Source organism: Physcomitrium patens, chromosome 4 (genome assembly GCF_059467195.1).
Source record: "Physcomitrium patens ecotype Gransden chromosome 4, ASM5946719v1, whole genome shotgun sequence".
NCBI classification, from domain to species: domain Eukaryota; kingdom Viridiplantae; phylum Streptophyta; class Bryopsida; order Funariales; family Funariaceae; genus Physcomitrium; species Physcomitrium patens.
In genome coordinates, this window is record NC_143413.1 from 5,025,249 (window position 1) to 5,169,427 (window position 144,179).

At 34.7% G+C, this 144,179-nt stretch overlaps 8 protein-coding genes and 6 long non-coding RNA genes across 30 annotated transcripts; 10 read left to right on the forward strand and 4 right to left on the reverse strand.

Annotated features, from left to right (window-relative positions):
• Positions 1-2,265: 2,265 nt before the first annotated feature.
• LOC149989356 (uncharacterized) lies at positions 2,266-3,606 on the reverse strand. The gene is made up of 2 exons (XR_016502519.1): positions 2,990-3,606; positions 2,266-2,750 (listed from the first exon to the last, which is right to left on the reverse strand). It is a non-coding gene; the product is annotated as an uncharacterized LOC149989356 (long non-coding RNA).
• Positions 3,607-3,803: 197 nt separating this feature from the next.
• Positions 3,804-7,064, forward strand: LOC112281289 (uncharacterized). The gene is made up of 3 exons (XM_024517637.3): positions 3,804-4,765; positions 5,017-5,256; positions 5,530-7,064. Exons 1-3 carry the CDS (start codon positions 4,403-4,405, stop codon positions 6,367-6,369), a joined length of 1,443 nt encoding a protein of 480 aa, XP_024373405.1. The 5' UTR covers positions 3,804-4,402; the 3' UTR covers positions 6,370-7,064.
• On the forward strand, positions 6,749-17,486 carry LOC112281288 (ABC transporter A family member 7). 12 transcript variants are annotated; one of them, XR_012217350.2, is made up of 21 exons: positions 6,749-6,874; positions 7,683-7,754; positions 8,236-9,121; positions 9,998-10,370; positions 11,307-11,383; positions 11,607-11,751; positions 12,265-12,384; positions 12,500-12,624; positions 12,797-12,955; positions 13,244-13,406; positions 13,548-13,673; positions 13,760-13,843; positions 14,001-14,095; positions 14,439-14,729; positions 14,887-15,087; positions 15,205-15,314; positions 15,463-15,547; positions 15,730-15,916; positions 16,258-16,363; positions 16,500-16,588; positions 16,710-17,486. XR_012217350.2 is itself a non-coding variant. In XM_090249572.1 (21 exons), exons 4-21 carry the CDS (start codon positions 10,025-10,027, stop codon positions 17,004-17,006), a joined length of 2,748 nt encoding a protein of 915 aa, XP_090105698.1. In that variant the 5' UTR covers positions 6,749-6,874; positions 7,683-7,754; positions 8,236-9,510; positions 9,998-10,024; the 3' UTR covers positions 17,007-17,486. The 12 variants fall into 12 exon arrangements, 8 of the variants coding, with proteins under 8 accessions (XP_090105698.1, XP_073389466.1, XP_073389467.1 ...); XR_012217353.2 differs by having other exon boundaries at positions 15,730-15,805; XM_090249572.1 differs by having other exon boundaries at positions 8,236-9,510; positions 15,730-15,858.
• Positions 17,487-19,221: 1,735 nt separating this feature from the next.
• On the reverse strand, positions 19,222-22,550 carry LOC112281290 (zinc finger protein CONSTANS-LIKE 6). The gene is made up of 3 exons (XM_024517638.3): positions 20,712-22,550; positions 19,962-20,153; positions 19,222-19,769 (listed from the first exon to the last, which is right to left on the reverse strand). Exons 1-3 carry the CDS (start codon positions 21,909-21,911, stop codon positions 19,734-19,736), a joined length of 1,428 nt encoding a protein of 475 aa, XP_024373406.1. The 5' UTR covers positions 21,912-22,550; the 3' UTR covers positions 19,222-19,733.
• Positions 22,551-40,273: 17,723 nt separating this feature from the next.
• Positions 40,274-51,445, reverse strand: LOC112281450 (uncharacterized). 2 transcript variants are annotated; one of them, XM_090249575.1, is made up of 11 exons: positions 50,777-51,445; positions 50,409-50,495; positions 49,736-50,229; positions 48,457-49,545; positions 46,828-48,207; positions 45,675-46,579; positions 43,261-45,420; positions 42,911-43,036; positions 42,591-42,818; positions 42,001-42,364; positions 40,274-41,822 (listed from the first exon to the last, which is right to left on the reverse strand). In XM_090249575.1, exons 3-11 carry the CDS (start codon positions 50,010-50,012, stop codon positions 40,477-40,479), a joined length of 7,875 nt encoding a protein of 2,624 aa, XP_090105701.1. In that variant the 5' UTR covers positions 50,013-50,229; positions 50,409-50,495; positions 50,777-51,445; the 3' UTR covers positions 40,274-40,476. The 2 variants fall into 2 exon arrangements, with proteins under 2 accessions (XP_090105701.1, XP_024373742.2); XM_024517974.3 differs by lacking the exon at positions 50,409-50,495.
• A 2,623-nt stretch (positions 51,446-54,068) lies between these two features.
• Positions 54,069-55,652, forward strand: LOC149989357 (uncharacterized). Its single transcript, XR_016502521.1, has 3 exons — positions 54,069-54,476; positions 54,592-54,651; positions 54,789-55,652. It is a non-coding gene; the product is annotated as an uncharacterized LOC149989357 (long non-coding RNA).
• LOC149989358 (uncharacterized) lies at positions 55,053-57,380 on the forward strand. 2 transcript variants are annotated; one of them, XR_016502524.1, is made up of 2 exons: positions 55,053-55,569; positions 55,974-57,380. It is a non-coding gene; the product is annotated as an uncharacterized LOC149989358 (long non-coding RNA). The 2 variants fall into 2 exon arrangements; XR_016502525.1 differs by lacking the exon at positions 55,053-55,569 and adding an exon at positions 55,709-55,842 and having other exon boundaries at positions 55,974-56,109.
• LOC149989359 (uncharacterized) lies at positions 56,743-58,858 on the forward strand. 2 transcript variants are annotated; one of them, XR_016502522.1, is made up of 3 exons: positions 56,743-57,950; positions 58,111-58,271; positions 58,462-58,858. It is a non-coding gene; the product is annotated as an uncharacterized LOC149989359 (long non-coding RNA). The 2 variants fall into 2 exon arrangements; XR_016502523.1 differs by lacking the exon at positions 58,111-58,271 and having other exon boundaries at positions 58,435-58,858.
• Positions 58,859-61,949: 3,091 nt separating this feature from the next.
• LOC112280812 (stromal cell-derived factor 2-like protein) lies at positions 61,950-64,548 on the forward strand. Its single transcript, XM_024516664.2, has 6 exons — positions 61,950-62,084; positions 62,677-62,817; positions 63,367-63,507; positions 63,748-63,797; positions 63,907-64,036; positions 64,315-64,548. The coding sequence occupies exons 1-6, from the start codon at positions 61,992-61,994 to the stop codon at positions 64,402-64,404; spliced, it is 645 nt and encodes a 214-aa protein (XP_024372432.1). The 5' UTR covers positions 61,950-61,991; the 3' UTR covers positions 64,405-64,548.
• An 835-nt stretch (positions 64,549-65,383) lies between these two features.
• On the forward strand, positions 65,384-66,737 carry LOC149989360 (uncharacterized). The gene is made up of 2 exons (XR_016502520.1): positions 65,384-65,842; positions 66,004-66,737. It is a non-coding gene; the product is annotated as an uncharacterized LOC149989360 (long non-coding RNA).
• Positions 66,738-82,770: 16,033 nt separating this feature from the next.
• LOC112281162 (uncharacterized) lies at positions 82,771-85,689 on the forward strand. Its single transcript, XM_024517393.3, has 3 exons — positions 82,771-83,971; positions 84,352-84,593; positions 84,917-85,689. Exons 1-3 carry the CDS (start codon positions 83,804-83,806, stop codon positions 84,918-84,920), a joined length of 414 nt encoding a protein of 137 aa, XP_024373161.1. The 5' UTR covers positions 82,771-83,803; the 3' UTR covers positions 84,921-85,689.
• A 13,966-nt stretch (positions 85,690-99,655) lies between these two features.
• On the forward strand, positions 99,656-101,095 carry LOC112280953 (uncharacterized). Of its 3 annotated transcripts, none has more exons than XM_024516937.3 (3): positions 99,656-99,833; positions 100,128-100,278; positions 100,738-101,095. In XM_024516937.3, exons 1-3 carry the CDS (start codon positions 99,687-99,689, stop codon positions 100,842-100,844), a joined length of 405 nt encoding a protein of 134 aa, XP_024372705.1. In that variant the 5' UTR covers positions 99,656-99,686; the 3' UTR covers positions 100,845-101,095. The 3 variants fall into 3 exon arrangements, with proteins under 3 accessions (XP_024372705.1, XP_024372707.1, XP_073389268.1); XM_024516939.2 differs by having other exon boundaries at positions 99,743-99,883; XM_073533167.2 differs by having other exon boundaries at positions 99,758-99,883; positions 100,147-100,278.
• A 6,200-nt stretch (positions 101,096-107,295) lies between these two features.
• Positions 107,296-110,256, forward strand: LOC112280850 (uncharacterized). Its single transcript, XM_024516737.3, has 3 exons — positions 107,296-107,575; positions 108,318-108,504; positions 108,649-110,256. Exons 2-3 carry the CDS (start codon positions 108,420-108,422, stop codon positions 109,560-109,562), a joined length of 999 nt encoding a protein of 332 aa, XP_024372505.1. The 5' UTR covers positions 107,296-107,575; positions 108,318-108,419; the 3' UTR covers positions 109,563-110,256.
• Positions 110,257-111,498: 1,242 nt separating this feature from the next.
• LOC149989361 (uncharacterized) lies at positions 111,499-113,140 on the reverse strand. The gene is made up of 2 exons (XR_016502526.1): positions 112,480-113,140; positions 111,499-112,221 (listed from the first exon to the last, which is right to left on the reverse strand). It is a non-coding gene; the product is annotated as an uncharacterized LOC149989361 (long non-coding RNA).
• Positions 113,141-144,179: the final 31,039 nt, after the last annotated feature.

Sequence of the window (144,179 nt, forward strand, 5' to 3'; positions counted from 1 at the left end):
AGGAGCTATGTAGTAATGTCCCATAGGACCTCCAAAACATGTTGATTTCGCAAGACAAGTATCTTAATTGATAAGGCAAGTTTTTTATATATAAGCCATATAATTAACTTGTTTCGCAAGCTACCAACATGTTGTTAATTTGTTGATTAAGTTTCTAATCTACCAATCAGCTATAAATACATGTAAAGTCAAAGCAACATCTATAAAGCTTCTAAGAAGCTTTTCTAGAAGGTATTATAAAATTAACTTACTTTTATTTATTTTTACTTACTTCTATCTAATTATATAGGTATTTACTAGAATACCTATATATATCTATGATACTTTCATATCTTCCAATTTAACCATTCAATTGACTTTAAATTTTTAAAACATAATTAAAATAAGTACAATAATTAACTTTAAAAAAACTACATGTAACTGTATTATAATATCTATAATTTTTTCAAATATGTAAGCTTTTTTTTATTTTTCAAAATCTAAAATTATTGAATACATCTTGCACTTTGAAAAACTCTCAAAAACTCAATATGCATCAAAATCACTTGAAATTAATGATAAAACAAATTTCTTAAAATTTACTCTCATATTTTATTCTTTGATCAGCTAATGACTCTTGAATTTACCATAAAAGTGTAGTTTTATTCCTTGGAGTTTGATTTCAATCTTAATTCACAACCGGTCTTCTCTAAGTAACAATTCTTGGTTTCTTATGATAATTTCTACTATAAAATATTTTTTTATTCTTTTATAAAGATACTTATGTTATTTCTTTTTTATATATATTTTTTGTCTTATTTTTGGTTGTACAAAGAAAATAAAAGATTTTTTTATAAAAATAAAATATTAATATTAAAAAAATCTATTACCTCCTTTTATTTTATCTATATTTTTCTATCATAACTTTCAACTAGGCTCTTCTATAATAGAATCTATATTCTTATTTTTAAGCATATAGTTATATTACAACATAATATTTAACCATGAGTTATATAGTGACCTTCTGTAAGACCTCCGACATATGTCAAACTTATAAGATATGTTTTTAATTTATGAGACAAGTTTTTTATATGTACTTTGCATGGTCAACTTGTACCATAAGCCACCAACATGTGCAATATATGACTAAGTTATTAGCCAAGTTTCTAACTTATTGTTAGCTTTGGGTTGTGCTCATTTGTAGTACATTGTAAAATAATAATTGCAATATTAGGACATACCTAAGCTATAAATGCTTCCTTTGTTACCCTATTTTTTTACAAGACAATCAAGTTTATGAATACCTTAGAAGCTTTTTTATAACCCAAATGAGTTTTTGAGTATCTTAGATACAATGAACCAATGATTTCTCTTTTATTTATTCAAGTACAAAACATCACTTCTTTCTTCTAAGCCAAAATACTTCAAAAAACATAATGAATAAGCTTGCCCTATTTGACTCACTACTTAATGTCTGATTTTTGAAGAGAAAGAGAGAAAATTATGTGTTCTTTCATTAGATCTTATATTACCTAAAAAGTTTCTTAATGACCACTTCTATCTTAAATTCACAACAATACTATGACTAGTTGCATTTTTATTCTATCTTCTTATTGTATTGTCATCATATATTGTAGCTTTTGCAAAACATTATCAATGACATCCTAAGCACTAATTCCAACCAATCAACTACAAACACATATTTGATATTATGCATAATATTAAAAAATATATCCATTTATTTATTATTACAATTTTGTATTTAACTTCTTCTAATATTTTTTTAAAATTTATGCTAATATATTATTATTTATTATATATATATATTATTTATAATATAAATATATATATATATATATATATATATATATACTCACAATATTTTTTATTTAAGTTTTTTAACATTCCTACATAATTATAACACTATGGTGTTTCCATTTCTTATAATTGATTGTTGTTTACTTCAATATATAAGAACAATCTCTATTCAAATACAAAGATTAATTACAAAAAAATCTTGGAGTGAAGTGCTACAATTAAAAATAATAATAAATCTAATAAATAATTAAAATTTTAATTTAATTGAGATTTTAATTTTATATATAGTTTTATGAGTAAAATTAGGACACTTTTTGAACATACATAAAGACAAATAATACCACCACTAAGAATTTTGTAATAAAGATTCTATATATTGATTGCTACTAACATACTTTTTAAGAAACTCCTCTGTTTGTCTACAATATTAAAAGAATCAATAATGATATACATTCATTAGAATATATATTAAGTCGATGTTCTAATGTTGTGCATTTTATTAAATTCTTTGAATTACAACTAAATTAATATCAGTTGATAAATCTATCAAGGTTGACTTTCTTAATTGAACACATATGTATAAAACAATGTAGAACTTGAAGTGTATCCTAAATCAACTTTTCTATACTCCTGGCAGCATCTCAAGAAGAGTTATCCATCAAATTGAATACACGTTTATAGTCGACATTTTCGTCCAGTTTCTGCATATTCAAAGGATCTACAGTAAAACAGTAATTCTGGGAGAAAATAAACTACCCATTCCTCTCAAAAACATCTATCCAACAACTTGAATTACGTAGTAAAACTTGATCAGCAGAAAAAACTTATTTGATATGTTTCTTTGTCCAGTGTCCAGCAAGATTTAACGTCAACATTCTTGCTGTTAAAATTCCTTGGCAAGGGTTCACAAAACTGTATCACCCAGAGGCTAAGAATCGACACACCATCCCTGACTGCGGCAAGTTATGTCATTTATATGTATTAGTATATGCACAAAGTCTGGATTCATTTTACGTGAAATGGCTCTTGGCATACCTGGGAGGTCTGATGCCTGAGTTCCAGACATTAAGCAGATGCATGATGAGACCCAAAGTGAGGCCCGCAATGAGGAAGATCACAATGCCATCGAAGAACAAACGGGCAACGAAGTAGATAACGCACAAGCAGGTGAGGCATTGGAATAACTTCTCACCATCTGTTTAGGGTTTGTGGGCCGAAATTGGTTAAGTAGTGTTCCTGTACACCACCATTCATGCTTGATACACCCGGTGCCTTCTGAGAATCCGTCCTTTTTCAAGCTTGACTCGTCTTGACAATGTACAGATCCGAAAAAATGCAATGCAAGAACTGGTCACTATCATACACAACTCAGAAAATCACCTGCGCAATGCAGATGATTAGGCACAGTTCTCTTATGTGGTGTGCGACAAGCTTAAAGAACGCGAATGACTCTATGGGAGTTGAGGATTCTCAATTCTAGTGCTTTCTGAATGCTATGGTGGACTACCCACTGAGCATTCTAACAAACGGTTTGTAGAGAATCACGATTTAAGTGATCCAATCGAGATCCAATCAAACCTCAAAAACTGAAAAGTCCAACAAACTCCCCGGAGGAGTTCTGATTACTTGAATAAATCATCATCTTAATCTCCCCTTTCATGCACAAGAAAGAAACTGCCAAAAATTAGAAAAAAAAAAAACACACACACGTAAGCCTTCAATCTTCCAACCAAGAGCATGTGAAACGCTTCACGAAGGTAGTGAAGTTGAGAGACGAGAAATTTGAGGAAGGACAGAGGAGAGGGTTGGCGAAGAGCGAAAATCCATGACAACTAACAGAAGCATGAGTAGCACAGATGCATTGTACACGGCAGGGAATATCAGAGCACCCAACAGACAGACCTACTTGCATTGAATGAATGAGAAATGTGGTCCTCTCAACGTGAAGCGCCAAGTATTAGGTCTCTCAAGTACAAGAATCGTGCTTTAGGAACAGATCATGTCAACTACGAGAAGGCGAACAGGACCACAAGTATGGAGAGCAGAGACGGCGGATTCTGAGTCATGGAATAGTCTACGAAGCCTGAGTCGCATCCCTCTAACTGGCTCCTAACCGGCAGTGTGTGCATTGTGGGTTTCAACTATCATCCATCATTCCCGCCACTGTGCAGATTGAACCAGAGTTGCGCGGCAGGTCGGGTCAGGATGAAGCCTCCGATTCCCCTTATTGTCGTGTTCGAACTTACCATTCGCAGCTGAGAGTGTTCCAGTCTCCAATCCGGAACTTCTTCAGACCTCTTGGCAGTGCCACAATCAACTTTACGTACTCAATCTGCAGTTTGAATTTTCGGTCTGCTTAATCGGATTCACTGTGGACGTTGCATGCGTTGGCCGCGATTCGGAAAGTTGGAGAGGTTTTTGGGTTTGTAGAAGAAAGTGCTGTCGGCGATGTTGTGCGTAGAACCATGCTTCAGATTTTAGGGTTTAAGCATGTAACTAGATTGTTATTTGAGGCGAAACGAGGGTGAAGGGGTAAAGTCGCGGGCTCTTAATGCATGAAGTTGGCGTTCTTTGGAGAAATCTGTAAGCATTTTTCAATTTGTAGATGGAGAGCCTTACAACAGAGGATGAGGAGGACTGGCTCAGACTCCCTCTGTCGTCTACCAAGCCGGCGGTAGAGCCTCCGGAAGTGCATGCGAAGAAGAGGCAGAAAAAGGTGGTCACCTTGGATGATCTTGTCCAAGATGACCTCAAGAAAAAACCTAAAGCCAAAAGCAACAAGCTGGTCCAGAAATTGAAGGCCAAGGCTCATTTATATTCCTATTCAGATGAGGAGGGTGAGGAAAATCTTCGCGCCCCTAAGCTACTCGAGGAACTAGAGAAGCAGGTCACAAATGGCATCGGAGAGGAAGTGGAGCCGGAATGGGGTCAAGAAGTGTTCCGTGCGCAGTTAGAACCTCCATCCACGGTATGTCGTGTTTGTCCCCTCCCCAGTTGCAAACAACTTAGTTTCATCGTATGGTATGTTTACGAACTTTTACTCTTTCAATCCCCGATCCTGGAACGTCCGGGCTTATCTTTCCATTCATGTTTAACGACGTGGTATTTGCGATTACTTTCTTCCTCGAAGTACGTTGAATTATACTGCTAGTACAATAGTGAGTCTTGTCGCACTGCTGGTTTTGATTTCTAACTCATTAAGCGTATGTTCTATGTCAGCCCTGTGGTGGTACTCCTAGTCTTCACCGGGCGTTGCAAGCATTAGAGGGGGAAGGACGTGAGACTTCTTTGGAGGGTTTAGCCAGGTCCGGGTTTCTGCGAGCATGGGCACTGTGTACTAAACGCTGCGACGAATCAACTTTACGTTGGACATACCATCAAATGGCCTATTCAATCGACGAATCTTTGGAAAGATGTTGCTGCAAGTTCCTGAGCGATTTAGTTTCTCGAATCTCCACGGTTTGCCGCTCTCCCAAGCCCTAGTAAATTTTATTTTTAAACAGAATGCAACTGTCATCATTTTGTGCATATATGTATATAAAAAAATTGAAAATTTGAAAAAAAAAAAAAAAAAAAAAAAAAAAAAAACTTTAAGATTTTTTTCGGTCGCTAAACCATGTGATTCGCATCTTCCACAGTGTTATATCAATTTCATGTATCGTGTTGTGAAAATGTCAGTGGGAGTTCATCTTTTGTGTCATTCGTTTAAATTAGCCGCCTTGGTGTTAGCAGGATTCCGGAGCTCTATTGGAGATGGAATGGCTTCCGAATCTATCGGATATTAAGGAAACTCTCACTGTGTATGGATATATGCGAAATTCAAGAGATTTTGAAGACACGCACATGGACAGCTCAAGTGAGAGTATTGTGAGGGGACCTCTGAAGAACCTGCGTTCCATTCTTGAATTCATAGCTACCCTCTTTGTTACACGACATGTGCAACCATATTACTCAGTTGTAGATATTGAATCCCTGTTGGTGATCATGGTGCACCTTAGCCTTGCTCGGGAATTGCTTGGAATATTGGACAAAGTCCAAGACTGTATTCTTGCATTGATCCGCTATTTCAGCCCTGAAGAATGGTCAGAAGTATGTCCACGCGTGACTGTGAGTATCTCAGATCTGACAGAAGGAGTTCATAACGGGGTTTTCCTTCTTGGAATGTTTAGCGGATTAGGCAAACGCTCAGTGGATATGCAACGCCGTTTGGCTCTACATGAACTATCGAAGCTCGCTCGACGAAAAAGGCTTCTTGCAACTTCTAGGGAGGTGGCTTCATTATTTGAGAATGTCAATCTGAAGGGAAAGGTCGTTGATTTTGGAAAGCTCTATTATCAGGTTGTAATAGCGGACATATTCTTGTGGTGTAATGAAGGTCCCATTGACGAGGTAGCAAGATCGATATGGATCAAATTTCTCGGATTGTGTTCTAGGCAGATCTACATAGGTGATGAGCGTGCTTTTGCTACCAAGTTAAGGAACACAGCTTCCTTTTTGATGCAAAAGTACGAGCATGAGAGTCATGATATAGAGATCTCCCATGTTAAGGCTGCTGACGAGAACTTCCAGTGACCATAACTGCTCATAGTGCGAGGCAGGTTTTGCATACCACATTGTTTTGAGTCGTGCACCTTGGCGTGGTAACAGCGCAATGTGTATGTGTGAGAACCTACGAAGCAGGGATTGTTTTAGGGCCTCCAGTGCCTGTGGCTTTATTCACAGAAACAGAAGATGGACTCTTTTGATTCGTCTTTGGCGGTTCTATATGTTAAATGCGCGTCGCTTAGGGAGCTAAGACCTTGACAGCGAGTTCTTTCTGCTGAGCATGGATGAAACACTTGACACGTTTTCAACCTGAGGAACTTCAAAGGTACGAGTAACGGTGTAAATTTGCTAGTTACTGGTGATGGTGGCTAATTCTTTACTGAAGCCCCTCAGAACCCTGCAACAGATGTTACTGAGATGCTGGCAGGACCAGACAAGCGGTAGTTAATGATGGTTTTGGAATTGAAACAAGATGGGATGCAGACCACCTCAAATTTACTCTGAGCTACTGGGCAGCTGGGTGCGGATTCAGGTTTGTCTGCATTCGTTAAATGCTATGGTTATCTTAGATGGTCGGTATTTTTTTATTTTTTGTTTTTTGTTTTTTAGAAATTATTTGTATAGTCTCGACAATGATATAATAGGACAGGGTTCAAGCTTAACACATATTTTTTACATCGTGTTTTGTCACAAAAAGCGCTAATCGATATCATAGTTGAAAATTGTCTTTCGTGAGGCTTTGTGGCCTTAAAAGCTTCTATTTGGTTGTTTGTTTATTTATTTATGACTCTCTGGTCGTTTGAGTGTCGAAGTTTCTGAAAGTTCAACATTTTTGTTCGTTTGCAAGGTAGAAAGGTAAATTGCCCAATCGAGGGTTTCTTGATTTGAGATGGGTACACTGTGATGTCGCTATCCTAGTCATTTTTGCACTTGCACTCACCTTTGGTAATGAGAGTAGATGTATGCGAAAGCGTCGAGTAGGAAATGTTGAGCACACCCTTTGCATATACCTGTTAGATAACTGTTACATGAAACACTTTGTGACTACATTAATGTTTGACGGACAGAGTCAATTGTGTCACATGCCACACTGGCTGTAAGTAGGCCTTTTCGCTCGAAAACACCTATTGTGGACTGTTAGTAGGTGGCTTTTAAACTTCTCCATGTGGTTGAGTGAACTTGCCATGGTCGTCCCGAACATTCACTAGATATACATCTCTTTGAATTGAAGCTCTTTGATAGAGTTTGTTCATCAGGTACCAATGTTGACTGACTTCAAAAAATCTAGTTAAATTTAGAAGCATGTTACAGTAGTGAATGCAATATGGACTATGCTGCAGGCTGAGATGGCATTGAGATGATTGATTTGAGGACCGACTATAGGGGCAACCTTGGGAACTTCTCGTTGTCGTGTAAGTTCATCCTGCATTATGCTTCGTCTTCCCACGTTCCGCATAGACCCGAGGCTTCATTACTAGTGGATCTAAAGATGCTCACCTCACATAATTATTATGCTTGTCAAGCATTAGCTAACTTTATCCAGTGGATTGTTTGGCATCATGATCTGATTGAAGCTGTTAAGTCTTCCAGAATTTTGGTACATTGATACCCATTCACGAAGCCCAAGGTTGGATTATTAGATCTTGTTGAAGAACGTGCTTTGTGGTGTAAAAAGAGGCCTGCAATTGGCGTCTTATCGTTTAGTTGCAACCTCTAGACTCTGCTTAACCATTTTTAAGATTGTTGCAGTAGCTGCCTAGGAATCGTACCAGTACATTCTGATTGAGTTTGATCGTACGCTGATGAAGCGGAGAAAGATTTCGCAGCGCGGGGTTTTATGTCCACCATGCTAAATAGCCCTTGCAATTCAATTAACATAGTGCCTGTTTATAGTCGGTGGCAGAGTTATCAAATCCAGGCTTATTACGGTTTCACCATGGCAGCTATGCGTACAAGAATGGCGGAAGAAGATCTTGGCAAGTTAATCTTTTTCGTAATTGATGTTCGGATTCATGCACTGGCTCCATGGCTCCATTCCTCCAGTTGCCAGGGCATGGGCCATAATGAATTTGTACAAATGGCGTCAGAACTTTGCAGAGATGAGATTAACATTATTTGTCGCTCGCACTTGTGGAGTGGTTATGATATTGAGGGGGTTGCCAGTACAAAAGATGCATCAGGGCTGCAACGATCGTTTATTGTGGTGGTAATGCCCACATCGCAGGAGGGGGGGGTTGTTGAGGGGGAAAGAAGAGGGAGGCGGCTTTGAATCAATTCTATGTGCAATTTTTTTGTCGTATGTCCATGAGATCTTGACAACTACGTCAGACGAGAGAGAATATAGTCCTTGCTAGGCGAGAGATGGTGAGAGAGCGAGGAAAGAATGAAGAAATCCTAATATATTGTTTATAGGTTACGGATGTAGGGTCCGACAAACATTAGATTAGAAAAGAGTTATCACGACGGATAAACAAACTTCTGCTTCGAACCCGGAACCAGGACTGATGGACAAAGTTTGGAGACATTAAGCCGCCTGAGGAAACACCACCATCAGCAGACGAATTAGTCCAAGCCCTGTGTTTCCGAGCACGTGGAACTCAATACAGATAAACAACCGAAAATTATGACGAATACATGCGCCTTGGACCCTGAATCAAGCACCGCTACAAAGAGACAAAAAAATTTCCCGGAATCAAGCACCATTAGTGTTGGTCCGCTATATTATACATCCTACCGCACCCAAGCTGATGCTCTCTTTCGCAAAAACCTCACCTACCAGGTACTAAACATACAGCCAACATACATTGTCTCTGATGTCAACAACCCTATGCTCAGAAAGTGACGTCGACCCAGCATGCTATTTAATTGTATAACATGTGATCATATGAGCTACTTTCCATAGACAGACGAAGAATTTTGTGAAGTCGGATCCGTTGCAGAGAAAATTTGCTTTCAATTACTGGAACTTGATTGTGTTTTCGTATCCTGAGCCTTCCAGCTTCCGTTCTGATGAATTTGTCCGACTGCATACTAAATAGGAAATTAGGTTAATCTACACCATTTGCTAACTTCTTCATAAAGTGAAGATATTGGCACGTGCTGTCGAAAAACCTAATTTGCTTATTTTGTGTTAATTTTTCATGAGCTTTAAGTTCTCTGATATCAGAGGTATGTAAGTGCATTCGTTTCTTTCAGTTTGCTCTAGTTACTGCTGCAGCTCATTATGTTCCATTCTGGTTTAGTGCTTCTGATTCAACACAAAACTTCCTTTCCAGCCATATTATTGATGACTTCAGAACCTCCTGGGTCTAGATGCAATGTTTTTAAATTTGAATGTCTTTCAAGGATTAGCTTTCCTACGCTACTTCACAAATCCATTTCTTCATTTCTGATTTGAAGAATCTTGAAATAGGGCTAAATGCAACTCAATTCAATCCTTAGTACCTTTGATCAATTGCATAGGCAACGGAAAACCTGGCCTTCATGGTGGGGCAAGGCTTTGACAAATTTATTTCTATTTGATGAGATTTAAATTGTATATGCATGATAATTGTTTCACTGTATACTGACTCAAAATAACAACCTTTGTGTGGGATGTGGGATGTGAGCTGTCTAAGGCCTTACCCATGCTTGTCCCGCTATCTTGATTGTACAGAAAAGGAACTGGAAGACCAATAGCTGCATGGTTTGCTTCCCACTTACCCTTTGCGTGCTTCTTGTCGTTATCCAAGTAGTCGTGAACTACCTGCTTGGCAGTGATTTCCAGTGTGGGTGTAAATGCGTGCCGAACACTGGTAGACCTGGGTGCACCAAGCATTGCGGGGTTGAGTATTCAAACCAAGATCAAGTCGAGTTCTGTGAGGTATCGTTTCCGCAAGGCTGGCCTGCCATTTTGCAGGTGCCTCGGCCAGAGTATCGGGCCGTCAGAAATGCTGGTTCACCCGAGCTGCAAGACGCGACATGCAGGAACGATGGAAACTGCGAATGTACCATCCTTTACACAGGATCCAACAAAACCCTGGCTGATAGTAAGCTGTCGAGAATTCGTCTGTTGTTTTCACACTTTTATAATTTATTTCTGCTACTTTCCTCGTCATCAGACTAAATTGCCATTACTATTGCATCAAATCTGTTATTCTTTTCCTATTCCAGATTTTTAATTATTGTGCCTTCTTCTTGCGTGATTTCCGTAGACGTAGAATTTTGGATGTTTCTGCCAAAAACTGCGAACTCCATTAAATGATACAGTGGGAACTTTGATAATAAGGCCTTCGTAATTACAAGTTATGGCTGGTGGTGGCTGCTCTTGTATAGTATTTTTTTGATGTATCACTCTCTATTTGAAGTTTCGATCTTCTAAATACATGGAAATTTGAAACTTAACTCAATCCTATTAGTGTATATCTTAGCGAGCACCAGAAACCAGATACAGGTAATTGTTTAATAAGATCATTTCCCCTGCCCATGCGTTTTCAATCATCATTTGGATGTGATACCACTTTTCGAATAGTGACTTCCAAAACCTATCTGCAATTAGACATCCCCAACCTCCATTGCTGTTGGATTGATCATCGGGCTTATTTTTTCGATCATTAACGATCTTACCTATTTCTCTGCTGGTGTAGTCGTAGCTAATGGACATTAACCATGGAAAGAAGGCACTGCAAGATCTTGTGACAATTTTACCTAATGTTATTCAGACTGTGGAAGTTTTATGCCTGACAAGGATCAGTTAGCACACTGCACTTTTGATTTTTCAATGCCAATGATCCACTGAATTCGTCTGCTGCAAAGATCTCTGAATTGCTACATAGGGTTTCGACCTTTGTGATCAATTGCTCAGTGTAGCTCAGATTGAGCTCTAATTCGTAGACATTTCATAAGAATCAACTTCTGTTTCATGATGATGAGGTGATCTCAAGTGTACCTATAATGTGGCTAACATCTTTCTAACTCTGTTGCAGCCATGGCAAGTTACTTGTTGAGCGACGGGCTTTTGAATAGCAGTGATCCCCTTTACTCACTGGCGTCAGTGGTTACGGTAAGTCACATTGAGCAGTTTAGGGTATCTGTACTTTACATATAATTCCACTTGCGATTACTCTCTAATCTGTAGTAACTTGTATTTTCCAATTTTCCTATCTTTCAACTTTTAATTCATGAAAAATAGAGCAGCTTGTATCTGTTCGTGGGCTATTGGGCATTGTGTATCTCAGTTTTTTAGTCATGAAGTTTGAATCTATCCAGGTTGGTTGAATGTTTAGGGTACAGATGCTCATCCATGGGATACTCTTTTACTTGAGTCGGCATTTGTAAAGCAAACGCCTATCCAGCTTCTTCAAAATACTTGTTATGTTCCGGCTTTCAACTTGTCGATTCCAAATGCGGCTGGTGTTTCTGTAAATAAAGGTTCCTATCTGACTGAATATGAACAGAGTTTCCATCATGCAGATTTGCATGTTTTTTTAATTTCCCAACTAATGTCACCCTAGAACAGCATTTACAGTTTTTCTTGATTCAGCTCGTAAGCAGAGCTTGTCTTGAACAAGGACACTATCACGCACACGAGTTGCGTATCGGATATCAGACACTGATTATTCTTTCGTCACTCATGTGCAAGAGCTAGTAGTAGATGTGTACAGGACGTCATCGTCGTTGTTTCATCGCCGTAACATGCCTTCGATAGGATTTCAGAGATGTACTTTGTCCTAATTCCATAAATGTGGAAGTAATCTGCTCAATAGTCGTGGTTCATTTATGAAATTTCTCTCTCGTATATGGAATTCGTCAAACCGGATAAATGACATCTCAGATTTACCCTATGTTTATTGACTTGTACGGAGTTCCATCTGCTACCAGTAGTTAAAAGCTTCGAAAATTCTGTGACAGGCGGTAATACAGAGATCTTGGGGTGATGTGCAGAATTTGAGTGTGTACCGACTACGGCGCTATACTTGGGTAGTGCTATCTCTATTAATGATGAACTTTATCGAGGCTTTCGAAAAGGCAATCCTGCTATGCAGATAAATGAATTTCCAGTAGGTAAGTCTGTTGCGACAACGATGGTAATTTTCCTCTCTATATGCTGTTGCAAAAACAAACGTGGATTTTCTGGGCTCAGTCTGGCTATACAGTTATTAATATTGAGTTATTGCAGCTTATGACTTCGGGGGTACAAGTGCGTCTCGTTTCGATGTGAAAATTTGGTTTAATGGGACTTACAGCAACAAGACTTCCCATGACCCTCCGAATCTCATTCGAGTTTCTCGGTCTCTCAACATGGTGCGATCTGTGTATTCTTATTGAAACCTCTTCCGAAACTAATCTTACATGTATCACGGAACAAGTTTTAAGGTTTCGTTACATGTGATAATCGGTTGGCATGTGAATATTTTCTTCTATTCTTTGAATTATGGTATTATCTTGTGACCTGATACCTCCCTGAAATTGGCAGGCTTCACAAGCTTTCTTGCGATTTTTAATGGGTCCAGCAGCACAAATACCATTGCTCTTTGTGAAGGAGATGCCGAAACCCTCCATGCAACTCCGACTTGATTTTTCATCGTTGCTTGGTCCACATTTCTATATGTGGGTTCTGGGCTTTCTGTACCCAGTAAGCATCCTAGTTTTGGGATTACCCACCAATTTGAATTTAGATTTATTTCTTGAGGATCGAAGGTATGATTGTAGTCCTTAAATACATATTTTAGCAGTGGCAAAATTTATGGAAAAAATTGTACATGTGATGTAGAGTCGTGAGGTCTCACAGTCTTTTCTTTCCTTAGTTTTTGCCTGTATATATTTGATCACAGCAGAGGAAAAATTGATCTCACCTATTTCTGTAGAAGTTTCTCTACAAACTAAGCCCACAGTAACATAGATAATGGATGGCATATCGCAGGTGGTTTTGACGGCGCTAGTATACGAGAAGCAGTACCACCTCCGAATGATGATGAAAATGCACGGTCTTGGCGATTTGTCGTATTGGACGATTACGTATATCTATTTTTTAGTGCTCTTTATGATCTATATGTTCTGCTTCATCATGTTTGGCTCTGCTGTTGGTGAGCACTTGGTTTTCTATTCTTGGTGATATGTTCTCATTAACTTGTAATCAATTCCTCAAAGATATCGAGAGTGATTCCTCTACATGTCCAAGTAATGCGATTATTATTTTTTACGCTGTTGAATTTCTATGTATGCAGGGCTTAACTTTTTCCTGAAGAATGATTACGGCATTCAATTCGTCTTCGCGTTTCTCTACGTTAACATGATTATCGCATTTGGCTTTCTTTCATCAAATTTTTTTTGGGACGTCAAAACTGCCACAGGTTGGTTCTCCTGTTTATTGGTTGTTTTATTTTCACCTTCGATTCTTTAGCACTAGCGAAACCAGTAACTTGGATTTCTATGGCAGTGGCTGGATACCTGTACGTGTTTGGATCCGGTTTGCTTGGTGGTTTCTTTTTCCAGAACTTTGTTGTGGACCAGCAAACCAGCAGTATGTGTTTGTGAAGCCATTTTATCACTTCTCATTTGATGCCAAAGTACTTTAAGTTAACTGGTTTCTTCACGTCTCAGTTGCAATGATCACCAAGGTCAATATTATGCTGTCACTGCAACCGCATGTGTTCTGCTAAATATCGTGGATACTGCAGGAGGTCTCGTCCTTGCATTGGAGATAATACCAGCGTTTGCAACCTATCGGGGCCTTTTTGAATTTTCACAGTATTCTTTCTCGGCTGTGTACGCGGTAATTGACAAGTTCCAACCGGCTGAGTCCTTGCTGCACTGTGAACATCTGAATTGCACATGATTAGCTACATTCACAATGTTTTTTTTTTTTTTTTTTTTTTTTTATTGAGTGGCAGAAGGGCACCAAATAATCATTAAGATAGGCATTTATCATGTAAACAGTCGATTTGTTCCTCTTTTGACGTGATTGAAAGTTGTTTATATCACTAGAGTATAGTGATGCAATCGTGACAAATGTAAAAACTATGCGAAGCATGGTTTTGCTGGTCATGCTGCTTTGATATAGAACGCTCAATCGGATAACTCCTATAAGTGTGAATGATTTGTGTTTATTTGAACAGAACACGGACGGCATGGGATGGGACAACCTGACGGACTCAAAGAACGGTTTGAGCGACGTAGTAATCATTTTATTCATGGAGTGGTTTATTTTCATGCTTTTGACCGTTTACTTGGACCAAGTGGCTGTATCCGAGAGTGGAATAAATAAACACCCCCTCTTCTTTTTAAGTTACTTCTTCAAGCGCAAGATGGAAGGGAGTGCCCCTTTTTGCGAAGAATCTAAGGCAATGGCACACATCAATCCTGAAGATGATGAGCTTCCCGGTGATCGTCCTGACGTTGCTCGTGAGGTCAATTAGAACTTCCCGATTCTAGTTACGTAGTTCTTTACATGAAATTTGTTCACACATCTCCACACTTCTTAAGAACCAGGAAATTGTTTTGTCTTCTAAAACGCAGGGCAACGTTGGTAACTGCTAATGCATCGTCATGACAATATGAATGCAGAAAAAGTTGGTTCAGGAGTTGCGTTCTAGACCAGACAAGCTTTATTCCATCATTTGCGACAATCTTAAGCGAGTTTACCCCTCAACAGACGGGAATCCACCCAAATACGCTGTCCGGACATTCTCACTGGCAGTGGCTCGAGGTGAATGCGTTGGAATGCTTGGACCTAATGGGGCAGGAAAAACCAGTAGTATCAACATGGTGTGCTACATCTCCTGAAATATACGTGCTTTCTCTAGTGCCTTCATTATGTGTTGATAAACTCTTCCTGTACCAGTGTTCTGAGGCTTACGTATGTTCTACCTTCTTTGGTTGTAGATGATAGGTTTTTTGAAGCCAACGGCGGGCACAGCATATATCCAAGGAATGAATATTCTGACTGAAATGGATAGCATCTATTCTTGTATGGGAGTTTGTCCTCAGCACGAGTACGTGTCTTCATCCTTGATTAAAATCTCCGACTTACCTTAAAACAGATTATGTGTGAATGACGTGTTGAGGGGCAGTGTCATCAGTTCTTACCATGAAAAGTGCCAGTTTGGGCGTAATTTATGACATAACCTGTATATTGTGCAGTTTGTTGTGGGGACAGCTGACCGCCCATGAGCATCTCCTTTTCTACGGCCGCTTAAAAAACCTGAAGGGGGCAGAGCTCAATTCTGTAAGTTTGTATGCCATTGCCATAATGTAATCAAACTGTGAAATATTATCTTCAATGTCGATGAAGTATTGTACTGAAGAAGATGCTCGGTCAGCACGGTGATTGTGTGTTTTTCTAAGCCCATTTGAGTTGTTCGTACGTCGGACAACTAATCATAATATTGGATCTGACCTTTGTTATAGGCGGTGGAGAGATCTTTAAAAAGCGTGAACCTTTTTGACAACAAAATTGGAGACAAACAATGTAGAAAATACTCAGGTGGCATGAAGCGCCGGCTGAGTGTTGCAATTTCTCTTATTGGAAATCCACAAGTAAAATTATTTTTCTTCCTCTGTCCCTACCATAATCGAGCACGATGGGTTTACCACGGTACCTGGCCTGGATGTTTTCAATGATACGCTGGGTAATATTTGATGAGAGAGTTTCCGCGTTTAGCATTAAGGAGCTTTTGCTGCTTTAGTGTGCTACCTAAACCTGCCCTCTTCTAGCTAAAATATGGTCGAAAAAAGGCTTTGGAATATTCGTCTTGCTCGAAAACCAGCTTTTTTGTATGGAAGCATTTTAATCATTAAAATAGTGATATATGACTGATCTTTCCTTCACGATGTTAAGCTCTTTTTTGTTGAGCAGTCTTACTATTTTGCACAAGTCCTAGTAGAATAAATTGGGGATAATCGCACTGCATGTGGACTGTGGTTACCAATTTACAGGTGGTATATATGGACGAGCCAAGCACAGGACTTGACCCAGCGTCTCGGTACAACCTGTGGAGTGTGATAAGGGAGTCTAAGCAAGACCGTGCCATCATCCTCACCAGTATGCTCTCTGATGCTACGATTTGCTATAAGACAGATAGAGACAAATTACAAGTTTTCAATGGTTTGGCTCTTATTAGAGAAGCCATACAGGAAGTGATCAACTCTATGTTGACGGTGTGCAATTGCCATTTCAGCTCATTCTATGGAAGAAGCAGAAGCATTGTGTGATAGAGTAGGCATTTTTGTGAACGGAGAGCTCCAATGCATTGGCAACGCGAAAGAGGTGAACCATTTTGTGCTCTTTCAAGAAGAGTCTTAAGCGTCTCTTATGGAACTGGGTTGTGTCAATTTACTAAGCGCCTTGTTGACGACTTGCTTGACGTTGATTGGGGTCGACATTCCAGCTTCGACACAGATTTGGAGGCCTGTACGTGCTAACGATCACAACACCGGTGAACGAAGAAGCAGAAGTAATTGGCTTGGTCAAGAAATTATCGAAGGATACTAGAAAAGTGTATGATCTCGGAGGCACACAAAAGTTTGAGTTACCAAAGGCTGAAGTTAGCGTGGCGGACGTGTTCATGACCGTGGAGCAAGCTAAGCAACGGTTGCACATTCAAGCCTGGGGCCTCAGTGATACCACTTTGGAAGATGTTTTTATCAAAGTCTCAAAAGCAGGTGGTGTGGTTGCTCTCACGTAGCACAACCCGATCATCGCAACTTGTGTTTCTTACTTGCAACTAAACGGTTCACCATGTTCGCTCAAAAGACTAGTCTTTAATAACTTGACCATAGAAGTACTCAGAAGACTCTGCTTTTGTAGTGGGTGACTGCTATGCAAGGGTTCATAAGTGGTTGCAATCAAAGTTAAGTACATTGTGTAGTCGAAAGTTTTTTCATTGCAAACATTATGATGAGATCTGGATGCAATTGAGTAGGACGCCGAATATTAAACATGCAACTTGGGTCATGGAGTGGTCACTCTTTTCGTGAACCTGGTCGTTGGTGTAACAACACTTTGCCTATCTGGTGGGCGAAGGAGCCACAAAGTTTCAACTGTTCAGACCCTAGGCAATTCTAAAATTGGGCAAAATGATGAAGCTTGCATTAAAAGCTAATCAAGTGTTATACGAGACGGTATCCATCAGAATGAATTAAATAATTTTTTGAGTTTACTACCACATGTTCTCATCAGCAACGATATTCAAATATGTAACTTGAGCAGTTTTTAATCCATACACTTAAATCCTATTGCAATTTGAGCTTTAAGCAAAAATGTCTCAATATTTTCAGTTTTTGACGATTTACTCAACCTGTCCTAAGCACCATCTTGCCTGTGATACAAACTGGAGTCCAGTCAGACACGACATATTATTTATAAAATTTAACATAGTTCTTGCATCTATATTTACATTAAATATTATTTACAAATAGTTTATGTGCCTTAATTGTCATTTGTGTGCTTTAACCAAAATTTGATCCAAAATGAGATTTGTACTTGACAATTAATGTTTTTTAGTGAATTTTTACATTATTATTATTATTATTATTATTTTGTTTACTTGAACGGTATATTTATGTGTGTCATTAACATAAAAAATATAATCAACATATTTTTTATGTATTACAAAAGCTCATAGATTTAAGATTCTACATAAATATAAAAAAATATGTATTTTTCTCAACTTAAGTAGTACGTTAGAAAACATCAGTTCAAGTGAAATTTACTAGATAAATTCTAAAAAGATGAAAAATGTCATCTATTAGATAATTTTTAAAATTGTAAAACATGATTAAAGTTTTTAGAATTTGCAAGTAATTATTTAAAAAATGTTATGTGATTTATTAGATTATTATTTTATTTATGCAATTAATTAATAAAGATAAAATAGAGCACACTGAAAATGTAAAAAAAACAAAAAGTTAAATTTTTAAATAAGTAAATGTTTTATATTATTTTTTTATTAAAAAAATATTTGGATTATTTATGGAATGAAATGTTAGAAAAATCAAAATGAATTGATTCTACTACATTTTTTATTTAAAGTAAACATAGAAACTAAATATTATTAGCAAGATTGATAATAAATATTTATTTTTAATTTTAGATTTATTTTTAAATTGAAATAATTATCTGAATTGGAACAAAGATAATTCTAATATAAATATATTTGATATTTTAATAATAATATTTAATAGTTTTAATATCTAGATTGTTGTTAAGCTCTTTAAAGCACTTCTTTGTTACAAAAAACATTAATAATTAGAACTTAAAGAACCTAACAATTGCTTTTGTATATAGATTAGATTAGGATTTGCATGAAATACTACTTAGAAAGTTTTGGAACTAATCAACTTATGAAGCAATTAAGAATTTCACTACTACTTAAAAAACGTTCTTTTTAGAAGAGAAAAATATTGTCACAAATTCTTGAGTTACTTTATAAAATATAAGTATGTTGAAACAAATAAAATAAGTAATATCTTTTTTTAAGTACCCAAAAAAAATATTTTCAAAAAAAATTAAATAAATAAATGCTTTGTGTGGTTTTATAAACGTCCCTTAAATTTTGAGATTTTCAAAAAAGCCACTTTAAAAGTTATGTATAGCTTGAACCTATGACTTAGAAACATTATGGTCTTTAGGAAGCTTTTACATAGTTTTGATACTATCCATTATGTATAGTAGAAAGATCAAGACCATTGATAGTCTTGTAAATACTTTTCTTATTTTCTCTGATTGAAAACTTTTTAGAATCTTGATGTCTAGCAATAATCATCCTTGTTTAGGTTTATGTCTTTGAGTAATATGGAGCATTAAAAGCAGTTCACATAAGTGTTTTGGAACAAATTACAAAGGTTAGTTTTGGCGTTGCAGGTGAATCTAAACCCTACATTATATGATTACTCACAGAGTGAAATAACCGACCCTTAGCATTAAAAAATGCGTCTTCTCAGAGAGGCCAATGAGCAGTTAGGGCTAGCAACTACAGTGAGACTGAAAGCAGAAAAGAAAAGATTGTGACCCACCACCTCATGATGTATAACAGCTTTTGTATACAGCTCTTTCTTTACCTACTGGGCTGGAACCTGGTGTATTACACATCACCAGCCATATCACTAGAAAAACTACTACTCCATCGCCTGCTTGGATCCATGCTCTTAGAATCAAAACTTCCTACTAGCAGGTCGGAAAATTGGAACGATCTAGATCCTCCTCATGATATAAATATGGACGGTGCTGAGGGTGTGCACCACTTGAAAAATAGCTTAATCAACCAGCTATATTTTTGTCTAGTAGGCGAGCTTGGATTGTTTGCAGGGGTCCCATTCACGTCCAGCATTAAGCTAGAAGTGCTCTCATTTTGGTTAATGCTTGAGGTAGTCGTCACACAATCTGTATCACCTCATGTAGGAACGACGTTTTGTCATGAGCCACCTGGTGTTTGCTTGACGAATCGGCCCTGTCATTTCATTCCAAAGTTAGGCGTTGCAGACATTGGCATGACTTGAATGAGCGACATCTTAATAAATGCTGCAAAGGGATGTAATGCTGCTTAACTGATGGGCCATGCAACAATGCGAAGAGTAGAGCATAGGGTGGGACTGCATAGAATGACATGTCGCTAAGATAAGAAATATTGGTTGCCACTGACCTTCATGCGAGGGCGGCGCTCAGCGTTGAGCTTGCGCACTTCGTAACGAATCTTTTTGGAGAAGAGGCGAGTTCGCCGTTTTTCCTTGTAACGCATCACACGGAACTCTCTTCCTTTGTCGCCGGCTGCTAGTGTTGCTCCTTGAGCGTATTGAGTATTAATATCTGGCACCAAACCTACGTCCGTTCCTCCCTACAAAAACTCGAACAATCTTACAAACCTGAAAGCCTAGGTACAGTTTATTATGGAAAGATTACAGTAGTACAAAGCACTTTTCAGCATTCGCTAGGATCCAAAGTCCTACGTCATCTTTGGAGGCAAGCTTCCGTAACTAATCCTGTTTTTCGTCACCATCCAATGTTAGTATTGAGATGTTCAATTTTAAAACACTAATATACGACCCAGAAGCAATATTAAAAAACCAGATCTTAGGGTGTACTCTGTGCTTTGATTTGGGTTTGTTTCAGAAAAAAGATTGAGGTTTTTTTCTGGCAGGTGTGACACCTCAGTAGTGAAACATTCAAAAACCTACCACCTAAGAGATAAGCATGAGCCTGTGACCATCTATGGTTAAGAAAACTCGTTCACCAATATTGCAAAATACAGGAATATTGAATGTATCTCAGGTGACACAGGAAGGCGATGTAAATAATAGGATCACTCATTTTCACCCTTTGAAGCCCCTGAGGAAGAACTTTCAACAAGCCTAGGATTCTACCTGCGTGCTGGTTATACCAAAGACTATCTTACCACAGCTTCGGAGGAGTCGTCCGGCACAGTTTGGGGCCTCCTCCCATCTGTCCAGAGACTGCGATCCGACCACGCTGACAATACGTCGTCGAAGTTCAGTCTTAGTAACGGCGGCGGAGCCGATTTCTTTTCTTGAGCTTCCAGGGAGCACCGCAATACGGCAGCTACCTCTCTCTTGATCAAATCTAATCTGTCCAGCACGTCGTATTCGCTCTTCAAATCTTTCACAAACGGACTCACCCGCTGCCTCTCGGGGTCACCATAGGCACAGCTCTGGTCGTAAGCCTCATCTTCGACTTCGCCCTCGCCCTCGGTGTACCCACTTTCTCCCTCAAAGTCATCCGCATCCCGCATACCAACGACTTCCGAAAAACCCAAGCGATACTTCTCGTTGATCCGGTCCTGATCGCTTCCCCTCTTGAACTCCAAGCCGTTAGTTTGATCGAAAGCACCACTATCGTATTGGTCTTTGCCTTCTCCATCGTCAAGCGCGTCATTAGAAGCCGCATCGTCAGAAGGATCGCATCCCTGTTGTCGACATCCCGGAGTTGGAACAGTAGCACTTTCGAAATCGTCCAAGTAGCCATTCGGCACCAAATACTGGTCAGAGTCTCCACTGCTGAGCTCCTCATTTGTGTCCACATCCGCGGCCATAGCAGCAGCGGCGGCAGCTCGGCCCTTGCAATACTCCGCAATGGACATGGCCGTGGCGCTGTCGTGGGTGAAGGAAAACGGGGACTCATGTATATTCACAGTCACGAAGTTGGGCACCTCGTGCGAGCTATCAGATTTCTCTTTTCCACGACGGTTGATCTTATGAGAGTTAGGAGGCGACGCATCAGTGTTTGGACGCCGACTTTGACGAAAGCTCTTGCGTGAGGGTGCAGCGTGATCCATCTGCGCCGCACTCTTGAGAGAATTTTGGGGTGCGGAAGTATTACCCTTCAGAGCCTTCCTCGGAGTGTGCAAGGCGTTGCCCTGCAGATCCAGCCGCACTCGCTCGTGGTGCAAAGCGAGGGCGTTGGCTGAATGTACATTCTGATCGCACCGGCGGCACAGATGCGCATTGTCTACACTGCAGTACCAGCGCGCCCGGTGCAAGCCGCACACGTCGCATGCTCTGGAATCGCGTCCTGCGATCGCCATTGCAGTGGCGACGTTGTTGTTAACAGCACCCTTGATTCCTCCGCCTCCTGCCATCGTCTCCAAAATAATGTACACTTACACCACTCCTGCCAACTACCCAAGTTTCATGCAACTGCCACTCTTCCAAGGATTAGTTCTTCAGTCACCAAAATCACGACCACAAACCCTTCGTTACAAGTTCGATTATAAAAGAAATTCTACGCATGCTCTTCCTTCGTAATTTCCTCATGATACAGGTCTCGAGCAAGCCGGTGTAGCACAACAGGAATATAACTTCAAATGAACATGCGTCAGTGTGGTCGAAACGATACTAAAGCTGACCACAGGTTCCACTACCCAGCGCAAGCAAGCACCGTCTCCTAACCACAAACCTCCTGCAACTTAACACTCTATAACCTCTCTCTCTCTCTCAATCTATCTCTCGCTCGCTATCGAAAATTCTACCCAAGCAAAACAATCGTAGTGCAAAAACTACAGCATCCCCCAACCTTTGACTGCTCTGACTGCTTCAAAGCCTGAATCAGCTCAATCGAAGCAATGAAAAGCCATTTTGAGCTGGAACTCCTGGTGCTTCATGTGTGGGCAGATACATGACAGTAAGGTAGTGGGGAAAAAACTTGATACAGACTAGAATCATCGACAAGGGAAGGCGAAAAGCTTCAACTCGGCCAAGTAGCGACAGTAGGCAGTGACATCATGTCTCTAAAAATGCATATAAGACATCTTGTCATTAGTAGTCTACGTCACGGGAAGGGTCCAGGGCAGGGCGTCGCTGATAACCCTTTTCCATGACGATCAACGGACCAACCCAAGCTTGCCCTGCTGCGGAGTTCTCATCCGGCTCTGGCAGTTCTATTATCCATCTCCATATCCTCATGCCATGTCATTTCTCATTTCCCATTTCCCAGTTTCTCATCACTCCCCGCTCTATCTAGCTCTCTCTCTCTCCTGTCGCCTCCAGTCGCCGCGATTCGCCGCGAGCAGGCATCAGCATTTTCACAATTTCCAATTAAAGCTTTATGTGTGATGTTGAAGGGGAAAAATCAATGAAATTTTCGTAGCTCCAGAGGATGAAAAAGTGATGCCATTTCCTTTTGGGACCATATCCTTTTTGGACCATTTCCACTGTGTTAATCACTGTGACTAAACATTTTTTTTGGATTTACATGAAAGAAAATAGTAGACGTAGTCAAATAGTTTCTTGTCCACCTCATACTACACGTAATTGTAGTTTTTTAATCTAAAACTAAATTTCTAGACTGGTTTTTTTGTTTTTTTATTTTAATGGATTGTGTATAATTATGTGTAGCATTACATTTTTTATGATCTTTCTTTTTCTTCTCTCTCTCTCTAATTTAGATGTTGGTTGAGTTTTTTTTTTTTTTTTTTTTGTTTGTTAATTAAGAATCCTGAATCGTTTTGGATTATCATCTAAAAATCGATTATGTGAAATACAAAAAAGTGTGTGAATTCATGTCGTTTTATCATTCCTTTTCCATGTTTTGGTCAATAGTTTGATTTGTAATGGTTTTAGAGCAAAATGAACCAGTGGTATCATTGAAAACGAACAATAAATATATACATACGTATATAAATATAAATATATATAAGAATCATTATATCTATTATAAAAATTAAAAGGTTCTAAAATATGCACCACACTAATAAACATCCATACATAAATTAGTGTGGTGCATAAAATGTTTATTTACGAAATGATGTTTATTTACGAAAATTCAAAATAAACATCCATACATAAAATCCGAGGTTCCTAAACATCATTTCTAAGAAGTTTAAAATCCAAGAGGACCAAGCTGTTGACAAGCACCCATCTAAACTTGAACCCACCAAAAACGCCTTTGTCAAAACCATGTATTTTACATTAAAAAACACATCCTAATCCAAACGTCGCAAAGAAAACGATGACGGATTTGTCAAAAAACAAAACAACAGTAGGCGACCGAATGAAGTGCACAAGTAGAGATACATGAAGGAACAGCGTGGATTTCGGCTGATGCAAAATAGTAGCTGTGCTCAAGTCTCCAACTGTGAAAGCCCTTACTTTCCTAAAAGAACACACACAGTCACCAAGTCCCCATTTCGGTGCACTGTGTGTGAAGCCCGCGGGCCCGTGGTGACGGTGTGTCGTCGTCGGGAAGGTGTGTGTGGGTGTGTTGGTTTTTCACTTTTTGCGATTGCAAGCATCGCTCATCCCGCCAAGTAACGCACACCCACGCCAATCAGGCTTCCTCTCCCGCAAAAAGCCATTGTGTTCTGCTGTCAGACACCCATCTTTGGAGGCGTCGTATCATTGGGTGCTCTTGGCTGCGGCGGTTTGGTTCCACCACTCCGCAGCTGCCACCCCCAGCTCCCTCGCGGCAGCCCCATCCTGTGAGCCTGTCCCCGCCTGCAGGTCTGCGCATCTCTGCCCTCATGCAGTCCTTGTCGTCCGGGATTTTTTCTTCTTTTGTGTTCTGAGGGGAGAGTTATCTTGTTGATATTTCCTTCATGGGGAACGATTTTCTGTTTTTGTTGATAAGTATAGAGTTTATCCATGACATTGATTATTCGTTTGTATAAATCCTATGATAACGTTGATGATTCTTACAATCTTTGTAAATTCTACTATAATTTCCATGTTGGTAGCTATGAACATATTAAAAATAATTCTTGTTTTATCTTACAACTTTAGATTGTTGTTCCAATTTATAAAGATTGATATCACTTAGAACTAGTGATACAAATTTTTTATATTTACATATGATTATTGACTGATTTATTGTTTTTTTAAAATAATATGTAGACTCTAGAACTTTTTAGTTTGATATTGAATTATTAAATTCTTGTATTTTAAAGAAATACTATTCTTACAAATTATATTAATTAAAGTAATTATAAAGATATCTATTGTCATATTCAAATATTCATGTTTTTCTAATGTCAAGTAAAATCCTTTAGCTACTTTTATTACAAATAAAATTATTCTTTGTAAAAATTAGAAATATTTAGAAATTGTTGAACTATTTATGTAGTTATTTTCTTCTTAGAGATACAAAATATGTTTTCTAAACAACTTTAGATTTTTTATTTAATTATTTATCATTTTATTAAAATTACGTATTATGAATATATAAATATTTTGATAAAAAAATATTTATAAATATAAAATTTTAAAAAATAAAAAATATAGATAATTATTATAATTTGACTTACTACATTAAAGTGGATTAGATAATAAAATTCTATTTTTTTATATTTATATTATAAAAAAACCAATGTAAATAAAAGATTTGGAGCCAAAGATCAAAAGAAGTGTTAAAGACCTTGCTTATGTCTTATAAGTTTTTTTTTATATCCATCTAAATGTTTTTATACAATTTTGTCTTGGTCTTTTTTTTACCTTTCTAATATGTAAAGGTAAAATTCGCCTCTTAGCTCAAATTACAAGATGGTCTCAATTAACAGTTGCTTCTAATTAATGGTGTAAAATGAAAGATATAAATAACATGAAACAAAGATGAAGAAGGACAAATCAGGTAAAAGAATTGAAATCAAAAAATTACATATTCTAAAACTAGTCATATTCTATTTATTAGATTTTTATTTAGTAAAAAATAAAAATAAAAAATAAAAAATAGTATAATTATTTTTTATCTTTTTAATAATATAAAATATATATTAATTTAAGTTATTATAAGTAAATTATGAAGATTTAAAAATAAAAAGTGAAAAATAAAAAAATAAGAGAATGGATTTTATTTAAAAAATAACTTGTTTTAAGAAGTCAAGAATTTGAGCCTCACCAAGGCTCACAAAGTAATTGAAATAAAATATCCTAAAAAGGCCATAAGGCCATTGTCTTATTCTTCTATCTACATCCAAGGTGCTACAATCTATAAAAAAATATGTGGATCTCTCTTCCTACAACTATTATACTAGATGTTGGTCCTCCTATTTTCTACATATAAAAATCTATTTTTGTAATTCTAACTACACCATGGTATTTAAAAACACTCAATTAGCAAAAGAACCCTGTAAGGCCTTCAAATATTACTCAAATTCTTTATTGTAGTTTCACAAATTGGTACAATTACTTCATCAAAATTTTAAAATATATTATAATAAATTTCTAAATATTTCTTAATAAATTATTAATAAATCATAATTAATTATTTTAAATATTTTTAAGATGATAATATTAAATTAATTATATATTATTTTATATTAATGATTATTTATAGTAATAAAATAAATTTATATTTTCTACATAAATAACTAAAAAGACATGATGTTCTTTTTTATGATTTTCTTATCTAATAATTAAAATTTATAGGTTTATAATAAATAATACATATGAATAAAAGGCCAATATCAATATTAATCTCAATAATTAAATTTTAATTCTTACAATTAAGAAAAAAATACTAAATCAACTAACCTAATTGCCTCTAAGTATGTCAAGGACATAAACCACAAAATATATATATATATATATATATATATATATATATTTATTTCATTAAAATTAAAATATAAAAAATAATAAATAATAAATTTAAATTTAAAATTAAAATATCTATTGTTAAAATAAAGATAAAATATAAGAAAGGCATTGAGAAGAATGGAGAAGACTTCACTCTTACTTCTATTATATACTATCTACTAAAACATTACTTGACAATGTTCCATAGACCATATAACACGTGTTAAACTTGCAAGATACATATTTAATTTGAAAAGCAAGCTTTTAATATGTATGCTAAACAACCAACTTATAACATAAGTAGCAAAATGTGCAAAATGTGGCCAACTTGTTGGCTAAGTTGTGAACTTATCAATCACTTATAAACATGTGTAAAGTGTACAAAGCTTTTAAAAAAAAATTGTAATAAGATAACAATAATTTAATCTAATATACTTATATTTTTGTTTATTTATCTAAGTAAAAATACTAATGAATATAACTATCTATTATTTACCTTTTTTTTCTAGGTAACATGTTCTATAAAAAATTATATCATTTCTTTATAAGTTGATGAAGTTTGAGATCTATCAAATGATATTAACAACAAACTTTGATCTTTATTATGCACAAAGGTGGTCGATAGGTCTTTTGAATTATTAATAATGTTCTATATAAAGACAAAAAGACCTTCTAATTAATTGATTATTATTGATGCTTTCATAGCTACCTTAAAGAAATACATTTTTCATTTCATAAAGTATAGTATTCATGTCTAAGAATATTATTAAAGTTGTTAAAATAAATAAGTAAAAGTGAAAGTAGAATAAGTTATATTGTAGAGGATGTTACTTTTGATAAGTTGTTATTAGTCAAAGGATTGGCTCTTGGTATATAAGAAGGCCAAGAAATAAAATAAATGAACGGACAAAGGATCTTAAGGATATAGAAAATATGCTTAAAGTATATTCTTTTTATAGATAAAATAGCAATAGATAGTCTTGGTAGAATGTTGGATGGATGTATTCATCAAAGGATGGAAGTTGTTCATAAAAGCAACAGCCACTACCTATAAGTAACGGATGTTAGAAGTAAGAGACCTCTAATTTTATATTCTCTTTGTATATAACCTTGCTAATGCTAAGTATTGTGACTTCATAGTGCTTCTTCTTCAATAGGTTATAAGCCCACTCACGTTTAGTTGTGAGTTTTGAAGTTCTTTGAAGTCTTACTTGTTGTGAAGAGTAGATCTTTTTTGTTGTTGTTGATGTTAGGATTTGGTATCATCTAATTCCATTGATGCATCTAGTTATTGATGTAGTTTTACTCTTACTAATTGTTAAGTGCAATGATAATCTTGGAGGTTGTTAGATACCTTAGAATGATATTTTAGAATACTAGTATTGTGTTTCTTTGCTGATTTATATCATTTGTGATCTAACATTGTGGTTTTATGTAATAAACTTCCCTTGAAATCCTCTTATAGTAATAAGAAGTATTTTATGAGGTTAGAAGTATTTCATGAGAGAAGAGAGGTGATTGTAGAGTGGCAAAGCTTATATAAGAGATTAAGATAGAATATAAGACTTTTGAAAAGTCTTATAAATGAAGTTGAGAGTGATTAAAGAGTGAAATCACTTGTTTTTTTACAAAGAAGGCATTTTGGGTTTCTAAGGCAACAACATATTCTTGTTGATTTTGAGAGAAATTTCTTCTCTTTTTTTGATTTTCTTTGATACACTCTTTTTTTAGATATGGCTTCAAGTAAAGGTGAGAGTTTGAGAGTGATTGAAAAGTTTAGGGGTTGCAACTTCTACCATTGGAAGAAAAAAATAGAGCTTTTGTTGGCTTCATTGGATCTTTGAGATATTGTAGATGAAAGTGAAGAGCCTCCAAGTGATGATGCTAATATCAAGGTGAAGAAGAAGTACAAACATCGTAAAAAAAAGGCTTTTGGTATGATTGCATCAAATTTGGATGATGCCAATTTTTCACATTTAATTGCTTGTAATAGACCAGCAGAAGTATAGAAGACTCTTTGCAACATCTATGAGAGTAGAAACTTTGCCAACATTCTATGGACAAAGAAGAAATTCTTAACAATAAAGATGGAAGACATAGATGACCTCATAGCTGATGTCAACAAGTTAAATGTACTAGCAAATCAACTAGAACTTATTGACAAGCCAATTGATAATAAGGACATTGTGTTGACATTACTCATGAAGCTTTCCGAGTCCTATAACTACCTCATTGTGGTATTAGAGTCTATCAACATGAAAGAGCTTACCATGAATTATGCCACATCAAGGCTTGTTCATAAATTGACCAAGAGGAAAGAAAAAAAACTTCAAAGTGATGATTTGGCTCTATTTTCAAGACAAGGCAAAGGTAGCTATTTTCACCAACGTGATAATTCAAAAAGTAACATGAAAAATTATTATATTTATAAAAAATCAGATTACTTTGCTACAAATTGTTATAATACTAAGAAAAGAGATAAAGAGAATGCAAATAATACTCGTGATAACTTTGATAGAGATTACTATGCTTTCATGGCAAGTGAAAGAGCCTCCATGGCTGCTATGTCTAAGTGGATTATAGATTTGGGTGCTACTAAGCATATGACACTATACAAATATTTATTTGATACTTACGAAGAAATTCCAGCAATCAAAATTTGGTTAGGAGAGAATGGCATGGTACAAGCCATTAGAATTAGATCCATTATTGTGAAAATCATTGTGAAGGACCAAATCAAGAGAATCAAGTTGAAGGATGTCTTATATGTCCCAAAGATGAAGAAGAACCTCTTTTTGATGAGCAAACTTGTATCACATGGTTGTAAGATTCAATTTGATAAGAATGGATGTTTTGTAAAGACATTGGTTGGACAATGTATTACCAAAGGCCTTAGAGATAGCAATCTCTACTTCATCAATTGTAAAAAGGGGAATGAAATAGAAATGATAACATTTGTTGATTTTCCATAAGATCAAGACAAATTTAGAATTTGGCATCAACAACTTAGTCAATTAAATACCAAAAGCATGAAAGAGCTCCAATCTATGGTAAGTGGCTTGGATCTTTGTCAATTTAGCCACAATGCCTTGACACTTGTTTATGAAGGATGCATATAAGGCAAACAATAAAGAACTTCATTTCTAAGAGGAGTTGTAATACATTCTACGAAGTTGTTGGAGATTATACATTCTAATGTTTGTAGACCAATGAAGATACCATCAATTTGAGGAACAAGGTACTTTGTCACATTTATTGATGATTTTTCAAGAAAAGTATGGATTAATATCATTAAATCTAAGAATGAATGTTTTTTAAGATTTAAGGAGTTAAAGACTCTTGTAGAGAAATAATATGACTGCAAACTCAAAGTGTTGTGTACGGATAATAGAAATGAGTACATGACAAAATATTTTGATGAATTCTTGAAGATTCAAGGTGTTGTAAGATAACCCTCTACTATCTACACTCTATAATAAAATAGAATTGCTGAAAGAGTAAATCACATTATTGTGGAGATAGCAAAGAATATGCTTCATACATAAAATCTTGGGCATGAATATTAGGTGGAAACAATGATTAATACAGTGTATATAAGGAATAGGTGTCCAATAAGTGCACTCACATCAATGATTCCATAATAAGCTTGGAGTGGCAAAAAATCTTGTATTTCACACATGAGGATTTTTAGATGCATTGCTTATTCAAAGGTACTAGATTCTATGAGGTCCAAACTTAATGCAAAGATACAAAATGTGTATTTTTTAGATATTATGAAGATATCAAGGCATATAAGCTTATGTGTTTAGAAACCAAGAAGATCATTAAGAATCATGATATAGAATTTTTGTAGCATAAGAGTACTTATGAACGCTGTCATATTATGTGCTTTCCTACTCGAGAACGCGTCGAGCGTCTGGCTGTAGAAGGTAGTATGGAGATTTGCCAATAGTCAAGCAGTCTATCAGTTTTTGACTGCTGGAATATAAACGACTGCAACAATGTACTGTAAATCTATATAGGTGCTCTTCGACTGCTTGTCGAAGTCCTTTTTACCCCAGCCGGTAGGTCTCTAGACATTACAGAGAACCCCGAACAACCCAAACTGTTAATCTTCAATACCGCTTTGTACTTACGATCTTGTATCCACTGATTGTCTTGTTAGATTAACCCAATAAATTTCATTCACTCCGCATACTCAATCCTATAGACACCCTTTTAATCCTTCAATCACAGACGTAACTCGATTTCACAAAACAGTCAAGAGTATTCAAACCCACTTCATTAAAAATCCCGATTCACCATTACAATACTGACTTCAGCAGCGATTGCCTCAGTCTTCCCAAAACTCTACGAAGAAAAAAAATCCAAATTCTATGTCTTTCCTTCCCCGACCCAAAGCATGAAGCTCCTCTCTCTAATCCCCTTGATCTTCAAAAAACCTCCAATGAAAAACCGAACTAGTAACCTTGCCAAAGCTTTCTCCCGCTCTCCCGATTCCCCTTCAAACTTATTCTCCCCCTAACCTTATCCTCTTGAATTCCTTCAATCTTCCGTCTTGGATCCGAAATTGGCTCCCGCCGTCAGAGCTTAGATCCGAAATTGGCTCACGTCATCAAGGCCTTCTCCTCCGTTTTTACCTTTAAGAGATCCATTTACTGCAAACAACGTTCTCTGAAATGGCACAGAGAACAGGACAGCCTGAAACAAAATCGAAACCCTGTACTCGGGTCCACATTGAGTCGCCCGACCAATTCAGGTCCCATATTGGGAAAGATGCCCGTAGTAACCTGGATGTTCACATAATTGGGTCAAATTGGTCCTCACGTCAGATTGGCTAAGACCCGTAGTAAGACCTGGATTTCCCTGTAATTAGATTGCATTGGATTGACCGGCCAATTCAGGTCTCATATTGGATAAGAGTCCAGTAGTAACCTGGATGTTCCCGTAATTGGGTCTGTATTGGGTTGCCCGGCCAATTCAGGTCTCATATTGGGTAAGAGGATCCGGATTGGATTCTCAAAATTGGATCCAATTGGCTCTTCGAACCCGTCGTGTGAATTGGTCCTTCTCTTCCTACTGACTCTTGTTATTGGAATTGAATGGAGCATTTCAATATGCCCCGGCTGACTGTAACGGGGTGACTGAACCTGGCCACTCAGTATTTGTACAGGAGTTGGTCGTTGCTCCCAATATTCAAGGTAACTGAATATTAATAAAATTCCCCTTTCTTTTTATTTTCACTGTCTACTCGTGTTACAACACGACAACGCTTGGAGATGTATCCAAGTGGGAGTAATGGTATGTTTGTAGATACATCTTTAATTTTAGCAAAAGAAGAAAAAAAAAGATGATGACATTGATGATGGTGGAAATTCAAATCAAGATGAAGAATCAAAGAAGGTAGGCCATAGTGTGCCTATTATTGCTAGAACTAGCAATAAAAACAATGAGGATGTTGAAGATGATGATGATAATGAAGAGTATCAATCTTTGAATATGAAGAAGCAAGTTTTAAGAGAGAAGAAGCTTACAAGTAACCTTGGAGTGAAAGAACGTGAAGCTTCATCAAGTAAAAGGAGATATCCTTTGAGAGATAGAAAATAACTTTGTGCATGGTAGAAGAATCACATCTTTCCTCAAGTAAATAAAGAATATACCAATGTTGCACTTCTTGTTGATCCACTAAGTTTTTCTGATGCAATAAAGTCCACAAATGCTATGAAGTGGGAGAATGTCTTGGAAGAAGAATACAAATCACTCATGGATAATGGAACATGGTAATTGACTCAATTTCTATCAAATCAATCTTTAATTGGTTTTAACTAGGTATTTAGAACCAAAAAGGATGCAATGGATAATATTGTGAGATACAAGTCTAAATTGGTTGTCAAAGGCTACTCACAAGTTGTTAGTATGAATTTTAATGAGAAATTTGCTCATGTGGCCAAATTCACCACCATTAAAACCATTGTTGCAATTGGAACAACAATGGACTTGGAAATACACCAAATAGATATAAGGACAACTTTCTTAATTAATTTATTAATAAAAATCTAAAAAAAGATATTTACATGAAGAAATCTCAAAGATTTGTAGAAGAAGGCAAATAACATCTTATTTGTAAGTTGAAAAAAGCCTTGTATGGACTCAAGTAATCTCCAAGGACATGATACTAACGTATTGATATATTTTTTGTAAATAAAGGATTTGGAAGGAATGAATCTGATCATCTCTTATATGTTATGTAATCAAGTGAGTTCATATTAATTGTCATCCTCTATATTGATGATTTGACCATTTTAACTAATACTATAAAGATGATGGATTGGTTGAAGGCAAAGTTAGAAAAAGAATATGAGATGAGTGATTTGGAAGAGCTTTACTATTATTTAGGAGTGGAATTTGTGAGAGATCATACTAAAAAGGCCATTATAATGAGCCAAAGCAAGTACATTGAAGAAGTGTTGAAACGATTCAATATGAAAGAATGTAACCCTATAAGTATACCTTTAGAAGCCAATTTGAAGTTAATGAAGCTTACGAATGAAGAGTTTGTTGAAGTAAAAGGTCAAATTTAAGATGTTTTATACAAGGTAGCAGTGGGCTCAATTATATATGCAATGGTTAGCATAAGGATGGATCTTACATATGCAATGAGAGTTGTGAGCCAACACATGTCAAAGGCTGGAGCAATCCATTGGGCAACTATCAAAAGGATCATGAGTTACTTAAAAGGCACTTTGTATTTCTAATTGTGCCTTGGAGGTGATAACATTACTTTGCATAGTTATTGTGATGTGAATTGGGCTAGAGATGCAAATGGTAGAAGATCAACAATGAAATATGTATTCTTTCTTGGAGTAGGAGCTATTTCATGAAATTATAAGAGACAATCAACAATTGTAAGATCAATAATAAAGGCAGAGTATATGGCAGCAAGTCATGGTGCAATGGAGGCAATATGACTAAGAGAAGTTTTGAAGGACATTGGGGTTGTGCAAATAGAGCAACTTCAATGGACTATGACAATTAAAGATATCTTGCATTTGCAGAGAATCCAAAGTATCATTCAAGGACCAAGCACATTAACATTCAACATCAGTTTATAAGAGAGAAGATTGAAATGGGAGTGATTGATATGAAGTATTGTATAACGGAAGACATGCTTGCTGATTTGCTGACAAAAGCATTAATAAAAGATAGACATTACATGTTGATAAAGGTATTAGGATTGAAAGCCTTTGACCAATAGTAAAGTGAAAGTGTTAAAGTTGTTAAAATAACTAAATAAAAGTAAAAGTAGAATAAATTATATTATAGAGGATATTACTTTTGGTAAGTTATTATTAGTCAAAGAATTAGCTCTTGGTATGTAAGAAGGCCAAAAGATAAAATAAATGAACAAATAAAAGATCTTAAGGATATAAAAAAAATATGCTTAAGATATATTCTTCTAATAGATAAGATAGCAATAGATAGTCTCAGTAAAATGTTGGATGGATGTATTCATCAATGGATAGAAGTTGTTCATTAGAATAGTAGCGACCACCTATAAGTAATGGATGTAGAAAGTGAGAAATATCTTACTCCATACTCTCTTTGTCTGCAATCTTACTAATTCTAAGTGTTGTGACTTCATAGTGCTTGTTTTTCAATAAATATCACTAAATATAAATAGTCTCTTTTAAGAATGTGATATCAAATATGTTATATCTTACCATCTATTTGAAGAAGAAAATGTTTTCCTAAAAAATCTTTGTTATAATTACAATATTATTTAAGTTAAAAAAATTTAAGTATTTTATCTAGTAATTTTATAATTAAAAATTCTTAAAATAAATTTAATGAATATTAATTATCCATATTTGTAAAAGAATCCTATAAGATAATTTTTGAACTTTTTTCTTCTTGATTTATACTATCTTGTTGTTAATGATTAGTCTTTAATTATTATAGATGTCTTGAATAAAAGTAGAAATAAGTTCTTATGCATTTACTAGATTTTTACATAGCTCCTATATGCATTTACTAATATCATATCCACACCAATGTATGAGATATTCTAATTTTTTTTCATGCACAACAAGTGTTGCATAATTAAATAAATAATTTTATTGATTTTCACATTTGAAGTCATCAAAAACTTTTTGAAATAATTTTTGATATTTTTTTGTATCTAAAGTGATTTTCTATTAAAAATTTGTATTGTTCTTGTAATGCATATAATTTTATTTTATTTTTTAAAAAATATAAATATAACTTATAATCAAAGAGATTATTCTTAAATTCAAATTATTAAAGTTATTATGAAGGTTATTTTAAACATAAAAAATAAGAATATTTGAAAATATAATTGAACAAACTTCATCAAAAAAAAGTATTGCCAATAAAATTGTTGACTTAATAATTCAAAGGTGTAATTGCTCTAATTTCAAAAAAATAGATTGTTGTTGATTATATGCTACATTCCCTTCTTTTGGTGTAAGATAAGAATGTCTAAATGTGATTTCTTATAAGCCTTTTTGATTTTTAAGACAATAGGTAATATTAAGTATAAATTATAATAAAGAGATGCTTACATAGGCTTGCAATAATTTCAAATATCTACTAAAAAGAAATATCCAAGATTCTTGTCATCAATATAAATTCTAATGGAATAATAAGCACCATTTAAATAGTAATAATATTCTAAGAATGAATCCACAATGATAAGAAGTTTTAGGTTGCAAATCTCATAATTAATCTTTCTTATTGAGGATTTTTTGAATTAAAAAAAAAAAAATACAATGGAGCCTATCATCTACATCCATTTGTCATAGAATTATATCTAATATAAAATCTAATGCATTTATTTTTATAAAAATAATGGCTTTAAAAAATTTAGGTAATATAAAATAGAAAATATTTATAAACTTATTTTTATTTCTCAAAATCTAAACCTATCAAGTACATTATTAATTTTGAAAATCTCTCAAAATCTCAATATTAATCAAAATGAAATGAAACAAATACTAAAAAATCTCTCCTCAAGTGTGCTCTCAAAATCTACTCTTTAATTTACAAAAAAGCCCTAGAATCGCCGTAGGTGTGCAGTTTTGTGCCTCATGGTCTGATTTTGATCCAAATTGACAACCGGCCGTTTCTAGGTATCAATTTTTAGTAACTTGAAATAAATTTTTCTTTAACCTATTTTTTAACTTTATTCTAAACATGCCTATTTCAATTTCTTAACTCATTTATTTTGATTTGGCTTATTTATGCCTCTATAAAATAAATAGAAGTTCCTTCTACAAAAAGCAACATTCAGACTAAACATTTTACTACCTTTCTATAATTTATCATTATTTTTTTATTACATCTTTCTACTAGGCTCTTCTATAATAACATCAATATTTTTTATCATATAATCATATTACTATATGATAGCATTTTTGGCTTAGTAATATACATTACTAAAAATAAAAAAATAAAATTTATTTTTTAATAGATCTAAAAGATTACATTGTGATACTTTAGATATAAATAAGTCTAAAATTTAGTGGATTGGAAGCTCCTCTCCACACTTGGTTTTAATTTAGAAAAAAAAATTTGGTAGCCTTAAATCAACACTAAATGATAACTTCTTTTGTTAAATATCAATTTTTAAGTATCAATTCTTAAAAATCCCTCTTTAATCAATGTTGAAAACTTGAAGACTAAATTCATCTTAGGAAGAATTCTTCACCAACTATTAGTTTGAATTGAATTGTATATGATTCTACTTCAATAATAATTACAAAGAATAAATATAGATTAAAAATATTTAAAAAGAAACAAATTAATAACTTAGAAAATAGTCTATATGTATAAACAATTTTAATATATATATATATATATATATATATATATTTGGTCTTGCAATTGATACTTTGTAGTATTTGATCCATCTTTTTAATTATGCAAGTGCATATAATTATTAGTTTTTGTAGTTATTTAAATTAATTTAATTAATTAAAGATAGTCAATATTTTTTATTATTAGCTACATAATATCTTAATTTAATTCTTTATAACTTTGCTTAAAGACATCCACTTCCTACTTCAACTAAATATCTGCAACTTGCCTACTAATATTCAAATCTTATTTGTCTAGATTTCTTTCTTAGGTTGGTTCCTTTAAACTACCATTGGTTAATTGAATTAGATAACAAATACTTGCAATAAAGAAATTGAAGTAATGGAACTATAAATATCAATGTTGTAAGTATAGTTTCTATTAATTAAAATTAAATAAATAAAAACTCACTATTTAAAATCAAGTTGTAAATTAAAACCTTATTTTATTCTTTCTTATTATCTTCTTTTGGATTTTTTTACTTTTTTAAAGGTACTAAATGAGAATTTATAATTTCTTTAAGGAAAAAAAAAAAGACTGAATGTAATTTTTTTAATAATATTCTATTACATTAAGTTCATTACAATAGTCTTCTATCTATTTTTCTTAGGTTTTGATTGCCTTATACTTTAAAAAATTTAAGGTGACAATTTAAAAGTCTACTAATTATTAAAAGATGGCAACCATTATTATCTCTCTTTTATCTATGTATAAACTTAAATTTTCTATTTTTATAATAAGATGGTTGTACTTTGTTGTTGTATAACATGAATTATAGCTTAGAATGCACTAAACATTTGTGTGTAGAAGAAAATTATATGTAGTCTACAATAGTCTTACAAAAAATAAACAAATAAATTACTTAAAAACACCTTGATTAACAATCTTAATCTCTTTTTAAATCTTATATTCAAGCAATTCTAAATCATATATTTTAGATTCTATTGATTTTAAAATCTATATATGTTTAAATCTTAAAACTTAAATCCTATCAAATCCTAAAACCTAAATTATAAGAAAAATATAATGAATCTTTTTAAATCCTAAAAAAAACTTAAATTCCAACTATTCAATTACAATAAATATTAGTTCATAAAGAAACCATTTGATTAGCTTTGAATTTTAAACAAAGACTTTTTATTTCTTAAATTTTGTATGTATTTAGAAATGTTGAGATAAATTCAACTTAGAGATGAATAAATATTAGAATAAAAAATTCATTAATAAAACTTGATTCTTTATTCCAAATTTGATGATGAATTCTAATATTTTTTCTTTCTAATTGAATGATAAACTTCTTCTCCAACTTGACTTGTATTTTGATTGTTATATCTTATATTAGCATTATAAAAAAAATATCCATCAAAAAAATCTTTAGATATTTAAAAATATGTAACTACCAATAATTTATCTAATTTTGGTATTCTTGCAAGTATGCAAATAGATAGATTCCAATTGCACCATTAAAATAATACAAATTCAAAAATCACATTTTTTTTATTCTTATATATCTATGAAATTTTAAAAACAATCCAATCATATATTAAGCATAAAGTATTAAAACTCTACACTAATCTTGGTTGTCTTTAAAAAAATTATTACTTACAAATTTTAACTTTTACTATCTAATTGAAGGTCTTCTTTAAGTCTTAATCTTATAACCTTTACACTCTTAAAATGCTCTTGAAACTTGCTGGCAAACTTCTGCTCTAAATCTTCCAATAAGAAGTCTATTTATTATGGATCTTTATTTTTGTGCCTTAAGATTTGATATTGACATTGTTTTATAAAAGACCAATTCTTGGGTTTTAATTTTAATATTTTTATAAAATATTTTAGATGAGCCTACTTTTAAATTTTTTTCTTGCAACATCATCTAAGAAATCAAATTCTCACAATACTACAAAGATCACTATTAATTAATAAAAAAATGCTAACATTCTAAGCCAAATATCTCTCAACATTCTTCAACTACAAATGAGGTTCCAAAGCCTTGTCATATATTACTAATGACTCAAAATCCATGGCTAATTTTCTCTCAAAATACACTAGTAAATGAAAACAATAATATCTTCTCTATATACTTATTATAAAAATATTAATATGCTTTCTATACTAGTAGTCAAACATTGAAGCCATCTAAAACAAGTAAAGATAGAAGGGCAATATGTCCTACAAAACTACCAAACCAATAGTGACCAGTTATTATGTTATATCACCATAGGTCAATGCAACAAGCAACATCCACTTAGTGCACATACAAGGGTCTAGCCAACCATTAATCCAACCCACTTCTATAATATCCTATCACAAATTAGTACAAAACATTCAATGTGACAATTGGCAATAACAAATACTACATAAGTTTGCAACAAAAGCAGGTATTGTGACAAAATCCAAGAAAGCTCAAAAAAAGATGTTGTTCTCCAAACAATACCCAAAACACTTATAAAAATGGTAGATGCACCAATTGGATAAGGTTAAAAATATTTCATGAAATCAAAACTGTTACTTGTTATTTTAAAAGTAGAATATTTTGGTTTTGGTTCTAATAATGCTTATGACTTTGATGATTTGTACAAATCTAATTTGGATTAGCAACCACAAAAAATCCAAGTTATATTAAGAATAATAATATATATACATACATATACATTGTTTTTAATTTACATCAATATATAAGTAAAATGATATTTTTATTATAATAATAATTTAGAAATTTAAGGATTTTTTATTTTTTCCACAATTGAAGTGTGAAAAATAAATAAACAATGTAATTCAAGATTTATAATGATACATTGAAAAATAAAAATACTTAAATCTGATTGTTACCATCCAGTTTAATATTATACCATTCTCTCTCTATGTGTATATATATATATATATATATATATATACATATATGTACTTCATTATATTTTCATGTTGATGCACATAAAATCAATACTAAATAAATAAATATTTATGAAATTTTAAGTATTTATTGCTCTGTAGATTAGATCCATTGAAGTCTTTAAGATTGTTTAATAAATGAATTTTTTTTAAAGATATCAATCTAACAACTGTAATATTTTCTAACTTCAAGTTACAAGCAGACATGCTTTACTTTTTGCAAGTTGGACTTATTTAAAATAATTTAAACCAATTTTTGTAGCTTTATGTTTTTATTTCTATTAAATATTTACCTATTTTTGAAAAGGTTCTTAGAACATATGCTGAATGTCTTATGATATTAAGTATTCCTTACTGATATTATCTTCACAAAACTGATCAATATATTACAAGTAATATTGGAAAGATTTAGAGGATATCAGACAAAAAATAATAATTAATTACAGATATTTAACAAATGCAATAGTAACCTTAAAAACAACATTTGCATCTAATACTTGTTAAAAACAATAAGAAGATTTTTGGGATGTATTTGAAAAATGATGTTAATAATGTACTTCAACGATATCCTTACAATTTTTTAATTTATCTTCAAACAGAATTAACAATCATTGTTTTACTCCATCTACAATCTAATGTAAAATAAGCTTGGAACACAAGATAAATATGAACACGTCTCAAAAAGAAGTAATTTTTTTACTTAATGATCCATAATTTGTACTTTCTAATTAACTCTTTATATTAATACAACTGTAAACATACATGTACAGACAGAAAGGAATAAGTAAATAAACATCAAAATCAAATAGAGATCTAATAAATATACAAAACACAGCTATACAAAACACATAATATGATTACAAACTCCTGCCCATAGAAATTAATATCATTTCTTAACTGTTTTTGAAATTTTTACCATAGCAGATCATTTTAGTTTCAATTTAGTACATTTCAAAAAGATTAACGAAAAATTGCATTTCGAAGGCTTATTCTGTACTCACAAACGCACCGTGTTTCAATGTCATTCATCTAAAATATTACGATCGCTATATATCCTGAAGTAAATATGACAGTTTGCTTCTCCAATGCAACAGGTTACAATCCTTTTTAATCCTCTCACTACCCAAAGATTAAAGTATGAGTATCACGATCCGAACAGCACAAATGCATGGCAAAGTGTTGTCTCTTTACTGAATATGTTTTGCAAACAAAGGGCAAAATGTGATCAAGGAATCATGAGGTAATTTTACAAAGGGCATATGCCCGTCGCCCTGTCCTGCTTAAAAAACGGCTGAAATACAAGGGGGAAAGGAAAAAAAAAAGATTGACTGTGCTTTCTTTGTGGGTCTAAAGCCCTACACCTAACGGCTAACGGAGCCCACCTCCGCCATTGTCAGGATCCCTTGATTTTGTGGATCCCAAATGCTCCTCGGCTGCTGGTGGAGCTCTGGACAATGCACCTGGAAGGAAGGAACTAAAAGCAGGACTTACAAGCACGCGCTGCACATCAGAAGGGTTCATGAGCCCAGCTCCAGCATTCCAAGCGCCAGAGCTTACACCCGGCTGGCTAGCAAGACGAGGATAGTGTTGAGTAAAATACATGCCGCCGTCCCGCACACACTGCTGCAACAGATCGCCCCCACTCAAGTGAGCTTGTGGGGCACCTGAAGGGCCACCTCGACCTACACTAGGATGGGCTTTCAAAGACTCTACTGCGGCACCATGTGCAGCTTGCCGTACTAGGCTTTCCCACTGGTGGTCCTCCAGCCTTGGAGAACCGGTGCTCGAGAAAGATTGTAAATTGCGACTTTGCAAATCGGCGAAGGCCACCAACGCATTCATTACAGTCCGCGATATTTGTGAACCGTTAGCCAATGATCCAATAGTTTGCATTGCAAACGAATCCGCCAGAGCCCTGCTACCTCTACTGCACATCGTGGACCCTCGCTCACAACCGTCGGAATCAAGTACGGTGCTCTCACTTTTTCTCTCGTAGTCGGCCCCTAATCCCTCCCCCGAAGACGAAGGAAACCCACCACCCTGCTCATTCGCAGAGTCGCCGAAATTGTTCACCGATAAATGAGCCTCGCTTCGGGAGTGCATTAAATCACTGCGAGACTGTTCATGATCGTAAAGCTTGTGCGTAATAGTAGGTACGTTCTGTTCCGGTTCCGCCCTTCGGGCTCCTCGAGACATGCGGCCTTCCTGTATGTTGTGAAGCTCCAACTCTCCTTCCTTCGACTTCCACACCGGACCCACCTGAGGACGCATCCCATTCACATTTTTCCGTGCTTCCGTGATTACTGAATAACCCGTGGAAGGCCATCCACCTTGCCGACCATCAGGCATGGCCGGAACTCCACTAAAAGATGCCTCCTTCGCGTACGCTTTCGATCCAGTTGCTGCTGGAACTGACATACTCGTCACAGGAGACGACGAGGTGGTATAGACAGCTGACTCTCGCAAAGAGACTTTGTCAGCAGTAGGAAGTGAAGCCCGTGCTGCGCTTTGGAGTGCCCCACTACAAGTGGGTTGAGACAAAAGCGACTGACCAAACAGCTTCACATCCACAGGTCGACTTTGCGGGGACTCGGTTGCAGGGGTCGAACTTGGCACTGGCGGAACTGCAGCTTGTAAAGGTTTTACTCTCTGAACCGCGGCACTCATTTGATGGAGATCCGCTCTTGAAAACTCTCGTGCCTTCGCAGCTCCTTCTGATAACATCCACATACATTAGTGCTGCTGTACAAAAGCTATCAGGAGGAGAATCAAGATAATCCACCACGTAGACATAACGAAATTATCGTAGCAAAATTATCTAACACTTTCTCTCACTGGACATGCCAACAATAACGAAACAAGCCCCCGAAGAATAAAAGGTCGACAATTTACCATCGCTGCAGTTCTCTCGCAGTTCTCCAAGCTCCCCATGATAGTTCGAGACATCTCCAACGTTGCCTGATAAGGAACTTCCCCCGTTTCCACTAAACAATGTCATACTGACTCCATGCTGCGGCTGCTGATCCTGGCGATGGATCGACCCTCCCTGCTGTAACAAAGGAGCTGAAAAGGTTGCAGTTGGCTGTTGCGGTGATATCATTAAACCTTTAGGCTTGGGGACTGCCACCGATGGTACCGGCGACGTATGACAACTATGATGTTGATGAATGTGACCTTGAGAATTCGACTCGGCAAGATCGTGCTGACTATGCTGTTGCTGCTGCTGCTTCTGCACCAGATGTACGGCTCGCTGAAACTGCTCAACAATCCCCAATAAGAATTCGTAAGTTAATTCATTAACAAATATCAAAAAGCCCATTACACAACCGCAGATTCAACAAACAGAAACCAACAATTGTTGAACAATCCACAACTCGAACCAGCCACAGAAGCTACAAACGAAAATAACAAGCCCATTACAAAACTCGAGATTGAACAAACAAAAACCTGAAAATTGAAATGCAAAAGAACCTTAAAATTACCTGAGGCTGTTGAATATAAGCCTGCTGCTGTTGCTGCTCATGCAACTGTTTCAAGTGAAATGTTAACTGATCAGGATGATTAACCCCCAGGCTTTCACTTCCAACCGGATGAACTGAACTAGACTCCTGCGCTTGACACACTTGCTGAACTTGAGGATGATGTCCAACCTGCTGACTCACAAGCTGCTGCTGTCGCTGAGAAACTTGCCCAGGTTGAAGTACCATCACCTGTCAAACAACGCATTAGCTACGTTACTTTCATTACTAAATTCACTCCGCCAATTTCATCCGACCATTACACGTGCAAAATCAATCAGTACCTGCTGTTGAGGATGAACCACACTCTTGCTGTACTGATACTGCTGTTGCTGAAGTTGTGCTGCCGCTTGCTGTGCTGCCGCTTGTTGCATCATATTTGCCAGTAGCTGCTGTTGACTTCGGGCCGCCTGCAAGTCACAGCAATTCATCAGCGCTCATCCCCATCCTCACCATCTCACACCTACTCAAAACTCCTAGCGCCCTACATCCACATATTCCAACCACTACTGCCGATCCACGCAACATACTCTTCATCCATACAACACCACCTTCTCCAACTACTCCGTCACCTCAAGTTGCAAAACCAACGCTACTCAGCTGCCAAATCCACTATCTGCCACCCTCTCCACACCTGTGAGTTCTGCAATTGATGCGCCCCTTGCTGGTGAAGATCTACTGCACCGCTTTGCTGACCCACTCCCGGCCCTTGCAACGCCAGTTGTAGTCCCATCGACTGTGACGTCTTTTGAGACATAGACGCTGCAAACTGCTGCTGCAAATTCGGAGGTCCTGCTCTTTGCAGCCCTGGGTACGGAAACACTCCCAACCCCTGTTGCTGCAGTAACGGATATAGCATTGGCGGGATGTTCTGCGGAAGCCCGTTCGGGTTACACAACTGCAACTGCCGCATAAACTGGTGCAACGCCATCTGGTCTTCCGCCCGCTGACCAAAAAATGGGTACGCCAGGCCCTCCAGCCCCACCGGAATCGTCCCCATACCCGCGCTTACGCTCATGCTTGGAGGATCGCCCATCCCACCTTTCACCTTCTGACCACCGCCATCCACATCACCTCCACTCACAGACCCACACTTCGACTCGTTTCCTCCGCTCACACAACCCACGTTGTTGCTCATGTTGTCCACCTCCTCGGCTTTCCTCTTCCGGCTTCCGGACCCCCTTCCTCCACCTACACTCACGCCCTCCGAATTCACAAGCCCCAGTTTTGCCTTCGAATTCTGAAAGTACGTCTTGATCTGCGTTAGAGACTTCGTCGGCAAACACTCGTGCAGTCTCGTCCAGTCCTTCCCATAGTTTCGTATGATGTCAGCAAATACCTCTTTCTCCTCCTGAGTCCAAGACGTCGGCTCTCTCCTAGGCTTTGCTTCCCCGCTTCCAACCCTACCACTTTTCTCCCGACATTGTTGACTACCGTGCATCGACGACGTTGTTGCATACGCAGCCTTACCTGAATGGCACGCGCCCTCTGCTCCAATTGCACAAGAACCCGATTCTGTGCCTGTGGATACTGCCACCTGAGGTGACCCAGCCTCATGCTTCACATCCACCGCGCCACTCGCCTCCACTAACTGCTCCTCTGCTGCAAGGGTGCTTGTTGCTACCACTGTACCAAGACCCTTGTCATCACCTGCATCCACTTCCCTCTTTACAGATTCCACCACGCTTTCTGCACCCTTAGCAACTTCCACCGCATCTCCCTCCTCCTGCATCCCACAATCTGCTGAGCTCCCTGAACTATTGCCTGCAGGTAACTCCTCACCCGCATCGACTGTCAAAGGTTCTGAGACTACTTCTTCATCCACAACAACTGGTTCAGCCTTTATACACGCGGCAAATACGTCCTCCGCCTCTCCTGTATCACACTCATTCATGGAACAAGCTCCAGCGCCCACATCAGCTTCTGCCTTCTTCACGTCCTCCACAATGTCTGGGCTTTCTGGCGGACAAACAGCACTCTCGACTGTCAGGTCCATTGACACACCAACAAAGTCGACAGTCTCCACTACTTCGATGACGCCCACTACACCCTCCTCTGCTACATCTTCCACGGTTTCGTCGTCCACAACCTCATCCTTAACAGCTTGATGCTCCACTCCCTTCCCAGGAGTGCATTCAACCTCCACTCCCTTCGCCTCAACGCTTCTATCCTCCACTGCTTTCTCAACTCCGACGTCCTCAGATAATACCTCCTCCACTGCCTTATGGACTGCTGCATTGTCAAATATTTCCTCCTTCCCAGCCCTCTCGATTGCTACACCTTCACATAATCCCTCCTCCACTGCCTTCGCAACCACTACATCCTCATAGGATTCCTCCTCCACTGTCTTCTCAGCTGCGATATCCTTACACATCTCCGCCTCCACTGCTTCCGTCGCTTGAACGCTCACGTCGTTTGCAACCTCCTCCACCTTACCGCTCTCAGTTGCTTCATTCCAAACCTTTTCCTCTCCCAAAGAAGGATAAATGTTCGCTTCCAGGCTAGCCACCAGCACGACCTCGGCTGCTGCACCCGGCACTTCCTCCATCTGTACGTCAATAAATTCTGGGCTCTCTGCAACTGCTGCATCCGCCCTAAAGTTCAGAGCAGCCTGGTACTTCTCCACCAGCTGGTCCAGTCGTAGCCGCTTCCGGGTCTTGCTGAAAAATGACTTACACTGACCTTCACTCTTCGTTGATCCAACATGGGCAGCAATGCTCTCAAAATCTTTCCCAAACAAACTTACGGCCTCTGTAAATAGCTCCCGCTCCTTGTCTGTCCATTGCGCATTAGCCTGAACGAACACAGCCACACCACACACAACTTTCAGACTCTACCGTATAACCACCTACATGTATGTCCACACGATGCCCATCAAATTCATTACCCACACAACCCCCACACCTTCCAGCAGCTCATTTATTCTCCCTAAAATGCCACGACTCCTGCATTCGTAGTCCACAAACATGATCCTCGACACTACACTGCAAACCCTCCACTCCCCATAAACCATCCAAGTTCATCACCATCCCCGTCCCTTCATCCCACCTCTTCCCCGGCAGACGTCGTCAAACCCCGTCGAATGTTTACGCTCCGCGCACCCTTCGGTCCAGACATCTGCTGCTCTTTAGTCCCGCTCCTTGCAACCGCTGAACCTCCGTTCCAGTTCGACTTCACCGACGTTCTTTCTCGGCTGACCTTCACAGAAGCTGCGGTTGCGGAGCTTAAACTGCAAGACCCCGTCGTTCCAGAACCCGCTGCGCCGCTCGGCAATGGCGGTATTCCAGACGGCCTGCTTTCCTTGCCGCTCGTGGACTTCGCAATCTCAACAACTGCAGGTAGGCTACCGGGATCCAACGACGAGCTCGTCCGCTGACGCTCCAAGGGTTTGTGATGTGTGCTGCTCCTCGCGGCTTTCGCACCCACTGTGATCTGACAAACCGTCGAAACAGCACCCGACGTCTGCATGTTCCAGCCTTCGCTCCGTGCGTCAATGTTTGCCTCTCTTTGCCGGCTGTTCGGCTGCAACCCTGTCGACAGGAACGATCCGCCCAACCGCGAATAATCCCGCCTCTTTTTCAGCTGCTGCCTCCGCCTAATCTTTTCAAAATCCTCCGACTTCTGGTTCCTATAGTAGAACTCTACGCAGTCTGCAGTCGTCTTGTACTCCAAGTGGGACGCAATCTTGCTGAAGTTCTTGTTATAAACCGCAAACTTCTCCAAAAACACCCTCCTCTCTTCCGCCGACCAAGGATTAATGCTCTTCCGCTCCGACTCCACCCGGACTGGATCCTCCACCAGCGCATTGTTGCTCTCGAATCTGCGAGCCAATCGCTCCCTCTCGCCCAGGATCATTGCCGGCATCTTCAACGCTGGCCTCAGCGGACCCACCACCGGTTCCACCATCACCCTCTTCATGGACTCTTCAGATTGAGCTTCCAGCTTCCCGCCACCTGCAACCAGTACCCACCACAGCATCAGCGCAGCCCGATCAACACCCTGCCATTGCAACCACTCACTCGCTTCCCACATACATGCTAACCCGCATTCATCGACTTTGCTCAAATGCACTTATGGGACTCGAAACTGCATCCAACACACGCCCCACTCTTGCCCTCGTATGATATGCACCAGGCTCGTACCAGGCTCGCGAAATAAAATGCCTACAACACTCATCTTGCTTCAACAAACCCTTCACTACCTGCTTGGACGGGTCTCAATCGCAGAGATGACCGATGGCAACCTGCAGTCCCGCCCCGCTTCTCCGCCTCCCACCTGCGCACAGGCTTTGTACCTCTCTGCTGCTGGCTCGTCCCAAACTGTTCCTGCCTCCAAGCATCTTTCAGTGCTCGAAACTTAATCGTCAACACTTGCTCCACAAACCTCGCGGATTGCCGTCGCTCTGCTATCTTCTCCAACATCTTCTCCTGGTTCCGAACGTGCCTTTCGACGTTCTCTTTCCACACAGGTGCTTCGACAGGACAGCTGTACACCTTTCCTTCTCCACGACCTCCCTGGCTCAGAAGGTGCAAAAATGCCTCAGATGCATGCCGAGCTTGGTCCTTATTCTCCCCTATCAAACCCCTCGCAACCGCCTCAACATCGCCCACTACCATCGCTGCGTCTGACGATTCCTTCTCTGCAATCGCCGACTTCGACATCCGCACCTTCACACCCGCCCGTTCCCTGTGCGTCATGTGTGGCAAATAGACTTCAGCACTTGGACTAGACACCAGGCTCCCCTCACCCTCGGATTCAACCATCGTCTGATCAGACGTCGCTTCCTTTTCCCCTTCATGCGACTGCCCTTCCTCCATAACGAGGAATTCATTCTCTATGCTCCTGTGCTTGCTCCCCATCGCTTGATTGCACATAGGGGGGCCCGCTCCCACAGCAGCTCCGGTTTCAAGGCTTGAAACACTATGAGAAATGCACTCGGGAGAAACTGAGCAAATCCGATTTGGAGAACTAGCCAGCAGCGGCTGGGAATCATCTCGACACTCCATAGAACCGGCATGCAAAACCACAGCGTCCTGACCCATGACATGGTGACCATTTTTCCCAGGCTCCAGCTCCGTCCCAGTATCTTTATCGGCTGAATCTTCGAATGTTTCAGGAACCGGCGTTGGTGCATCATTTTTTAAGCTCCTAAACTGTTCCAGAGTGGCTAGTTCTCTTTCCACCTGCTCGATCTCAGACTCGAGTTTCTCGACTCTCTGCAGTATATCCTCTTTGGACCACCAAGTCGTATCTCCAGTCGAACAGACTTCCTGAGTCACCTCTAAACCACAGCATTGTTCGACTGAGCATGGAGCTGCTGGCGAGGCTCGACAGCTGCTGGATTCTTTCAAAGCAGTAGGCCTCTCTACAGGTTCGCAGGAATCAGACTGCCTGACACTTAGTTCCAAACTGCACTCGGTCGCCGCAAACAAATCAGCATTCGTTACCGAATCCTCCACCCGAGAACCAGGAGAGGTTGCAGTCAGAGTGGGCAAGTCTATCCCGTTAGCCGCCTTTACGTAGGATTTGTTGAGATCCTCTCTCGTTACTCCCGGACTCTCCAAGCATGGCTTCGACACACCTGTAGACAAAGACATATCAATTTAGCACGACCGAACAGAGAAAACATCTTCAATAAGAATTTAAACCAGGACCATGATTGTCGTAGCAGCACTCAATAGGGACACTGGTTTTTCATCACTAATGCTCAAAATTGATAACAAGAAAAAATGGTATCATCTTTGAATACCAAAGAAAAGAGGAGATTCGTTGGCCGCAGCACGAAAAACGATGGTGAAAAAGACAATGAACTAAATGCAGCAAAACGTACTTTCTAGTGTCTGTGGTAACAGCGAAACAGACGGCGTCAGCGACGGCGATGGGGCCAACTTCGATACAACAGAGACAGTGCTATCTTCTGCCATCTGCAGATCCTGCGTTTGAACCACTTCGGTGGTTGGACCGGAAATAACACTTGTAATACTTGATCTTCCGCCCCCGGAGACGCTACCCACCGAACCAGAGACAACATTTTCATCCGTTTCCACAACCTTCTTCTTCTCATATTTTGCAAGCCCCTGGCCCCAACCCAGCCGAGGCCGTTTCGGTGGAGATGGGTGGTTTCCATCGTCACGGCTCACCTCAACTCTCGCCGACGGAGGCTTCGACTTAGGTGAGCGGTGTGGAGAGGATGCTCTTCCAGACACATCCAACCCCTGAGACCTAACCATCGACTCTTTCGTGCCACCATTACTAGCAACGTAACTTGCACTCCGTGATAAACAGTCGGAGGTTGATCTCTCCTTGCGCCTCCAATCTAATCCATGAACGGACAGTTTGCTTTCACACACCGTATCACCGGAGAAACTGTCCCAGCTGCTACTTCCACATCTATCAAGCTTCCTCAGCTCTAAATCCTGGTCCACTTGCGACGAATCCTTTCCTCCCTCAAACTGAGAGAACTTCCCTTCCCTTCTACTGTAAGACTCCGCCTTACCCAACAACCTCTCACGATGTTCCCTTTCTGATCTCTGAGACGACTCCCAACCATTGCCAACCAGCCCCTTAGATCTTTCCCTCTCCCACGAAGTGTTCTCTACCTCGGTCAGAACTTGGGAGGGAAAAGGTCGACCGTTCTGGTCGTGCCCACCAGAAGCACCCCCATCCCTGCCATTTCCTGATGACAAAAATGAACCCAATTTAAGCTTCTCCTCCAACTCCTTGGATCGGTGATCAATACCAGGACCATTACTAAAGCCCGTATTGGTAACAAGACATCCCGATCCTGGATAAAAAGAGTCTCTATCCAATTTTCGTGCCAACCCGTTATCCAGGGGAACGATGGAACCAAACGGCGGCTCTCCTCGATACCCTGCCGAACCGTACCGCCTGTTTTCGGTATGAAACCCGGAATGACGGCCTGCGAGCAAGAACACAAAACAAAAACAAACACACAGATTCAAATCCCTTATACTTCACATACAAAGAAGTCTCAGACTCGCATACGCCCCCAAAACTTACGAAGAAGAACACGTGCAATCAAACAAACCGAAATATCACGCCAAATTCTACAGTGCAAAGACTCTGAGGTCGCAACCACGTTCACGCACCATTCAGCCGACGTTTGTTTGGAGGGCCAAGATTGCCGTTCACAGAGTGCAACCCACCGAAACCTCTTTGGTAGGGTGCTCCTGGTGAAGCCCTGTCAGAGCTCCATTCTCTTTTCCCTCCAATGGTCCTATCCCTGTCCCCTCTATCTAACCTCACGTCCCTGTTATAAGGCTCTCTCTGCCACGCTGATGAATGATCGATAGGCATGGAAGTCGACGAGTCGCGAGCATTGGGCGGCGCGGTTGCACGGGCATCACCCCTGCCAGGGCTATACATCTGCCCTTCCCGACCACGTTAATCCTCCGAAACAAAGCGCCCATGCGCACACATTGGAACAGCCTGTCTCACGCTGCAGAGACCACGCCCAAAGTAATATGGTTTTTTTCTTCGCGCCCTAACACCGCCAACGCTGGAGTCTCCACACCTTCTCATGGACCGTGAACCAACATCCACTTTCCCGAGTTCTTTTTGGGCGTCGGCGTAACCTCCTTTCCTGCACGCAAAACAATCGGTCACATATATTGCACCTTGCCAAAGAACCGCACGATCATCGCTGTGACGGCTTCATAGTTCAGTCGGGGCACATCGCTCATTTCCGAACCAAGACGACGAAGCACTGCCGGTGCCAACGCGCAAGATATAGAAGGGTGGCCTAAACAAACTGTGCAATACCATATGCCACAGCTTTTGGTAAAAAACTTGTGGGCGTAGTGACCTGTCCTTGAAACGAGAACAACCCCAACGACGCTTGTATTGTACCTGATCACAAAACACTTCTTCAAAGTATAACCTCAACCTGCATGTGAAACCTTGCGCTAGGGAAGACTAAGGCCAGCAAAGTCACCGACTGTACCAAGGTTAAGAGCACATCAGCACCGGCTTCGAATACGTTGACCTTAACCTCTTCAAGACGTTCTTCCCAAGAATCCACGATTCCCGAAGAATCTTCTACGAACTACTTCAACCACAAAACCAAGTATCACCACCCTCACCAACTCCAATTTGAAAGATGATAAGAACATGGACGCAAAACGCCTCACCTGTGGATACAAAAGAAGCCCTCCGCTTCTCCCCTTGCAGACCATCAAGTTGGAACGTCCAGCAACCAACCCACATCCCTCCCACTTCAAAGCACCGCTGTGTTTCTAACGCTGGCAATCACCAGAGAACACGACGACCCCGTGCCATCCGCTCTCTTTAACACACCCCTATCCACTCCCTGCATCATGCCCCACTCTGTACCATCATAATCTCTCGCACCGCACACGCATACCCTCTCCGCACCAACACGTATCCTTGCTTCTCCGGTCACACCACTAACCCTGCCAACCAGCACCGCATCTCTTCCACCCTCACTCCTACTCCCTGTTTCGGCACTTGAACTCGCACCCAGGCCTCCTCGTCGTCGTCATCATCCGGCACTCAAGCTTCACTGCGCCTTCAGGCGTCCTATCAAACAATCCTCTCTAACGTAATCTCACCGGCTCTGAAGCGCCCTACGCTGTAACACACATCACAAACCCTCTTCCGAAACGCCCACAAACCAGACCGCATATGAGCAAAGCAGCACTGCTACCGTTTCCATGCCTGTTCCTCCTCTAGGCCAACACGGTCGTCATTCTCGCCTCTTGCGTGATCATGGCTCTAATACTGTGGTCACCTCTACTTCCTACGATGCGCCCATTCTGTGCCAAGGATGTGCGCAGTGAGAAATGGTTGTGGTTTGATGATTGGGTTACCTGTGTCACAGAAAACGGGACGGAAAAAATAAATAAATAAATAAAATTAAACTTAAAATATTAAAAATAATAATAATAAATAGAGAGTCCCTGGAACATACGCTCCTTCCGCGGGGTGGGAAGTCAAAACAACGGCAGCCCAGGTCTGAACATACCAGAGCTGTGGACTGCGACGTGAACCCCGCGCGTGACCGCGAGGAGGGGCTCAGCCACCGTCTGCTATCTCTGCGTGCAGTCAGTCGTGCCTTGCAACCGCGCGGTGCAGCTCTGCCAATCTAGAGCGTCACCAGGAGCTCTTCATGGCGCTGGAACCGCGGAGTTGCTTGGATTGAGAACTGCCGCGTTTGCAGTGGGTATTAGTGCTTCAAGACATCCATAGGATGAAAAACGTTCATCCAATATCCTCACGCTGGGCACATGTTCGTTGAAGGTACACACAAGGTTGGGTGGGGTCAATGGTTGAGTGGTGGGAGGAGATCAGCCATTGTATTCAATGTACAATATTTTTTTCTATTGTTATATGTTTAAAATCTTGTATTGATTTATTTCAATACTAACTTGTAAAATACTGTTCTTCCATGTGAGTTTTCATACCCTTCGTGAAAATAATTTACAGCTCTTAGCAGATTTTTAATACTGAGATGAATCAAATAATAGTAACAGACCAAAAAAAAAAAAAAAAAAAAAAAAAAGGCATGTACGTGTTTGTGTGAATCTCTCTCTTTCTCCTGATGATTGAAACAAGTGAGACGTATAATGTTGATGCAGTTTATTCTCAAAAGGGAATCATATCTTATATTTTGAATATTTTTGAATATTTGCTCTATGATTGAATATGTTCATGCAAAGTTTGATTTGAGCTTGGAAGTGGGGTCTATTGGCAGTGTGAAATTCTTTACGTTTGATAACACCTCTTGCCCACACACACTTAAGTTACCCCATGTTGTTTAATGTATTTGATGCATATATACATATATATATATATATATATATAAAAGATTCAGTTATCAAGTTGGAATATCTTCGCTACATGAATCGATTTGAAAAAAAATGATTGTTTGGTTGCAATATTGGCGAAGGTAATGTAATAGATCTTATATGGATCCTACACCCTTGATTAAATAAAGTAAAATAATGACATTCTGACATTTGCGTTAATTTTTAATATTGGCTTTAATTTTAAATCGCATATCTAACATGTCCACTTGTTTGACAATACAATATTCTACCAACCCCCATATAGTTTTTTTTTTTTTTCATTTTTGCCATACAAATATAAATACATGTACAAATTCTTGATGCGACGTATTAAGTATTGCTGTGCACAGTACTTCTACCATTTAATGAAAAGGTTGATTATAATTTACACAATTTTAGCCTTTTTTTTAAGTAGTTGTAATAAACGCGAAATTGCTTAATCATGCCATTATCACCAAAATTGTGTTCTCAACGAGAGTTCCAAATGCAACACAATACAACAATACCAACTAAATGTTATAATATTCTTTAGATTAAGTTGGTAAAATCACTAAAAATGAATAAATAAGTATCAGTGTTAATATATCTTCGGTGGTGAAGTGGCAACAACGAGCTTATTAATATTTTAGTGGCCGCAGTACATTTCGGTGGTAAAGTGAGAATAATGCATTTATTGAATTCTGGTTGAAATTGCTGAGCATATTTTCAAAGCAGGCAAAATTGAAGTTAAAATTCATACATGGTAAATTGGAATGTTTTATTCTAGCACATATTTTAGTCAAGTCATCTAGCAAAAAAAGTTTAATAGGAAATAATGATAAGAAGAATAAAAAATAACTGTTCAAAATAGGAACTTAAATCATCGCAGCATTTAAAAGCTACAACTGTTTCACCTTGTTGCAGAGCGTAGGCACTAAAATAACCTGCGCTTTGTGCAGATCATACCGAAATGAAGGACCCTAAAATAATTTTGTGGGTCTTGGCATATTCTAATAATAACTTATTGTCCCGGATATTCTGATAATTCCGAGTTGTCCAGTTATTTGATGATGCTGCTTCCACGCTAAACGACAAAAATGATGAATAAATCAATTATCTATCCAAGTCAGTAGGCCGCATCATTTATCAAATGCCTTCAGGTTGCCAAGATGGATGAGTCCGAAATAAAAACCTGGACCGAGACCGATACGATGAATGAATAGAGGTAGCATCCCGTGCAAATTCTGAAGGTGTATTCATAATTAAGAATGTGGGCCTGCTCCCATTGCCTCTTTTGACAAAAGTGAATAGAATTCTATATCGAAATAGCTATATATATCCTTCCATGCATTTTTTTCCCTGTATTCACGCAGAAAACGACTAAACTATTGCGTCCCGTAGCGCCTCTCCAGCATTTCTGACCAGGTACACCTGGTGTTGGCTTAACTGACCACCAATTTTGGGTTCGTATTTTTTGTGGGTTCTTTGTCTCGACCAGGTTGAGCTCATATGATCTCTCCTGCTGGCCCCCCCTTGGATTTGGCTTGCTTCGATTTACCATGAATCTGCCGTGGTGTGACTCAAGTACCATACTTGTGATTCAGAGAAGTAGCGGGAACCCTTACCCTCGAGTCCCTTTTCGGGTGCTGTTGCATCGCAACCTCTTTACGCTCCTGCTCACCTCGTCGCCCACTCTGTCGTTTTAATTTTTTTGGGTTCCCAATTTTCCAAGCACTGCATTCACTTTGTGGTTTGAGAGGCAGGTTGGACTTTAACATGTTCACAGGTTATTCACCAAATTGCAGATTCTGTAGGTGTGTTAGAGTCCATCACTGGTGCCACTGTGATAGACACCGCAAAAGTTTCAGGCTTGAATAACTGAGAATTGCCATAAACAGCAGCGTGGCTTGCAAACTAGTTGTCGAAGAGACACGTGCTGATCGAGAGATGGCACGATTACAACGGAGATGGTTAGTTTGGTTTGCAAGGATATTCTAGGATACGTGTCCACAGAATGCGGACAAGTGTTCCTCTCTAAATCGAGGTAATCGGTATCGTTTATTGTGTGACTATTCATAAACATATTTCAAGTCCTAATGTGGATGTTTCATATCAGCTCACTGCTGCTATCTACTTAAATCGGTAGTACTTGTGGACAGAAAACTTGTGGATGCAGTTGAAGTTCGAAATTTCAAATGCAACAACAGCAGGTCCTCTGGGTACGTTTTCTCGGATTGAGTCTCGAATGAAAGCTCTACAACTCGAAGACATTTTGTAGGGTTTGCTTCCAAAACTCCTACATCTACTTCTTGACGCATCTTTCTAAACCTAAACCTGGACGCTTGGACGTAATCAGGAGGCGTAAGACACCAAGTTCATGTGCATTTCATTTTAACCTGGCTTCAACCGTGATCACCTTTGCTCATCAACTTCAAGCAGAACGAATTCACGAATCGTGTGAAAAAGGATATTCGAATATTGATGACATGAAGGAAGTGGAGATGCCATAGATCGGAGAGGGGTAACACGGGCGAGGAGGCGATATATCTTGGTGGACTCAGAATGATGTGGGAGGAGGAAAGGGGCGGGAAACTAAGAGCGCCAAGCATGACCTACGACGATGCCCGCGCAGGGAAGGCGAGGACTCAGTCGGGATGCAAGGGGAGAGCAATATTCGCGGGTTTGCAACTTCGGAGCTCGAATTAGGAAAGAGCACAAGCGGGTCCCAGACTCAGAGCACATGAAACAGAACCCTTTGGTAGTCCTTGGCATGGAGTTCCTCCTCTACAATTGCAGATCCAATTTCATGCCACCCTCCAAGTCCGGCCGCTTGGATGAACCAAGCTGAATATCTCACGACTAACGAACAGCAATTTCTGCTTGAGCCGCCATTAAACATACCGGTCGATTTCATTTCACAGATGAAGCCGTTGTCTGGGTGCTGTGGATAAGCCCTTATAGAGCTTTACACTCCATATCACGGGAAAATTGCGCCAGTGACACAGACCAAAATGGACGACAAGCCCAGATCTGGTATGCAACCCAGGCGTGTGCGATGGAAATGAGGACGAGAGAGAGAAGGAGCTTCCGCTGCCATCGTGTTCAATTTGCTACTGAAGGCAAAAATATCTTTAGAGGTCAGGCACTTATTCTGCATCCCACTGCACTCCATGTGGTATCTTCTGTTTGCGACACTATTCTAATGCAATTCTTTCCATAACTCGATGTGCATCGTTCATTCTTTAAATAAACCATGACAGGTACTTCACGAAGATATAATCTCAATGACCCATGTGGATATGTGGATGAAAACAACACACGATGTAAGAATCTTGGAATTAGGGAATGAACTGAAGACCTCGGAAAACAGAACGAATGCATTAATGGTTTAAAAAAAGATTAAATAAAAGGTTTGTTTTTCTAACCATTTGTTTCCAATGTCATATTGAAACCTCAAAGTTCCATTGTGCACTAGCCATCAAAGTTCATTCTATTTAACTTCGCCCACACTAATTTTTGAGTTTTCAAACCACGTGTTTAGGCGGGAGTTTCTGCTCCGTTTCAATTAGCTCGTTTCCATCGGATAGTTTTTATCAAATGGATGAATGTAAACTTCGAGACAAAAGCGGCATGCGAAGAATTCCAGAAGCCGAAGCAAAAGGGAAACTTCCGGTCCCTTCTAGACTGAATGACACCCACTCCACAATCACAGACCGGGAAAGAAAAAGAAAAAGAAAAAGAAAAATTGTAAAAGAAAAACAGACAGACAGACAGACTGACTGACCCCCGATATTTGCTTGGGATTACTTCGCGTTTACGTTACCTGGAACAGTCAGTTAGTCAGTCAGTGAGTCGCCCTTTTTCAAACGTGGAAACGGGTGGAAAAGTTACTAGTGGGCTTCTTCTGGGGACAACCACAACACACTGGCCCCCTGCGGGTGGGAGTGGGGTGACGTGGCTTACGGTCCACGTCGAGAAGCTTTCGCCGCTCCGGGTCAGACCTGGACGAGCACCTGCCACGCAAGTGGACAGGCTGGCAGCCCTCCCCTCGTTCACGGTGGCCACGCTTGCCCACGCTTGCCCCTGGCACCCCCGTTCACACCACTTTCCCTCCTTCTCCTTCTATTCTAGGTCGACTCTATCTCTCAGAGGACTTTCGTGACACTGGAATGTGAACGAACGAAAGCACACGAATGAATGTAATGGATGAATATGTGAACGATTGAATATAATCATCCAAGAGTGGGACCAGTCGAACTGCGACGATTCATTCATCCACTCTCACCAGCAAAGTGGAAGAAGCTTCTAGGATGGAGGGTGGTTGCGAAAGAACCCTAATTGCAGCGGAATTGCGTGAATGTTGCTTCGTTGTTTTTGCTCTCCCTCCAAGTGCTCCGAGTGTTCAGAAGCCCTCATCGTCTTCTTGCTTTGTGGTTGTGAGGGAAAACAATTTGGCCTTTGATCATGTTTTACAGTTGAGTTCGGGAGAGGTCGCGCGAGGGGTAATTCTACGGATCTGCACTTTGCAGCGTTTACTGCCCGGCGTTCGTGGGTTGCAGGAAGGCTGAACGTGGATTTATGCTTTTGAATTTACAATTTGCTCTCGTCACGGTGAAACGCGTTTGGTTGGTTTGGAATTGCTCGCCTCTGTGACAGATATGTTTTTACAGGCTGCGTAATAAGGTTTCGCGAGGATTGATCTGATCCTTTCGAGAGCGCATTTAATTTCTTGTGCTTTTTCTCCATATTCGTCCTCTAGTTTTCGTTTCTGGGTTTTTGGAGCGGATGAATTTTTAAGAATCTTATATTCAATTTTAGTTTCTGTTTTTTATTTGATTATTTATTTATTTATTTTGAAGGCCATGATTGTCTTTCTTAGAAGCAAGTTGTTCTATGGAAGTGCAGTATTGAAGCATTCTATTAAAGTTTTTGCATGTTTGGAAGAGCTTACGCTTGAAATGATGGTCATGTGGGTCCGAAGTGGGTATTAAGGTCTACATAGTAGAAATTAGGATGGAATGTTGACCAGTGAATGACATTTCTTTGAAACCCTTGTTTTGTTTCTTACTAGATAAGAGACAGTGCCTTTAATTGAGGAAGCAGCAACTTCTATCTCTTGTGCAAAGAGCTTGCACACTTCAATTGTATTGCATCACAGTTGAAGGTTTTCACTGTTCAGATCTGATTCATGGACACCTGCTGTAATTGAAGGTTAAAGATACAGCTCCGATGATAATGTTAGCCATCCGCTATCTGTCTGACACCTCCATGGTGATGGGCAGCTTTCTCCAACTCACTCCTAGTCCTAAGTTCTAGGAGAGTGGGGCGGAAATTGTCATCCCATGGTTAGTTCTTGAGGATTGTGTTGTAGCTTTTCACTAGTCTACAGTTTCCGCTTCACTTTGGTTAGAATATTCATCATACGAGTTAAGCTCTTTGTGAGTGAGTTCGTAACTTGCATTCAGCGTTTCAACTTTGGCAAGCAGAAGCATATCATGTACATGGATACAACAAGTAGGTGCGTAAACCTTAACTGCTGAGGTTGCAAGAGGTTTCCTTCACCGCTGCTGTTACTAGTACTAATACACCTTCATTCTGTTGTGGTGCATCTTACTCTAAGCTTGCGATTTCTTTTGTTTTCTTTCTTCCCCTATTCACATTTGGATGCTCAATGTCAGTGATGTTGACGATGGAGGTGCATTATCAATTGAGCATCATTAGGATGCACAGTCTTCATAGTCTGCTTTTGGGAATTCATAACCCTGCTTCCGAGGGGCGCTATTTTGGTTTGAAGTTGAGTGCAAGAACGAAAAACAATTCATGCATCTTCTTGCGGGAGGTGAGGAGCAAGGGATGTTATCATGCAGTTGTGCCGTTTCTTCGAGCAGAGGACGAACATTCCTAAATGCTCGATTGTGCCCAGGAGAACTGAGTTAGATCATTGATTTATCCACATTCATTTATTAATGTGTTATTTTTGTGGGTTTTATGGAATTAATCAGGTTGTGCTGATGGTAAAATGAAAACAGATGACGCCTGAAGGTCGGATGAACTTGTCAAACTTCATGCGATAGGGCTTCATGCAGCACACCAAGTCTAACCCAACAATGGGTCTCATTTAATTTAAGAAATTTCAATTAACTTCTAATTTAGAACCCTATTGACTTGAAACACTGGTTAATCAGATGGTTCCTGATTGCTGAAAACTTTCGGCACGTTACCAACATGCTGGTTTTGGTGATAGAGCTATCAGACTTGCAAATTGTCAGTATGCTCAAAGGCCTGTAATTTCGAACCATCTTGAGCATGGAAGAGTTGCGAGAATACTCTACAAATGTGTTCAAGGATAGTTCGAGATGGCCAACTAGACTCGAGCACTAAATTGGGAACTTCGGTTAGTGAATATTTAAAATCACTCTTTGCTCAGATCTTGCTTGGGAACTTTGGTTAGTGACCATTTTTTATCGCTCTTCACCCAGTTTAAGAAGGTGGGTAAGTCATTTTATTTTTATTTTTTCATTTAATTTAATTTTACTGTGTTTGCTTGATATTGTAGTCTAAAAAAGGGAAATTAAAAGCAAGATGAAAATTTTCTTATCAACATGATAAATGAATACTTGAGAAAATATGTCATTTGTGTCATTAGCCACAATCAAATCTACACTTAACAGGAAGATATAAAGCTATTTTTTACAAATAGAGAGTATCCCTAGCCATGCATTTTGCATGAAACACACCCAGATTTATTAAAGCAAAGGTTGTGCCTCCCTTCTATCACCGTTGCGTTCGGAGATAAATGGCGAGCACAAAGTGAAGCCTCTGCCTTAGACTTAGAAACTTTTCAGATAAGAACTTTTTGGATAGTATTCATTAGCAAGTAAAATCTATGGATGCTTTTGCGATACTTTTTTGGAATTGTTGGTTAGAAAGTAATTGTTGAAGATTGTAGAGCACACCTCATATTCCAAAATATTTTTTAGAATTCATTGAAACATACAATATGTTTTGAGCATTAGTTCTTGTAAGCTCATCATATCATAGCTACTTGTTTTCACTATTGTTATAATTTGTGCATGTACACATCAGTGCGTTTTCTACTTTTAAACTTTAGCTCTTAAAAAATCAGAAATCAAAATTACAACATATTATATTTCGAGACTCAGTAGTAGAATTCTATTGAATACTTATAGTGTGCTAAAATATCGTAGTACAATAGCATATTTCAAAAATAAAACTTGAATGATTTCTTTCATTTTAAGTGAAATACTAAAATTATAATATGTTATACTATGTAGTTGTTGCCAATAAAGTATTGATAAGATAAGAACATTGTTTAATGATACCACTTTTCATTAAATAAATTCAATACACTCCAAATGTATGCACAGTCAGGTAAATGACTAACAAATATGTAGAATTCTTTGTAGAAAAGATATGATTGATACCAAATAAAAAAATAAAAACTATATAGATGTATATATATGAAAAGAAAAGAAAAAATATGTTATTTTTGTGTATTTCCATAAAAAATGACAAATGTGAAAAATATTAACATTATGAATATATGTATGTTAAAATTATGTTCAATATGTTTCTAAGTGGCAGAAGTAAACATTTATTATTTATTTTTAATCTTTTTTTACTATACTTCTTAAAAAAATCGTATCATTTTATTTTTTGAAAGACATAATCACACATAATCTTTTATGATTATCACAAATATCTATATCTTACTTTATTTTGACTTATTAAACTTATTTTGTCATAACTTGTGCTTTTTTTTAATATTTTTTTCATGAAGGTAAATTTACACATCAATTGAATTTATATATATATATATAATTTATATTTATTTAATGTCATGAAATATCTCTAAAAGAATTGCATAACATGTACAAAATATTTGACTAACTTTTACAATAGTTTAATATAAAGTTTGACTTAGCCAACCTTTACTAACATTGCAATAATATCTGTGAAACAGATCCATATTTTGTATATTTAAATTTTTTCAGGATTACAGTATGTGATTACAACATAGTCTAATTAGTTGCCATGAAATTAATCCTCCAAAATAAAATTATTATAAGTGTCTATAATTTGTCTAATTAGTTTCAAAACAAAGGTTTGCATTATAAATTAATTTGGTGTATGTTCACTTTTTAATAATTTCAATCTTGTACAATTTGCAATGTAACATGATAAACATAAAATTTCAATATGGTACAAATTGATTTTGTGTATCTAGTAGCATTTGTGATGTTGTCAATCAAAAGCATATACTTCAAGAATTTGTAAAATTAAGATCAAATGATTTTTTTTTTTAGATATATTGCATTTTTGAATCTTCTTTTGTTTCAAGCATTTGAGTGTGCATTTAAATTCTATGAAAATCCGATCATAGCACCACCTTTATTCTTGCACTAAATGCGTTGTCAATTCCAAAACCAAATCCACTAAATCTGTATTTAAAAATTACTCTAAATTTTTGCCAATCATCAATCAAACAATCCATTTTGAATCAAACACCACGTGTTCCCATCAAATACAACAACATTCCGAACATGTGAGTAAAACAAAGACCTCAATTCAAAACACAGGCTGTGAAACCCCTTCTTCCAAATACCAAACTCTTAATAAAAAAATAAAATAGAAACAGAAAAAAAATCAAAAAAACAAAACAAAAACAAAGAGAGTAGTAGAAGCAGGGAAGAAGAAAGCAAACAGCAGATTGAACTATTTCGGTGAGTGGATTGTATGCAACAGGACTCCTGTCAACTCCCTAATTGTGGATTGTGAGAATTTTTAGGGTTACAAGTTCATTTTTTAAGGTGGGTCGGTTGCCTATTTGGTGCTAGAGCTGGAGAATTCAAGGAAGTGGGGGTTCGATCAGGCCAATTCTGGCAGCTCGCAATCTGTTGGGATGTGAGTTGCACCCATCTTTTGTTGGTTTGAAGCGGCGAAGATGAGGAGATTATTGGGTTACCCTGCAAATTGTTTGGAAATCTGAGTTTTGATGGGTTCTGAGGTGGTTTGGTGTTGCATCTCCACAAGTTGCAAATGCGAAATGGGAGCTATGGACGTTTTGCTGCGATGGGTTACACCTCTGATGCTCCTCTCTTCGTAGGACACCTGCAGCTCTGGCGGTTGCCATTCTTTTTACTGCGTATGTCAACGTAGAACCTTAGACCTAATTTTCATGCGTTCGGATAGCTGGGTAACTCTGTCGGAATTGCGTTGCGGTGCAGAGCTGCAGACGATCAATCTTTTTCTACAGCTACGAAGTTCAGAAGGTCATTACATCTGGCCCAGTCGTCATCCTGGTGTGCATGAGCTCTGGAAGACTCATCAAAGCACTCCACTCAGCGTCCATTTCTGGTCTACTGGCGCCATTCCTGCTGCACGTAACCCTGGGATTGGGAATGAAAGTGTGGTGAAGGAGTTTGTGGAACCGTGAAGAAGGCTATCGCTACGGTGCGGAAAGAATTCTAAGCGAAAATCAGCGAAGTCGGATAAGGGATTCTTTCCAAGTGTGGGGTGTCTTCAGCTGTGCCTAGCTATGGCGCTAATTTCAGTCGCATTGGTCGCAGTGCTGGTTGTCTTTCATTCCTCGGCGTCTGCATTCGTCGATGCCGCCACTGAGCGTAAAGAGGTACGTGGAGTAGAATTTGAGACTGTCGAAGTCTATCTCATTCCGCTCATTTTTCTGCAACTGAGGAAGGAACCTGGAAATTTGTGTATGACGTATCGTCACGTAACTGGCATTGAAGGTTTTTGTCATTCACATAATCGGGGATGCGGAACTCCTAGAATCCTGGTTTGTATCGATTGTGTAGTTTTGGAAGAGCTAGGGTTTGATCTAATCCGTCGACGCAGCCCCCTTGCAATCTTCGTCATTGTCTTTCTGCAACCTGGATATTCACGAATATAAATTGCTAGTATATATTATTTTGTAGTTAGAAACCGCAGTTAATGACTTTTCTATTCAGCGGTTCTGGTAGATCACTAGCAATGCTGGAGCTGGCTGGGCGCATAGCTTTAATGGCGTGCTTCATGGGTGTGGGATATCTGTTGTTTGGTTATTGTCTACAGATATTTCTTTTTGTGATGAGGTGGATTGGTTGTGTTTTTGAGTGTTACTTTTGCATGTAGAAGTGGGTATTTGGATACGATAGGTCTGGCTGATTTGATGATAATAATAATAATAATAATCGTTGTGGTGGAATATGTGTATTATTGTCCAGGTGACGTATGGAAGTGTGATTAAGCTACAACATGAACGCACCAAGTTTCGGTTGCACTCACATGAAGTACCCTATGGTTCTGGAAGTGGACAACAATCTGTAACTTCCTTCCCGGGTGTTGAAGATGGGAATAGTTTCTGGGTGAGTCACCGTACATCTCATGGAGAAGTGTTAATTCCTTCTTGCGCAGAACCATGCTTGGAGCGAAATTTTTAATTAGCTGTTGAAGGAAAAAGGTTCTCGTTGTAAGACACTTCAACATCATTAGACGCAGTTGCTTAATATTCGCAAAAGTCGTCTTTCTACAGGTTTTGCATCATAGTTTTTTCCACTGCGTGAAGTACTTCCCTCTTGTGTCTGATCTACTCCTTTAGCATTATATTACATAATGTGGTGCCAGGTTTTATATTGAATAGAAATGTGGTTTTTTATGTAGACACTACGGTTTTTTGCCAGTTCAGAAATGTGCATTAATGGCATGGACTACGAATGTAAGTGGAAGCATCTATTGGTGACTTCACATGTATGTGTTTTTATATGTTTAGAAGAAATATAGATTCGTAAAGAAGCGACCTATTTTAGGATCCATCCAGTTTAAGATGCATCGACGTGGATATGTTAGGTATGTCCGCGTCATAACATATTGCAGTTTCGATGCTAATCTCACACGTCTTTACAAATATGGTATAGATTGTTGAGCCTTCTGCAGACAAGGAGCATAAACAGGGCGACCTCATCCCTAATGGCTCTACAGTTCGTCTTCAGCATATGCGGACCCGCAAATGGCTCCATAGTCACCTCCATCGGTCTCCTATTTCTGGCAATCTTGAGGTCTGAAACACCTCTCTTCAGATTTCAGTTTGGTTGCATATTCATACTCGAAATAGTTTTGATGGAACATTTTTATGGAAGCTCATTCGTCAAGTTCTTTGAAGTTTACTTCGTCTTAATTAAAAAAGTCTCAGAAATATTTTTGTTACTAGGTCTATACATGAACTGGAATTGAGTCGTTAACCGGGCCATTTCTCTAGGTTTTGCTGATGGATTTCAATTCTTTCTGTGACATGCCAGGTTAGTGCTTTCGGAGGAGATGACCAAACTGATACTGGGGATTATTGGAAGTGAGTCCTTTCTTGCCCTTTATAGATATGATACATTTTGTTGTAGGGATTTCTTCTATTGAAAGCTTCATAGAATAGCATATGAATCTAGTCACAATTGGTGTGTCAGGCTGGTGATAGAGGGCAAGGGCAATATCTGGATGCAAGATCAGAAAGTTCGACTTCGACATGTTGACACCAATGCTTACCTTCATAGTCATGACAAGAAGTACAGCCGAATCGTTTTAGGTCAACAAGAGGTAATACTTATGTTCCTGCTTACACTATCAAGGCGAAGCTATCTGTATCATTCACGTCTTTGGCTTCTGTTAAATTTGGTGAAAGGCATGAATCATGTGTAAATATGGGATCTTCATGCAAGCTTGCACCTGAGTTTGAATTACTTATGTGCAGATAGTTGCGATTCAAGGGTATACAAGAATGCTTAGTGCATATAGCACAAACCTGAGCTTGGTTCTTTGTTTTTTTCTTGAAATGCTTGTTCTGCTTACCCAATCCGATTGGAATCATCGTGCAGGTATGCGCAGTTACAAAGAAAAACGCAGATAATCTCTGGATAGCTGCGGAAGGCATTTATTTTCTTGCAAAAGGAACTAGTGTAGCGTGAATGAGTAAGTTGCGATCTTCCTAGAAATGTGCAGGTTTGAGTTCTAAAGTAGATGTTCAATTACGTAAGTCAATCAACAGGAATCTTTATGAATGTACTTGTATATTTATTATATATAAAAGAGGCACATCATTTTTTCTTGTACACCTGAGGAAGCTATCCTTGTTTCTACCAAGTTATTCTTGCTTGTAGTCTTTTTTTAAGAAAGACGAGTTGACGCTACCTCTAAGGATGTTAGTGTTTTCCTTGGTAGAGAGCCCCTTTAGAAAATGGATCAGTGTTCACGGTTCTACCCCTGCAGTCAGAGCGAACAATTTTTATATAGGACTATTTTGTGGGATCACTCGAACTTAGTTCAACTGAAACGGTGGTTTTTCCTATGAGCCTGAGGTGTACTTCAAGCAAATTGAAGCTCGAAGATACTTATTTTGGTAACATAGTGACTGTTTATATGGCAGAGTTGACATACCAGTCCCTTACCGAACCTAAAATTCCGTAGCGAAACTCTACGAGTGATTTCAGGAAGTATCCCTTCGGAGACCGCGTTCTCTAGCTTTGCAGGTTCCTTTTCGATGAGTTCAATCAGCTGCTTGATCACAATCGTGTGCTCTTATCTTTCACCTATGTAACTCACCTGTATTTAGGCGGCACGATACATATGTAACGCATATGGTTTCTTTGAAGATTTTGTTTATTGGTGCGAACATGTGCAAGTTGCTTGTCCAATGTGCGACCGTAAGTAGGATCGCAACCAAAATAATCATAATAATTCTGCAATGGAATTCCCCGTTCAACGATGCTTAGACTACCAGTTTGCATTTCGTCTAATCATGGGAGTATTTCAAGCTGGTAAAGTTCCAGCGCAGCCTGCATTGGTTTTGCCGAGGTTTGTGCAATTCAATAGCTCCACGTGGGTTCAAAAAACAGGACAAGGGAACAGATGAAAATGCTTTTGGCAGTCTAATGCTGCATGGGTTTTCTTTTGCTGGGAGCTCTGCCGATCCGTGTGAGTCTATCATGATGGTTGTCCTTTTCCTTTTTAGCATCTCTTTCTATTGGAAACTTAATTAGGTTTAGCCATACAAAGTTTGCTGATCTCGTTTCTGAAGAGTTGCGACGTGAGTTTCCTGGGCCAGGTCTAAGATGCCATTGGTTGCAATAGATTATCCGCACAGCCCAGATTGCTCAAATGCAGCCCCGAGGTTGTCCCAGCTCTAGCTTCCTACTTCAAGCTGTGTTACATGATCGTTGTAAACTCCGACATGCTTGATGTTGTCGTACCACCCGTCCGTGCGTCGGCGGATTCATTTCGAATGCAAGTATCGCACAGAAAGAGGCGAAGGCGTCGTAATTTCAATTTGAGCTCAATTAATTAGACTTTGCGAAACACATAGATTACGGCGGATTGTGGAGCATCGAAAGCAATTCGCATCAACAGGTTAGGAGTCTTTTTGCATGCAGAGTTTAAATTTTTAATCTAATCGTGTCGTTCAAAAGAAGGGGCGCGACGGAGTTGGGGCATTCGTGGGTTTGAAGGCTGTCAGGACACAAGAGTGCAGCTCACTTATCTTGTATGGCTTGTGGTGTTGCCGTCTCCAGTTGTGATAAGCGGAAACTCGGAGATGGGGTTTAGAGAACACGTTCTCTAAAGCCAAATTCACAAGTGGTGCTTGTCATTTGTTGTTAATCAAGAAGGCTTGACTTGCGACGGTGAAAATTTGTTAAGCCAATGCGGTGTTCCTGGCCGCCGTTAAGTCCCAAAGAAGGCATCCGAAACACCACGATTTCCACGAGGAACAACTGTTGAGACACCCACCTGCTTCTTGTGTTTATCTTCGCAAGTTGTCAGTAGTTCATGCATTTTTGACACAAGGGTGAGAGTGGAAGGAGAACCGATTAATTGCCGCACGCGACCTGTTGCAGGAGATCCCGGAATTTCAGTGTGCAAGGTGGAGAGGATCAAGAATAAATCACTTAGGAATTTATTCATTGCAGCAAGGACAGGAATCTTTAGGAACAGGTTCAAGGATAGGTGCTTAGATTTTGAGGTACAGACACAGAAAAACAGTGATTTTATGAGGGCTGGGCAACCAAGCTGAGTTTGGTGCACATGTAAAACACGTGATTTTATGGCACTTTCAAAGAGTGATGACTGGTGACAACCTTCTGACATGGCTGATTCATTAGAAAGGTTTCATAATCTTGTATTATTCTCCATTGCTTAACTGTAGTACAAAGTGGAAGCTGATGGTGAGAAATGAAATTTTGGAGGGTTTTGAAGCTACAACCCATCCCTCCATACTGGGCATTTAAGGGAATGATTTTTGGAAAAATATGTTTATTTAGTTTGAAGGTTTTGTACAAAGAGGAATATCTTGAAATTTTGACTTTACTTGCAATTCTAGAACAAGTATGAGTGTAGTTCATAGATGAGAGACAAGAAGGAGTAAGACTATGGGCTTAGAGGGGAAGAGAGTACAAAAAAAAAGAAAAAAGAAAAAAGAAAAGGAATGGGTGAAGTATTTAATTGCCAATTGCTCGTGATTTTGTTGATGCTTGAAGAAATTTGTCTTTACCCCGCAAGTGCATGAGTATAAAATTGATGTGCAAAGTTTTTATTTAGGCATGTCATTTCTCTAGAAAAAATATTTATCTAGTAGAAGGAGGATTTTGTGCATGGTTTCTTGCCACATGTTGTCCCTACAACAAGCCATGTGCAAAACCTTGTAAAATCAAATTTTAATTCATGAATGAAATTTTGTTGGATAGTTTTCATCTACAATGAAGTAAAAAGGCATGTTTGCCAAACACAAAGTTTTGTGGTCTAACAAGAGCACTTAGAAGAGTAATACAATTTTATAGCTGAAAGATCAAAATTATAAAACTAGGAAAGCATAATGAGGATCTTTAATTTATGAGTAACAAATATCCAATCAATTTGTCAGTAAATTGGTGTAGTTTTTCTTGAGTCTAATTATAAAAAGGATAGAAACATTGATTTTGAATTGATTTTTGTTTAAATTGATCCTCTAATTTGAATCAATAGACTTTTGAAAAAGATTTTTAATTTTATGATTATGATGCAATGGAATTAGATGGTGTTATGCATGGGTAGTATTAAAGTGTGTATTTTTTTAAAAAAAGAGAAGGCTTATACAACTTGAAGTAGAATAAAGACTTGAATCAATGTGAATAGTTTAAAGAACAAATTTTGAATAAAAGAATTTAGATATAAAATAATATATTCAAAGAAAAAATCATATAAAAGTAAAAATTATTATAATGTATTTTTAGAATAATAGAAGAATTGAGCATATTTTAATGATGGCATGCAAATTTTAATTCTAAAATGGCATAGGATCTAATATAAAAGAAAGACTAAATTTTTGTAGGTGGCTAAAAAAATAAAATATAAAAGAATTAAGATTTTGATTAGTACTTTTAAAAATAAAAGTTGCAAGTGGAGATACAAGTGACCAACTCTATTATTAAGCATCAAAAAAATATTTTTATTTATTATAATAATTTATTAATTTTATGTCACTTTTATCTAAATTAAAACTATATAATTAAAGAGTACCATATATTTTTTTTCTAAACTAAGGCTAGCCATAAAAATAATATACATAGATTATATATTAATATAAAAATTTATAAAATATCTTTATTTTAAAAAATACCACTAATAGATATAATAATCTTAGATCTGTTGCCAAAGATTAATACTGATAAATTATCAAATAAATCAAAGTCACACTCTGATTGATCAATATTAATAGCTTACAAATATTGCAAAATAAGGCACAATAATTATAATTGTATGTCATTAAAACACACTCATATATGTTTTAATTACTTGTTAACATACTACAAAGAAGAAAATCATAAATATAGTTCTTAGAAAGTATACTATATGATGTAATAAATCTATCTATATCCAAAAATCCAAAAATTCTAAAGATTATAAAAAAATTCTTAATGCTTAAAAAGAGATTAAAATAAATTAATAGAATCTTACAAAAAGAAAATTAGAAAAAAATTAATTAGTTAGTTTACATTCTTAGTCTAAAAATAATTGGTTTGAGAAATAACACCAAAGTAATAAAAGATTTGTTGAATAATATGAAATAATCAACATAAAGATACATATATATTGCAATAATATGATCTTTTATCAAATAAGCCAAACATCAAATATGAAGAGTTCTAACATTATAGATAATATAGAATAAGGGTTGCAAATAAAATTATTAGAAATAAAGGTACCAAATTATATGGCTTAAAGACAACTCTCAAAATTGTATTGACAATTTGAAAACAAAAAAACTATTTAGTTTATTATTAATTATTTTACTAAATTAAAAAAATAATCTAAATTTATTATAGACTTTTTAGGAAAAAATGTCTTTTAACATCAATCAATTAATAGGAGGTTTAATAATAAGATTATTAGAAAGTGCAACTTATAACAAAATAGATTTAATTGCCATGAAGTTATTTTTTTTGATAATAATAAGAACTTAGTGTATATTAGATATAAGTAAAGTGATTTAACAAATATTTTTATAATTGATATAATAATAATTTAAAAATTAAAAATATAGTAGTTGATATCAAATACAAAAAACATTATTAAGAAGCCCTCTTAAACGTCAAAAAACTAATACATAACTTTTTGAATGATCATATATCTTAAAATTAAATATGATTTATGAATATTTAAAAAAAATTATTTGGTAAAAAAAAAATATTCAAATAAATTTATATAAGATATTCACTTTGATCCTATTAGAATAGTAAAAACCATAGAGAATAAGTATAATATCTACCAAGAGGTTAAAAATGTCTCTTTTTATATTTATATTGAGTTGAATTTCTAGCCTAAAAATCATGTTTTTGTGTTGATTCCAAAGTGTTCAAAAGAAGTTCCTACGATATAAGGCCGTGAAATTTCATATTAGATATTTGTTTTAATTCTCCATTTCACAGCAGCTGAGTTTTTATTAAAGGTTTGAAAAAATATTTTCTTCACTAATGAAGCAAGAAATCGATTAATTTAGCCTGTTGTGGTATCTGGCTTCGAAGTTTCCACATTCGGCGAAGTGTGGAGCTCTGAGTTAAAATTCTTAGGAAGGTAGTAAAGACGAAGTGATGCTAAGTGTTTTGAAAAATGTGCAAAATTCTGCTGTGGTGTTGCTGTTACTCTAAGTGCTCACATCGTAAGCACAGTTCGATATGGAGCGTAGGTCTTGAAGATGTAGGAAAGCTTTGAGCAGAGCAATCTTATATACATGTTTGTACCCTTTTTGAATACATAAATCTTACGAGGTATAAATGTAAAAAAATTCTGCCTTCAGGGAAGTAAAGCACATCAGTCATGATCTGAGGATATTTGATAGTAAGCTGCAAACCCACAAGCTCCTGTTCTGTCCGTGGCTGCCGAGTGACCTCTTTGGATTCTCCTTGTCATCAAAATAGTCTCACTAGACCTATTTTCTATTCGATTTTGTTTCTCTAGATTTGGCCTCATAATTGCTTATGGCTTTCACCGTATCATCAGTCGACGTGTAGATTCAACTCTAAACTGGTCGTTGACCCCGGTTAAGTAGTCCGGTCATTCTCATGTACAAAAGTCTCTGCAGTAATTGATCATGTAGCAGTGAGTCAACCAAGTTGCCCAACTGAGTGTAACGGAGTCCAGGGATACCTGTGGCTATTTTCTGTGCCGAAGGACTGTTGAGCAGAGGATATTTGTAACCTGGAAATAGTCTTGTTCTCGAGAGTCATGGTAGCAGTGAGAGAGAAAGTTTTGGGCAACAAGCTAATGGGAGAAGCACTCATGGTGTCTGCGACACGGTGGTTGCTAGTAATATCAAAGGAGCACGTTCCAATTGACAGCTTACAGACAACAAGGGCATCTTTCATCGATCATGCAGAAGAAGCAACAAAGCAGCAACCAGGGCTAGAAATCTCTGTCCCCTTACCACCAGCCAAGGAGGGCTCATCCACTTGTAGTTTTCTGCAGAAATTCTTCAAGGCAGCCACAACTTCAAACGCATCGTCAACTTCGAAAGCAGACTTGGCAAGGCAAAGTGGATCTCAACTAGAGGAATCTTCATTGCTTGATTTGCTAATTCCATCTCTCTCGTATGCAAATGAAGTGCTGTATGATGTTGACGAGGTGATGCGCATTGTGGAACATATCTCCTGCAAAATGTGACTCTCTAATCAGCTCATCTGGGAGGGGTGGGGGCATTTGGGAAGTCAAGAACAAGATCTGCAGAGAACTTCGACTTTGTTGAAAGTTCTCGCTCCATAGCCTTGACCCCATTGCTTATAGCTCCAAGTAGCCAGCCAAGTAGACATTTGCCTGGTAGAAATCCAGCGAGACCAGAGCCTCCCTCTAGAAAAATATTCATGCTACATGAAAGAACTGTTCCTGATTTTGCACGGCTGTGCACAGTGGGGCTACATCGAGCTATTGACATGTATTTGAAGGTCAGTGTGCTTATTCTGACCTGAGTATAGAATTCCGTGCTTAATACGTCCACAATTAGTTTTTATTTATTTTTTATTTTTATAGATATAAAATAAATAAATAAATAGATGTAGATGTAAATGGATAATTAATTGATTAGAAAACTATTTAAGTTAATAATATATATCACTACAAGAAGAAAACAAAGACTTACTACTTAGTGGATCTAAGATTTGAATTTTGATATTTTAAATATAAAGAGGTCTAAAATGTGGTAGATCAAAAAGTTCTCCAAAGACTTAGCTTTAGATTGGAGAGATCACCTTAAGTCATTATTAGGTTATTAGATCTCTTGATAGAAATTGCTTTACGAGAATTAATCCTAAATGATTTTTTAGTTAAAGTTATTGTCAAAATTTATATTAAGAAGACTTCTGCACGATCTATTAGCTTAAGTGTGTATACAACTCAACTTAACAAAAAGATTGTAAGGACTTGACATAAATTATATAATTAAAGCAATTAAGTAAAAATTTAGAAAGTAGTCTAGATTGTGATCTAATTTTTTCAAATCCAATCTTCAAGTCCTATGGTTCTTAAGTAAAATGCATCATTATCCATATTATCCTAAGTTAGAATTTTATTAAAAACTCTCTTTGCATTCATCTAATATTCTATAGATTACTATTTAATACTTATCAATTCTTAGTAATAAATTATTAAAGATATTAGACACAAAAGAAGTGTAAATATAGTTATAATAAAGATTAAGATACTAGAAAGATTTTATTTATATTATAATAAAATAATATACTTCAATTCATATAAAAAAATATTAAATTAAATTTATCATAATAATATTATCATAGGCTAAAAATAAAAACATCCAATCCATAATATAATGATTATTATATTATTATATTTATCTAAATTTTATAAACTTTTATAAGAAAAAAATTCTTTAATATCAATATACATTTTTAACATTAAAAGAAATGATACTTCTTATCTCATTGCATTAAAAGGCTTTAATTTCTTCTTGCACCACGCATCCTATATGTCCTTGAATTCTATTCAATAACAATTTATATCACAAAGTCTTCTTTCTATGGCTAATGTCAAACATTAAATCCTTGTGCTATTTAACATAGCACAATATGAATTCTTTGAGGAGGTTAATCTTAAATTTTCTTTTTTTTATCCAAAATTAGATTTCTTATAAGATTAAAGTCAAAGATCTAAAAAATGATATTAAGAAAAAAAATCAACTTTGATCTTTTTAATAGATTTTGTGATCTAAAATTGAAATATGATTTATTTTTAAATACAAATTTAATCCAATTATAATTTAAGCTTTAGAATAAGATTTGATTTTTTACTCTATGCTCTATCTTTCCTTGAATTTCTACTACATTTCTATTATCTACCAATTCATAGTAAGAATTTATACAATGAAGCTTAACAACTATTCTTGGACTTGTCAATCAAAGACTTTGTAGAAATTTCACCAAAAAAGACAAGTATTCTCATCTTGTACATTATAAATAACATGAATTCTAATGTACATGGCTTATGTACTTCTTCACATCTTTTGAGATGGACAAAAGATACAACCATATTTTTATTATTTTACAAAAATGAAAGTTATGTTTGCCATTATATTAGATTTTTTCGAAGGATAACTTCTTTTATTTACACTCCTAAGATAGATTTTAATTCTCCAACATATAATTCTTTGTAAAAAGTGCACTTATGGCAGTATAAAACTTGTATCCTTAATTCTATAATATTTAAGAAACCTTATTTTGAAGTAAACTATAAAATATCAATAGAACTAGATACAAAAATGTATACCCCACATCTTTTCACGTGCCTTTTTTGGCTTAAATCTAGATGCTAGAATTATAAAAAAAATCTTTATTTGAAAAATAAAAAATATTTAAGATAATGGTGTACAACCAAAACAAACTTAGCAAATGGCATCTTAGTCATATACTAGTTTAGTAAACAAGAAATTAAAATAAGAACTCATATAACTCTAAAGCTTTTACAAGTAATATTTAAAGACAATCTCTTCTAATTCAAAGACATGAGAGTACTTTGACTACTCACAATTAGATCATGCTTTTAGACCAAGGGAGAACAATGCAAGTAGAAAGAATGTTTTGTTTGATTGATAGACTTTAGAAAAGTGTGTGGGAGAAAAACAACATATTAGATCTGGATTAGACCTCAGAATGCACCAAAACTCTTAACTTTTTTGAACCAACATGGATGAGAGACAGCAAATTCACATGCATTAATGTAGGTTGATTAATTACTACTCAACCCACTGGTTTCTAAAATATGGGCACTTTTATACTAAGCTTCAATTTTAATTCAGCGAAGGGATTCACCCACTTATGTTTTATTTTATTTTTAAAGACATTATTTAGAGGATACAAACGACGATTACTTAGTCTTCAAATTAATGAGATCTTCTATGATGTTGCAGGTTCTGTTTTTTGAGCAACTCCGAGCAGTTTCATCTGGAGGGCAGCGATCTGCCAAGCAGCATTTGTGTCCTGACCTAGCAGCGTTTCTGATGCGCATAACAACATAGGCCTATCGCTCTCTGTTGCTGAAGATCAAGGGTGCAATGCTCCGCATCTAGACTTCGATCAATCTAAAAACATGGATTGAAGAGGTAGAGGAAGAGCAATTCATTCTCCGCTAGCAATTCTTCGATACCCCTTCAACCTGCTATGAAACATGTTCCCCACACTCAAGGAGTGTTCTCAGAAACTCTCCAGCATGAAGGTGACCAAGTCGAGCTCCTCGAGAGGACCCGCAACACAGAGCGCCATTCCTGGTGTACGTCTTGTGAGGCGGCGGCGGTGGCGACATTGTTATACAACTTGATAAATGCAACTAACATTTGTGACTTCGTCTCTCTATTTCAAACGCTTCAAAGCCGTATATGAGACATATTCCATTCCTAGAGCTAAATCTTTCACCAGTAAAGCTGACACAACGACAAACAAATACTCATCAACAAAAAAAATATGATTCACTGTTCCTTGCTGGTCAGAAGAAAGAGTTTCCTTACAGCTCTCACTGCGACAGAAGGAGCAAGCCACTGCTCCCTACTCACCTGCATCATTGCTGTTCGATGCCAACGGCATCAAGCCTACAGGTCGAGAAGCAAAGAGATCGACACTTACTGAGTCATAGAATCGTCAACACTACTATGGGAAAATGATAATCCCTTCCCCAGAATTCAAGTTTGCTACTGCAGTTTCTGCTTGACGAACTCAAAAACCATGATCAAGATGATCACTGCTAACCCTGCACTCTTTGTTGTCACGAGCACAGTTTTTTAACCTTCACGGCCGGCTACTGCTGGCACCCTGTACCAACTTCACCTCTTCAAGAACTTCTACACAGTTAAAATATTGGATTGCCACTGGTGATCAATATCCTATATTGTTTTACATCTTATCTTTTCTGTTGATTGAGTCTCAAGATCAGCCGATAGTACCCACACCATGAAGGATACGTTTTTGTGTTGTACTCCAGCTGCTTTGGTAATTTGATAATTGGTGATGGTTTGGTATTATGTCTGATGATGTAGCAGCTGCCAGGACACATGTTTCTATCTTTTGGATTTGAGAATGGGCTGTTGAGTCTCTGCTCCTGCTCTGCAACTCCAAGCTCACACATGCTATGCACAATGCCACACATGCTTTTGTGCCATTGCATATTTGTGGACATCAGATTAGTAGAATGGTGTGGAGAATTTTGTTTTGGCTTTCCAATTATATGTGAATATTTTTTGTTGTATTCTCCTAATTTCATGCCTCTTATTTGTATTTTATGTTTCTTATTACTTTTTCTTTTTAATTCATATTATCAATTACAAGAAGATTTTAATTAATGTCATCTTGAAATTTGGATTAAAGAATGAATTTTATTCCATCAATCCAAATAAAGAAATAAAAAAAAATAATACAATATAAATAAAAATTACAATTAAGCAATTATACATTACAAAATTAATCACAATTTGTATACAAGATTCTGTCACAGACATAAATATTTATTCTAATATTTATTTATATGATTAAATAGAAGTAGATAGAAGTAGATTTATTTCATAATATTTTCTAAAGAAGCTTTTTAGAAGCTTCATAGATATTGCTTTGACTTTACATGTTTTTGAAATTGATTGGTAGGTTAGAAACTTTGTTGAACATTAACCTTGTGTTGGTAGCTTATGGAATAAGCTAACTATGTAGCACATATATAAAAAAAACTTGCCTTGCAAGTTAAGATACATATCTTGCAAAGTCAATATATTTTGGAGGTCTTATAAAACACTGCCATATAGCTCCTAGTTAAGAGTATATGTAGAGCTAAAAATGAAGTCTTCTTTATTCTTGTCAATGCCTTTCTAGTCTTTAGTTTTGTTTCAAGACTTTCTAGTTTCTTTGTCTTTGGCAATAGCCATTTTAGTTTAATACTATACCATTTTCAAGTAATTTTTTAGTCTTTTTGAATCACACAAGAATGTATTGAGGTTTTCTTTCTTTAAGATTCATATCCTTCACAATTTGATAGGAGTACTAACTCATTGTTTTTATCTTGTTTTAGAAATAAGTAGAATATTCTACTTTTATTGTTGTATTTTGAAGGTTACAGATTATCTACATTTAAATAAATTATTTAGATTTCTAACATTAATATCTTTCTTAAAGAGAGGGGATTATCCATCTTTGTAGAAATTTTCATTTGATATTAGAGGTTATGGATTATCCTCTTCTAATTTGACTTGTAGATTTGTGAAGTTGTTTAAAAGGAAAGAAACATTATGAATGCTATACTTGGCAAAAGTGAGAATAGATTTATAACTATTGTTGATCTTCAATAATTTTTTTAATATTTTTAGCATAGAAATTTTATGCATTATAAGTGCCAATTATAGAAATACTAATCCTATGCCTATAGAAGAAGTTTAGAGTCTACGTCAAAAAATTATATAATTGAAGAAAGAAAGTAAATCAACCTCATAACTAAATTATCATACATATACATATGTATTCTAATAAATATCTATATAATTAGATAAAAGTAAATAAAAGTAAATAAAAATAAATTAATTTCATAATATCTTCTAGAAAAGCTTCTTAAAAGCTTTATAAATTCTACTTTGACTTTACATGTGTTTGTAGTTGATTGATAGGTTAGAAACTTAATCATTAAGTTAATCACGTATTAGTAGCTTATAGAACAGACTAATTATGTGGTGCACATATAGAAAACTTGCCTTACAAGTTAAGATACATGTCTTGCGAAGCCAATACAGTTTGGATGTTTTATTAGATATCGCCATATAGTTCTTAGTTAAAAGTATATATCAAGAGTAGAGTAAAGCCTTCTTCATTCTTGTCAATGCCTTTTTAGTCCTTAATCTTGTTTCAAGACTTTTTGATCTTCTTGTTTTTGGCAATAGTTATTCTAATTCAATATTATATCATCTTTAAGTGACTTTTTAGTTCTTTTCAATGACTCAAGAATGTATTGAAGATTTCTTTCTTTGAGACTCATGTCCTTGATATAAATCTAAAAAGTTTTTTTTTTACAAGTATGATAAGAACAAGGATTAGTATGCTTGAGAAGTTTGATGGAACAAGATCAAAATTTTGAAGATTCTTGCAACAAATCAAGCTCTATCTAAGACTGTATCTCTTCCAATATCCTAATAGATTTACTCAAATTGGATTCATAGGTGCACTTCTATCTGAAAGTGCTTTTTCTTGGTTTGTACCTTTGATAGAAAAGAATTCACGACTCTTTTATAAATTAAATTCATTCTTTAAAATATTTATAGCCACATTTGGAGAAAGTGATTAAGAAAGAGTAGTAGAGACCAAACTCTTATCTTTACAATAAAGATCACAATCAGCCACTATATTTGTTAGTAAATTCCAAAAGCTTGCTTGCAACATAGATTGGTATGACAAAGCCCTCATCAATCAATTTTGATATGGATTATAGGATAACATCAAAGATTTGTTATTGACAATACCAAAAGTAAAAACTTTAGAATAATTTATTATTGAAGCTATTGCATGTGTCAATTGATTATTTGAAAGACATTAAAAATAAAGACTTGGTTCAAAAAGAACAAATTAAGTAATGATAGCAGCTCAAAAGTTTTTAAAAACTTATTTATCAAGGCCAGAATTAATACAAATTGATACAATATGTTTTAAATCTCTCATTAAGAAAGAAAAGACTCGATGTTGTCAAAAAGATTTGTACTTATATTATGGAGAAACTAAACACACTACTCAAAATTGTTGAAAAAAATAACTCAATCACAAAATAAGAAGCACAATTGCTAAAGAAGATAATATATTAGAAAATAATTTTTTCTACATACAATAGAGATCATGCGATTGGAATCATATATAATATCTAGTAAAGGTCTGATTCTCTCGTTAGATTCCTCACCTTGTTGTACAATAGATGTGTGTTTAAGATCTAAAAATCACAAAATCTTTGTAATATTAGATTTAGGAGCCTTAGCTTATTTAATAAAGAAAGACTTTATCAAGAAACAAGAAATATCTTTAGTCAAGAAAACTAAACACCTACATATAGAAGTCATAGATGGTTGTTTGTTGTCTTTTGAAGACATTACTCATGAGACTGTTCCTTTAGATGTAGTAATTAAAGATCATAGTAGTATAGTAATATTTAATGTAATAAGATCTTTGTCCAATCTAGTTATTTAAGGATTATTGTAGTTAGAAAAATATAATGCTTAGATAGATTGGATTTTTCATAACTTTAATTTTTCTTGTAGTTTAATCTAAAATTTTGATAGTGAAGTAGAAATAAATAAGCCTATTATATTCAAATCCTTATTGATAGGTGTAAGAGCTTTTATGCATGCAACAAAAGATGGATATCTTTTGCTATATATGCCATATCTATTTTTGATGGTGAAAAGACATCAAGTAGTATTCTTAACTAATATCAAGATTTCCAATACGTTTTTGAAAAGAAGATTGCAGATATTCTTCTAGAGTATTAATCCTGTGATTGTTCAATTCATCTACAAGAAGGAGCTCAACCACCATTTAGACCAATCTACAACTTATCACAAAATGAGTTGGGTGCACGAAAAGAATACATTGACAAGAAATTAGCTAAGAACTTCATATGACATTCAAAATCTCTAGCAAGAACTCCTATCTTATTTAAGAAGAAAAAAGATGGATCTCTTCATATTTATGTAGATTATTGAGGACTTTACAAGATCACCATTAAGAATAGGTATTTCCTATCTTTGATTTCAAGACTTCTTATCCAACTCAATAAAGCAAAGATCTATACGAAAATAGATCTACAAAGAGCATATGATCTGATTTGCATTAAAGAAGGAGATGAGTAAAAGTTTTTTATTTTATTTTATTTTATTTCTATTTTAAAATTTTATTTTTAAAAATTAAATTCAAAATTCTATTTATAATTAATAAAATTATTACTAATTCTTTATACTATAGTTATTAAAGTATTATTTATTATAAATTAATTAATATCTAAGAATCAATCTAATTCAAGTTAATTAACTTGATGGTATAGTCTATTTTAGCCATGCAAATTTTTTGACGTTTCTATGGCAATTTGTGGACTTCTATATAAGATAGTATCTTTAGGTTTTTATTGGAATCTATTAAGACTATTGTTGATTTGTCAAGCACTAATCATTGTATTGTAATTTTAAACAAGTTTTACTTTCATTTTATTTTAATCTAAGATAAAGCATGATTATTTTAGCTTTAGATTTAAAATAACATTGAATATGGTTAAAAAAAAATTCTTCCTTACTATTACAATCATTATTATTTGTATGTTTGATTATTATGCTCATTTCTACTACATGTTTATATAGCCTAGAGCATTATAACCACAAATTTTGTTAGATATAGTTAGTAAAAAAATATCTAACTAAAAGTTGTGTAGAATTTATTTATTATAGAAAATTATTAGATTAAGATTTATAACTAGTTTTTTAAAGTTCTATTCAACACTTAAATTTAAAGTCATAAAAAATAATGATATATGTATATTGTAGTTATTTGATCTTATTCCAAGGACTTCTTTTCTATTGGTTGCTACATAAAAGCCCACCTTTTAAAATTGTAGTGGAAGTTATTTTAATGTAATCAAAGTTATAGTTTAATTGTATCTAAGCTATTTGGATTATATCGATTCTAAATGGCATTTGGATAAAAATTAAAATTTTATCTTTAAATAACATACAAACTTGCCAAGGTTTTGTACCTAATTTTATCAATATTTTTCGAATATTATTTGATTTTTTTTAAAAAATAAATAAAATTACTTATATTTTTTTTAATCTTTGTTTGATCTTTTCAATTCATTTCTAGTTCTAATTGTCAAGATTTTATTATTCATGTGGACATTCTTCTCCTGCAATTTACTTTATAACAACATGAATATCAAAAATTAGTTTTTTGCTTTTACCATTGTATTGCCAACAACTACATCTTTAACATCTTTTGCACTATAATTCTTAAATAATATCTTAAAAAAAATCAAGAGAAAAGATCTCACCTAGAATACATCTTGTAGGGTTCAAGCAACCTGGTTGTTATTAGGCTTCCATTGCTTCCAAAAAATCTTATTCATCTTTTGTGTTTAGATGTGTGTGCTCCAATATTTCACAAATTGTTTTCTTGGGAAATGAAACTACCTATTGGTTTTAGTAGTGTCCCCTACTACCTTCTCAACATTCACAGCCATACTAACCCTAATCTAATCCTACCATCTACAAACTTGCTTGCTTATTTTTCCTCTATTTTTACAATTATTTAACACACCCTATCTCTTTCTGAAAACAACAGCTCTTGAATGCTTTTTTGAATATGGGATGTGGTTTTGGTTTGGCAGGCAAAGCAGGGGCCAAGTTTTCGAATCATGGGCTTAGGCGTAAGTTCAGGATGCCTCGGGAATGGAGTTTGAAAGGATTTAAAATTTTAAATACAAACAGGTGAGTGTGTTTTATAATCTTCCATCTGTAGAGGTGATCTATTCTCATGTGTGAGATCACCTCCTAATGCTTGTTCTACGTGTTCTGAAAACAGAATCTAATCCACATACTTGCATGTGTGAAAAAAGAAAAGAAAAATACATGTACAAGAAACAAAAAATGAGTAAAGGAAAAAAAATTATGGAATAAGATTTTAGTTTAAGTGTTATAAAATTCAAGAATCAATGTGATATATGCATGTATGTATATATATATACATACATATGCATTTTTTTTATATAGTGAAATTTATATAAAACCATTATGTTCAATTTACATTATACATTTAATATCTATCAATATATACAAAAGAAGTTCTAAGTCTAAATTATAAAAACGTACTTATAATCTATTAGAAGACTACAAGAAGCATGAATTAATATTGATTTAATACAACCAAGTTTAAATTAGTAGATAAATTATAGATGTTCTATTAAGGTTTAGGGTTTAGGGTAACAAGTTTTAGGTTACTATGGTTTAGGGTTTAGGATAAAATGCAAACTGAATTTAAGTATTGATATTTGCATTTGTAATTGTATAGAAAATATTTTAACAAAAATAGTGAAATATCTATTATCATTTTAGCATAATCCAATCAGATCGAAAAATACATGTAATTTCAAAAAATGACAACTTATGCCATATTCTATAATAATAAATGATATTATTTCTTAAAAAACTCTAATTTTGATTAAAAAACCTTTAAAATAATCTAAATATATAATTTTGCTTTGCTTTATTTTAAATTCTCTTTCTAATTTTTTATTAAATATTTTTTTAATGAAATACCTTCTCTTCTTTATATATATATATATATATTTTTAATTTAATTTAGATTTTAGACTTTAGATTTTTTTCTCTTACAACCTTAATAATACCCTTGGGTCATTTTGATTAAAAATTATAAAAAATATAAACTCATTAATATTAGAATATTTTTATTTAAATATTTTAAAACCTACATACTAATTTGTAAAAATTAATTTAAAAAAAATATTTTTATTTGATAACAGATAATTTTTTAATCTCTATACTTAAATTCATTTTTATTTAAGTTTATTTTTTCAGTTGCATATTTATTGATTTCTTTAATGATAATAATTAATATTATACTAAGGTTAATTTTCTGTTTAAAAAATTATATATAATTAATTGATTTATTAATACTACCAATTTATTCAAAACATATTTAGCTAAATATTAGAAAAGTTTTTTTTATTTTAAATATTTTATTTAAAAAGAAACAAGTTCAATAAAACTAGAATAAAATATTTTCCATAATTATATTTATATCTTATGCATTAATTCTTCTCTTACATTGTTTTTACTACTTTTTAAAATATTTAATTTTTAAAATAATAATTCAACCATTTTTTTAATATTTTATTTATTTTTAAATGATAATTGGCTAAGAACGGTAATTTTTAAAACATATAGTATAATGCATTATTAAAATAAATAAGATACCAATTTGATATCATAGAAAAATTTAGATAAAAGAATTTACATTCAAAAAATACTATTAGTAATGGTATATATTTTAAAAATATATTTATTCTATTTTATTTAAAATAAAAAATTCTACTAAAAAAATTATGAGGTTTTTAAATTTCAATTAAGGTTTTATGATATATTTTTAAAAATAAATTTAATATAATAATTTAATAAAATAACTCAAAAAGGTGAATTCTTTAAAATTAAAATTAAAATCTTTAAAATATATCAATTTAAAATATAGATGCTAAACCTTATATTTAAAATTTTATCACTATGAGAGATTATATAAAATAAAAATAGTTGAATAAAAATAGAAATAGTATTAAAAATATAATCTTAAGAAATATTATATTAAAAATATATATGAATATCTATATATAAATATAAATATATTTTATTTTTAAAAAATAGATCATATCTAATTTTTTAAATTAATAAAAATATCATTCATATAGCATTATAAATTTTTAAGCCTTAAAAATAAGATGGAATCAAGAATAGCAAGATTGACTAATAGAAAACTTCTATTCTCCTAAATTAGTTCATTTCTTTTGACTCTACAATATCATGCATTGTTAAACTACATTCTATGACTATTAAATTCTATCATGTCTTTATGTCTATTCTTACTCCTAATATGCTCTTAGATATTTAAAAATTATTTTAATTTCTTTAATTTAATTTAATTATATATCATTTAATAATATTTTGTTAGATCATTTTTTTTATAGATCTTATTAGATTAATTATAGACTAGTTTATTTCTAAATTTAAATATTAAAGAAACTATAAATAATTTCAAATATATATTTAGATTTTTTTTAAGAAATTATATTCTTATTATATATATTTTAAAACCTTTAAGAAAAAAATTTTAAAAAATCAATCTCAATACTATCTAGATCCAATATTTGTTTTGGTTGCCATTTTATTTTGTTACAATCTCCAACTATAGCACAAAAGGATATTTATTAGGTTTATTCTCATTTGTTTTGTGAACTTGTTTTACTCTTTCTATGGTGTTGGATGGGTGTCGTTTAAATCTCCTTGAAGAATCCTTTTGATATTTATATAAAATAAAATAGAATCCATAATATATTATATTTATATAACTTAGTCACTATTTTTTTTCTGATTTATTTTATAAACCTAAAATGCAAGAATTTTGATGCTTTTATTTTGGTGACTTAAAAAAATAAAATATTTTTTTAATATAATTCTTCTATCTAACTTTCAAATCTTAGATTTTATTATTTCTTTTTTTAAGCTCTAAATTTTTAAAATTTTGTTTGGATTTAATTGAAATCAAATTTGTCACTTATTTTTAAAAGAATAATTTTTAATTTCTAATAAATATCTATAACAACTATTTTGACTTCAAATTCTTATTTGGATCTTTAAATAGCTAATTCAATTTTAAATATATTATAAAACCAAATAAAACATGTAATACTATTACAAAATAAGTTCTCATATCTTGCCATAGACTATATTACATGTAGATATTGTTGGATCCTTAGATATTTAAAATAAAATAAAAAATAATTTTAAACTTAAATTTTATAGTTTGTTTTTTTTTTATAGTATTTAAAAAATCTAAATAAAGATCTAAAATTCAATGCAATGATATGACCAATAGTTTTTTTTTATATAGTCTCATGTAAGATAAGAGTAGTTCTTTCTAACATACTTTTTTTTAAATAATTTTTTCTTCTAGCATATACTTGAATTGTTAAAATCTTATAGAAAATTAGTAAAGAGAGAAGAAAGAAGCAATGAGATTATCTTACAACAAAACATGCAATAATGATGGGTTTGAAATTGAAAAAAAACATACATTTTAATATTACACTAGCTTACAAGTACCATAATTATATTATAAAGAAGAATCAAAATTCACAATCAACAATTTAACACATTCTATAATACATTTAAATCATAGCTATTGCAATACTCTCAAATCCCTCAAAACCATAATATTAAAAGATACATAAAAATTTAAGAATCCAATCCTCTCATGTAACTATTCATCGAACGTAAAACCACAAAGCAAAGTGGGTGTCAGTCGGTGGTGGCAGTGCTGGAGTTTCTGACCATGAACACCCAGTTGCGAACGAAGAGAATAAGTCAACAAGCCTCTCAAATAAATTTGATGTTTTTGACAACATATTGTGTGGTCACTGAAACACGTTCGGCAGCTTCAGTCTCTTGTCAGGAAATTCAAGTCCACTCTCACATTCAGAGCCAACATCTCTCGCTCATTTTCCTACCAACACGAAGCAGTAGGACCGATTTGTGGGAGACTGGGGCAGAGTAAAACAATGGGTGCAGCTGCAGAGGGTGGAAGGATCGAAAGAGAGAGGTTGTATGTCTTGGATACAGGAATTTGGGGACTTTTGTTTGTCGTGGAAGTAGCAGTAGTGGTGGTGGTGGTACTTCTTGGTGCAGGCAGGCTGTTAGAGGTACAGACAGCTAGCCAGTCAGCTCTGGTGAGTCTGTAAGAATTGTCGCTCTATCTCTCTCTTTTCCTGCAGGCTGTATTTTGTGTAGGTAATGAGTCAAGTTCATGACTCCCAATATAGAGCTGCAGAATCTGTAACAAAAGCTGCTGTTGCTCAGAATGCTGTGGCATTCATTGGATTAGTTGTTGGATGTCTTATCTAATGGTGATGGAATATGGGTCAAGGGTCTAGTTTAGGGCGAAGAGTTAGCGATGATTGATATCTGGGGGAATATGATTTTTGATCGTGCAAGTAGAGGGATCAGTGAGTTCTGGTGGCCTAGAAAACTGCCAATTGTTGTCAGGCGTGCATGGTGTGTAGAGACGGCACCTTATGACGGTGTAGCTATGGTTTTGATCTCTGTTCAGAGCTTTCAAGACCATAGCGCCGCATTATTTTGGTTGTTTCTGCAGGCATGGGTGATGGCCATGGGATCCGTCTGGCAATGCGAGGCCGCCCCTTGTTGGGTGGTTCGTAACTGGACATTCCTCAAGTTGGAGTGTAGATTGATGAATGAGTGTGCGCAATCAGTTGTCTGCCTCTTGTTGGCGGTTTGGATTGTTTCGAGTTTGCTTAAGATAAACCGAACGCTCTGGGAGGGTGGGTTTGGGTGGGTCCTCCCCCTATGCATCCCTTGTGGGTTGATCATTAAGCTCTTCTATCTCAGACGCTTTGATTGCTGCATTGTGGTGTTTTTTCCATAGACAGCCCATAGCCTAACTGGATCTGCTCATGCCTTGATCTTGAGTTCTTGATTTAGTTCCAGGGTTTGAATAGTTTTAGGCCGAATATGGACAGCACGTACACTTTCTTCACAGTATTGTTTGCAAATTCTGTGTGCTTAAGGTCACCGTGTTTTAACTTGCAAAGGGTTTAACCCTTTCTCTTGTGACAAAGGGGTTTTAAAACGCAGTTTTGGGAGTATTGTGACAGATAATCTTTCGGAGTCACTGCAACACCACCTTAAACCCAAGTAGTTCAGAAATTCATACAGACATTTGAAAAGTTCATGTTATTCATGTCTACACCTGAACACTGGGGCTCAAGGACACTTTCAACATCACCTGCTCAGTTGATTGCTGTTGATAAAAATTTCTAAAAGAAACAACACGCTTGGTCTCTGAGTTTGCAGAAAGAATATTTAACTGGGCACTTGTGCTAGTTGGAAAGGTCCAAGGGCCACCGGATGAAGTAGCCAGAAGACGATCTCTTTTGGTTTAACTGATGTCATTTGTCTTTTTAGGTGTCACATTTTCCACCTTTCGAGGCGTAGTACCCTTGCTCACTTGCTACTTCCAAGCGATGGGCTCTCATACGCTTTCGTATCTCCTATGGGCTCTTTGTGAGATGCACTCACTTTCCTTCAGTCGTTTACCAGTCCGCTGCGCTCAGAGGTCTTCTGCATTTTGATTGAGGTTAGATCAAGTTTAATTAGCTGTGCCGCCCAAGTGGAAGCTTGCACTAGAAATGACATAAGGCTGAGTGTACTAGAAATGTGACGGGATCCAAGCACCGTGATTTCTAGTTTGATGGGTTCACTGTTGTGTACTAATGTAAATTTTCAGGAGTCACATCGCTCAATTATAGTCAGTGGAATTGTGCCTCTCCTGCCTAATTAATGAGAGGTTCTCGAACTTGTAAGTTATGAGATTAGCAATAAATAAATCAATACATATCTGATTGTAAACGCTTGGTTTGAAATGTTATGTAGCAAGCCCGTTTTCTTAGCTGGTTGAGTTTGTGACTATTATCACATGAGAATGATGGCCTTCCTCAATTGGCTGAGTGCGTTCTTGTGTAAATAATTACTGGTGGCGGCTGTCTGATGGTCACAGGATAGATCTTTGAGTTAGCAGTCTTTGCTTCGACGTCTTGTTGCGCCTTTGGGTCATTGTGATGACAACTAAGAAGAATTTCCAGTTTTCACTGCATATCCTGCTGAGCTGCTTTTACGTCTGCATGTATCGTGATCAAACGATTAAATAGGAGCATCCTCTGACAAACCTAGTATTCTTTGGTGATTTTGATACGACTAAGTCAAACTTACAAGCATTTTGCACTTGAGAGGATCGCAGGCTTCTCATTACAATCACTGGTCCAGATAAATAACACAGATGTTTAAATTTTCGGCTGTTAAGAATGAACGATTTTTCTGTTTATTATGCAGCTTTGTGTTCCACCATAGTACAGGCAAACAGCTCTAAGGTACAGTGGGCAATTTTTTTTGTTTCACAAGAGAGGGTAAACAAATTTAAAAACCATTTAAGTAATGGTTTAAGACCTTCAACCAGACTGAAGCAGCCAGCTGCAGTGGAACTGAAAATCATGAACACGGATGTTGACATCCATTAATGAACTTTGAAACATAGTTCCAGCAGGTCTATTGGGAATAGGGAAGGATGTGCAACACAGGACAGGATCAAAGCTCCACATTTCTATTATGAAGTTCATGAAGTTGGGATCGAAGCTGGGCATCCTTACTGAACGTGGAAATTCTACGTAAGTTTGGCTCTTGAATCGCCTCTCGGTAGTTTTTGAAGCTAGGATGCAGAGACTAGCTTGCTATTCTGTGTGTTCTCAATGTGATCCGTTCCATTTTAACATTTCATCTTTGTGGTGTAGTTCGGTTGGCTCAGAACTACCTAGTGACATAACTTTTGATGTCGATGGTCATAAATTTCACCTGCACAAGGTATTGCCCTGATGTTTCTCATGCACATCAAATTCCTAGTTCTCCTAGAGCCTCTTCCTCCTATTCTGCTATTATACAATGTGCAAACGTTCTCAAATATACGCCTGCACAGTGAATGGCATTTACACGATTTCACGGCTTCAAATAAGTGGGTAACTAAGATTCACTGTTTTGTGGGGCTTACCACATTCTGATATTGGTTTCATCTAATGTGGTAAAGAATATCTTGTGTTTGCTGTTCTAAGTTTCCTCTGTTGGCGAAATGCGGATGCCTCAACAAACTCATCGCATCAGCTCTCGAGTCGGGAAGTGAGGAGGTTCTTATAAATGAATTCCCAGGAAGAGCAAAATGCTTTGAGATGTGTGCGAAGTACTGCTACGGCATTTCCATAACCTTGAGTCCTCACATCGTGGGTGAGGTGAGATGTGGTGCAGGGTTTCTTTAGATGACTGAAGTAACTGAGAAGAGCAATATGATCTACAAGCTTGAAGTCTTTCTGAACTCCTCCATATTACGAGGCTGGAAGGATACTATAATATGCCTTCGAAGAAGCACAGCTTATCTGCCGTGGTGCGAAGATCTTAAGGTTGGTCTACAGCGTAATTATTCACAACTAAAATAGTATTTTTTTACACTTGATTTTCAGCTGAGTCCTCTCAAATATATATAATTCTTAATTTTAAAAATAGATCACTTGATTCCTATCTTTTTACAGACCATGGGGCGATGCATTGAATCAATCTCCTCAAGGGCTTGTGTGAACCCTGCTGAGGTAACTTGGCCCTTTACATACACTCCACGCTAAGTGTCTGGCATTGAACAGAGCAGCCCAGGCTCCTGGAGAAGCCGCAGAATGACATCTGCACCAAACGATTGGTGGGTGGAAGATTTGAGTGACTTGGACATTCATCTCTACGGGAGGGTTATTTTAGCTATTAAGTCTAGAGGTGCAGGCGAAGAGATGGTGGCTGAATCCATCAGAATTTAATCGCTCAGGAATTTGCCAGTCATATTGCAACAATCCCTACTGAAAAATTGCAACAAAAATTCAGGACAGTCCCTTCAGCTTTCAATTTTCTTTTATCTCTTTGGTGCAGACACGCAAGTGGCTCTCTGGTTGTAAGTAAGAAGTCATTTGTCTTCAATTTTTTCAGTAGGGATGCATGTTAAGTTAGCAGTGCATTTGCACATATTTCCAATTAGTGGGAGTGTTTTCCTTTGATTGGAAAATCTCATGTATTTGTAAATGGCCTCAACTATAATTTTCATTCTTTTTATGCTTTTCTAAGCTTATGCCATTTGACTAGTTTCTGTGGTTCCTCGAATGTGAGAAATTCGGAGTTTCTTAGTAAATTGCACTCGTGTTTGCAGGTGTTGTTCTTTGAGCAAGTGCGCCCCACTGTAAACGGAAGCCTCCCAGATGATAATTCAGGTAGCATCCATGACCCGAAGTATGGTGAAGAGATCAATTTACCAAAAGTGAACAATGATAACTCCAGAAAATCATCCAGTGAACAAGCATTGGGAAAGGCACCATGATTTCACTACCGTTAAGGGCGACCTCGCCAGCATCAAGAAGCGCTTTGTGGAGGCAGAGTACATCAAGGTTGTTGGACCTTCTACTATTTTATTTTTTTATAAAATTAAATTTAGAATGTAAAAAATGCACGCAAAAAATGAAATCCAAAAATAATAACAATAATAATAATAATAAAATGAATCATTTTTATAATCCATATCTTTTTCACATAATATTTTAGACAAGTTATATAGAATGATCAAAATATGATTATATGCATATAAAAAATTTCCATATTACTTAAATATATAGAATTAAATATAAGCAAATAGAAGCAGGTAGGTAATATCTTCTTTAACAAAGCTTTGAGAAAGATTATTATATGTGGATTAGATATCAAGAATTTTATAGATTTTTCATGTGGCTATTGAAACTATTTTGATAAGTTTTGTATTTTAGGAATTTGTGTTAGAAGCAACTTACAACTTGATGTTTGGGCCACAAGCCTTGTAGTCCTTATGAAGCTTCCATATGACTTTCTTTCTAGCTAGTATATACAAGGGTAAGATTGAGACCATTCTTAGTCATGTCAATACCTTTCTTGTCTTGTATTTTTAGTTCAAGATTGTTTAGTCTCTTTATATTTGATAATAGTTATTCTTATTCTTTTCTATCTTACAGCTATTTTATTTATTTATTTATTTTCTTCTTAAATGACACATGAATGTAATGTCTTTTGGATTATGTCTCAATTTATGTCATTAAGAATGTAACGTAAAAAAATCTGCAATAAGCTAGACAATAATAATATCACTTTAATTAATATAAAAAATAAAAGAAGAAGAAGACATTGAAGAAAGCATATTGGCTTAAAATAGTTCAAATGAGACATTTGATTCAATAGGATAAAAAAAACACTGTAGAAGAGAGTTCCTTCAATCCAATTTTGTTGTGCACTTATATTAATCCTATTTAATTATAATAGCTAGTGGCCTTTGCTTAGGTAATTATTTTATTATTTTATCCTTATTTGATATAATCCAAATGTTTTGATCCTAAGTAAGTTGGATATTTTTGTTCTAACTTACATAATATATTTTGGATCTTAATTTAGTTAAGAGATTTGGTTTTAAGTGGTTAAATATTTCTAATTTGCCGTGGCTATTATCTATACTTTATTAGTCTAAGATTTATTTATTATTTAGATCCTATTAGTTTAAATCTAATCCTAATAACTTTAATTTATTGTTAACAAGGCTAGTTAATAATTTATTGTTAACAAGGCTAGTTAATAATTTTTCTATAAGATTTAATAAAATAACAAGGATATCTATTAAAAAACTAATAAAAACAAAGAAAATTCAAAAATTAATTATAAATGTCATTAATAATAAATTATCAAATTCATATGTTAATTTAAAGAAACTGAATCAATGAATATTATAGGTAACTTCTAAAAATATATTAGGTTGAAAAACACTCTTTAAAATAATAGTTAAAAGCTGTATTATTTTATTATATAAAATACAAAAAATATTCTTTCAAATTGATAAATATATATTTTTTAAAATTAAGATATTTTTATTTGATTAAATTATTTTTTTTAAATAATTATAATTTTTAAATCAATATTTTTTTATTGATATTTCAATATGTTTTGTAATATTTTTTATAGAATTATAAAAATAATATATTTTAGTATATAAAAGTTCTTGTGAACTAAAAATATAAGTTTTTAAGTATCTTAGAATATATTTTTAGGTAATAAAGGCTTAAATAAAATTTATTTAAAGGATATTTTAATATTTTGTTAATAAAGATGGTTATAAATTTTGTATCTTGTTAATTATTTCTTCTAATTATTTTTTGATTCTAAATTAAATGATTTTTAATAGATAAAAGTAATAGAAGGTCACAATTGAACCAACATCAAATTATAAAAAAAATAAAAATAAAAACTCATGAATTTAATGTAGCTGTGATGATCAAATATTTTTTATGATTGATTGATAATCATAATAAAAATTACATCTTTTTGCTTTATTAATTATATATCTTTTTACATTTATTTAAGATTATAAAAAGAAGCAATTCAATTGATCTATTCTAGCTAGGATTTGTTGACAAGACTATCTCTTATTCTACAAGTCTACTTAAAACTTGAATTGGACATTTATTTTATTTTATTTTAAAAAAATTTATCTTTGGATTTTTTGGACATTAGATTATTTTTTTTTGTTAACTAATGTTTTCATTTTTATACTTTTAGATTCTCTAAATAGTCTTATAAAAATTATTAATTAATTACAATACGGAGTTGAAAATTCTAAGTATTATGTTTAATATCAAGATGGTATATGTATCTTGTAAAAAATAATTTCATTTTTAATTTGAAATATAACACATAATAATAATTTATTTTAATATATTTAAAAAATTAATTAATTAAAAAATGAATTTTAATATTTTTTCATGTGGAATTAATAATCTAAACTTTAAATTGTTTAAATTAATTTTTTCCTCCATTATCAAGATTCTACTAATGTTTGTAGATTTATTTATTTATTTATTTAAATAATCATAAAATAATTTAAATTGTAATTATTGAAGTTTTATTGATGTTATTGTAAACAGATTAAACTCTAAAATCCATTTTTATATTATACAAATCTTTGCTAAAGTATTGTACAAAAGTAGTAGTTGGAGTTTTAATAAATCAGATTTTATTGAAAATATCTTCTATCTAAATGTCTTTATATAATTAAGATATCTTATTTTCTGAGTTGAAAAATCTATTATTTAAAAATGAAAGGCAAGTTTTATCTCCTACAGAGCCAAAAACCATAATAAACTTACTGAAATATAGTCTCTTTTATTTCAACATTTCTTAAATTAATTCAATTGAATAATTTAGAATTCCACAACAACAACAACAAAAAAAAAAAAAAAAAAAAAAAAAAAACTCCAAAATCATATAATATCAAGATAATACATGTATCTCTTCTAAGTGTGTGTTTTTATTATTATTTTTATTATTATTATTATTATTATTATTAAAAGAATCCATATATTTAAGTCTATCTTAATCTTTTGTCAAATGGACTAGTGCCACAAAATTATTATTACATATTAAACCATATTATTCTTTCTTAACTACAATCTTTAGTCCACATTTTCTATCAAGTATTGGATAACTAAAGCTTTCTTGTCTATACCACATATAACAAGAGGTTAGTTCCATATTTAGCTAATTATTATAAACTCTCTCCTTTTAAAACCCTAATTTTTTTTAATAGCTGATACATTCACTACTTCTCTTGATGATGAGTAAGACATGCAAAATTTCAATTTGATACTAAATATTTTGAGAGAGGGTAGAAAATAATTGATTTGAGGTAGCTAACCCATTTCCAATAACTGAAGCATTTCACTATATATGCAACAAGTGTAAAAATGAAAGAAAAATATTCCCATATAAGGAAATAGAAATTATAAGGATTCCAAGTGTTTCACACAATATGGCACAAAAACGGAATTTATATTTAAAAAAAAAATAAGGTGAAGATTTTCTTTGATCCAAATCTGACATATAGGTAAACCTAATTTCAATCAGTGGCGGTTTACAAAATTGAGAATCCTCTTTTTTCATAATTGAGAAGTGTAGCACCCAATTATACTATAAAGCTTCACCTAATTACATGCTACCTATGGATGTTAATGAATGATTGAGGTAACAAGGATTCAACCAGCTCCTGCTGAATTTGAATTCCACCCCAATCAATCAACAATTGCCTCCTAAATCAAAACACACCCACTCCATATTGCAATACTTTTCCGTGCTTAGAAACATAGTAAATTTAACAAGCACTGGATCTATTTACCACCAGAAAAGTGTCAAAACTGGTCACAAATAAGATGCCAAACTCGTGAAAATACCCCACCATATATAGATCGGAAATGGGGGGCGGTGGAGAATTGATCAGCTACCTTAAGCTAATCAATTGCAAGCGTCGATGGAATTGGAGGAAACCAGCTGGGCCATCCTGACGCCGTGTCACCGACACTTTAATTGTGGCAAGATGTGATGACTTGTATATCCACAGTATCAGCAACCGGAGAGCCTGCCACGCGTTCCTGAATGGTAGCTATATTGGAAGCTGTGTCGGCTAAACTGGTTGGCATCCTGACTGGGTCCATGCTGCTCTGTTGAGTAATGTTTCTCTTTATAGGAACTGTGCAGGGTCCGTTACGTTCTGACAACGAAGAATTTGCAGGCAGAGTGCGGCCACTTCGCTACAATTGAAAATTCTTGCTCTTAAAATTCCAGTCAAGAAGGCACCGTGACGCTGGCGGTTTAAATCCACGATGTGAAATCTCCCACTGATGGATGCTAGCACGGAGAAAATGACTCTGATGTTCCCAAAAATAAAAACTCCCGTCATTTGAGCAGGGATCACTGCAGTTTTGATCGAATCACGACGATGTAATTTTCGTACTCATTGCCAAATTTCACCCTAAACCGTGGTCATTGTGTCGGAGTCATGTCAGGCAGTTGTGGAAAAATTACCCCCTTGTGAAATTCTACCCGAAATAGGTCGCCTTGAGTTTCAGGGAGCAGTTGCTAATACCTACGGTAAGCGGAGAGGTCAGTGTTGTGTTGGTTTGGATAGTCCAGAGCACGTGTTGAGGTTTCTGTAGATCGCTTGACTTCAGTTCTGGAGGATGGAGAAGGAATATACTAGAACTAAGCAGGAACTAACTAGTGCAGCTCCCAAAGTTTGTATAGTACTAAACACTGTCATCGGTCTCCGTGTGCCCCCTGGTCATCTTCGCCAACAGTGCTCTTCGTCAGATCACATTTCTGTTGATACAGTCGTTCCTATCCAATAAAATTCGATCAAATCATCCTTAGAGTGGGCAATAAGCCAATGAATGATGTTCTCAGGGAAAACAAGATATATGAATTTCGATGAAAAGAGTTCACTAGCTGGTCAATCTAAATTTCAAAGCGAAGAATGTTCACTGTGGATTTCAACTTTACGCTTTCTCGTCGTTCAAGATCGATTGACAGCGGCCAACCCCTTTGGACTCTCCACTGAGGTTGGCATGCTAGAATAAAATATACATCCCCCAACTTCTGGGGTTGCTCAGATCACTGTAGAATGGACTACGTAGTGAACTCAGAAATCAAATATGGTGAGTCAAAACAGCTCTACACTGCCGCCACCAAACGTCGTACATGCTCCTTTGCCGACGCTCATTCGGCTGAACGTGGTGGTCGATGGAGTCACAGGTGGCATGGACTGCTCTTGGATTCTTGCATGATAGTTGATGCAGCTAACAGTTGTTGCTCACAGGAACAATACTCAAAAAACAGAATACCTTCTTGTTCGTGAGACGGGAGCTAAAGTGCTCTGTCAGTAATAGATTGGTAAGGGGACTGAGAGCCTGAGATCAGCTGCATCTAAAAATCCGAACAGAGATAAGTGAAGTTGGCATTTGCGGCTGGATGCCGTAAACTCCAAGAACAGGTGAACATTGAAACACTTGACCCGTGTGATCGCAGCCCAATGAAGTTATCAGTTCAAAAGTTTTGAATGTTACATTGGATCAGAAATTACAAATCCAATCTCGTCTGAAAAATTACTGGTGACCCCAAGTTCGAGGCTTAGACAAGAAAATTGCTGTTAATTCTATTGTGGCTCTTTCTGATCTTCATCGAAGAAAGAATTCAGCACAAGCTGCAATATGTACATTTCTATCTCCTGGATTCAAGCGGAATCACTTGTCGATATTCTACTGTCATTTTGAACCAGCTTCCAAGCAATTGCTTTTGATCCTGTCCTACTTACTGTACTAAAGTGGGCTCCTGTGGGCTGCTGTGAGCTGACCGATTATTTTTGAAACAATTGGACCCCAAGCCGGGTATATTTCTCTATGTACGGCATAAAGTGGATCTGATAGTCACAGTGGTCCAAATATCTTCGATGGTCGATGTAGGTGAAGCCGACGATGATCTCGATATTCTTGCCCGTGACTGTGGACTGGCGAATGATGTATTGCGCAGGCTCAAGGATTGAATCTTTTTTGTCTGCTGCCAGTCTTGAAATCATACGTATATAGATCGCCAGTGAGTACAACCGCATGCACTGGTTTGAGAGAAGGATCGTGCGTGACTTTGGGAATTCATTACCGGGTAGAATTTTTTCTAGCGGCTCGCTTTCTGCATCCGCCGGAAAACATTCTAGTCAGCTAGCGAGACAAAATTCTTCACAGCACTAGTATCCTGAAAATTACTGAGGAAACAATTGGAGTGTTGTCGCACCGCTGATTAATGAGTTTTTTCTTAAAAGGTTTCAGTAAACCTGTTGGGGTGCGAGCCAAATCACAGTCTCATCATTGAAGCTGGAAAGTAGCTCTTCGGGGAGATACTACCTGCAAGAGTCTACTCATTTTTATTAGAATTATAGTTCAACATACCCGAAATATTGAGAAGGTTATATCCCTACTAACAGTGCGACACTTATAGTATCTCAGGAGTGGGAATATGTCAGTCAGGTCGAAATCAATTTATAATAAAACAGAATTTTCTTATGTAAGTCGATCTAACAGCGGAGGAAAACCTACAGGATTTAGCATGGATTAAATCATTTCCATGAGGTGGTCTTTGCAAATGTAAAGGTTTGAACAGCCTTTCAAAGAGCTCAGAAAGCTGTGTGTGAAGACGTCCTCTCCAGGTTCATCATCTTCATTCGCTTACAAGCCAAACACAGAAAACAGAAAGGGAGGTATTACTCTGAGAATTCCGCATCTACGCCAAATGACCTTCAACGAACAATGAAATATCCATTAGTGAAAAGTTATTAAATGAATTCACGTTTGAAAGCTGCTGGGTCAAATGGTACTGCAGACTGACTGCATGGCAGGCTTCTTTCTTACATTGGACTTGAATTTTCCACCGTAGAAGACTGAGCTTTTGAGCTGAATCCATTTAAGAGAAGCTGAGGCAGACACTTGATCCATCATTCATGAAGCATTTGTTCACTCAGGTGGCGCACTGCTATCTCGAGCTCGGGCATTGGTTCTGGAGGTTGGAGCTACTGCTGCTGCAATTTTGAGTAAGATGCCGCTGCTTCAGAACCATGTTCATGTTCCATGCATCGAATGAATGGATACATGCTGTTTGCGACGGAATGCAGTTGGAATTAACTGATTCAAGTGATACATGTTTATGTAATTGCATGCGGCCATCTGATATATTGCATAAAGCTGCTGTGTATTTCATACAACGTTGAAAGTCCTTTGTGTCCAGCTTCTGAAGTTTGTTGTTGGTGGCTACAACGCCGTCTAAATGACCCATCTAACGCTTTCCTTCCAATGACAAGAGTGTTTAATCGTTCATTTCTGATATGAGGACCACAATGATCTGATCGTTACCCATGCAGCTGAAGATCTAGATCATTGTTTATGAGCTCTGGTTATCCACTCGGATATCCTAGTGCTGGGACCGTCCAGTTACATTAATCCGGAAGTACCTTCTTAAAGATCGTCAAGAAAAAATGGCTTCGGTAAGACTGTTAATGACGTTTAACTCACAGGAATCGTTAAATTTGGAAGTTCCTTGCGTTGCTTTTGAGGAAAGCAGCCAGGACTTCAATGTTTTTGAGCTGGAAAGACTTGCACGTAACCTCATCTCGCGGAGTTGCAAAAATTTAATATCCTAGTCGACAATGTGCATGGACCAGGGAAGCTATCCGAACTGGGATCCATTGAACGAAATCACCGATGCACAGAATGCGGAGGATTTATTTCAGCAGCCTGACTCCACAGAAGAAAGTGTAATGATCCTTCTCAGTGCAACCTAGCTGATTTTTAAGAGTTGCATGTTTGAATATCCTCACCAGATCGATTGCTGTAGTTGTTCATATTTGTTAACATGCTGGTTCTGGAAAGGAAGCAATCAGTTGTTGGACATGACTCCGAACTGCTGTATCGTCTAGATTGTGCGGAAGTATTGGAATGTTATGTTTTGATTCAGATAGAAATGATGCCTAGTATCTATCCATCTCTATGCAGAAAGAGGTCGAAATCACTGTTCCGAACCTGCTGGGGAATACCTCCAAATTGAACAAGTGCAAGACGAAGCTCCGAAAAAACTTCAGTAAGTGCAGATCAAACCATTCTTCCATTGCCCCAGTGCTTGTTAGCATGTTGGTATGATATCAGAGACATAATGTCAGCAAGCTCCAAGTGATTTCGGTATCTTGGCAAGTGACATCGGGACAATGAATGATTTTATCAGATATAAACACGATTGAGAAAAAAGCCAACAACGTCATAACTGTGACGGGTTATGGGTTCACTCCGGAGCAAATTCTGCAAACAGTTCAGCGCTACGACTCTGAGGCTACAGTCAACTGATGCCACAGAAGCTATCAGTTGTATGACTGGCTATGGATATAGCCAGCGCCTTGAGAATAAGACTACCAGAACTACGACTTGGAAGGAATTATTACTGTACAGAAAGTAAACTTTAATAGATGCTGGATTGTGCACGTCCATCACCAAGTGGCAGTATAGAATTGTTATTATAGATGTGTACGACGTAGCGTAAAGAGAAAACCCTGCACTCACTTATTTATGTACAATACATGTTAAAGAGCAACGTGGAATCTGATTCCAGTTGAAGTCTATTGACTGGGAGCAAATCATCCTTAAAAAGGGATGATGAGGTCAATGACATGCTTACTCAACAGAGTCGGCAAAATGAAGAATCTACACATCGTAATAGTTTAGGTTTATACGGGAGACATAAAGTCCTCAAAATGAATATAAATGAATAGATAAATATTTATAAACAAAGTGGCTTGTAACCGATATCATTATTTGTTGTTGCAATATTGTTACTAATGACAGACTCTATATTTTCATTTATTTATTTAGAGGTATCTCTATTAACAAATCTGAAAATACGGATGAACTTATAATAAGGAGGTTTGTAGAGAATTAAAATATTAGAAATATTTTTCATGGAACTGGTACAAAGAATAACTGGTACAAAGAATAACAAAGAATGACTGAAGAAAATAGATAGGTGATATAGATATGCGAAAGAGATGGAGATGGCAGTGTTAATTAGAGAGTTTGCCTAATGCTACATATGATATCTTTAAAGATTCATACTCCCACGTGAATATTAATCCATCTACATTGCAAAGAATTAGAAATAGACACTCTTCTATACAGTATACCATCATGGCATATTTTGTAAAAAAAATCATCTTTAATATTAATATATATATATATATATATATATACATACATCTCTAACAAATATATTTTTAAATTTAAAAGAAATATAATTAAATATTTATTAAAAAGATAATTTCTTTAAAATATCTAATAAGATAAATTCTTCTGTGTAATCTTTTAATAAATAAAAAAAATTCAAGAATACATAATCACTACATAGTGTGGTATTTTTTCAATCCAAAAGTATTATTAAAAATCAAACTAGAAGTATCATTGAATTAATAATGATAATTATGATACAAAGTGGCAACATAAATCTATATATTTATTAAGTTTTTTTTGAAGCATTTGTGAGAAATACTTTAAAAGAGATGTACTTTGATATAAAAATCATCTTATTAAATAAAATTTAATAATCATAATCATATAATTTAATCTCATTCATCTATTGAATGTTAATTTTGATAGAATTTAAAGAAACTTATACTACTATAGTTTGCTAAAAGTATAAAAATAACTTAATAAAATATAAAATTTATAAGATCTCTTAATCAATCATTTTGTGTTGTATATTTAATCATATATACAATAATAAAAATTAATCAAAATATCTTAGAAAGTATTAATTTTATTACTTTAATTAATAATGAAAATTCTTATTTTTTTATTTTTTTATCAAGTGTCATTATTTAAGAATTAACAACTTTTTAATTCTTAAACTATATCAATCATCCTTTTACTTGGATGAATTAATGAAACCTATGAACTCAACATTTGCAATAAACAAATGAATAAAAACTCTTCTTCTTTTTCTTTCTTTTTTTCTGTATACTTATGGAGGGAGTCTTCTACCTCTAATTAACAAATAGAAAGAACATAAGTTACTAACGCCTTCACACTCTATTATGTGGGCAAACATTAATGCAATGTAGTGTTCTAAACAAACTTACCAATTTTAGACTTCAAAGCTAGGAGTGCATGAATTATGATCCCATTGATCAAAATTCTAATGGTCCATTGAATCACACTACTATAAATGAATCTTAATACTCACTTATGAAGATTAGCCTACAAAAGAAAATTAGCAATGAGGTCTATATATTTTACAACTGTTGCTTTTGCTTCTAAAATTGCTTCCTTTTCAGTCCAAAGCTGTTCTGCGACATTCTAACATACCAGTCCAGAATGAAAAAAATCCATTCAACAAAGCCATGTGCTTAGGAATTTGGCTGGCCAGCAGTGTCCTTTTGCTTCTAAAATTGCTTCCTTTTCAGTTTCAAAGCAGCCTGACCCAGCAAAGTATTGAGAGAATCATACATTCATTCAGCAATATTCAGTGATGCCCCCTCTCTCTCTCTCCCTGTCTGACACTGTGTTGATCCAACAAAAGCCCCCACTTTGCTTCTGTTTATGCACATTTTGTTTGTTGCTATTTGTTGTTATTGTTGTGTTGCAAATTTTACCAATTCCTGCACTTGACCATGGTCTCCAGACCCTGATTCATCCCCATTCAGGCTTCAACAACGGCAGGTTGCAGGCTGGGATGTGTGTGTACCTATCACCAGGCAATGGTGGACATGAGGTGAAGCCACTTTAAGATTGGACCGACTTCGAAAAAACATTTCAATGCACAATTGAAAGCTCATTTCAAAGCACATCACCCGCAGGTAGTAGTAGTAGTTGTAGCATTTCGGAATTTTACCTCAAGTGATTCCCATCTCTCGCAGGAAAAAGAAAAAAAAAATTGGAAATTGGGTTTTGGCTACAGTGTGATGATTTTGTGATGAGGTATTATCTGTCACAGAATGCTGCTTCGCATTCAACACGCTAACCCGAAGGAATCGTGAAGAATGTGCAGGATGGCTGAGGAGTTGCGGGCATTCGGGCACTGGGTGGCGCTGGTGGGTTCCAATGGAATGATTTAGACAATGTGAAGAAACCAGACGTTATAGTCAAGCTCAGGAGTGCTGGGAGATCATGATCTTTCTACCGACATCATAAACTCGGCTTCAATCTCTGATATATGCGCAAGCATTACTGCCAGACCATACCTCACTGACGCAAATGGACAGAAACCCATTGAAGGGCACGCTAAGATACCGGGGTGGCTCATGAAGCCATTGCTATCTTGATGGTCGCCACTGAAACAGTGGAATATTCTTTGTCATGTACAGTCATTGGGGGAAAATTAATCGACAGTTTGTTCTTGAATTCCTGAATATGACGGAATTGGTTTATAATGACCCAGCATGCAGCGTTTCTTACCTCACAACGTTGTAGAAAAAACAGACTCCTATCACGTTCAGAATGCTTCAATCGATTTGTGAAACGACGGATATTGTTCTATAATGCAAATATGAGGCGACATTTCTTCATATATCTGAAGGTATGTATTCCGTGAGTCCATCACTGGAGCAGAGACAATTCCTCAAACCGGTAGGACTGATACTGAACTTGAACTTTCTGTTGTTATGTTTTCTAGACTTCAACTTTCTTACAACCAACTGGTTTTTGTTCGATTGCGTGGGCCACACCATTCCGCTTTCGCATATTTTTTACCACGCTGAGGAAAACAGGGGCGTTCGTTACTTAGAAATTAGTGGTCGAGAGTATTGAATCACCTAGTCCTGCGCTGGTAGCTCGTATCTTTGCCAGACTTGCTGATATATTTTGATCCCAGTGGCGATTTGCGATGCAAGGAATGGTGACCCCCACGCCCTCCACAGCCGGAACGCCAAGCGCCGGTGGCAACACAGGTATGGCTGGCCTGCTGGATCGCTTGGCCGACGACCTCACGTTCGATATGGATCGCAAAGCCGAGACTGAGCAAGGTGGGAATTCTTCTCGTACCCGACTCTGCCTTGTTTTGTCCATGTTTTCGTCCTTATTGCTGCCGACGAACCCGACGCGCTAGGGTTTATTCTTGCGTCCGGTGATTTCTGGAATGAAAGAAGACGATTGCATGGGTTTTTCTTTGTAACATAGTTTTGTTAGTGTTCGTAGGGACTTGGCATACCGAGATTTGGTATCGGCATGTTAGAGATTGTGTGTAAGGGTTGTTAGAATTAGGGTAACTGTTCTTGCGATCAACCAATCAATCGATTTGGTTATGTTCATTGCTTTGCCGAGGAAAATGGTAACGCATGCTTCATCCCAATTTTTAAAACGTTGTTAGTGGTTCTTAAGACCCATCAGACTCATATAAAGGGAAGTGTGCGCAGTTGTCTGAGTTTACGGGTCGCAGATTTATGTTGAGAATTTGACGAGGTGTGGGCTTGATTGAAATATAGCTTTGCTGGAGGACTTGCTGAACACACTGCGCAAGGAGGCACGAAAGATCGAAGAGGATGCTTGGAAGTACGCTGCTCCGCGCTCTCAGCCTAAACTTATGTCATAAATTTTGCACATGATGTGAGATTGCTTTTAGCACGTATCGTCTTCGCACCAGTGAGCACCAACCTGCAATACATTGAATTGCGTTGTGGTTTATGCCTTCGAATTCTATATCGCGTACCCTAGAAATCGCAGGTTTTAGCAAACGGTTACGATTTAAAGAATTCAGTGACAACATTGTCCTTAGACTTGACCCTGGCTAAGTACTTGTTTCGTTTCTAAAACGCTTGAAGACTAACGTACAATGTGAAATTCCTCTCTGCGTCCTTGATTAGTTGCTTTTTTCGTTCCATCACCCCTTCGGTACAATTCATCTGATATGTTAACAGGCTTTAATTGGAGTTTTGAGGTTGATTCTGTCACAAGGTTTATGCATAGTGCACCCACATTAAAGAAGTTTTGGCATGGTTCGTCCGGTAAGAAGGCTCTTTTTAGGATGAAGGATGCTCTACCTCTTTCTTACAGTGGCCGCATTTTAGGGTAAACCATTCTGAAATCTGCTAGTATAGGTACTGTATTAGTGATAGTGGAGCTACTTGGCGGGTACGATGTAAACCTTTTGGATTGCGGTGCGCTTGTAATTTTTTAGTGGATTATTTGATCAGAACAAACATGCCCTTGCTCTACAGTAGATTTTTCTGTTAGTAAGCTGCTCTTGTTTGAAACTCATCAATCCATGATTGGGTTATAGGTGTTCAGAGTTCTGTACGATTCGATATCCATCGCAATTGTGTTTTGGATATCAGATCATCATGAATATCTCGTGTGAGCCATGGTTTCAATTGAATTAATACAATGGCATGATGTTTTAAGTATTAAGATATTTAGTCAGCAACTTCCATTAACTCGAGTAGCACGATAGATTCTATTGAAAACCCGTTCCAATTCAGTGATGACCCCTCCACGCATAACTAGGGTTGGAGAGCGTTGGTGAAGACATCGATGGTGATCAGAGTCTAATTTACCTTGTTTCATCCCTCGCGTGAAATTCCAAGTACGGCGTGAGGATTAATAGTCCCGTCGATTTTACAACCTGGGCCAAGACTCGGCATCGATAGTCTAGACGAACTGATTCTCCGTCCGAGGCGCGCCTCTTCGGAGCCCCATTGTCAGTGAGAAATGGATTCCGTCTGTTTCTTCATTTCGGCTACCGATTTGCAGTGTTCGAAACATCGGAAACAAATCCTGTGTTGTTGTTTTTCTTGACGATTTTTTTTCTTTTTTGTGTGTTTTCTTTTCATATCTTTTCATTATGGGGTATGCCTTCTTCTATTAAAAAAACGAAAGTTACAAGTGTGTGGCGAGACTATGTTACAGAATAATACTTCGTTGATTTTTACAACTTGGGTTACTTTATCTTTTAAGGTATTATGATTTAAAGGATATAGTTACTGCCCAAACCCAATCACTGACTATCGCTTTCAAGTGTAGCTTACGTAGATTAAAGGATGTGACTTTGTCAAGGGACTAGTCAATGAATTGAAAGGGTTATATTGTTTTGTTGAATTCAACGGGTCTTTATGAGTGTTGTGATTAGCAGTCATACCTTTTTCTTTTTCACTTTGTTGTAGGTTGGAGGTCAATATTTACAAAATGTGATATTTTGAAGTTTAGGATTTATTAAGCACTTAAAATAGATTGGTTTGACTTGGACTTGTTTTTAAAAAAAAATACATTAATGACAAGTTCTAGAGAAGCAATATTGAGATTTGAGGACTTTTATTTTTTTTTTCTTATTAAAAGAAGATAAAACATGGCAATTGATAATAATTTTTCTTATTATATATTTATATTTAATTTACTTCCATACCTTTTGGCAATACATATATATATATATATATATGTTATTTTTAAAAATAATATAATTTATTTTTAAGACCTTTTTACTTGAAATAAGAAGATGAAAAACAGGTTTTAGATCACCTGTATGAAGATAATTTTTTTAAGTAAAGAAATTAATTTATTAGATTGAAAACTTAAATATGTAGATATAAATATGTAGGGTGTTGTTAATGCCACCACAACTTGCCATCCATCACATGCCATCACGTTTTTTTGTTATTGCCACCGCAAGCTGCACTAAATCTGTGTTGCATACCATAATGTATTTTAAAGAACACTAATGTATAGTGGGACTGTATATACATACACATGTTTATATTTTCATTTCATTTTATTTTTTCTGAAGACGGATCAAAGGCAACACCTTTGTACCACAATTTACATCTTGTCCTGATCAATTACTATATTTGATTTTTATAGATTTTCATGAGTTTAGCAACTCTATAACTTAGTACGGTAAAATTACCATTGTGTACATGTTTTATCATATATTTACCTAACCTGGTATTATGACAACGTATACAAATTAAAGTAGAATTTTCAAAAATGCAAATTTAACAAACATTTTAAATTTGTAGTAGATAGTAAAATTCTGGATATGAAACTCAATGAACACAAATATTAGAAGAAAAAAACAATTACTATCCTCCATGCAAATGAAAATTTCAACAATAATTAAAATTAGAAAGAAATAGAATGGTTTGATTATGAATTATATATATATATATATATATATATATATATATTATAACAAAAAAATGGAATAATGTATGAAATGGCCATATAACCATAGATTAACCAATCTTGGTGTCGGTCCACTGCCGAGGTAACCGAATTCCATGGAACGATGTCAGAGAAGGGGACGATTATCGTGCAGAATCGGTCAAGTGCTCCTGACATTGCTCTCCAAGCTCCTACTCCCACCGACCACACTTCGTGCCACCTCAGCACTCCAACCCCCGGTTCCCCTTCACCCATAAACGGACAACTATCGGTCCCAACAGTTCGCCAGCGTGGAGCCTACATGGCAAGGTCCAAGTTTTAAAAGCTGAACCACTCTCCCCCTTATCCCACACTCTAAGTCACAGCCTGACAAGACTGGCCCTCTTTGGATTTCTTTATTCGGAATCCAGAATATAATATCCCTTTCTCATCTTTCACTTTATTAAAATAATAAAAAAAACAACTTATCTCTTTAAAGTTTGTTTGCTGGGGCCAGTGTGTTCACAACAGTGGCACGACTTTTGTAAATGTCCAGACCCAAATATCTTCCCACTAAAAAGAGCCTCGGAGCAAAGCATGCAAGGACTCTACGGAATGCCAAGTGTGCTTGAGGGAGAAAAACGTGAAAGTGAATTATAATGGCAAAAGGCACAAATGATAATGTGAGAATGGACAGAAGCAGGGGTATGGAGCATTTAAAGTGAGCCTCCTGACAGAGATCGACTCGGGGCCCAAAGCTGGGGTGGATGAATGAAACCACAGATGTAAAACGAACTCAGCTACATTTAAGTCCCACGTCATCGATCGCATGCAGGGCGTCATTTTCTCCGAGGGATACAGATGGAGACCGCGCGTGCAACCTTGCTCGGGTTGTCAGAGATTAGGGATCTGAAATCACGCGCTGTTGTCTACTTATCCATGGAACTATGGAGTTCATTCCGTGCGTGGCAACCATGCATGGCTCCCCTCTGACCGTGTTTCCCATGCTTTGAAGGTGGTTCCCTCATGAGGTTCCCCTCCTTCAGCGGACATGGTAACCAGTGGTGGGGCCCAGTTTCTTTATTTAGGGTGGCGGGTTGTATGCGGAGCCCATGCTCTCCCCACCCTCTCCCTTTAAACTGCATCTTAAACTGCCCGTTAACGACCCCCTAATCACCGAATTCCTCATTAATCAATGGACCCACCTCGTTTTGTGTCTTGGGAGTTTCTATCATCTAGGTTAAACGATTCTTTTTGGAGAAGTCTCTTAATTTAATTAAAATTGTGTGTGTATGTATGTTTGTATGTCTGCAACCATCACATGTACTACAAGTACAAGAAAACAACTAAAACTAATATTTTTCTTTTAGAAGAAAATTTAATTTATAAAATGATTATACACAACCATAAATAAGATAATAGATAATATTAACACTTTACTGATATTTCTGATCCGAAAATAAGTGATTTTTTTATTAGAGAGAAAATATAAATAAAAGAAAGAAATGGGTATTATTTGTCAATTAAGGATTGGTAATAGATGTTGAAATTCTCATATAGAAATATTATAATGTGAAATTTAATTTTGTATTATTTGTATTTTTATTTAATTAATTTTAATATTTTCTTTCAAATAATTCAATAAAAAAAATTATTTGTAGATATGAAGAATTTTTTATTTTTTTGAAAACAATCTCTTATCTTTGTTCTTAAAGAGTAGTTACTATTTTTTTAAATTATAATAAAATTAATTGAATTTTTAATAGTTTTTAAGGAGTAAAATATTTGAGGTCTAAAAATATATATAACTCTCCTAGATTAAAAAGTAAAGTAATTTAATATTTGTAGAACACACACATTACAAACAATCACATTTATTATTTCAAGCATTGAACTAATTAGTTAAAATAATCTATTAAAAGAAATAACAACCATATTAAGTTATCTTCACATTTTTAATTTTTTTGCAAAGTGACTATGTTTACAATTTGCTATTTAAAAAATGTGACATTCACACTGAATTTTGTATGTGATTGTAACATCAGATGTATGTGTATAAAAAAATTAGATATATCAAAATTTATATATGTAAGTTATTTATATATTTCTAACTTATAAACCAAATTAAGTATTTTCTAAGAAGTATAAATCAATTATGGTAAGTTATAAAGATCATAAGAATGATTAATTTTGATTTATTATATTAAAACCGAATTTATATTCTTTTTAACTTCTTAAAAATACTAACTCTTCAAAATATTCGATTTGTAATAGTACAAGAAGATTTAGATTTTATATCATAATAGCACTATATATATATATATATATATATATATTTTGTATCATATATATATATATATATATATATATAAAGTCAAATCAACTTCATTTAATGCTCCTTCCTGTACTATTGCAAAATGGTTATGTTTCTTGTTCAATTTTTCATATTGTCATTGCTTAGGCGTTCTAATTTTCTCTTCAACTGTAATTATAAATATTTATTTATTGATAATTAGATACTTATGATTTATCCTTATAAATGATATTTTGCATTCTTTGGTATGACTTGAACCTTCAGTTCTCCATATTTTTAAAACTTAACTGTTTTTTCGCATTATTTCAATGCAAATATATAGTAAAATTTTATGATTGTCTGATGAGCTTTAGAAAATAAAATATATTCCAAGTTTGAATCTAGCTGTTGAAGCTACAAAATCAACTGAAGGATGAATTTTACAAACAGAACTCAGACTAAACGTCGTTCTTTGAAAATAGAAATGATAACTTGCATCTCAATTTTTTCACATTAAAAACTACATCACTACGACTTAAAGGGAGTTTATGTAACAAATTAAATTGTCTATCAGCAAAACGTATTTCCCGATTTAAAAAAGAAATAAGAAATATTTTTATTAAAGTCGAATTCATTACTTGCTGTCTGTGATTAATTATATCAACGAACATTATTTATGTCTTTTATATTTATATTATTCAACTTTATTACATATTCAACACTCGTGCAAAAGCTTGTTACAAAATTTAAGTTGTAATAATCATCAAACCGAATAATGTCAAATAATGAAAAATCTTGTATTCTTTGTCTTTTTGGAATATGCATACACGTAATTCCTTATTATTCATGTTTTTCATTATGATAAATTATATGTATAAAGTTGAAAATGATTGTATACATAAGTTTAAAGTAGGATTCATTACTAGATTACTTTACAAATTGTTACACGGATTTCACTCTTTCTTTCTTTCATATATATATATATATATATATATATATAGATACGTACATATACTCACACATACACATACAATACATTAAGGTTAACTTGAAGAACACAACATAGACACAAACGAACACACAAAAAAATAGATGTTTTTGTGGAGGGATATTTCCAAGTCCAAATGGGCGTGGAAGTGGTCTCCTATCAATAATAGAAGAAGAAAAAGAAAAAGAAAAACGAGGGAAGGAGAAGAGGAAGAAGGAAGGAAAGGGTGTTGAGAAACTGTCCACAGCAGCACAGCAACTGTGAGCCTTCAGATGGCCCTCGGACCCCTTTTCCACCGCCACATTGCCCAAGCCCCCGGGCACCCAGGCAGGGAGAAAAGGGCAGATCGGGCAGTCGGGCAGTCGAGCACAGTGCCCACGAGTGGGCGTTGCACCAAGGCCGCGACACCTTCTTCGACGACGTCGTCGTCGGCCTCGTCGTCGTCGCAGGAGGAGGAGGGAGGAGCGGCGGCACAACGGACACTGCCGGACACGGCTGAACGGAATCGGGCCTAGGAAGAGGAAAAGGTCGGACCTACCAGACAACTCCACGCGACCGGTGGTGGTCTGGCAGTAGCTCTCTTGCATGGAAGGACAGCAGCGTCTGACCTTTTTTAGGGCCTATAAAGGCCACAGTCCTAGTTATGAAGAGCCCGCGTCGCTCCTACGACTAATGAGTGATTGCGAGCCCATCTGAGCTGAATGTTTCTGGACCCCAACAACCAAGAGTGGTCCGCCGTTTTCTAGCTTCTCTGCCTATCTTATTTCGCTCTGTTTGGAGACGACACGATCTGTGTGGATCCGTGTGATTGTTGTGAGTGTGTGTGCGCCCGATTCACGAGAATCGAGTATAAACCACGGCGACCAGGATTTCTGAGTTCATGCGATCGACATTTCAGGCGCTACCCCAGGTTCTGGCCGCAAAGTGCTCCCGTGTGCTGTCGAGGATTGCAATTTGCATTTTAGTTTTTGAAGTCTAGGGAATCGTTTCGTTCAACCTGCCAACGATGGCCTGCTTGATTACCATTGTGTCCAGATACCGAGTTGCGGAGCACAGCGGTTGATCTCTGTGTTGTTCCCTGTTGTGCTGAGCGCGTAGTGCAGTTGATCATCTTGTTGTAGATGGTGCAGCCTGCGATGAGCTGCCTGATAACACATTTTGGTTTTCGTCGAGCACATTCGAAACACACGAAAATGCTGCAGTGTTTGCGCACTCGCTCGGCGTCCGTTTGTAGCGTTCAGTAGCTTGCCTTACCATGGACGGATTTTGCTTTTCTCTGAATCTGTTCATTTTTTTTGAGAACCGTTTTCTGGCGTTCAGTAACCGTGCGTGCAATCACATTTCATCAAATATCTGTGTAGTTTGTATCATTATTAATCCAGCCCTCGCATTCGTTTACCATTCGGATCAAAGCCAGCTTACGAGTGTTAGGCGTGTAGAGAACTGGCTCTGAATTCATTTAGCATGCGACATTTCCGTGTCCGTGTCCCCTCTGTTTTCCGAACACTGCTGTTGCACATGGTTTTTGAACTGATTGAATTGGACACTATTATTCAATTTTCATGTAACTTCACCCGTGACCTTTTACGTTGCCTGGATTAGGTCAAGAGAATGTCACCAGTGTTAATTGACATGCTGCTCGGATAATGCAGGGTAAGAATCTGGGAGCGGGAATGAAAGTGTTTTCTCGCGGGTGAAGCTAGTGACCAACGATTGCAGTTGCAATATTGAATGGGTACACCGGCCAAAGCGGAATGCTGCAGCTCTTATGCAACGACAGTAGCTCGGATTCATTAACAGCAGAGCTCGCTCCCTGCTTCCTGCAGGTGGGCCTACAAGGTGCGGGTCGACCATTCTCTGTTCTAGTTTCAGAACTTTCCCTTTTTCAGAGGGGGTCGGGAAACTCTATGCTTGGAAGCCTACGAGTGATGCCAGAATATGTTGGTCTGATGTGAATTTTCTTTGTACTTTTGTTTTTTGCAGCGCCGCTACATGTGGGAGTATCTTTGGAAGATACAATAGTGCAAGGAAGTGGGCACAAGCGTCCCTTTCACGATGCTTGTGACACTCCGACGGGCGAGGATGGCTCAGCGGAGGACGACGAAGGAGGCGATGATTCTCCGACTGGATCACACAATGAAAAGAAGAGGAGGTTGACGTTGGACCAAGTGAGGTCGCTCGAGACGAGTTTCGAGGTTGTGAACAAGCTCGAGCCCGAGAAGAAAATGCAGCTGGCGAAAGAGCTAGGGTTGCGGCCTCGCCAAGTTGCAGTGTGGTTCCAAAATCGGCGGGCGAGGTGGAAGACGAAACAGCTGGAGCGAGACTACGAGACTTTGGCCGCGGATTACAAGACGCTAATGGCCGACTATGAGCATGTCGTGGAAGAGAGAAACTGTTTGAGAGCGGAGGTTGTGCGTTTAACCGGTGAGACGCCACCCTCTCCGCAAACCGATCGCAACAAATCCGTTAACGATCGTGCTCCTCAAACCCCAGAAAGAGAAGTTGTTATCTCGGGGGCTGTTGCAAGGCAGCGAACTTCCAGGATATCCTCAACCGTGGACATTTCTCTGGTGTGTGCGAAGGACCAGGACTCCGAAACCAATGGTCTCAATGACGGGAACTCTGGCGACGTTGTGAATGCGGATAGTCCTCGAATCAGCGATTGTAGCAGTCCAACGTCTATGCCGGATCAAGAGCAACTGATTCACAGCCCTGAATTCCCACCCCCAAAGAGCTTTGGCGATCTTGATCATTTGTTACACGAATTGCATCACGACGTACCCATGAAGCTGGAGGACGAAAGTGGTCACTGCTTACACGACGACCAGTCTTGTAATTATCTTCTCTTCCACCCGGAGGAGCAAACTTGCGTGCTTCCGTGGTGGGATTGGCCTTGAATCGTCACCAATTCTGTACATAGATTCACGTCTGGGCTGAAGAGATTTCTCCACGATTTTCAAAGAGGAGTCCAGCACCTCTGTATCATGAGTTACATGCTGTCACCTATTCACACATCCCAGGAACTCGCGCCACCAACTTACATGTTAACCGGTGTACATTCAGAGTGGATCTAGTGTCGCATAATTTTGAGTTTCGAGAGGTCATTTGTTCATAGTTTCTCTTTGCAACAAGTTCCCTCGACTTGTTGCTTATGTTGGAAAAGATGATCGTCTATTTCGGAGTTTATCCACATGTTGGGCTCGTTGGTTTGGCATGGAAGTCTTCCAACTCAAAGATGAAGCTGGAAAGATGAGCCATTGCGTGATCACCAATGTAGACGAAACCTATGTCCAAAAGCCTTGATAGGAGTGAACTTCTTCATAGAATGAGAGGCCACCTTGTATCCCTTGAAGGGATGGATCAATCCTTCCGATTATCCCCTGAGCACCGTCTCATTCAAGTCGTGATGCATTCTGGTCATCAACAACCTTAGCACTTTTAGCATCATCATCATGAACCTGAGAAATGTATTCACAGCTGCTACCATACAATATGGTAATCTGGTTCTTGTTCAAAAACCTATCACTGTCCCACGCTGCAATCTCTGCAGCGACAACTTTGTTCACCAGAATAAAACTCATTGAATCCCAACCTTCGTCTACTTCTCTTCCCTATCACCTACACACTCAACACTTGCAGACTCAGTAATCTGTTCTACATTTCGAAATCTGAGCCATTATCACACCGAAATCTCTGTTCCCTGCTCTGGTGTCCAAACAACATATTGCACACATTATACATCACCTGGAAACCTGTGTGAAAGACCTAACACAGATACACCTGTCTTGAATCTGCATGTGGAACCTGCGTCGGTCAACATTCTCCGCCCGTGACGGAGATTGTTGGACCCCAATCCCTGTAACTGAGAAAAATGTACTCCGACGTTTCTCTCTGTTCGGAATATGCTCAGAGGAGATAACTTAGATGAGAACCTTGACAGCTCTGGCACCGCTCATCGAAGCACACACGAGGAGATTGCCACTCATGCACAAGGACCAGGCGAGCCAACTCATGTGTCTGACATTAGTCTTTTCTAACCTTTTGCAGGTCATGTTTTCAGCATTCCTTTATGTTAAAAAGGATGATCGTATGTTGTGGTGTCTGACCACATATGCTCATTGAAAATCTACTCATAGACTAAGCTGGAAAGATGACCCATTACGTTGTTACAAATGATGCCAAACTCATGTTGCAGAGCCTTGATTGAAGTGGAATTCCGCACAGAACGAGAGGCAACATTGCATCGTGGATTGTGATGCTTTAGGGGAAACATTTTATCCATGGTTTGGTACTTTTCTTTTTAAAAAGAAGGAAAAGCAATAATTAATAATTGGACTAAAAATCGTTTAATTAATAATAAATTAAAATAATTTGTTAAAAAATCAGTTGTAAAAATAGAATCATAAGTTTTATAGCATGCATAAGATGCATGTATGTGTGTGTGTGTATATATATATATATATATATATATATGACGTTCTATTTTAATATTTTGTATTGCTAACTTTTAGAGGCTTAAAGAACAAGCTGGTCTCTTGTAAACAATATAAATAGAAGCAAAACTGGTTTTTTTTTAGTCTAATGTTTATTTTTCTTTCTTGAGTTTAATTTTTTTTACTGCTGCGACTTTAATATTTTGAGGTATGTATATATTTTTTTCATTTATTTTCATTTATTTTTTTATTTTTAAAATTATAATTATTATCATTATTCTAAAGAAGTATTATAGTTTGATGAGTTATTTTTATGAAGTAACTGTTGATTTTACTGAAATTAAAAATATTGCCTTTTTTTGAGTATTTTGGATTATTGTAATTTTTTGAGTAATTTGGATTGCTTTTATTCTTTCTTTTTTTTTTTTTTTTTTTTTTCATAAAATTACTTCAAGAAAGATGAAAATGTCAATAATTTTTTTAAAGTGTACTAATTTATGGATTATCTCCAATAAAAAGTTAGGAACTTATACTCCTTGCAATTGAAGAACCACCAGTATGTTATTTGAAAAAAATAAAAATAAAAAAAGAAAAAATAGAAGAAGACCCACGGTAATAGAATCTATCAACCAATGCAAACTTCCTTTGATAATTCAATCGCGAATTTCATTGAATTTGTGCACATACTTCGTTCGTTCGCTAGTCCGTTCGTCCGCTAGTCCGTTCGTCCGTCCACCCCTCTCACGAAACCCTAACTACCGAAGCCGAAGCTGGAGCATGGATGAACAGAGGATGAGATTACGACGGAGAGAACGGATGAGAGTTGGTCCGAAGAAATATTCAACCGAGGAACAGGATTCTCGATTTGGATTATTGAGAAAAAGTTTGCAGGAAGAGAATTCTTGGATTGACGATGGAACAAGCCCTATCGCTAATCGGTCGTGGACTTAAACGATCGGCCATTCTGCCTGGATTCTACCGCACTCTTTGACTGCCTTTCTAGTTCAAGGAATATTTGCCTAGATATGGAGCATCATCACCCCATCTTCAGGAGCCTAGATTTTCACAGCTTGGTAAGCTTGTATTCCATTTATTTGGGAGCGGTGTGTTTAAGATTCTGAATCTGTGTCAAGATATTTTTATAAGTATTTATAGGAGTAAAATATAATAATTAAAGCGGAAAATGACAGGTGTGAGAGTTTTATTTTTTCTTTTTATTTAAATATATTGTAAAGAAAAAGAACCGTTGAAGAATTTGTGAAGCATGAATTAGGATGGAAGTGGACGCCGATTGTTGACGCAATCGCAGTTTGTGACCCGTAACCATAGCAAAAGTAGTGGCTAAAATTAGCGAAGAGGTTCCAGCAGACTGGGCTATTACCGAAGCGCTTTCAGGTGCTGAGATTACGTGCAAGTCAGGGGCTATAGCTTGAGAAGAGCTTGAGATGCTCATCCCATTTACGAAAATATATTTCGCCGTGCGCCTCAATAAAAAAGACAAAAAGAATAGAAGAGGGAAATAATCCTTCACAATGTCTTGCGCCTCAGCTCCTTGCAGCACATGGGATTCCTCTTCCTCTGCCTTGATCAGAGGCCCCTTCGCCATTGCAAAGCTCAGCGGGAAGTAGCTAGCAAAGAAAACTGCGCGGATTGTGGAGAATACGCACAGCCTTCACAGGGTGCGATAGCAGAAAACCTAAGTTTAAATTTAAATTGCAAACCTCAGACACCAGCACCGTTCACAAGATTAAGATTCAAAGAACCCGGTGATTATCGAATTCTTCTATCTAAAATCAACGCGACTCTCAATCACCTCTGTGCTGCATTTCACCGAGCCTGGCTTGCATCACAGAACTCCTGCATCGCAGGGATTTACAAACTAAACGGATCAAATCAATGGCATCATTGAAATGAGAAACGCAGCTGAGAAATTGAGACAGCAGCAGCAGAGGAAGAAGCATCGAAACCCTAATACCGAAAATGAGAGGTCTGCAGATTTTCAACACGACTGATTAACCTGTGCAATTCGATCGCAACTCTCATTTCCCTTCGAAATTTGTATAATACTGGGATTCTACCGCCGGGCATGCCGAGGTTCTTTAGGAGTGTCTGTAACTGGATGCACGAAAGCACGGGTGGATGAAAATAGTTCACATTCATCTTCTTGCATCTAGCACTCGACACGCTCTGCCTAACTGTTTTAGATTTTAATATATTACGATACATAATTAGGGGGCGTTCACGCTAAAATAATCATGTCATTTTATTTTTTGAATAATTTATTTCAGTGATTATATGTGTAAAATTTGAAATGCTTTTTTTGGAAGTTATTCTTGACAATATTATAACAATATTTTTATTTTTATTTTAAAGCACTAAGAACATCAATTTGATTAATAGAATAGATGAAAGAAATCCAGAATGTTTTATGTGAGATGGAAAATCTATTTTTTAAAATTTATTAACTTAAAAATATAAAAATAGAATATATATATATATATATATACATACCTACATTAGGCAATAAAAGTTGGATAACAATTTGTTTTATCAAATTCTTAAAAAAAACCAAAATTAAAATTAAAAATCCCATCTTCAATTTTCTGTGTTTTTTCCAAGGAATTTTTGAAGGATTAACAACAAATGAACTTATAAATATTGTTAAAAATCTACTTAAAATTAAAAATTAAAATAATACCATCATATACATGTTGGCAATTGTATAAAAAATTGAGGGTTTTTATGATTTGGTGTAAATCTGATTACATTAACTTGTAATTAATAAACATGTATATTTTTAGATTTTAATATAACAAATAAATGAAGATCTAAAAATTGATTATTAGAAGTTATAAAAAAAAGATAAAATAAAATATAAATCATAGAATATAAATTAATTAAAAATATTATTGAAAATGAATAAATGTCAAGGACATGAACTTCAAAGTACTAAAGTATCAATACACTCTTGTATCACTCAAAAAGACTTAAAAATCATTCAAAAATGATATAGTATTAAATTACAATGACTATTCCCAAAGACAAGAAGATTAGAAAGTCTTAAAATAAGACTAACGACTAGAAAGGCATTGACAAGAGTGAAGAAGGCTTCATTCTTGTCTCCATATATACTCTTAATTAGGAGCTACATAGTGATATCCTATAGAACCTCCAAAATGTGTTGACTTTGCAAGACACATATCTTAACTTATAAGGCAAGTTTTATACATGTGCACCACATAGTTAGCTTGTTTTGTAAGCTATTAATTCATAATTAATTTTTTTGACCAAGTTTCTAACCTACTAATCAATTAAAAATACATATGAAGTCAAAAGTAGCATCTATAAAGCTTCTAGGAAGCTTTTCTAAAAAATATCATAAAATAAATCTATCTTTATTTCTATTTAATAACATACATAAATATTATAATAAATATGTATGTCTGAGACATTATCTTCCTTCTAAAGAAAAGTTCTATAAGAAGCAATCATCATCTTTTATAGATCTTGCAATTCTTCATCTTAATTTTAATACATGCCTTGGATAAAAAGTCTCAACTCTCTTTACTGTATTTACAAGATTCTTTGCTAACTTCTATGTGCATTCATTAATATCAAATCTATGCCAATGAATAAGATATTCCAACATATTTTGGTATTGCCTTGAATTTAAGGCTTCTTCTACTTTGAATTCTTAATTATTATTCACTTCTATAAGAAGAAGTAGCATTTGTCTTCTTCCCAAGATATTCATTGTCTCATATGGTTTAAGAAGAGATATGTGGAATATGGAATGGATCTTTATAGACTCTGACAAATATAATTGATAAGCAATAAAATTGACTTGTTTATAAGTAAAAAAAGATTTAAGCCTATAATAGTCAAACTTGTGACAAAGTCAAGTAATTTTAATATTACAATGGAGTAATCATAGCTTATCACCTATGTTGAATTGTAGTTGTTCTTTGTGATAAATATCTGCATTCATCAAGTAAAAAATCACAAGTCTAGTATAATTAAATATGTATTTTTAGGTGTAAGAGCTATCTTATATATTGTAAAAGAAGATTTACCTTATGTCATTTATGCCACACTCCTTTCTAATGGTGCAAAGACTTCAAGTGGCATTTGAAGTCAATATCAAAAATTTCAAGATGTATTTGAAAAAAAAATATGGATATTCTTTCAGAACACTATCTTTATGATTGCTTAATTAATCTTTAAGAACGAGCACAACTGCTATTTGGACCAATCTATAATTTATCACAAAATGAGTGGCTAAACTCAAGGAATATATTGTAGAAAATTTAAACAAAAACTTCATATGCCATTTCAAATCTCCAATAAGAGTCCTAATTTTATTTGTAAAAAAGAAGAAGATGGATCATTATAGATGTGTGTTGATTATCAAGGACTCAATAACATCACCATCAAGAACAAGTTCCCACTACCTTTAATATTTGGACTTTTTGATTAATTGAATCAAGTTAAGATCTATACAAAAATAGATCTACAAGGAGCATAGAATTTGATACACATCAAAGAAAGAGATAAATAGAAGATTGTATTTTGAACTAGGTACGGATATTTTGAATATAATGTTATACCTTTTGGACTTACAAATGCACTAGTTGATTTTTAACATCTTATGAATGATTTTTTTTGAGAATTTTTGGATAATTTTGTTGTCTATTATCTAAAAATTTTGATCTATTCTAAGCATACAAAAAAACCTGAAATTCATGTTTGATAAGTTATAAAAATTAAGAGATGTTGGATTATATGCCAAGATAGAAAAGTGTATATTCTACACTACTTAAGTTGACTTATTAGGTTACATCATTTCAAATGGACTTATGATGGATCTTAAGAAAGTTCAAACTATTATAGATTCGAAGATCTTAAAAATGATATAAGATGTCCAATATTTTTTGGAATTTGCCAAAAACTATCAAATCTTCATCAAAGACTTCTTTTGAGTTGTAGTTCTACTTACACATTTGATTTATAAAGACAAACTTTAGTGGAATCAAGAAGTAGAAGCAACATTTGAAGATTTAAAGATGACCTTTATTTCTATACTATTTTTATATTACATCGACTTTTCTAAGGCATTTTTTTATGGAAACAAACATATTGAACTTTACTTTGAGTATTGTATTATCACAAATGGGAACAGATGATAAAGTTCACCTAATAGCTTTTCATTCCAGGAATGTTTAGCAACCAAGATTAACTATGAGATCTATGACAAAGACCTTCTTACAATTATAGATTCTTTTTAAGATAAGCTTTATTATTTAGAAAGTGCTTCAAGTTCACTCATTATATATATAAATCTCAAGAATCATGAATATTTCATGGTAGCACATATTTTAAATTGTCACTAAGTCCATTGGAGCATATCTTTATTAAGATTTGATTTTAAGATTATATATCAACTTCAAAAACAATAAGGTTTATCAAAGTCCTTTTCTAGACATTCTTATCTTACACCAAAAGAAGATGTATCTTTTGATCAACAAAAAATGATTCTCTTGAAGCGTGCGCATTTTTATCTTTGAGTAATGAAATCAACATTGATTATTAATTTAATCTTTGTCAAATAAATTCAATTAAGTATGTCTTTTAATCTTCTTATTTATGATATCAAGAATCCTTCTTCCAAGTCTCATGATGCTTCCAAATTTGAATTCAAAAATAACTTATTCTATTTTGAAAGGTACCTATATATTTTAAAAAGAGAAGTTTGTTTAGGTGTTTTTCAAGTACACCACAATTTTCTAGTAGCTAGATATTTTGGATATAATAAGACTTTAAAATTAATATCCAAATATTTTTGATAGCCTCAAATGTGGAAGGCAAGCAAAATTTTTGTTCAATCATGTGATATTTACTGAAGATCAAAAACTCCCAATGATTGATATTATAGACTTCTTCAGCCATTATCTATTCTAGAACAACCATAGTCTTCTATTTCTATAGATTTTATCATGAATCTTTCAGTCTCACATTTGTATGATTCTATATTTGTGATATTAGATTATTTTATGAAGATGGCACATTTTGTACTATGTACAAAATCTATCACAAGTGAAGAAACAACAAAGTTTTTTCTTGACAATATCTATTGATATCATGGATTGTCTAAAGTTATTATATCAAATAAGCAAACTCAATTTGTATCAAGATTTTAGAAAATCCTTTTTAAGATTCTAAAGATAGACATAAAGCTATCTTCGAACTTTCATCTTCAAATTGATGGACAAACAAAGTATGTAAACTAAGTTTTTGAGTATTATTTAAGATGTACAATTAAATACCAACAAAACGATTGAAAACTTCTTTTGTCATTCGTAGAGTTTAGTTATAATAATACAATATATTCTTCTATACAACCAATAGCTTTCTTTATGAATTATGGTTATCATCCATGACTTGATACTTTTGACTTTTCAAAAGTTGATAATCCTATGGCAAAAGATTTGACAATTTATTTATATGAGCTACATGCAACAATGAAGGTGCAATTAAAAGGAGCTCAAGAACAACAAAAAATCTTTTTATCAACAAAATTTATCAAAATCAAGATGAAGAATAGCAAATCTTTGCTATAAATGAAATAAGATGTAAGAAAGATTGCATTCTACCTTCTATCTTTGTTTGTAGTTTCTATATAATTGTAGCGTCAAAGAGATGGAGAATTAATAATTGATTGATTCAATTTAAGAGCCATCATTTATTGACTTATTAAATAAGATATTGTAATTATTACAGCCTTTAAGACAACATAATAGGAATGAAGACCTTCAAAAATAACATATTCTTCATTGAATAGAAAGCAAGATATAATACATTTGATATCATGATCTAGGAAGAGATTCTTGATGTTTGGTGATTTTATTCGAAGTAGGTACAACTTTTAATGGTATTACAAATGTTTTGTTTGAAAGAAGTTATGAGACCTCGAAAAATCAAATCAAAGGGTGGTCTTTCTACCATAGAATAAAACATCATCGATGGCTAATAGGACCTATCAACTACTTTCAAAGGAAAGAAAGGTTAGAGTACGTAGTAAATTCAATTTCTCACATCTTAGACTTCTTCAACATATAATCACCGCTCTTCATAGAAATCATTCCTAAAAGGGGAGAATAATATCATGGATATATATCTATTGTAATTATTATCTAAGTAGATAGAATTAGGTCAAAGTAGATTAATTTCATAATACCTTCTAGAGAAGCTTCTTAAACATTTTTTTGATTTTACATATGTTTGTAGTTGATTGATAGATTAGAAATTTGGTCAACAAGCTATTCATGTATTATCTATGTTGGTAGCTTATGGAACAACCTAATTAGGTAGTGGCCATATAGAAAACTTGCCTAGTAAGTCAAGATAAGTGTCAAGCAAAGTCAACACATTTTTCGAGGTCTTATAAAAACATCATCACATAGATCCTAGATAGATAGTATATTTAGAAGTAAGAATAAAGCCTTCTTCAGTCTTGTCAATTCCTTTCTTACTTCTATTTTAGATTCAAGAGTCTCTATTTTCTTTATTTTTTGGCAATAGCCATTTCAATATTTTTTTAATATATATACTTCTTCATTTCTATTTTTTTATATTTATTTATTTACTTTTATTAAGTCCTTCTCCTTGACAATAGACTAGAAACTTAGTCAACAAATTAAGTACATGTTGATAGCTTGTGAGAGAAGCTAACTATATGATGCAAATGTAAAAAAATTGCTTTGTAAATTAAGGTACGTATCATGCAAAGTTAACATATTTTGGAGGTCCTATAGGATACTGCCATGTAGCTCTTAGTTAAAAATATATATGGAAAAAATAATGAAGCCTCCTTTACTCTTGTCAATCCCTTTCTAATCTTTAATCATGTTTCAAGACTTTTTAGTCTCTTTATTTTTGGCAATAGCCATTCTAGTTCAATAATATATCATCTTTGAGTGACTTTCTAGTTTTTTTCAAAGTCATGAGAGTATATTGAGGATTTCTTTCTTTGAGTTTCATATCCTTGGCACTTTGAAAAGAATGCTAACTTATTGTTTTTCTTTTGTTTTAGAAGTGAGTGAATTATTCCACTTTTATAATTATATTTTGAAGGTTGTGGACTATCAATCTTTAAACAAACAATCTAATTTTTTAATACTAATTTTTTTCTTAAAGAAAGTAGATTACTCCTCTGTATAGAAATTTTCATTTAATATTAGAAGTTACAGATTCTTTTTTTCTAATTTGAGTTTTTGAATTTGTTTGAGTTATCTATGGAAGAAAAGATTATAGATGCCATTCTTAGTAGAAGTAAGAATAGATTTGTAACTATTGCAGATTTTCATGATCTTATTAATATTCTAAGAATAAAAATTTCATATGTTTCTAATGTGAATTATAAAGATATTATTCTTATACATATAAAAGAAGTTTAGAGTTTGAAATAAGAAGTTGTATAATTTAAAGAAAGAAGTAGATTCACTTCACAATCAAATCTAGAGAGTTTTGTTTTTATAAGTGTGATGAAGAAAAGAATTAATATGCAAAGAAATTTGATAGAAAAAGCTCAAAATTTCAATGAATTTTGCAACAAGTCAAGGCCTATTTAAGATTGTATCTTTTCCAATACTCTAATAGATTTACTCAAGTTAAATTTATACATATACTTTTATTTGGAAGTACTCTCTTTTGATTTGTAGCTTTAATGAAAAAATATTTGTAACTCCTTTATGATTTGAATTCATTCCTAGAAGTGATTACAATCTCATTTGAAGAAAATGATCAAAAAAGAGTAGTAGAGACTAAACACTTATCTCTGCGGCAAGGATCATGGTCAGCCACCATATATGCTACTGAATTTCAAAACCATACTTGCAACAAAGACTAGAATAATAAAGCCCTTATCAATCAATTTTGATATGAATTAAAGAATAATATCAAAGATTTGTTACCGACAATGCCAAAGGCAAAATCTTTGGAACAATTCATTGTTCAAGCCATTGCATGTAACAATTGATTATTTAAAAGATGTCAAGAACAAAGACTTGGTTGAAGAAGAAAAAATCAAATAATAAAGACAGCTCCAAGATTTTTAGAAAGACATTCATTAAGGCTAAAACCAATGTAAATTGATATAGTACATTTCAAAATCCTCACAGAGCAAGAAAAGACTCAATGACATCAAGAAGGTTTATGCTTATGTGAGCATAATTAAAAGCTCCAATTATTAGTTATAATTTTTTTTATAATTTTTAACATAATTTTACTAATTTTAATACTAATATAACTAATTAATAGATCCAAATTAGTTTTTTTAGTTAATTATGACTTTGATCATATCTTTAGATTATTAATTAGATAGATACTTTTAATTAGTAGATTGATTGACTATTTTAAAACTCAAAATAAAAAATAGTAAATTTAGAAGTTCTATGATTTTCTTTTTTTTTGAATTACTTTAAGTCTTTTTCTTAGTAATAAAACTACAATTTTAGTAGAATTTTTCTTCTAATTCTTAAGAATTATATCTTAAATTAATCTACAATCTTAATTTTCAATCCAAAAGCTAATTTCTAATTTGATTATGATTAGAAAGTCTTTTCAACCTAATTGCTCTATCTTTTTAATTAATTTTGAAGATTTTTAAGCTTAAATTTTTTTTTGTAATTTAATTGGATTAAATATATAAAGTCTAATTTTTAAATTAATGATGATCTTAAAAAGATGGAGACAAGCTAAATTTTTGGTGGAGTTTCCTCTCATAGTGATTTTAATCACTACTTGAAGTTGAAAAAATAGAAAAATTGGAAAAAATCACAAATTCAAGGCCAATTTGCAATTAGGTTTTGGATTTGCTAAGAGTTCATGCTTAAGGGAGTTTAAATTGAAGATTGGTGATTATGAAGGCTTTGATGGCAAGAACCCTTGCTGATTTCCAAGTAAGCTAATTAGAATTAGAATTGTAGTTGAAATTTACTACTAAATTAGCAAATTAATTGATTCTTATGATTTAGAACTCAGATTTGGGCTTATGAATAGTTGATTTCAGGATAAAAATATGTTTTAGAGACATTGGTGGTGTTAGTTTCACCAAAAAGGTGTTAGTTTTTGAGTTCTAGGCATTTCCAGCCCTGAAATCGGGTTTGGGCTAAGAGTTACCAAGGACCCTTAATCTTGGTTCGGGATTTTCTGATTTTGATGGTGGAGATGTGTCCACCACTTTTGGGCCTCCTCCCACCTGGTTAAGAGGGCTTGGGTGACTGAGCTCCCTCTCTCTCTCTCCATCTTGTGGCAAAGCCATGGCAAAATGTTCCCCCATCTTGTGAATGCAAATCTTCTTCTTTAAATTTGTATGGCCTCAGTTTTAACTCGTTAAGTCTATCTCTTTTTATTTTCTATTTGTGAAACTTTGTAAGCAGATTCTACTCACCCTTAGCTTTGTAACGGCATAAGGCACGCGTGATTTGAAGTTGTGACGAATTTTTGGCGAGTTTTCAAGATGGCAGGGGTCTACTGCCTTGGCAGTGTAGAAGCATCGGCTTAAAACATTTATAACTTGGTGACTTCTAACTCAACTTTGATATAGATTTTTGAAATGAATGCACTCTAAAGCTTAGTTTACTAAAAAATTTAAATCACTAATTTCCAATCTATATCAAAATTTTAATGAAGTTTTAAATGCGAAGGGATCTGCTGCCTTGGCAGTGTTGAAAAACCAGTTTTGAAAATTTTTATCTTAGTATTTACTTACATTTTTTTGCTAAAATTTGTTGGAAAAGGAACTCTACTAAGTGTGGTTTTAGGAAAAATTATAAATGTCAATTTTAAACTATTAAATGATTTTTAGTGAATTTTTAAGTAGAAGAGGGTCTGCTGCCTAGGCAGCTCAAGTCGCCTTGCTTTGAAAACATACATCTCGAATGTCAAACTTTGGATCACCTTGAAATTTGGTAGATAGGAGCAATTCTACGTCAAAATCAACCACAAAAAATTTTAAGTGCATAGGAGTTGTGTAGAATTGTTAGCAAATTTTTGAATGACAAGGGATCTGCTGCCCTGAACTTGACATATTCTAAGTAAGTTTTTTCTTCCCTAATCACCTTCTAATCACATTCTTTAGCATCTAAATTGCTATATTATCACTCATTCGTCTTATTACCATCAATTAATGTCATTTAATAATTTCAAAGAACTTTTACCTCACTTGGAAATTAATCTTAAATTCTTATCTTTCCATTCATTCTCATCCTTAAGGATAAAATAAAATAAAAAATAAAAATGAAGATTAATTTGATCTTTCAATTTTTTCCTATTTCTTTTAACCTTAACCTTTTAGCTTTTACTTTTAAACTTCAACTTTAAAATTTTACTTTTAACCTTAATCTTTTATTTTTATTATTTTAAAACTTTTATTTAACTTTTAATTATTAATTCTAACCTAAATTTTAATTTAATTTAATTATATATATATATATATATATATCTATATATATTTTATATTTTATATTTTATTTTATATTTTAATTTTTTAATCTTCCAACTTTCATCTTTTATCTTAAAAAAAAAATCTTAACATCATGTTAGTGCTGAACTTAAATATTTAAGGATGTTTATTACTGAATTTCCAATTATAGATGAAATTTTGTCATAAAAACCTCATCCATAGATAACTTCCTATATAGAACTCCGATCTACATGATAAATACTACCTTGGAAAGTCCTAGACTAGCACTCTAGCATGGTATTCATTGTTTTTATTTTATTTTATTCTAATTTATAATTTTTAGAGTTTAAGTTTAATAGAATAAGTCTTAGAAGGCACTTAACTAAATAAACTACAAATGCTAAAAATTAAAACATAAAAAAGTGTAACTAATTTATTGTGTTGTTGGATTAATCTTAATTATTACCTCATTTTGGTTTTCCTATCTTATAGATGATTTGTGTCTCTACACTAATTAGTATTGGACTCTGATATAAGTTATGATCTAATTAAATCAAATTTATGTGAGAGGAGAAAAATCCACTCACAATGTATATAGGATTTTATTCTAATACTTCTTTTGAATTTCTTTAAGGTTTTTTTATACTTCTTTTATAATTTTTTAAGGTTTTTTTATTCTTCTTTTATAATTTTTTAAGGTTTTTTTATTCTTCTTTTATAATTTTTTTAAGGTTTTTTTGAATTTGATTAATGGTTAATTATTTTTATTAAGATTTAATTAGAGTTATTTAAGATTCTATCAAAGTTAGAATCTTCTTATTGCAATTTTTCTTCTATTTTCCATAGCCAAGTGCTCGATGCATTTACAAGTAAGAATTCATGTAATACAACAATGGTACCTATTATAGTTAAAAAAAATTATTTTCTAACACATTGTCTTCTTTAGCAATTGTGCTCTTTATTTTGTAATTATGTTGCTTATTTGGACAATATTGAACAGTATACTTAGCTTCTCTATAATATAAGCACAAACCTTTTTAATGATGTGGAGTCTTTTCTTGCATAGTGAAAGATTTAAAATGTGTCATATCAATTTTTATTAGTTTTGGCTTTAATAAATTAGTTTTAAAAAAATTAGAAGCTATTGCCATTACTTAGCTTATTTTTCTTCAGCCAAGTCTTTATTATTGGCTCCTTTCAAATAATTGATTTTTACATGCAATGATTTAAGCAATAAATTTTTCCAAAGGTCTTGCTTTTGGGATTATCAATAACAAAACTATGATGTTATTTGTCAATCTATATTATAATTGATTGATGACGCCTTTGTCATTCTAGTCCACATTATAAGCAAGGTTTTTAGAATTCAAGAGTATATATAGTGGATATTTGTGATCCTTGTCATAAAAATAAGAGCTTAATTGTTGCTATCCTTTTTTCATTACTTTTTTCAAATGTGACCATAAACACTTCTAAGAATGAATTCAAATTATAAAAGATTTGTGAATCCTTTTTCATTAAAGGTGTAAACTAAGACAAAGCACTTTCAAATAGAAGTGTATCTATAAATCTATTAAGAATTAGAAAAAATGCAACCTTAGATAGAGCTTTACATGTTGGAAAAATCCTTGAAATTTTGATCTTCTTCCATCAAACTTCTTAGGCATACTAATCCTTGTCCTTATCATACTTGTAGAAGCAAAACTTCCATGATTTAGTTGTGACGTTGATTTATTTATTTTTTTAATTATAATTTTTTTTAATGTAGATTCTAAACTTTTTTTATAGGCATAGGATTAGTATTTCTATGATTGATACTTGAGATATTTAAAATTTCTACTCTAAAAATATTGACGAGTTCTTGAAGATTAGCAATTGTTACAAATCTATTCTCATTTCTACCAAGTGTAGCATCTATGATGTTTCTATCTCTTTCAAAAAATTTAACAAATCCACAAGTCAAATTAGAAGAGAATAATCTACAACCTCTAATATGAAATAAAAATTTCCACAAAGAAGGATAATCCACTCTCTTTAAAGAAGATCAATATTAAAAAATTACATAATTTTTTTAAAGGTGGATAATCTACAAATTTTAAAATACAACAATAGAAGTGAGATAATCTACTCACTTCTAAAATAAGATAAGAATAATGAATTAACACTCTTATCAAACTTACAAGGACATGAAGCTTAAAAAAAGAAATCCTCAATACAATCTTGTATCATTCAAAAGAACTAGAAAGTTACTTAAAGATGACATACATTAAATTAGAATGGCTATTGCCAAGGACAAGAAGACTAGAAAATCTTGAAACTTGACTAAAGACTATAAAGGTATTGACAAGAGTAAAGAAGGCTTTACTCTTGCCTCCATATATATTATTAACTAGGAGCAATATGGTGGTATCTTATAGGACCTCCAAAACGTATTGACTTTGCAAGATACATATCTTAACTTACAAGTCAAGTTTTTTATATATGTACCACATGATTAGCTTGTTTTATAAGCTATCAACATGTGATTAACTTGTTGATTAAGATTCTAACTTATCAATTAATTAAAAACACATATAAGATCAAAAAATCGTTTATAAAGCTTCTAAGAAAAGATTCTGAAATAAATATATTTTTATGTACTTTTATTTAATCATATAGATAAATATTAGAGTAAATATATATATCTATGATAAAAGATCAAAGTCAACTATCATATATAATGCTGAATTTCAAAACGTCACTTGCAACATGGATTGGAATAATAAAACCCTTACCAATCAATTTCAAAATGTATTAAAGGATGATGTTAAAGATTTCTTATTAACAATGCCAAAAGGAATTTTTTTGAAATAATTTATTGCTCAAATCATTGCATATAATAATTAAATATTTAAAAGGTATCAAGAATAAAGACTTGGCTAGAAAAGAACAAACCAAGTAATGAAAATAACTTCTAAGTTTTTAGAAATATATTTATTAAGGTCATAACCAATGCAAATTGATACAATACGTTGTCGGGGAAAAGAGAGTTTGCCTTGAGAAAGCGTTGGGCTTTTGGCTGATACTAAATTTTTAATTAATCATAAGATGAAAAATACTCCAAGATTATTTATAATTTTGTTTTTATTCCTTTCCATGATATTAAACATAGTAGCAATAAACATCAAATGTCAAGCCTCTAATAATAGTAAAATTTATAGCAGTAAATAATAATTATTGGACCTCCAATAATAATAAAAGTTGTAGTAGTAAATAATAGTTATTAGACCTCCAGTAATAGTAAAAGTTGTAGTAATAAATAATAATTATTGGACCTCCAATAATAATAAAAGTTGTAGTAATAAATAATAATTACCAAACCTCCAGTAATAGTAAAATCAATCAGTAACTTCCAAATCTTTCGTAATTTCCAAAACCCTTTTTGTGGAAGTAAAATCCTTGTAATACCAAAATTCTTTCAATATCGAATCCCTTTGATGCATTGAATTTTAAAATTTGATTATTCTCAATCCAACCATTAGATTGAGCTCAAATTATCTGAAAAGCAAGGCAGCACCTTTAACTCTTTTATATCCATATTTCAACCATTGATTCCTTACAAAACTCTAGGTAACACAATTTCAGTAGCACGGCCTTTACATGTTGACTTACAAACACCTACATACTGATTTTGCGATTTCTTACAAACCTAACACTCAAATGACATGAAATTTTTTTTGTGTAGCTTTTCAATATTATAACTACATCTTTGGCAAGTTTGAGCCAAAATTCATTAAAAAATGCTCAAAGAAAATGGCTCAAAACATAACCATCAACAATTCGATTCACTTACTTCCTTAATTTGCAAGCTCTGACTTCGACCAGCCATTTCTTCCTCATTTCAGATCTGATTTCATAAAATCTTGCACAATAGTTAAAGCCCTTCAATTCAACTTTCCAACTCTACCTTTCGATTGTTAAATGCCTTTATACAACTCTTTGTATGCTTGAAAGAGTGACAATAGGTACAGATTTCACATCTAGACTTTAAACAGCCACAACTCTCTCATTGCAGACTCAAAGTTAACAATTCTTTTACAAAAATTATAGTCCTTCAAACCAGCTTTCCAACGACACTTTTCGTTTTCCAGAAAACCTTCTACAACTTTCTGTATACTTAAAAGAGTGATAGTCGGTAAACAATTCACACCCTAACTTCAAACAACCTTAACTTCTTCATACAAAACTCAAATAACAAACTTTATACACCAAAATTATAGCACAAAGCACAAGCTTTCTGAATCTCTCCTCTAAACCCTCGAATCCCCCCCGAAGAAGTGGCCTCCCCTTCGGTTTTCTCTCAGACAGCCCCTTGAAGCTCTTTGGTCATGACCTATAGCCAATGAGAGTGAAGATTCTCTTATGCTTGCCTTATCTATCTACATAGATGGCCTTAGGCCACGATAATATAATATCAATATCCATAACTTTCTACAACTTCCATATTAAATAACCCTAATACTTCTACTTTTACTTATAAAACTTACACAAGTTATTTAAGATTTCTATAAACTATGAACTTCTATAGAAAATAATTCATTATTTTCTAAGGTCATTATTAAATAACATGAATATAATAACCATTATTTTTACACTATGAATAAATTACAACATGACAATATTTTCAAACCCTTATTAAGCATGATAAGACTCAACATTATTAAGAGGATTTATGCTTATGTTGTGGAGACTCTAAGTATACTACTCAATATTGTCTAAAAAAGTAATACAATCATAAAATGAAGAGCATAATTGCCAAAGAAGACAATGAGTCAAAAAATGAGTTTTTCCAATAGCAGTAAAGACCATGCAATTGGAATCATGTGCAATACATAGCAAAGGTTATATTTTCTCCTCAAATCTTTCACCTTGTTTTACAATAGATGTATATTTAAGACCTAAAAATCACAAAGTCTTTGCAATATTAGATTCAATAGCCTCAGCTTGTTTTTTAAATAAAGACTATGTCAAGAAATAAGAAATACTTTTAGTCAAAAAAACTAAATCCATACATATAAAAGTCATAGATAGTTGTTTGTTATCTTTTAGAGATGTTATTCATGAAACTATTTATTTAGATATAGCAATTAAAGATCACAATATCATAGTAATATTTAATATAATAAGAACTTTCAATCTAATTATTTTGAGTTTATTGTGGTTGAAAAAATATAACCTTCAAATAGATAGAATTTCTTATAACCTTAAATTTTCTTATAGTTTAATCCAAAATTTTGATAGAAAATTAAAAATAGATAAGCCTTATATATCCAAACACTTATTAGTAGGTATAAGAACTTTCATGTATGTAGCAAAAAAAGGGCCATATTTTGTTGTATATGCCACACCTATTTCTAATAGTGAAAAGATATTAAGTAGTATTCTTAGCTAGTACCAAGATTTTCATAACATATTTAAAAAGAAAAATGTAGATATTCTTTAAGAACATTGATCAAATGATTATTCAATTGATATAAAAGAACAAGCTCAACCACCATTTGGACAAATCTATAATTTATTATAAAATGAATTGGCTCCCCTAAAAGAATATATTGATGAAAACTTTGCTAAGAACTTCATATACTACTTGAAATCTCTAGTAAGAGCTCCTATCTTATTTATAAAGAAAAAAAATGGATCTTTGTAAATGTACATAAACTATCAAGGACTTAACAAGATCACCATCAAGAATATGTTTTTCTTATCTTTGATTTTAGGACTACTTGATCAACTCAATCAAGCAAAGATCTATATAAAAATAAATCTGCAAGGAGCATATAACTTGGTGTGTATTAAAGAAGGAGATGAATAAAAGACTATTTTTTCAACTAAGTATAAATATTTTGAATATAATATCATTCTTTTTGGATTTACAAATGCATGAGCTACTTTTCAATATCTCTTGAATGTTATCTTTTGTGAGTTTTTTGAAGATTATATTATTTATTATTTAGACAACATTCTAATCTACTTTAAGAATACAAAAGAACATAGATTTCATATTCATTGTGTATTAAAAAAATTTAGAGATTTAAGATTATATACCAAGATAGAAAAGTGTATATTCCATACTATTCAAGTTGATTTCTTAAGTTACATCATTTCTAATGAAAGATTAATAATGGATCCTAAAAATTTCAAACTATCATGGATTGGAAGGTTCCAAAAATAGTTTGAAATGTGGAATATTTTTTAAAATTTATCAATTATTATCAAATATTTACTAAGAACTATTTTCAAATTATAGCTCTTCTTATATATTTGACATGTAAAAACAAACTTAAGTAGAGAAAAGAAACTAAAACATCTTTTGAAGCCTTAAAAACAACATTTATTTTTACACCAATTTTATATTGCATCAATTTTTTAAGATATTTTTCATGGAAAAAAATACATCAAACTTTGCCATGGATATTATTTTATCACAAATAGAAGTAAATGATAAGTTCCATCTAATAACTCTTCATTCTAGGAAATTTTTAGTATTTAAGATTAACTATAAGATCTATGACAAAAAACTTCTTACAATTATGGATTCATTTAAAGAATAGCGTCATTATCTAGAAGGTACTTTTAGTTCAATTATTATATATAAAAATTCCAAGAATCTCAAGTATTTCATATAAACATGTATTTTGAATCATCACTAAATCCATTGGAGTATATTTTTATGAAAATTTGATTTCAAGATCATCTATAGACTCAAAAAATAAAAAGATTTATTAGATGTCTTTTTTAGAAATTTTTTTCTTGTATCAAAAGAAGAATATATATCTTTTGATCAATAAAAAATAATTTTCTTGAAGCCAAAGTATTTTTTATCTTTGAGCAATAAAATCAACATTGACTATTAATTCAACCTTTGTCAAGTAAATTTAATCAAGTATGTCTTTTGATCCTCTTGCTTATAATATCAAAAATACTTCTTTTAAGTTTCATTATACTTTTAAGTTCAAGTTCAAGAATAGTCAAATTTATTTTGAGGAACGATTATATATTCCAAAAGACAAAGTACAATTATGTATTCTTCAAGCTCGTCATAATTTTCCAATAGCTGGACATTTTTGATACAGTACGACTTTAGAGTTAATATCTAGAGATTTTTACTAGCTTCAAATATACAAGGCAATCAAAAACTTTGTATAATTGTGTAATATTTGTTCAAGATTCAAAACTCCTCGTCCTTAACCTTATAGACTTCTTCAAGTATTATCTATTCCAAAACAACCATGGTCTTTTAATTTTTTAAACAAATCTATTGACTTTATCATAGATCTTCCAATTTCAGATTTATATGATTCTATATTTGTGATAATAAATTATTTTATCAAGATAGCACATTTTGTATCATATACAAAATCTATTATAGGTAAAGAAATGGTTAAGCTTTTTTTTGACAACAGCTATCACTATCATGGATTGTTCAAAGCTATTATATTAAATAAGAAGACTCAATTTATATCAAGATTTTGAAGAATTGTTTTTAAGATTTTAAAGGTGGATATAAAACTCTCTTTGGCTTTTCATCTTCAAACTAATGAAGAAACAAAACAATATTATGGTAGAGAGTTATTGTCTAAAAAAAAGCTATGCTTCTAGTTATCATTCATTGCTTAATTAAGCCTTTAGATAAAAAAATATCAAGTCTATAAATAAAACTTTTTCTATAAGAGCAATTATATCAATATATAAGCCTTATGTACCAAAAGTCACAAAAAAGATGATAAAAATATTATAAAACCTTATATATTCTTAAGGTGAATTTTTTCCAAACTTCAAAGGTGAAAGAAGAAAAAAAATTACCTTTGATAAGCGACATAAAGTTAGAATCCTTAAGCCTAGCATGTTAGTTCTCTTATAAGATGCTACGAAACTAGATTTTCCAGGGAAATTTGATGCCATATGGTTGGATCCCTATTTAGTCAAGAAAGTCTTTCCAAATAATTTAGTTTGGCTACAAACACTTAATGGCAAAGATTTTTCCACTAGAACATTTGGAAATAGATGTAAAGAATATAGAGTGTGATTTTTATCATATACAAAGTCAAATGGCTCATCCTCAAATTTACCCTTATTCAATTCCTTAAGTCGCAAATTATCAAATCCGGGTGGAATTTAGAAGCTAAAATATTAGAGCTGAAGATAAGCTATAGTCATATTCATTTGTCTTGTCTTCCTTTCAATTTAGAGATATTCTAACTAAGAGAGACGATACTTTGATAAAGCTTTTATGAATATATATATATATATATATATATATATATATATATTATGATTAAGAATTGTGAAAATATGTCTTAATAAACATCCAAAAGGCATAGACGGGTTGGTCAAGTGAGAGGTTGTCAAGTGAGCATCTCGGGTTCAAATCCGGTTGGAAAAAATGGGCTATCCCAATGAACTAGTATTAGTACAGGAAAAGACCAACATTGTACCTTCTATGGATATTTAGGCCTTTACGGCTTTATATCAAAATCCTCTCATGTCAAAGAAGGGAGTGGAGATACGACCTTTTTAGCCTTAGTCTTGTCCATCTTGTTCTAGAATCATTAATTTTTAAGTTTAAATTAAATTTTCTTCTATCTTTTTGTATAATTCTATAAAAAAAAATCTATTTTAGTCTCCATAGACTAGTAGCAATTCACTCATTCTTGACTTGGATAGCTATTGAAACCTTCTGTAGACAAACCCTATTTTTATTCAATAGCATTTTGAGAAGTCAGTTCTAGGTTCTTCTCCTTTGCAAGTCGTCCTAAATGGTCGCCATATTTGAGTCATCAGATTGATTCACTAGTTGTTTTAAGACAAAAGAATGCATGTAGAGTGCCAAAATTACAATTATTAGGTAAAGATGTACTTAGAAGATGTTAAAAAAAGAAGAATAGTATTAGTGGAGAAGAAATGGAGTCTTAGTAAGTCTTGGAGGCAATTATTTTAGTAGGTTTAGTATTTTTACTTATTATTGAGGAATAAAGATTAGTTACTAAAATCAATATTTATATTTATTTTATATCTATATATATTACTTATACAAAAATTATGAGTGTTATTTAGTCGTTAAAAGAAGCATGAGAAAGAACCTCATGTCTTTTTAATTATTTATATAGAAAGTAAAATTTATAGTATATTTAAATTGATTCCATTACTATAAAAAATCAATAATATAGAAAACTATATCCTTAAATTTCTATTAGTATTATAGAAACATTATAGGAATTTTTAGAATTTATTTAGAAATTGTTTAGAATTTTTAGTAGATTCAAATTGATTTTTATCACTATAAAAAATCATAAATATAGAAGATTATATCTTTAAATGGATATTAGAATTATACAAATATTATAAGAATTTTTATAATTTATTTAAAATTTATTTAGAATTTTCTATGAATTTTTAGGATAATTTTCAAGACCTTGGTAAAATTGAGTTTTATCACTTGGGGGGCCATTATGAAGAAATGGAGCAAGGTTTGAAGGCCACACAATGTGTGTAGGCTAATTGGGTGTTTTTGAATACCATAGTGAAGTAAAAAATGCAAAAAATATTAATTCTATTAGTAGAAAATAGGAAGACCAGTAGCTAGTATAGTCCTTGTGTCATGGTCATAATCATGTAAGCTAATAATTACATATAGAAATAGGTAGAAATAAGTAAAAGTAGATAAAAGTAAGTTAATTCTATAATATTTAATATGGAAGCTTCCTAGAAACTTCCTAGATGTTGCTTTGACTTCATAGGTATCTTTAATTGACTTTTTGGATTAGAAACGTGGTCAATAAGTTGGCCATGTGCCACACATGCTGTTAGCTTGAAGATCAAGCTAACTATATGGCCCACACGTAGAAAAACTTGCCTTGTAAGTCAAGGCATGTGTCCTACAAAGTCAACACATATTGGAGGTCCTATAGAACGTCGCCATGTAGCCCCTAGTTAGATAGTATATATAGAGACAAGAGTGAAGGCTTCTTCACTCTTGTCAACTCCTTTCTTGCTTCTAGTCTAGTTTCAAGGGTCTCTAGTTTTCTTGTCTTTTGGCAATAGCCATTCCAGTTTCTCTTTCAATATATATACTTATATATTTTGTTACCTCTCTTTGAGTGAATGCTCACTTGTTTGAATTGTTTTTTCATCGAGTTCTTGTCCGTGACAGATTGACAAGAGTACACTTACAATATTAGAGCTTTATTTTTCTTGAGTAAGAGTGGATTACCCCTTTCTCTTGACAAGACATAAGCATATTAAAAGTTTGCGGATTACCCACTTCTAAACTGATATTGTTCTTAGTATCTTCTTTGTTATCAAGCCTTTCTTTTCTTTTGTCTTGAGCAGTATCAAACAAATTTTTCTTCTTAGTGTCATTATGGCGGAGCTTGTTGAAATGAAGAGTGCAATGGTACAAATGCAAGAGCAAATGAGGGAGTTAATGCTTGCGATGCATCAACTCAATTCACCAACACAGGAAAGAACAAAAATAGCAGAAAGTGGGGATATAGAGATGATCGGAGCTGCTTCAACATCTACAACAAATCATGTTCTTTCTCCAATTGTACAACACCTTGTAAGCACTAGAGAACCAAGAATTACTTTACCCAAGAAATTTGATGGTACGAGATCAAAGTTTCGAGGGTTCATCAATCAAGTACAATTGACAATTGAACTTCAACCACAAAGCTATCCAACTTCAGGATCACAAGTCAGGTTTATTGGCACTCTACTTTCTGGTTCTGCATTCTCGTGATTTTTGTCTTTTCTTGAACAACGAAATCCAATATTGGAAAATTTGGAAGCTTTTTTGGCGGAGTTTCGATCGATGCATGGTGAACACGATGCAACTCGTATTGCAACAAATAAGATCCGAATTCTGCGACAAGGAAATCGCTCAGTAACAGTGTATGCTTTACAATTTTAACAACTTGCAATTGACATCAAGTGGGATGATGCTGCACTCATCAATCAATTTCTTTATGGATTGCAATATGAAGTAAAGAAATTGATGCTCAACTTACCTGATCCTCAAACTTTGAGTCAAGCAATTGATTTTGCGGTAAAATGTGATAATCAACTTTTTGAATTTCGATCCGAGAATCATTCACGGGAACCTCAACGTTATTATTCAATGGCAACATCAACATCTTTGCCAAACGTACATTCGGAAGTAGAAAACATACAAATTGACACGGTACTTTTTAAACCCCTAACTGAGCAAGAAAAGATTCGTCGTCGTCAAGAAGGATTATGTTTATATTGCGGAGAACCTAAGCACACTGCTCAACATTGTCCAAAGAAACGATGCAACTATAAAATGAGGGGTACGACGGTCAAAGAAAACAACATGTCGGAAAACGGATTCGTCCAGCTACAATAAGGACCATGCAACTGAAACCTTGTATAATTCCTAATGAAGGTCCTATCCTCTCCTCAGAACCCTCTCCTTGTTTTATAATAGACTTATATTTAGGACCTAAGAATTACAAAGCCTCTGCTTTATTAGATTCGGGAGCCTCAGCATGTTTTTTAGATGAACAATTTGTTAAAAGTCGTAAAATACCTTTTGTACAGAAACCTAAACCAGTACATGTAGAAGTCATAGATGGTCGTCCATTGTCTTCTGGAGATGTCACTCATGAAACTCATCCTATAAAAGTAACAATAGACGGTCATGATAGCTACATAGCTTTTAACATAATTAAATCCTCGTCCAATCCAGATATTTTAGGTTTATCCTGGCTAGAAAAATATAATCCTCGAATAGATTGGAATTTACGTAAACTTGATTTTTTCCAGAGCGTTATTAATAGTTCTACCAACGAAGTAAAAAATTATAAGTCTAGTATAGTAAAACCCGTACTGATAGGTGCAAAAGCATTTATACACGCAGCAAAAGAAGGATCAACTTTTGCTATTTATGCAGCACCTATTTCTGAAAATGTAAAGACTTCAAGTGGCATTCTAAGTCAATATCAGGAGTATCAAGACGTTTTTGAGAAAAAAAATGTAGATATTCTTCCTGAGCATCGCCCATATGATTGTTCAATCGACCTCAAGGAAGGAACTCAGCCACCATTTGGACCAATTTACAGTTTATCGCAAGATGAGATGGCTGAACTCAAGACATATATTGACGAGAATTTAGCGAAGAATTTCATACGCCATTCAAAATCTCCAGCAGGAGCTCCAATTCTATTCGTAAAGAAAAAATATGGATCTTTACGAATGTGTGTTGATTATCGAGGACTCAACAAGATCACAATCAAGAATAGGTATCCATTACCTTTGATATCAGGACTCCTTGACCAGTTGAATCAAGCTAAGATCTATACAAAAATAGATCTAAGAGGAACATATAATCTAGTACGGATCAAAGAAGGAGATGAATGGAAGACTGCGTTTCGAACCAGGTATGGACATTTCGAATATAATGTCATGCCCTTTGGACTCACGAATGCACCAGCTGCTTTTCAACATTTCATGAATGATGTATTTCGTGAATTCTTAGACAATTTTGTCGTATGTTCTCTAGATGATATCCTGATCTATTCTAAGAACGTCGAAGAACATGAAATACATGTTCGTCAAGTATTACAAAAACTTAGAGATGCAGGATTGTACGCCAAGATGGAAAAGTGTGTATTTCACACTACTCAAGTTGACTTTTTAGGATACATCATTTCAAATGATGGTCTCATGATGGATTCTAAGAAAGTCCAAACAATCATGGATTGGAAGATTCCAAGGACAGTAAGAGATGTCCAATATTTCTTGGGATTTGCCAATTACTATCGGATCTTCATCAAAGATTTCTCACGAGTTGCAGCTCCACTTACACACTTGACTAGTAAAGATAAATTCCAATGGAATCAAGAAGCGGAAGCAGCATTTGAAGCCTTGAAGACATCGTTTGTCTCTGCACCAGTCTTATATCGTGTTGACTTTTCCAAGGCATTTTTTATGGAAACAGATGCATCAGATTTTGCCTTGGGTGTAGTTTTATCTCAAATGGGAACAGATGACAAACTTCATCCGATAGCTTTTCATTCAAGAAAATTCTCAGCAACCGAGATCAATTATGAGATCCATGATAAAGAACTTCTTGCGATCGTGGATTCTTTTCAAGAATGGCATCATTGTGTAGAAGGCGCTTCTAGTCCAGTCACTGTGTATGCAGATCACAAGAACCTCGAGTATTTCATGTCAGCACGCATATTGAATCGTCGTCAAGCTCGTTGGAGTATGTCTTTGTCAAGATTCGAGTTCATTATCACTTATCGGCCAGAAAAACAACAAGGTTTGTCCAATGCTCTATCTAAACGTTCTTATTTTGCACCTAAAGAAGGAGATGCAGCTTTTGAGCAACAAAGAACGGTCTTCTTGAAACCGGAGCAATTTCAGCTCTGAGCAATGAAATCAACATTGACTGTTGATTCAACTTTTCTCAAGCAAATCCAGTCCAGTATGTCCTCAGACCCTCTTGTTCATGATATCGAGAATAATTCTTCGAAGTCTCATGATCTTTCTAAGTTCAAGTTCAAGAATAATCTATTATATTTTGAAGGACGCCTATATGTTCTAGAAGGAGAAACACGTTTACGTGTTCTTCAAGCACGTCATAACTTTCCAGCAGTAGGGCACTTTGGATTTAATAAGACTTTGGAACTCATATCAAGAGATTTTTGGTGGCCACAAATGTGGAAGTCTATCAAAGATTTTATACAATCATGTGATATTTGTTCAAGATCAAAATTTCCTTGTCATCAACCTTACGGACTTCTTCAGCCATTACCTATACCAGAATAACCATGGTCTTCTGTTTCTATGGATTTCATCACAGATCTTCCAAGCTCAAGATCTTATGATTCTATATTTGTGATAGTAGATCATTTCACCAAGATGGCACATTTTGTACCATGTACAAAATCTATCACAGGTGAAGAAATAGCTAAGCTTTTCATTGATAATATCTATCGCTATCATGGATTACCTAAAGATATCATATCGGATAGGGAAACTCAATTTGTGTCAAGATTTTGGAGGACCCTTTTCAAGATTTTAAAAGTGGACATAAAGCTATCTTCGACTTTCCATCCTCAAATTGATGGACAAACAGAGCGTGTAAACCAAGTCTTGGAGCAATATTTAAGGTGTACTATCAACTACCAACAAGATGATTGGACAACCCTTCTGCCATTGGCAGAGTTTGCTTATAATAATACGGTACATTCTTCCACGCAACAAACACCTTTCTTTGCCAATTATGGCTATCATCCATGACTTGATACTTTTGATTTTTCAAAAGTTGATAATCCTGCAGCAGAAGATATGGCAAATCGGTTGTCAGAGTTACATGCAATAATGAAGGCGCAATTGAAGGAAGCTCAAGAACGACAAAAGATAAAGACAGATCTATATCGTAAGGAGCAACCACAATTCAACGTGGGTGATAAGGTATGGCTACTTCGTCGCAATATCAAGACTACTCGACCTTGTGACAAGTTGGACTATCGTAGACTTGACCCCTTTTCTGTTTCTGAACAGATCAACCCAGTTGCATATCGGTTACATCTATCGGAGTCAATGAAGATCCATCATGTATTCCATGTGTCTCTTCTTGAACCATATAAGATAGTGGATATACAAGGAAGAAGACAAATGCCACCGCCTCCTATAGAAATAGATAATAATGAAGAATTTGAGGTGGAAGAGATATTAGACTCAGGGCGGCGCCAAGATAAGTTGGAATATCTTGTTCATTGGCGGGGATATGATATTAGTGAACGCACATGGGAGCCATCCAGGAATCTAGCAAATGCATCAGCTAAAGTTAAAGTTTTTCATCAACGACATCCATCAAAACCAAGATGAAAATCTGTCTTATAAAAGAGACAAGATTGAGGCAAGATAACATTCAATTTCCTATCCTTGTTTGTAACTTCTTTGCATTTGTGACGCTAATTAGATGGAGAGCCAACAACCAGCGGATTCAACTCAAGAACCTTCGTTTGCTGACTTGTCGAACGAGACATTACGATTGTCACAACCTTTAAGACGAGACAATCGAGATGAATATCTTCCAGAATGACATGTTCTTCTTCGAATAGACGGTGAGATACAACGCGTTTGGTATCACGATTTGGGAAGGGACTCCCAATGTTTGGTGATTTTGCTAGAAGTAGGAACAACTCCTGATGGTGTTCCAAATATTCTATTCGAAGGAAGTTACGAAGGCCTCAACAATGATCAAATAACTGGGTGGTCTTCCCGCCCTGGTATGGGACACTACCGATGGTTGAGAGGCCCTATCAATCATCTTCGAAGAGAACAGAGATCAGAGTATGTGGCAAATACAATTTGTCGCATCATAGATTTCGTCAACATATGATGACTGCTCCTCGTGGAACTCGTCTCTAGAAGGGGGGGTAATGTCACGGCCATAATCATGTAAGCTAATAATTACATATAGAAATAGGTAGAAGTAAGTAAGAGTAGATAAAAATAAGTTAATTCTATAATATTTAATGTGGAAGCTTCCTAGAAACTTCCTAGATGCTGCTTTGACTTCATAGGTGTCTTTAATTGACTTTTTAGATTAGAAACGTGGTCAATAAGTTGGCCATGTGCCACACATGCTGTTAGCTTGAAGATCAAGCTAATTATGTGGCCCACACGTAGAAAAACTTGCATTGTAAGTCAAGGCATGTATCCTACAAAGTCAACACATATTGGAGGTCCTATAGAACATCGCCATGTAGCCCCTAGTTAGATAGTATATATAGAGACAAGAGTGAAGGCTTCTTCACTCTTGTCAACTCTTTTCTTGCTTCTAGTCTAGTTTCAAGGGTCTCTAGTTTTCTTGTCTTTTGGCAATAGCCATTCCAGTTTCTCTTTCAATTTATATACTTATATATTTTGTTACCTCTCTTTGAGTGAATGCTCACTTGTTTGAATTATTTTTTCATCGAGTTCTTGTCCGTGACACCTTGTAAGAAGGGAGGTGCACAAGTTCCATATGGGTTGTAGCACCTAGGATGTAGGTAGGAAGATAAGACTAAGGCCTCAAGGCCTCTTTAGGCAACTGATATACACTACATGTGAGCCTTGGTGAGGCTCGAACCCTTGATCTATAAGTAAGTTACCCTTGAGATAAAATATTTTGACTTCATTTTTTAATTATTTACTTCCTATTTTTTAAAACTTCATGACTTACTCATAGTAATTCGGATTTGCATGTTTCTTATGTAATTGAAAAGATAATAAAATTACCTATCAAAAAATTTACTTTGTACTTTTTATTTTTACTTTTTATTGGATAAAAATATAATAAACAGACTATGACTTAGTTTTTGATTGTATACTTGCTTCATGTCATTCATTTCAATTTTTTTGTAGTTGTTCATCTTTTGTTCTTGTTAATTGTTTACTTCCCTTCATACCACCAATTACAAGCAACTCTTAATTGAGGCCATCTTGTAATTGGGGTTGAGGAATGAAATTTACAGTCACAGATGTCAAGAACAAAGATATGGCTAGAGAAGAAAAAATCAATTAATGATGGTAGCTTCTAAGCTTTCAAAAACTTATTTATCAAAACCAAAATCAATAAAAATTAATATAATATGTTTTTAATCTCTCATAGGGTAGAAAAAGTATCAACGATGTCAAGAGGGCTTATGCTTATATTGTGGAGAAGCTAAATATACTACTCAATATTTTCCAAAGAAACAACACAATTTCAAAATGAAAAGCATGATTGCTAGAAAAGACAATGTGTCAAAAAACAAGTTACTTCAGCTACAATAAGGACCATGTGGTTGAAGTCATGTACAACATGTAGTAAAGTTTCTGTTTTTTCTTTTGATCCATCACCTTATTTTACAATAGATTCTAAAAACATTAAGAGATGTGCAATGTTTTTTGGACTTTGTTAATTATTATCAAATCTTTATCAAGAACTTTCTCAAGTTACAACTCTACTTACATGTTTGACTTGTAAAGATAAACTTAAGTAGAATAAAGAAGCCATAGCATTGTTTATTGTTTTAAAGAAGGAGTTTATTTTTGTATCAACTTTATGTTGCATCGACTTTTTTAAGATATTTTTTATAAAAATAGATGCATGAGACTTTACCTTAGGTGCAATATTGTGACAAATAGAAACAGATGATAAATTCCATTCAATAATTTTTTATTTTAATTTATTTTCAGCAACCGAGATTACTAATGAGATCTATAATAAAGAACTTTTTATAATTATAGATTCATTTCAAGAATGGTATCACTATCTAAAAGGCGCTTCAAGACAAATCACAATATATACAAATCACAAAAACTTCAAGTATTTCATGTTTGCACATGTTTTGAATTGTAGCTAAGCTTATTAGAGCATGTCATTATCAAGATTTGATTTTAAGATCACAAAGTGACTTAAAAAACAACAAGTTTTATCAGATGTTCTTTCTAAAAGTTCTTATCTTGTACTAAAAGAAAGAGACATAACTTTTGATCAACAAAAAATAATCCTCTTGAAGCTAGAGCATTTTCATCTTTGAGCAATGAAATCAACATTAACTGTTGATTTGATCTTTGTCAAACAAATTCAACAAGTATGTCCTCTGATTATTTTGTTCATGATATGAAGAATCTTTCTATTAAGTTTCATGATGTTTCAAATTTTTAGTTCAAGAAAAACCTACTCTATTTTGAAGGATGCCTATTTGTTCTAAAAAGAGAAGCATGTTCACGTATTCTTCAAGCATATCATGACTTTCAAGCAGCATGACACTTTGAATACAACAAGACTTTAAAGCTTATATCTAAAGATTTTTGGTAACCACAAATATAAAAGGTGATAAAAGACTTTTTTCAGTCATGAGACATTTGTTCAAGATTAAAAATTCCTTTTCATCAACCCTATGGACTTTTTCAAACATTGCCTATATCCAAACAACCATGGTCTTCTATTTCTATGGATTTTATTAAAGATCTTTTAAGTTCAAGTTCATATGACTCTATATTCATAATTATAGATTGGTTCATCGAAATAGCACATTTTGTATCATGTATAAAATTTATTTCAAGTGAAGAAACAACTAAACTTTTTATTAACAATCTTTATTGCTATCATAGATTGTCAAAGGATATTATATTGGAAAAGAGGATTCAATTTATATCTAGATTCTAAAGAATCCTATTCAAGATTTTAAAGGTGGATATAAAGCTTTCTTTGGCTTTTCATCCTCAAAATAATAGGCAAATAAAATGGTATTATAATATGTAAAATCTTGCTTAAGAATGCTTTGGGTACTTGACTGTAGAAGGTAGAATGGAAATTGCAACAACAAAATCCTAACTCTAATAGAAAACTAACAATGCTAAGCAAGCTTTAATCAAATTCAAAGAAACCTTAAAGTAATTACAAAGAAATAATGAGAAATTTTAAAGAAATATTAAAATAATTACAAATATATCTCAAATAAATCTGAATCCAATCTTAATTTAATCCTATTTAAAATCCTATTGGACTTCATTCAAACTTTAGGCCTAAAACTAACTAAATCTTAATCCCTAAATAAATCCTAAATAAATCTTAAATAAATCCTAATTAAATCCTAATAAAATCCTAAACTCTAAATCAAATCTTAATCTAATTCTAATCTTTATTAAATCCTAATCAAATCCTAAATCCCAAATCAAATCCTAATCAAATTCTAAATTCTAAACCAAATCCTAATCAAATTCTAAATCCTAAACCAAATCCTAATAAAAACTTAAACCCTAAATCAAATCCTAACCAAATCCTATATCTTAAATCAAACCTTAAATCCTAAATCAAACCCTAACTGAATCCTAAATCCTAAATTAAACCCTAAATCCTAAAATAAACTCTAAATCAAATCCTAATCAAATCTTAAATCCTAAATCAAATCCTAACCAAATCCTAAATTATAAATCAAACCCTAAACCTGAAATCAAATTCTAAATCATAAATTCTAAATCCTAAATCAAATCCTAACTAATCTCAAGTAATTCCTACAACAGATTTAAATCTCAATAACTAATGAATCAAGTATTAATTTTAACTCAAATTTTACAAACTTCTTAATAATTAAGTTGAAAATAAATAAAAAAAAGATTGAAAGGGATCGGAATTACCAAATAGATAATAACCTCAAAAACGTGCTTGGATATTAGCCGACCTCCTTGTCTGACCTTGATGCTAATCTCTCAGAGCCAATGTCCCTCTTTTTCACCATTTGATTGATTTTAAAATTCTCATATACATAGTAAAACAAGTCTACTATCCTCATATATAAATTTCACTCCAATCCAATTAGTAAATTACAAGAAATCTTAAATAACCTTCATTGGACCTAAAATTCTACTTTCTGAGACCTTGACCCTCAATTCAACCATCAGATCAAGCTTAAATTCACAACACATATTAAGCACAACTATGATCATTAATCTACAAAATTTTATGTCTAGATCTGTTACAAAACTTTCAAAATCGTCCAAAACATCACCCCTATTTTATTTCACAAAAATCCAAGTCATCCAAAACAAACTTGACTTTGTAAAGCCCTTACAAAGTCATTACAAATCCAAATCATATTAATCCAATGCTCATAGAAATCCTATCTAGTTTGCTATCAAATCCCACTCTTCAACCTACAAAAGAATCCTAGAATCATCATCGAGGCTTGGTTTTATGCTTGAGGGTCTGATTTCGACCCTAGTTCATAATTGGCCCTTTTTGGGTATCAATATTTAGTTATTTTAGATAAATTTTGCTAGAATTTACTCTTAATTTTCTTCTGAAGATACTTGTATTATTTATTTTTCTAATCTACCTTATTTTGCCTTATTTATGGCCCTACAAAGTTAATAGAAGTCACTTTTTTAAAAATTCAACACTACTACTAAAAGTTTTATTACCATCCTATCTTTTATCCATATTTTTCTATTTTATTTTTTAACTTGGCTCTTCTATAATAAGATCCATATTATCATCTTTCACCATATAGTCATGTTACATCATAACAATGGTGTTGTATTACATGGCATTTGGCTTGAGAATACACTAGGCATTTGGCTATGGAAGATAAAAAAAAATTGCAACAACAAGTCCTAGTAATTCTAATTGATTCTTAAATAAATTATTATTAAAGATTAGAAAATATAATCAAACTTCAATTAAATGCACTTAAAATTTTAAAAGAATTATATAAGAAACACAAAGAATTCTTAAAGATCTTTTAAGGAAATTATAAAGGAATAATATAGAAATTCAAAAAAAATATATTAAAATAGAAATCTTAATAAAACATTAAAATAAAAAATTTAATTAAATTTCACTCAAAATTTAGTCAAATCTTAATCAAATTTTAATTTAACCTTGATCAAATCCTTGGCAAATCCTAGTCAATTCTTAAATAAGCCTTAATCAAATCTTGGACAAATCTTAGTCAAATCCTAAACAAATTCTAACCAAATCTTAATCAAATCTTTAACAAATTCTAACCAAAGCTTAATCAAATCCTAAATAAATCATAACCAAATTTTAATCAAATCCTAAATAAATCCTAATCAAATTCTAAATAAATCTTAGTCAAATTCTGAATAAATTCGAATAAAACCTTAATCAAATCCTAAATAAACCTTAGTCAAATCCTATTCAAATTTTAATCAAATTCTAAAAAAATCTTAATAAAATCTTAATAAAATCTTAGTCAAATATTAATCAAATCCTAAATAAGTCCTAATCAAACTCTAGACAAAGCCTTGATAAATCCTTAATAAGCCCTAACTAAATCCTAGATAAACCCTAGTCAAATTTTAGTCAAATCATAATCAAATCCTAATAAAATCTTAATCAAATTCTAAACAAATTCTAATCAAATTCTAATAAAATCTTAGTCAAATCCTAATCAAATCCTAAATAAGTCCTAATCAAATTCTAGACAAATATTCAATAAATCCTAAATAAACCTTTACCAATTCCTAAACAAATCATAATCGAATTCTAGTCAAATTGTAATTAAATCTTAATCAAACCTAAAACAAATCCTAATAAAATCCTAAATAAGTCCGAAACAAACTCTAGACAAATTCTAGTCAAACTCTAGTCAAATCCTAATCAAATTCTAATCAAATTCTAAACAAATCCTAAATAAATCCTAGTCACATTCTAGTCAAATCCTAGTCAAATCCTAAATAAGTCCAAACCAAATCCTAAACAAATCATAGTCAAATCTTAGACAAATTCTAATTAAAATCTAACCTAAACTAAATCCTAATTATAATAAAATCTTAAATTCTAAGTAATTTATACAATAGATTTAAATATCAATAAGTAATGAATGAATCATTGATTTAAATTAAAATTTTATACACCTTTTAATAATTTAGTTGATAATAAGCACAATTTTTTTAAAAAACGATCGAAATTACCAAATAGATGATAACCTCAAAAATAAACTCAGGTATTGGCCGGCCTCCTTCCTAGACCTTGATGCCAATCTACCAAATCCAATTACTCCTAATTGAACCATTAATTTGCTTTCAAACTTTATATATTTATTAGAAAT

Bases quoted from the DNA above. Each gene is read 5' to 3' on its own strand.
- LOC112281289 (XM_024517637.3), top strand. From the start codon at position 4,403: ATGGAGAGCCTTACAACAGAGGATGAGGAGGACTGGCTCAGACTCCCT. The intron at 4,766-5,016 runs GTATGTCGTGTT...GTTCTATGTCAG, and splicing joins AGTTAGAACCTCCATCCACG to CCCTGTGGTGGTACTCCTAG. The intron at 5,257-5,529 runs GTTTGCCGCTCT...TGGTGTTAGCAG, and splicing joins TAGTTTCTCGAATCTCCACG to GATTCCGGAGCTCTATTGGA.
- LOC112281288 (XM_073533365.2), top strand. From the start codon at position 8,966: ATGACGAATACATGCGCCTTGGACCCTGAATCAAGCACCGCTACAAAG. The intron at 11,752-12,264 runs GTTCCTATCTGA...GGTGATGTGCAG, and splicing joins TGGTGTTTCTGTAAATAAAG to AATTTGAGTGTGTACCGACT. The intron at 16,589-16,709 runs GTGAACCATTTT...TCGACATTCCAG, and splicing joins GCATTGGCAACGCGAAAGAG to CTTCGACACAGATTTGGAGG.
- LOC112281162 (XM_024517393.3), top strand. From the start codon at position 83,804: ATGGGTGCAGCTGCAGAGGGTGGAAGGATCGAAAGAGAGAGGTTGTAT. The intron at 83,972-84,351 runs GTGAGTCTGTAA...ATCTCTGTTCAG, and splicing joins CAGCTAGCCAGTCAGCTCTG to AGCTTTCAAGACCATAGCGC.
- LOC112281450 (XM_024517974.3), bottom strand. From the start codon at position 50,012: ATGTATAGCCCTGGCAGGGGTGATGCCCGTGCAACCGCGCCGCCCAAT. The intron at 46,580-46,827 runs GTAGTGAAGGGT...TACTGGTTGCAG, and splicing joins ATTGAGACCCGTCCAAGCAG to GTGGCGGGAAGCTGGAAGCT. The intron at 42,819-42,910 runs GTACTGATTGAT...GTTGTTTGACAG, and splicing joins TGGTTCATCCTCAACAGCAG to GTGATGGTACTTCAACCTGG.
- LOC112280812 (XM_024516664.2), top strand. From the start codon at position 61,992: ATGGCGCTAATTTCAGTCGCATTGGTCGCAGTGCTGGTTGTCTTTCAT. The intron at 62,085-62,676 runs GTACGTGGAGTA...ATTATTGTCCAG, and splicing joins CCGCCACTGAGCGTAAAGAG to GTGACGTATGGAAGTGTGAT. The intron at 64,037-64,314 runs GTAATACTTATG...ATCATCGTGCAG, and splicing joins TCGTTTTAGGTCAACAAGAG to GTATGCGCAGTTACAAAGAA.
- LOC112280953 (XM_024516937.3), top strand. From the start codon at position 99,687: ATGACCCAGCATGCAGCGTTTCTTACCTCACAACGTTGTAGAAAAAAC. The intron at 99,834-100,127 runs GTATGTATTCCG...TTTTGATCCCAG, and splicing joins ATTTCTTCATATATCTGAAG to TGGCGATTTGCGATGCAAGG. The intron at 100,279-100,737 runs GTGGGAATTCTT...ATTGAAATATAG, and splicing joins CAAAGCCGAGACTGAGCAAG to CTTTGCTGGAGGACTTGCTG.
- LOC112280850 (XM_024516737.3), top strand. From the start codon at position 108,420: ATGCTGCAGCTCTTATGCAACGACAGTAGCTCGGATTCATTAACAGCA. The intron at 108,505-108,648 runs GTGCGGGTCGAC...TGTTTTTTGCAG, and splicing joins CCTGCAGGTGGGCCTACAAG to CGCCGCTACATGTGGGAGTA.
- LOC112281290 (XM_024517638.3), bottom strand. From the start codon at position 21,911: ATGGCAGGAGGCGGAGGAATCAAGGGTGCTGTTAACAACAACGTCGCC. The intron at 20,154-20,711 runs GTAAGATAGTCT...GAGTTTTTGTAG, and splicing joins ACGACTCCTCCGAAGCTGTG to GGAGGAACGGACGTAGGTTT. The intron at 19,770-19,961 runs GTCAGTGGCAAC...ATGAAATGACAG, and splicing joins AGCGCCGCCCTCGCATGAAG to GGCCGATTCGTCAAGCAAAC.